Source organism: Capricornis sumatraensis, chromosome X (genome assembly GCF_032405125.1).
Source record: "Capricornis sumatraensis isolate serow.1 chromosome X, serow.2, whole genome shotgun sequence".
Classification (NCBI taxonomy): domain Eukaryota; kingdom Metazoa; phylum Chordata; class Mammalia; order Artiodactyla; family Bovidae; genus Capricornis; species Capricornis sumatraensis.
This window is the reverse complement of record NC_091092.1, coordinates 145,327,545-145,471,723: the sequence shown is the minus strand read 5'-3', so window position 1 is coordinate 145,471,723 and position 144,179 is coordinate 145,327,545. Positions and strand designations below refer to the sequence as shown.

Here is a 144,179-nt window from a genome sequence, read left to right as displayed (position 1 = left end):
TTTCTCCAGGGGATCTTCCCAACCCAGGGATGGAACCCATGTCTTCTGCATTGACAGGCGGTTTATTTACCACTAGGGCCGCCTGGAGGAGAAGGCAATGGCACCCCACTCCAGTGCTTTTGCCTGGTACTCTTACCCAGCGCTCAAAATCCCATGGACGGAGGAGCCTGGAAGGCTGCAGTCCATGGGGTCGCAAACAGTCAGACACGACTGAGTGACTTCACTTTCAGTTTTCACTTTCACGCATTGGAGAAGGAAATGGCAACCCACTCCAGTGTTCTTGCCTGGAGAATCCCAGGGACGGGGGAGCCTGGCAGGCTGCCGTCTCTGGGGTGGCACAGGGTCGGACACGACTGAAGCAACTTAGCAGCAGCAGCAGCAGCAGGGCCACCTGGGAAGCCCCTGAGCCCTCTCGATTCATTAGCTAAGGAAAGTGAGCCAAAGACTCGGCTGTAAGCAGCCTGGTAGCCAGGTGGTGAATTTGCCTCCTCTTTCTCGCCTCTCTTTTCTGCTGTTTCTCTTTCTCTCCTATGTCGATCTGGCACAAGCCAAGGGTTACATTTCTGATTCTGTGCTTCTCTTCATCATCAACGTCTGGTGGTGGTGGTGGTGGTTCAGTCGCTAAGTTGTGGCCGACTCTTGCGACCCCGTGGACCATAGCCTGCCGGGCTCCTCTGTCCATGGGATTCTGAGATCTCAGTAAACTCCAGTGCCCCAAGCAGATGTGTGGCTCTTGAACAGGGTTTGATCTCTGAGTAATAGGTATATACGGCAGAATGAGAAGGGTGAAGGAGAGGGAAGACCGAATCCTGCTTGCTTAGGTAGATTCCACTGTTAATCGCCAAGCTCCTTCCCGACATGGTGCTCCCTTCCAAGATGCAGAACGTAGACAGCCTAGCCAGACACATCCTTCAAACCAGTCCTTTGTCTGTCTGCCCCCAGCCTTCTGCTCACGCTCAGAAGAGGAGCCTGCGATGGAATTAGCGTGTCTAAAAATACCACTGAATAAACACACATAATTTGAAACACAAAAGGAGACAGAATTATGGACACGCTTAAATGGCAACGGCAGAGCTTAAATTACAGGTCTGAAAAGCGTGATCGTTTCTTTGAAGGCTCTGTTCTCCTTTTTTTAAAAAAAAAAAAACATGATTCCAATTCGATGAAAACAGAATGCAACACAGAGCCTTTGAAAGGGAAAACGGGAGGCAGCCGGCACTAATTCGGTTTAATTAATGCCATCCTGTTCTTTGGTCTATAAACAGTTATTGAAAATGCAAGATGCCTATACGTGCGCTTCCTCCCATGTTCTCAGCTCTTTTGCAAAACCATTTCATCACGCGTCCGTTGCTACCAAGAATGGAAGCCTAAATTAGGCCAACGGCACTTCCGTGCTTCCTATAGAACGACTTTGTTTTTGCTACTAGTCTGGACATCGTAGTGGGCTTCCGTCTATGGGGTCGCACAGAGTCGGACACGACGGAAGCGACTTAGCAGCAGCAGCAGCAGGACGTCTTGGGGCACTCTCCCCTTTGGGTCAGCTAGAACTAGGACAAGTCTGATAAAACTGTCCACCAACATCTCTAAAATCATGCTTTTTTAAAAAAAGTAACTGGCACCATTTTTTTCCAACAAACGGTTTTAGCCATGGACACCTATGGATACTAAGAAAGTGATCTTTTACACTGCCTCTAAAATGAACTAAAATTATCATGCTTTGGGCAGTACGAGGACACGATAGGCAAATCTACCTTATTTTTGTTTCTTTTTATTATTTTTGGAAAAATAAAATGATGTATTTTTGAACCACAAAGAAGGCTGAGTGCTGAAGAATGGATGTTTTGAAACTGTGGTGTTGGAGAAGATTCTTGAGAGTCTCTTGGACTGCAAGGAGGTCCAGCCAGTCCATCCTAAAGGAGATCAATCCTGAATATTCATTGGAAGGACCGATGCTGAAGCTGAAACTCCAATCCTTTGGCCGCCTAATGGGAAGAGCTGACTCATTTGAAAAGACCCTGATGTTGGGAGGGATTGGGGGCAGGAGGAGAAGGGGACGACAGAGGATGAGATGGTTGGATGGCATCACCGACTCGATGGACATGAATTTGAGTAAACTCCAGGAGTTGGTGATGGACAGGGAGGCCTGGCGTGCTGCGGTCCATGAGGTCACAAAGAGTTGGACACGACTGAGCGACTGAACAACCCACCTGTGTCCAAGGGGAATCGTGGTATGAGGCCCTCCTCCTCGCAATCCTACAGAGGATTAGGTGAGTCGAGCGTCTGCAGCAAACACCCTGTGACCCTTTCCTGACCAGTTCTCCACGGCTGTCTTCACCTTGGAGCTCAGATGGCTCAAGCAGAGGCCACAGAGGAGAGGAGAGGAGGGCCCAGGGCAAAGACCTGCTCATCTCTTAGCACAGGAAGCTCTGCAAAGGAGGAGGGACCTCCACAAGGGACGTAGAAGGCCCGGCCAGTAAGGAAGGATGAGCCAGGAGGCTGGAGGGCCCCGGGGAAGCGGCCAGGGTGCTGAGAAACCCTTAGAAGAACACAAGCCCTGAAATATAGCCCCAGGGCTCCGGGTGCTTCAGAATTACCACTGTCCTCCTTGCGAACTGAGAGGACGTGGGTGGAGAGGCTGCAAGGCAGACTGCCACAGGCCTGGGAGGGAACCAGGGTCAGAAAATGGAGAGAGGGCTTCCCTGCTGGTCCAGAGGTTAAGAAATCAGCCTAGCAACGCAGGGGGCGTGGGTTCGATCCCGGCTCCTGGGAGATCGCACATTCCCCAGAGCAACTAACCCCGTGCGTCCCAACTATTAAAGCCCACATGGCCAGGAGCCCGTGCTCCACAAGGAAAGAAGGCACCGCAATGGGAAACCTGAGCACCGAAATTACAGAGGAGCCAGCCAGAAATACAGTAATTGATATTGTTCAGTCACTCGGCGTCTGACTCTCTGCGACCCCACGGACTGCGGCACACCAGGCTTCCCTGTCCATCACCAACTCCCAAAGCCTACTCAGCACCTACGTCCATCGCATCGGTGACGCCATCCAAGAAAAGGAAACGTAAAAAGCAGGCATGGACCCCTATCCTGAAAAGCCTGCTCCCAGAAAAGCAGAAAGAGAAACACTAAGGACGTGACAGCTTGAGCCTGGGTTATATTTAAAAGCAGAGACGTCTACCAGTGAGGGAATAATTAGGTAGGCTTGTTATACACCCTGGGATGAAAGTGTATGGAGCTAATAAAACCCAGGGCGCTTGCTATTTCTGTTTCTGTTCCTAATTGCTACCGAGAAAGCCGGCGTTCATCACAAGATTGAAGGGAGGCCAGCTCTCGCGTGTGGGAAATCTCGCCATGCAGAGACGCTCAGCTGGGAGAGGTCGGAAGTTGGGCCAGCCCTTTCCAACCGTGGCCAGACCTCCGGCTGCACTGCCCGGAACACTGGGCCCAAGATAAACAAGATACATCATTTTGCTCCATGCTTCTTTCCTTATCAGCTGCAGCAAGAAAGTTTAAAATCTCCCTGGCTATTAAAAAAAAAAATTTATTTCTTATTTAACATGTGAGCTTAAAGACATTTTAACTCATGCAGCTTCATGCAAAAAAAGCTCTTAGATTAGTGAAAATTAATTCTGTGAACACCCTCTGCAAGCACCTTCTTAAATATGCGTTCATTAATAAACTGTGTGTGCTGTGGTCCTGTGTGCGCCGTGTGGAAACACTTCTTAAAGCCGAGTTCCAAAGCCCCGCGTGGCGACTTTGTGCAAACTCAGCTTGGTGACAAACAAGTGTCTGAGCCGTGATGGATGGTTCTTGCCCAGAGGATCTTTCCCAGGGGATGACACGGCAGAGGCAGAAGTGTCTGCAGGTTCTGATCGTTCCAAGTTGGCACGCACAGGCTTTTCTCTGCCACCTTCTTGGAAATTCACATCGCATCCTTTGTACTTGCTAAGTAAGGTTCATCCTTTCATCTCCACAGAGCTGAGCATTTGTTCTGCTGAAAGCACCAGACGTGGGATCCAACCTCGCCAAGGGGAGGGACCTTTTCAGGTCAAGGGTCCCATGAATTATGTCAACTTAAGAACGACCTTCATGAAGCAATTTTTTTTTTTTTTTGCTTGCATACCAACCCCACCGAAGCTCAGAGGTGCAAAGGGTGAACACAGAACCTTTATGCAAATGTCACATTTTACTTTCAAATTCCTAAGCCCAGTTATCCATGATGTCCCAGAAAATCGGTAAGAACTTAAAAAAGAGCAGATAAGGGATAATGGTCTCCGGCAGACCAATTACAATATAGGCTTAAAATTATCTTTTTGCAAACTTGTTCTCAGCTCTTCCATTCTTTTGATTTATTCGAACCATGACTTTTTATCTCAGAGCCCGGTCCCTCATTTTAGGTGACCTGCTGATATGTTTATATTGAAGGAAGTGGAGGAAATGCAATTTCTCTTCCACGGAGAGGAGAGAGATTTTTATCCTTATAGACAGTCTTGCCGACATGGCGGGGGCAGAGAGGCGAAAGTGCCACCATCTGTGAGAAGTTTCCTTAGAGATGTTACGAAAGCCACAGCATTAGAGGAAAAAAAAAAAAGAATCTTTCATTCTCGTATGAATTTCCCAATGCCTAAAAGACACATGTGTTGTTACAGCTTGGAGATGCTATTCTATGAAAAAAAAAAAAAAAAAACAACTACAGAGTTCTAGATAGCTGTTATAGAAGGAATCCCACAAAGATTTTTCCAACAGACAAAGAAGATTTGTATAACATCATTGCTATCGAGTGCTTCATTGACATTGAATTAGCTCTTGTTGTTATATGGTGGTGGTCACTGAATTCATAAAGGCCATTCTGGTGAAGAGGTCTGAAAACATGGAGATGAATAATCATGAGTCTATAACACTTAGCCTTTTTTTTTTTTTTTAATCTCTGAAATAATGCTTTTGAACTGTGGTGCTGGAGAAGACTCTTGAGAGTCCCTTGGACTGCAAGGAGACCCAACCAGTCCATCCTAAAGGAAATCAGTCCTGAATGTTCATTGGAAGGACTGATGCTGAAGCTCCAATCCTTTGGCCACCTGATGCGAAGAGCTGACTCATTGGAAAAGACCTTGATGATGGGGAAGATTGAAGGCAGGAGGAGAAGGGGATGACAGAGGATGAGATGGCTGGATGGCATCACCGACTCAATGGACATGCAGTTGAGTAAGCTCTGGGAGATAGTGGGGGACAGGGAAACTTGGCGTGCTGCGGTCCATGGGGTCACAAAGATTTGGGGATGACTGAGGGACTCAGCAACAACAACACATACTATGAATCACATTCCCACACTTTTCACATATCCTGGGGACGACGGGCGCCTTTTTATAAAACATACATTTTCAGACTTTCATATAAATTTCCACGTTCTGCTGCCACCTACGCATCTCCAGACAGTCTTAATCACCAGGACTTCTAAAACATTTAATAGAATAATAGAACGTTTTTTCTTTTGCCAATTAACATCTTAGCACTTACTTTAATATCGGAAATATTTTAAAGGTTTCTCTCATCTCGGCAGAAAGTCCTCTCATGCAGGGAGGGAGCTGTGAGTCAAATACCTACTTTCAGTTCAGAGGCAAAACCGTTTCCCTTAGTATCCCAGATTTTGGTGATCTGGGTTTTTGTGATTGTCGTTCACAGACCAGGAATTGAATGAGAATTCTAACCCAACATGTGAATGTCAGGTGTTGAGGAAAGGACTTCCCTGGGGGTTCGGTGGCTAAGACTCCAAGCTCCCAGAGCAGGGGGGGCCTGGGTTCAATCCCTGATCAAGGAACTTCACTCTACATGCTGCAACTAAAGATTCCCGCATGCCGCAACTAAGACTCGGTACAGCCAAATAAATTATTTTTTTTTAATTTTTAAAAAAGGAAGAGAAGAAAAATTGTAAAAAAAAAAAAAAAAAAAACAGTTTTAAAGTTTTGAGCCAGCAGCACACCTTCCCCCCAAATATTAGACATTCGGCCAGAGAGGAAAGGAATGAAACCCTTGACGTTCTGGAAGACCGTGTCTTTATTACGAGCAGAGATATTTAGTGGATAGCTGCTATCTCTACTCACGAAACCTCAGACTCGAGAGTGTGAAGCTGGCGCTTAGGCCGTAAAGAGAAATCGCCTTTCAGCAGCCCCCCTGAAAGGGCACAACGTCCTCAACACTTCACAGAGCAGTCCACACACAGACACTGGGGGGAGACAGGAATGCTTCCTTCTCCCTCAGGAAAACTCGTAAACACATCCATCCCCTGCCATTCAAGGGTCGATGACCTAAGGCCACGCCTACATCATTTAAACTGAACCAATATGGGGGGGGGGGGTGCGCGGAATGAAGAAGCAAGAAGGGCAGGTTCACTTCCTTCAATCCGGTGGTGTTGGAGGTGCAGGCTTATCCATTCCAGGCTCCTGCTCACATCCTGAAAGCTGGTAGACCTTTGTCAACTTACAGCATGGTCACGTCCTTACCAGCCTTCACAGGTTGAAAGTACTGTTGTTAAGTCGAAAAGGCTTTGAATACACCTCACCTCGCAAACATCACGGATTAGCCCGCCTACCCCACACGTGCTCAGAACACACATGTTGGCCAACAGTGGGGCAGAGTCAACTAACACGGAGCCTGCATGCTAAGAAAATGCTGAATGCCTCACATCATTTCCTGAATACTGCGCCAAAAGTGAAACACTTTGGGGGTCGTTTGGGGCCCTGAAGAGCTCCAGGACCACAGTGCTTTCTGTCTCAGCAGAGAGAAGAATCCAGAGAGAGCAATGTGGTAGATTAAAAAAAAAAAAAAAGCCAGCGCTAACTTGTGTCTGACTCTTTGCATCCCCGTGGACTGTAACTCACACCAGGCTCCTCGGTCCAGGGGATTCTCCAGGCAAGAATACTGCAGTGGATTGCCATTTCCTTCTCCAGGGGGATCTTCCCGGTCCAGGGAAAGGTCTCCCAAGGTCTCCCGCATTGCAGGCAGATGCTTTACTGACTGAGCTATGCAGGAAGCCCAAAGTGCTGGATAAGACGTGATTGATTAGAATAAGACGCTTGTGAGGCTTACAGGTGGGACGGTGAGGGGTGCCGTGCCCCGAGTATTTAGTGGGGGCTACAGTTTTAGAATCAACGGAAAAGTGGGGAGCGAGGAGTAGACCTTTATGTCTCTTGAGTGGACAGTGTGATTCCAGCATCAGCTCCTCCTCCAAGTTGCACAGGGGAGCTTTCTTATCCCTGCACGGTTGGGCTAGGCCGTGGTTCAAATTAGACCTAGGTTAGAATTACTGTGGTTTTTTTTTTTTTCCTATGTGCAGAGAGCATGTCATAGATGTCTTTAAATGACTGAGCTCACTGGGCAGGATGTGGGTTTTTTCTCTCATCACTGTTTTATTGTTTGGGAGCAGTTCTGTGTGGTTCTAGCGCATGGTTTTGTTGCTAAGCAAGCCTGCCTGGTTGGTGTTTAAGCAAACCTGCTTTCTTGAGTGAATATTCTTCTGCTTAAAATCCCCTGGTGGGATTAACTGTTTAATCACCCACGTTGTCCCTTCAGTCTACTCCCTGTGAAAAGCAAGAAGCAGAATGGTCGTAAGTGTTTGGATCATTCACCCTGCAATTACAGGCTGACGGGGGGTGGCCGCTGCTCTTCTTCACGAAGGAAGAGGGCTTCCCATCGCTCGCCTGGGAAAAGACCGACGTTCAAAATCTGTGGTGTCTGCTGAATGCATATGTCTTTCTGGCCCCGGAACGTAAAGTGGAAATACCGAATGCCGGGGCACGTCTGTACTTGTTTCTATTGATGAAGCTGATTCAGCAGCGATGTGGAGCCCAACGCATCTTGAACGCAGAGTGGCCCCTGGGGAAGTCTGGGTTCCAGTTCTGTGCCCCGGCGTCTTCCTCACTGTCTCTTACCCCCACAGCTCTTCAGGGACCCACCCCCACCCTTTTCACCACTAACCACCTTTGCCCGGGACCCAGCTGGGCTGATCTTATCTGATCCAAAGAGGTTTGAGAGACTAGCACCCACCTATGGACGGTCACGGCCTCTAGAATAAAAGGAAATGATAAAGACAGCGCTCTGCTCCATAGTCAAAGGGGTGGTTTTTCCAGTGGTCATGTATGGATGTGAGAGTCAGACTCTAAAGAAAGCTGAGCATTGAAGAATTGATGCTTTTGAACTGCAGCATTGGAGAAGACTCTTGAGAGTCCCTTGGACTGCAAGGAGATCCAACCAGTCCATTCTAAAGGAAATCAGTCCTGAATATTCACTGGAACGACTGATACTGAAGCTGAAGCTCCAATCCTTTGGCCACCTGATGAGAAAAACTGACTCCTTGAAAAAGACCCTGATGCTGGGAAAGACTGAAGGCCGAAGGAGAAAGGAGCAACAGAGGATGAGATGGTTGGATGGCATCACCGACTCGACAGACATGAGTTTGAACAAGCTCCCGGAGTTGGTGATGGACCAGGAGGCCTGGCGTGCTGCGGTTCATGGGGTTGCAAAGAGTCAGACACGACTGTGTGACTGGACTGAACTGAACTGAAAGGCTGAGCTTCTCCCCAGGACGAGGGGTCGTCCTACTGGATTCACTCATACCGCCTTCGTTAGCACTCACTGGAACTGCCCGGGTGGTCCCAGTGGTTAAGCATCTGCCTTGCAAGCACTGCAGAGGGTGCACGTTTGACCCCCTGGTTGGAGAGCTAAGATCCCCCAGGCCTCAGAGCAACTACTGATCCCACGGGCACCACAGCTCGACAGTCCGTGGGCCACCACGAAGATTCTGTATGCTGCAACTAAGACCTGTCACAGCCAAATCAGTAATAAATATTTTTTTAAAAAACTCACTAAAAATGCCCAGACATTCCAGTGGCCCTTGATCTACTAGAAGAGAAAAGGTTTGAAGCAGAAGTAACTTACTAGGTGCACATCCTCAGTCGCCCAGCCGTCTCCAGCTCTTTGTGACCCCATGGGCTGTAGCCTGCCAGGCTCCTCTGTCCCTGGGATTCTCCAGGCAAGAACACTGCAGGGGGTTGCTATTTCCTCTTCCAGGGGATCTTCCCCACCGAGGGACCGAACCTGTGTCTCCTGCAACTCCTGCACTGGCAGGCGGATTTTTTTACCGCTGAACCTCCCAGGAACAGGACTCACTGGGAAGTGTGTGGATTCCCTGTGGGAGTGGCTACATCTCAAAACAGACACGTGGGCGGTTGATTTCACTCCGAGTGCCTGTCGCATACAAGAGGTGTGGCTGGACTCATCTGAGAACAGTGCTGCTAGACCGGGGTTTTATTCCGACGGCCTCGTCTCTTGCTCTGTTGGGTGTGGCCGTGGGAATGTCCACTGTTGAGAGCTTAGAATCCCAAGCAGAGTGGTTTACCCAGCAGTACACTCATCTGGAGAGTCCGCACTGAATTAAGAATTTTTCTTTCCTGAACACTTTTCTCCTTGTCTCATATTTTCCTTTTTTTTTGTTTAGATCAGTGTTTTGGTTCACAATGATTTAAGATTTACGCAAGAGTTCTAAACAGAACATGGAGAGACCTCCCCCGAGGTCGAGGGGCTAAGACGCTGTGTTCCCAATGCAGCGGGGGCCCAGGTTCAAAACCGGGTTAGAGAACAATATCCCACATGCAGCAACTAAGACCCAGCCAAATAAACAAATTAACATCTCACTTAAGGACGGCACGTTGGTCAAAACCAGACATTGAGACATCACTGCTCACTGTATTTCAGGCTTTATCAGGATTTCCCCCAGGTTGTACAATGATATTTTTTTCTGTTGGAGGACGCCATGCTCTATTTCGTTATTACGCCTTATTCTCCTTTGCAGTGTGATGGTTCCTCAAGTCTCCTCACTTGTCATCATCTTGGCAGTTAGGTATTTCTTAGAATGTCCCTCCCTCTGAGTCTGTCTGGTGTCTTTCTGGATATTAAACTGGAGTTAACCCTGATGCTGGGAGGGATTGCGGGCAGGAGCAGAAGGGGATGACAGAGGGTGAGATGGCTGGATGGCATCACCGACCCAATGCACATGAGTTTGAGCAAACTCCAGGAGTTGGTGATGGACAGGGAGGCCTGGCGTGCTGCAGTTCATGGGGTCACAGAGAGTTGGACATGACTGAGCGACTGAACTGAACTGATTGGTTTCAAACAGATAGATCTTCAGAGCTGAGGTACCCTTCCCACCATGCCATATCAGCAGTCCACGACTTCCACCTGGCTCAGCAGTAGACATTGGGAACCATGATCACTTGGTGAAGATAATTACGTGTCTGTCGAGTTTCTGCACTGCGCATCACTCCATATTTAGGGTAGTCATGGGACTTTAAAAAAATGCATTCATTTTCAAATTGCCTAAAGTCAGAGCTATTTCTTATTTCTATGGATTTTTTTTCTATTCTCAATTTACTTCTAATTCAATTTCACCTTTGTTGTTTTCTTCTAGGAGGGGGGAGGGAAAAAAAAAAACCAGTTCTTAAACACCACCTTTCTCCCAGAACTCTCCTACTGAAACCTGAAGGCTATTCTTGGTTGGGATGAAAGGAAACCCATAGTTTAGGCATCTCTGAGGTACAAAGAAATGTAATGAATATTTTATATACATTTCCTACTTACATTTCACAAGAGCCCACTAAATTAAATATTAACAGACCGGTTTTCTTTTCTGTTTTTTCAAACGAAAGGACCAATTTTCCCAAGGCCGCAGTTAAAGATGGGAAGTCATAACAGGTAGGAGAGAACCCAAATGTTTTAAGCCAGAAGGTTGAAGGTCACCTACTAGCTGTTCAAATTTGACCCCTGGCACTCTAGTACACAGACCTCCCTCCCCGCAAATAAAGCAAGTATTACGTATTTACAGCATACTTCCTCACATCCGGGCCTTGAACACTTGGTCCTGCAGCCCCCAGGCTCTAAGTGGCCACCCCCCAGGTATGACTCATCCCGCACAGCTAGCTGAAGCCCACCTCCTCCAGGGAGTTCTCCCTGACTGCGATGGGGACACTTTCCCCCTTGTGCTCAACTCATCTTCTCTAGCACTGGCTGGTCCTGAATGCTGTCTGCCCTCCCCTGCGTCCAGCTTGTCAGACAGGTTAGCCTGCCCTGCACCATGCCTTGGGAAGACATACGTGTGTCAGCCCTGAGGAGCTGTGCTTCTGCAAGAACCGTCGCACATACACACACATGCACACACACCCCACCCCGGTCAGGACTGCCCTCCCGTTGCTGGGCTGGAACCTTGCATTGTATCCTGTGGACTAAACCAAAGTCCTGGCTTCAACCCCTTCCTGGGGCTGGCCCTGATATTTGACTCATGAAAAAGTTCACCAATTGCAAAGTCTTCACCAAGACGGCTATCACATGTGAGGCCAACTGCTGTGGCTGAAATAACAAGCTACAAGGGGGTATTGTGCAAGATGGGGAGTATAGCCCATACTTTATAGTAACTAGAGATGGAGTATGGGCTTCCCCATGGCTCAGTTTGTTCAGTCGCTCAGTCATTTCCGACTCTTTGCAACCCCATGAACCGCAGCACGCCAGGCCTCCTTGTCCATCACCAACTCCCGGAGCTTGCTCAAACTCATGTCCATCGAGTCAGTGATACCATCCAACCATCTCAGCCTCTGTCGTCCCCTTCTTTTCCTGCCCTCAATCTTTCCCAGCATCAGGGTCTTTCCCGTAGTGGCTCAGCAGTGAAGAACCCACTTGTAATGCAGGAGACCTGGGTTCGATCCCTGGGTCAGGACAATCCCCTGGAGAAGGGCATGGCAACCCTCTGCTGTACCCTTGCCTGGAGAATCCCATGGACAGAGGTGCCTGGTGGGCTACGGTTCATAGTGCCGCAAAAGAGTCAGACATGGCTTAGTGACTAAACAACAGCAATGATTTTTTATAAAGACATCCCAGTTTGATAAAGACTGTCTCCCGGCTGACACAGCAAAACTGCATGAGATGACGTCGTACCTAAATCTACCCACATATGGGTTCAGGTGGCTCAGTGATGAAGACCCCGCCTGCCGAGGAGACGTAAGAGACTGATGCAGGAGACAAAAGAGATGAAGGTTCAATCCCTGCCCTGGGAAGATCCCCTGGAGGAGGAAATGGAAACCCACTCCAGTATGTGTGCCTGGGAAATCCCTTGGACAGAGGGCCCTGGTGGGCTGCAGTCCACGGGACTCACAAAACAGTCATGACTCAGAGAGTAAACAGCAACACAGATGGAATGTGACCTTTACAACTTGCGAATCACGATGCCGTCCCCTTGTTAACTTACATAATACTGGACACCAACTATACCTATACTGTATACACTGTATATACTATAGTATGAAATCAAAAGACGCTTACTCCTTGGAAGGAAAGTTATGACCAACCTAGACAGCATATTCAAAAGCAGAGACATTACTTTGCCAACAAAGGTCCGTCTAGTCAAGGCTATGATTTTTCCAGTGGTCGTGTATGGATGTGAGAGCTGGACTGGGAAGAAAGCTGAGCACAGAAGAATTGATGCTTTTGAACTGTGGTGTTGGAGAAGACTGTTGAGAGTCCCTTGGACTGCAAGGAGATCCAACCAGTCCATCCTAAAGGAAATCAGTCCTAGGTGTTCTTTGGAAGGACTGATGCTAAAGCTGAAACTTCAATACTTTGGCCACCTGATGCAAAGAGTTGACTCATTGGAAAAGACTCTGACGCTGGGAGGGACTGGGGGCAGGAGGAGAAGGGGACGACAGAGGATGAGATGGGTGGATGGCATCACCAACTCGATGGACGTGAGCTTGGGAGAACTCCAGGAGTTGGTGATGGACAGGGAGCCCTGGCGTGCTGCAATTCATGGGGTCGCAAACAGTCAGACACAACTGAGTGACTGAACTGAACTGATACTATATATAGTATGTAATACAGAGTATATACTGTACTATGGTATATATACCTATACTATATAAAATTAATGAAGCAAAACAACCTAAATATGGGCCTCCCTGGCACAAAGGAACCTAAATATATATACACGTGCAAACCACGTAGGCATTTGGAAGGTGCATATGTATATGTCAACATAAGAATGAGACATAGCTGCAGACATAGAGACGTTCTGTGCACAGTGTCAGGAGGGAACACTGAAGACTCCTCCAGCAGCCTGGTGACAGGACGTGTCTCCATCCTGTCTTGCCTGAAGTCCCCTCTGAGCACTCCCTGCTGCCACTTCTGGCTGCATGGTGCACCCTCAGCGGGGACTCTGAGAGGGGTCCTTAAGGGGCACCACTTAAGAGCAGAAACTGGTTCTTAGGGTGACAGCCCTTACTGGGTTTTTTTTTTTTTTTTTAATGTATAAAGCACAGACAGGTATGCAACACTTAAACAGACATACAGTGTAACAACTGCGGTGTAAAAATGTCACAGGAGGGAAAGGGTAGCACCATTAGAAAAGGAAATGCTGCCCAGGTGATGCCAGTGATAAAGAACCTGCCTGCAAATGTGGGAGACTGGATTCAATCCCTGGGTCGGGAAGATCTCCTGGAGGAGGGCATGGCAACCCACTCCAGTACTCTTGCCTGGAGAATCCCATGGACAGAGGAGCCTGGTGGGCTCTAGTCCATGGGGTCACAAAGAGTCAGACACGCCTGAGCCCACGCTCACGCAGAGAAGACGGGAATGGGCCTACATAATCGTTTCATGTCTAAATGAACACACGGGCCAAGAAGCCAAAGGTTAAGGATTGAAGTAAGTTGTGGGACCTCCTGGTGGTCCCGTGGCTAACACTCCAGGCTTCCAAAGCAGAGGGACCTGGGTTCCATCCCTGTTCAGGGAAGCAAATTCCACGTGTCATGACTAAGAAGCCTGTATGCTGCAGCTAAGACCTGCCACAGGCAAGTAAATAAGTATTGAAATAAGTCACAAGGCTGGAAGGTGGACAAGGACCCAGGAACTGTTTGCTTATCTTCATCCTCATGCCAACTGCTAGGGGCACAAGTGATTACCGTTCCATGTTTTGTAAGTGAGGGAAATGATGCAGGGAGATTCTAGGTCAAGGTTCCAAGCTGACCCAGTTAGTACGTGGAAGACCCAGCATCAGAGGGAGGAGCTTGAAGTTAGACACTAACCACTGCACTGCCCCGGCATCCACGCACCGTCACGGACACCCAAGAGCTCACGGTACCTGGAAGAAGCATTCTTAATGCTAAGAAACACTAAATGCATTCTCCGTGCTCAGTTCAGTTCAGTTCAGTCACTCAGTCTTGTCCCAAACCCTCCCAGCATCAGAGTCTTTCACAATGAGTCAACTCTTCGCATGAGGTGGCCAAAGTACTGGAGTTTCAGCTTTAGCATCATTCCTTCCAAAGAACACCCAGGACTTATTTCCTGTAGGATGGACTGGTTGGATCTCCTTGCAGTCCAAGGGACTCCCAAGAGTCTTCTCCAACACCATAGTTCAAAAGCATCAATTCTTCTGTGCTCAGCTTTCTTCACAGTCCAACTCTCACATCCATGCATGACTACTGGGAAAACCATAGCCTTGACCAGACGGACCTTTGTTGGCAAAGTAATGTCCCTGCTTTTGAATATGCTATCTAGATTGGTCATAACTTAAGAAACACTAAATGTTCCCCTCATAAATAAAATAGAAACAGGTACCCACTTCTGCAGAATTGTTCAGTCGCTCAGTCATGTCTGACTCTTTGTGACCCCATGGACTGCAGCATGCTGGGCCTCCTTGTCCATCACTGACTCCTGGAGTTTACTCAAACTCATGTCCATTGAGTCGGTGATGCCATCCAACCATCTCATCCTCTGTCGTCCTCTTCTCCTCCTGCCCTCAATCTTTCCCAGCATCAGGGGCTTTTCCGATGAGTCGGCTCTTCTCAGAGTGGAACGCTACTTTCAAGGAGTCTGAAATACACTAGGAATTTATAAAACATTTTAAAATACACTCTGTAAATCGAGTACAGAAAGGAAAATCAATTAATGATTCAGAAAGAGAGAGCAAGTGGAGACGATTATTATAACTTTGCATGTATGGAGAACCACTGTTGCACAGTTTTAATTTCTCAGGGTCTGCCACTGAGAGATTGCAAAAAAAAAAAAAAAAGTCAAATAAAACAGCACACACATCCTCATTAAGGTGCCTAAATCCATAAAACATGTTTGATTGGAATTCTATATTCTCGTGTTTGAACCTAGACGTCTTCACACACGATACATAGCAGGTGCCCAGGAAAGTAGGTATTAATATCCCTTCCTTCCGTCTCATTTTCCATCAGTCCTTCCCTTTGGATTGAAGACAATTCAGATAAAGTCCGGTATTTGAATTAGATTCTACTGTTTCTGCGACACAAGCTAGTCTGCTACATAACACAGTCACTTTGGAAAGTTCTTCTTTTGTTCAGTGAGTCCCAGAGCGAACGTCTAAGTAATGCCAGTCCCTCAAAAAGGCAAAGTTTTCTGCCCCAAATTTCTGCAAGGGGAAACTTTCCTTCAATCTCCTGTGGCCATTGCAAAGTGTTGTTTCGGTTTTATTTCTCCTTTTAAATATACGGGCTTCCCTAGTGGCTCAGCGATAAAGAACTCACTTGCCAATGCTGGACACTTGGGTTTGATGCCTGGGTCGGGAAGATGCCCTGGAGAAAGTGAAAATGAAAGTGAAAATCTCTTAGTCGTGTCTGACTCTTTGCGACCCCATGGACTATACAATCCATGGGATTCTCCGGGTCAGAATACTGGAGTGGGTAGCCTTTCCCTTCTCCAAGGGATCTTCCCTACCCAGGGATCGAACCCAGGTCTCCCGCGTTGCGGGCAGATTCTTTACCAGCTGAGCCCCCAGGAAGCCCAAGAAAACTGGAGTGGGTAGCCTATCCCTTCTCCAGCGGATCTTCCTAACCCAGGAATCGAACAGGGGTCTCCTCCATTGCAGGTGGATTCTTTATCAACCAAGCTATCAGGAAAAACCCCCCTGGAGAAGGGAACAGCAACCCACTTCAGTACTCTTGCCTGGGAAATCCCAAGGACAGAGGAGCCTGGCGGGCTGCAGTCCATGGGGTTGGAAAGAGTCAGACACGACTCAGCGACTAAACAACACCAAGTCTTCGTTCATTCATCTGCCGGTGGACGTTTGGTTGTTTCCACGCACTCAGGACAATGCTGAACTTCGCCTGAATCCTGCGATCTTGGCAATCAGGGAAGGTGAGACAATCACCCCACCTGCTGCGTCCTGGGAAAGCACTGATTGCGAAGAGCCCCCCGTTCCCCTTATGCAGCTTAGATGAAACTCACAGATGACCCCTTGCGCACCTAGGAGCAAAGCCAGACACAGACCTTCCGCATTTCCAGCCTCTCTCAGTGTCATAATGGTTTGTCTGCCACTGATCAAAACTGCAACAAAATGCTTGTGACCCTAACTTGGGTTCAGCTTCTCGCCCCAGCCCCCAGGACTCTCAACTTTTAATTTATTTTCTGCTCCTTTAAGTTTTTTTTTTTTTTACTGGACTATGGTTGGATGGCATCACGGACTCGACGGACATGAGTCTGAGCAAGCTCCAGGAGATGGTGAAGGACAGGGAAGCCTGGCGTGCTGCAGTCCATGGGGGTCGCAGAGAGCCGGACACGACTGAGCGACTGAATAACAGTGATCTCTTTACGCGTTGCGTTGGTTTCTGCTGTACAACGACACGAACCAGACATATTTGCACATGTGTCCCCTCCTCTGGAGCCTGCCGCCCCCATCCACCCCTCTAGGTCATCACAGAGCCCCACGCTGAGCTCCCGGGGCTATCCCGCGCCTTCCCACTAGCCGTCTGCTTTACACACGGCGGTGTATATATATGCCAGTGCTACACCCTCAGTACATCCCACCCTCTCCTTCCCCCTGCTGGGTGGGGCCCTGAAAAAACTTGGATCCAGGCCCAGCCTGGGCCAGCAGACCCTCACCCTGACACAGGATGGGCTCGGGGAAAGTAGCATCTGGTCTCTTTCAGATCCTGCCACCCTTTCACGCCACTTCCCCTTACCGGGTTCTTTCCAGAATGCAGGGGAGGAGAGTCGACTCTGATCGTCCCTGTGAAATAAAAGCGAAGCCCCTTTTGCCCACTGCTGCCCGCTGAGCAAGAGTGTTGTCCCCGATGCAAGAGCCCCCCCTGCCCCGAGTGCCACAGTCTCCTTCCTTGCTTCCAAGAATCCTTCTTTGAAGATCCTTTTTCCCAAGATCCCTTCTCCAGGAGATCTTCCCAACCCAGGAATTGAACTGGGGTCTCGATTCTTCACCAGCTGAGCTGGTTGGGAAGCCCCATGTATGAGGGAGGAACTGAATACTCGGTGATGCTTGGCCACGTTCTTCCTCACTGCCATGTTCTTCCTCCTCCCCAAAACACCCCACAATTCTTCCAACCACACCGGGATATGTGGCTGGAATCTTCGAGCCAACTCTGGTCCTTCCCCAAGAGCACAGAGGACCCACATCTACATTACAGGCAACAGAGAGCTTCATCGGCTGGCAAGGTTCCTCAGACCAAGTCTTTTGCATAACGCAAACAGTGGGTTATTATTTCCGAATGACCATCCTACGCTTAGTCAAAAGCTCTTTCAAGTGAAATGGCATCAGCGTACCTCTTATTTTTGGCAAAATGTATTACAAACTGCAGGAATGAAAAAGGCATATTTGTACTCCATGTGTCTTCAGGAGGACTATGGTGTGGGATAAAGAGGAAAACCAACTTATTACTCAAAGACCTGACTCTTCATTTTGGGGAGGGGGGAGGTTCAAGGACTCAGCTCAAGAAATGGGTCTGGGTCTTCTCTGTAGCTGGAATGAGGCATGGTTCAAGAGGCCAGAGATACAATGTTGAGTAAGACATGGTCCCACCTCCTGAGATGTTTCTAACCTGCTTTTATACACACTGCAGTCAAGAATTCCCAGCTGCAGCAACCTAAATGTCCATTGACAGAGAAGTAGAGAAAGAAAATGTGGTACATGTATGCAGTGGAATATTATTCAACCATTAAAAAGAATGAAATAATGGCATTAGCAATAACATGGACAGACCTAGGGAGTGTCACACTGAGTGAAGTAAGACAGAGAAGCTATAATTAGGGAGTGTGGGATGGACATGGACACACTGCTGTGTTTAACATGGAGAACCAACAAGGACCTGCTGGGCAGCACAGGGAACTCTGCTCAATCCTCTGTAATAACCTTATGGTTCCCAGGGGGAAAGATGGGGGAAGGGACAGTTAGGGAGTTTGGGATGGACATAGACGCACTGCTGTATTTCACACAGAGAACCAGCAAGGATCTGCTGGACAGCACTGGGAACTCTGCTCAGTGTCACCTGGCACCCTGGATGGGAGGGGAGTCTGGGGGAGAATGGATCCATGTACATGTATGGCTAAGCTCTTGCGCTGTCTACCTGAAACTATCACAACATTGTTAATCGGATATATACCAATACAAAAGAAAAAAATTAAAAGAATATTAGCCTAGAGAAGACCTGATGCTTTTTTAAAAAAAGAAAAGTTAAACCTTTTATGTACTTATTAAAAAACAAGAGAGAAGTCCCAGCTGCCATGCAAGTTTGGGGTGTTTTTCCCCTAATACCATCCAATTGTACTGCCTAGATCTGAAACAGTGACATCTAGCTGGACCCAGACACTATTCCAAAGAACTGTAAACTAAATAGCTTGGTCCTCTGTGTGATATTTGCTTGATTATTTAAAAAAAAAACAAACGCCGACACGTGGTTTGTTTATTTATTTATTTGTGCTCAGTCGTCAGAACCCAAGACTCTGTTCTTTGATTTAAAGCTGTCCGGGGTCACTGAAGTGTCATTTGGAAAATCGCTTCCTGACGCGTAATGTTATGGTAATCATCCCCTGAAACCAGCACACCACTCAGCCAGAAGAGCTATCGGTTTATCTCCTTCCAAGTATTGTTTTAATACCAGAGGCAGCTGGCGGTCAGGAGAGAGAGGCACTGGGTTCTAAGAGGCTTAATGCAACCCAGGAGTTTTGCTTTTTGTTTCGTTTTGCTTGAAGACACTTGAGAGGAGCAGAGTTGTTGCCAAGTACTCGTTTAGAGAAACAGTTCGGGAAAGACACACTTCTCTTCCTTCTGAGCACACGATTATAAACTCTGTCACAAAGTAAGTAGGAGAAACCGTTGTGAGAAGATCAGGGTTGAAGCCAGACTCTAAGAGGCTGGGATTCAAAGCCCAGCCTTGCCCTTCTCTGATTATCATTAAAAAAAAAAACTATAAACAATAAATGCTGGAGAGGATGTGGAGAAAGGGGAAGCGTCCTGCACTATTGGTGGGAATGTAAGCAGGTATAGTCATTATGGGGAAGAGTATGGTGATTCCTTGGGAAAAAAAAAAAATAACCTAGAAATAAACCTATTATATGCCCCGGGGCGTCCCTGGTAGCTCATTTGGCAAAGAATTGGCCCGCAATGCGGGAGACCTGGGTTCGATCCCTGGGTTGGGAAGATCCCCTGGAGAAGGGAAAGGCTGCCCACTCCAGGATTCTGGCCTGGAGAATCCCACGGACTATACAGTCGATGGGGTCTCAAAGAGTCGGACACGACAGAGCGACTTTCACTTTCACGTGCCAGCGACCCCACTACTGGGCATAGACCCTGAGAAAACCACAATTGTAAAACACCCATGTATCCCAACATTCATTGTAGCCCTATTTACAGTGGCCAGGACATGGAAGCAACCTAGACGTCCGACGGATGAATGGATAAAGAAAATGTGATACAATACACTCATCCATTTGGTTTATAAATCACACTTGAACTCTGTCACCTCACATAAAGCAAAAGCACCAAAGATAGCTGCGAGGATTAAAGATCATTAAAGATCAAGGAACAAAGCCTTGGTATAAGCTCACAGACCTGTATAGGTCATTGCTACTGTTCCTGCCATAGGAAATTATACACAAATTGCTTGCATAGACAGTGCCAATTGCTCGCTATTTGAGGAAGGTGCTGTGCTGTGATAATTAGTTTTATGCATCACTTATCTAGCCTACAGTACCCATCTGCTTGTTTCACACTAGTATATATATGGGGTTTTTTTTTTTTTAGATGTGATTACATTTAAATTGGCATACTTTGACTAAAGCAGATTGCCCTCCATAATGGCACTGGGCAGGACATAGTGGATGGTGGGTGGGTATTATCTAATCAGGCGAGGGCCTCAAAAGCAATGATGAAAGTTTCCCAAAGAAGAAACTATTCTCTGTCAAGGCCAAAACACAGAATCTCTGCCTGAATTTCCCTGCAGATTTTGGACTTGCCAGCTCTTGAAATCACACGAGCCAATTCCTGAAAATACATCTCTCCACAGATAGATAAGGCAGATACAAATGTATGTATCTATTATTGTCATTTGGTTGCTCAATCGTGTCTGACTCTTTGTGACCCCATGTACTGCAGCACGTCAGGCTTCCCTGTCCTTCATCATCTCCCAGAGTTTACTCAAACTCATGTCCATTGAGTCGGAGATGCCATTCAACCATCTCATCCTCTGTCACCCTCTTCTCCTCCTGCCTTCAATCTTTCCCAGCATCAGGGTCTTTTCCAATGATTCAGCTCTTCACATCAAGTGGTCACAGTATTGGAGTTTCAGCTTCAGTATCACTTCTTCCAATGACTATTCAGCGTTGATTTCCTTTAGGATTGACTGGTTTGATCTCCTTGCAGTACAAGGGACTCTCAAGAGTCTTCTCAGGCACCATGATTCAAAAGCATCAATTCTTTGGTGCTTCTTTCTTTACAGTCCGACTCTCTGTACATGACTATTGGAAAAATTATAGCTGTTAACTATAGGGACCTTTGTCGGTAAAGTGATCCCTGCTTTTTAATACACTGTGTGAGTTTATCATGGCTTTCTTTCCAAGGAGCAAGTATCTTTTAATTTCATGGCTGCAGTCACTGTCTGCCGTGATTTGGAAGCCCAAGAAAATAAAATCTGCCACTGTTTCCACTTTTTCTCTTTCTACTTGTCACAAAGTGACACCAGGTTTGGGAAACCCTGGAAGTGGAAAGACTCCATCCAGGGAGGGACACAGAGGCCTGCGGAATAGACAAGGTGTCTTCTATCTGCCCACGCATGATGCGCCTCTGTGCCTCCATATCCTACAATGAAACTTCCCCTGAGGATAACTATCCATCTTTTCAGAGAAGGGAAAAACCACTGCTCTCCTGGTGGCTCCAAACTCAGAATTTCAGGGTCTGATTCAGATGTACTAATGCCACAAGCCGAGCTTTTTCTCCATAAAGTGAGAATACAGGAAAAGAGGGTATGTTTTATTTTTATGAGGGGTGGGGGTCAAACTTCTGGGTGCAGCCCCTGTCTTGCACCCCTAGGGTGAAGCTTACACCCTTGACAAGAGGGTGGTCCAAGCTCACTTGGCCATGGGGAGTGAATCCATTTACACAGACCGCAACAGACGGTGCTCACAGCAGCTCCTACAAGATTCTGGACAAAAGTTGGCTTACTTGAGAACAGTCTTCTTGAAGTAAGCTTCAGCATCAAGGTTCTCAGTGACTTTCTGAGACGATTCTGAATGTGTGTTCCATTAACAGAACCAAACAGGAGCCTCCCTGGTGGCTCAGGGGTAAAGAATCCGCCTGCCAAGGTAGGAGACACGGGTTGGATCCCTGATCCGAAAACATCCTCCAGGCCGCGCAGCTGCTAAGCCTGTGCGCCACGCCGACTGAGTCTGCACTCTGAGGCCCCAGAGCCGCAGCTGCTGCAGCGCACCTTTCACAACTGCTGACGTCCAGGGGCCCTAGAACCTGGGTCCACAACAAGAGGAGCCTCTGCAAGGAGAAGCCTGCCCATCGCACCTGGGGAGCAGCCTCGCCTCGCCAAAACTAGCGGAAAGCCCTCCCACCAACAAAGACCCAGCGTAGCCAAGAACAAACACGATTAAAAAAAAAAAAGAAAAAAAAAGGAGACCAAGGCGCAACAATGGAGCATCCTCCCACTGTTTCTTGGAGATTTCAACCTCACCTGATACCTCCTAGACAAGGAGGACCAAAGCTCCTCATGTGCATACCATTCCGGGTGCCAAAACAGCAAGGCTAAACACTCCTTCCCGTGTGACTGTCCGAACACAGAATGCAAACAACGTAATTAGCGACGCAGACGGCATTTCAGAAAACATGCCCCCGACATGCACCCATGCGAAACAGGGACGATTCCTGCTTGTAAATTGCGATCACGACTCAAGACAGACCCTAAGGAGGCATATGCTAAGCAACAGAAAACGTGCTCGGTAAAAGAGACCTTCCCAGACGCTTTTCTGTAGCTGCCCATGGTCTTCATATAAATAGACGAGGAGTGTCTTACCTCTACCAGCGGTCCTTCTGCTGACCAGCTCTCTGTTCCCCAAGTCACTCCACGAAAGGGCAGAAAGAAGGAGATCTCACGGCGGGGACCACGGCTGTCCCCACTAAAGTGTTGAAAGAGTTACTTCGTCAATCGTGTTTGACTCTCTGCGACCCCATGGACTGCAGCCCGCCAGGCTCCTCTGTCTCTGGGATTCTCCAGGCAAGAATACTGGCCTGAGTTGCGATGCTCTCCTCCAGGGGATCTTCCCGACCCAGGGATGGAACCCGGGCCTCCTGCATTGCAAGCAGCGTCCTTACCGTCTGAGCCACCTGGGAAGAAACGTGAGTGTCAGGCCTTCGGGATGCAGACACCAAAGTGTCAGCGGCAGATGCCTAACAGGCGAAGGCTTGGTGCAAACCAGCATGATCCCACAAATAGAAAAAAAAAAATGCCTCCTTTGAGTGAGAATCAACTGCACACACATTGATGGAATCTGTCCCCAGAATAGAGACCGTTTCCATGTCGGCACGCATCCTTTTGTACCTTAAAGAATGATCGGTGACATTTGTGACATCAGAGCGCATTTACAGCATTCATGGGATGAGTCACTCTTTCCTCCTGTTGTAGTATGAGTCTGCGATTCTGGACGCCTGGACCGTGAAGTCGAGGGACAACACGTATTTACAAAGTCTCAGCAGCAATCATGCCAGGACGTCCAGAGGAGGCTACCTGGGGCCGCCTCTGCTGGGGAGCCCTGTGGGCTGCCCGGTTCAGGCCCCTGAGGACCCAAAGGCACAGAGGGGCTCCATCACATGGGGCTGGAGTGCTGGGTACCAGCCTGTGAGAAGCTCTACCACGGCAAAGAGCATCACCATGGCGAAAGAGAAGCCGAGCTCCTCCTGAGGATATCAAGCTTGCTCTCCCATTTCGCAACCTGGTGAACGTTGGCCTCCTCGAAATTCTTGGGTTCCAGGCACTTGGGATCTCCTGCTGTCTTAGCAAAACAAATGTTTTCAAACAGGGTCCAGCCCCACCTGCCTGGACATTGGACTTTGGGGCCAGAGTCCCGAGTTATCATGAAAATGGTTCTTCCCCACCAGAGTCCCCATGCAATTAAACATTGTTCAAAGCACAGGTAGCATCTGGGAAAACCCCATGCCTCTCTGGTTTCTAGAACATTCCAGTAAGAGACAAAATATGCCCACCTTCTTTACCTTTCGGGCCCAGTTCTGGACATGTTGAAGGCCCTCTGGCATTTCAGTCCTCTCTTTCATGGAGCCCTGGACGGTCTTCACGCTGAATTCCGTCTTTGGTGGGCAATTCCATGGAAAGTTCTTTCTCAGAGAAAAAGGAAAAGAACCAGAATCAACGATGGAAACATGTATCCGTTTTTTTTATTTTTTTCTGTATGATATTACAACTAGTGAAATAATAAAGATTATTGTAAGTTTAATTTTAGTTTTCACTGTGTTTTTGAATAAATTTGTGCAGACTGAACTCCCCACTAAAGAATGACAAAACAGCAATAGTTGACTCCATGTACGCCCGACGTTGGTTAATGGTGTCTGAGCAAAGGCAGGTTACTTAAGAGAGGAACCAATGACAGTGGTCCTCCCAGATTAAAATCAAAGACAGCTCTACAGGGCTTCCCTGGCGGTCCAGTGATTAAGACTCCGAGCTTCCGCTGCAAGGGGGCGCAGGTTCAATCCCTGGTCAGGGAACTAAGATCCCACAAGCTGCGCGGCGTGGCCAAAATAATAAAAATGAAAAATAACAGCAACAAAAATACAACAGAGAAGAGATACCAAAACCAAAGGTGGGGGAAAAGTTTCCAGAGTCGCCTCTGGGCCATCCGAGCCAAGGAGTATTTTTACATGGGGATGGTAAGTTATGTCACTACTGTGAAACCACCAAGAGCAAAGAAGTAAGACTCTTGCTACAGCTGAAAGTGTGAACTGTGGTCCCACGGACTTGGTTTCCTGTCTCTCAAAAAAGCAGTCTGCTTTCAAACCATTCCCAAGTCCATCCGCCAACCTTGTGACCTCTGAACTTTACATGTCCAGTCTTACACCTCAGTTCAGTTCAGTTCAGTTGCTCAGTCATGTCTGGCTCTTTGAGACCCCGTGATCGGTAGCCCACCAGGCTCCTCTGGGCTTCTCCAGGCAAGAATCCTGGAGTGGGTGGTCATTTCCTCCTCCAGGAGATCTTCCCCACCCAGGGACTGAACCTCTGTCTTCTGCATGGGCAGGCAGATTCTTTACCACTGAGCCAGCAGGGAAACCCTTCAGTGCTAAACAGGATAGCTTCTTTAAAGACCTGGACCAGATCAACACAGACACTGCCATGATTACATATCAAGGAGCAGGAAGAGGATAAGTTATCTTTAAACAACAAACACACACTGAAGGCTCATGGTTGAGAGCTGCTTCCAGCTTAATATTGTATTTAATATTTACTGTTTTAAATACACAACATATAAAACATAATGGAATAACTTGCTACATTGCAGAAAACTGGTATCTTTCAAAATCTGTCTTCTTGCAGCTGGCTGAATCAGGGAGCATTTGACCTCACAGATCAATACATTGTGATTAGAATACTTCAAAATAAACACCATGCAGGGGTTTGGGGGTCGTGCCTTCTTTTATTTTGTTCAATTCTTCAGTCAGTGGCCTCCCTCGCCCTGATCTAGATAACATTAACAACAACAACAAAAAATATGTTCTCAATGACTCATCCTTTCCTAGACATATTGATGAAGGCAACAGAGTGAAATCGCTAATTCTAGAGTTCTAGATCGTGAGTAAGTCTGTTCTGCAAAATCCTTGCAGATAAAAATAAAAGTGATAAATGAGCTGTCACCGCGTTGGAAGTAAAAGACAGTGGCATCTCACTGTCTTGGACTTCGCTTTATAGGCACAAAAGGCGTTATTTTAAGGAATGAAACCCCAGGGGGTAAATATGCATCGATGAAAAATAAGAGGTCACTGAACTCATCACGGGTGAGATGTTCCTTAGTGTGAAATATTGGTTGCGTAGCTTTGATCTTGCAGCAGTGTCTGTGGGTAAATGTTTAAAATGTGTGTGTGTGTGTGTTTTTTTTTTCCCCTTCCTGGATCACAGCCTTGTCGCGGCAAAGGGGCACATGTAACTCAGTGAAGCGATGAGTTGCCTGGTGGTCGCACAGGGCCACCCAAGATGGACGGGTCATAGTGGAGAGTTCTGACACAAAGTGGTCCACTGGAGGAGGGAGGTAGAATCTTGTGAACCGTATAAAAAGGCACATGCTCTCAGAATCATTTTAATGAAGGATGAAACAGCATCTGGTGTCTCCTGCTTCATCACCCCTGTTAGGGACAGATTTGAGCATTTCCCAGTGAGTCATCAGAGAAGGCAATGGCACCCCACTCCAGTACTCTTGCCTGGAAAATCCCATGGGTGGAGGAGCCTGGCAGGCTGCAGTCCATGGGGCCACAAAGAGTCGGACACGACTGAGCCACTTCACTTTCTACTTTTCACTTTCATGCATTGGAGAAGAAAATGGCAACCCACTCCAGTGTTCTTGCCTGGAAAACCCCAGGGACAGGGGAGCCTGGTGGGCTGCCGTCTATGGGGTCGCACAGAGTCGGACACGACTGAAGCGACTTAGCAGTAGCAATGAGTCCTATCCGTGAGTCCTCGGGTCAGAGATGGAAACGGATGCTTGGTCTCTGCTGAGAACCAGGAGTGACTGGCTGTCCAGGACTAAGTAGACGTTGGATTCCAGCTTTGCAGGCTGGGCCTCCCCAGTGATTTTAGGGTGCAAAGCACATCTTTAACACTGGTATCACTCTTATTATGACTCTTCATTTCCTTTCATTTTGGTATTTTTCAGCATACTTTAAAATTTTTCTCATAGTCTTTCTATCACTTTTTTTCCTACTTATAGCTAATTTTTTTATATGTTGGAGGCTTTTGTGAAAGATATTTCCTAAAAGTGTATGCTCTAGTTATTGCTAGCTCATACATACACAGTACAGGTGATAGCAGATATTTATCTTGTACCCAACAACGTTGATAAAAACCTCACTGATTCTGATAATTTATCTAAATCGTCTTTGAGACTTGGGGTTTTCAAGGTAGAAGATGAATGCACCCTGAAGGATAACCGCCCCTTCCTTTGTAATGTTGGTATGTTCCATTTAATATTATTCTTACTGGTCTTTAGTACCGCCAACACAAAGCTGAATGGAGGCTGGCATAGAAAGCATTTTCACTTCTCATCTCAAACAGGAATACTTTTCACCCTTAAATATGATGCTTCAACTCAGTTTTTGCTAGGCATTATTTATCAGTGTAGGAAAGTTACTTTGTATCCCTAATTGCTGCTGCTGGTGCTGCTAAGTCACTTCAGTCCTGTCCGACTCTGTGCGACCCCAGAGATGGCAGCCCACCAGGCTCCGCCATCCCTGGGATTCTCCAGGCAAGAACACTGGAGTGGGTTGCCATTTCCTTCTGCAATGCATGAAAGTAAAAAGCGAAAGTGAAGTCGCTCAGTGGTGTCCGACTCTTAGCAACCCCATGGACTGCAGCCCACCAGGCTTCCCCGTCCCTGGGATTCTCCAGGCAAGAATATTGGAGTGGGTTGCCATTTCCTTCTCCAATGCATGAAAGTAAAAAGTGAAAGTCAAGTCGTTCAGTCGTGTCCGACTGTTCGCAACCCCATGGACTGCAGCCTACCGGGCTCTCCCGTCCATGGGATTTTCCAAGCAAGAGCACTGGAGTGGGGTGCCATTGCCTTCTCCGCCCTAATTGCTAAGGATCTATTTTATAAGTAAGTCAGGAATAGACACTAACTTTATCAAATGATTTATTCTTCATTTCTTAAGATGATCACATAGATCCCCCCCCCGCCCCCAGAAATCTATGGATTAATCTTTCTAATGTTAATCCAAGTGTATATTTCTAGGAAAAACCGAATTTATTCATGGTTCAGCTGGTAAAGAATCCACCTGCAATGCAGGAGACCCCGGTTCGATTCCTCGGTCTGGAAGATCCACTGGAGAAGGGATAGGCTAGCCACTCCAGTATTCCTGGGCTTGCCTGGTGGCCCAGCTGGTAACGAATTCGCTTGTAATGTGGGAGACCTGGGTTCGATCCCTGGGTTGGGAAGATCCTCTGGAGAAGGGAATGGCTCTTCTCAGTATTCTGGCCTGGAGAATTCCATGGACTGTGCAGTCCATGGGGTCACAAGGAGTCAGACGTGACTGAGCGACTTTCACTTTCTCACATTATTCTTTACGCATTGCTGGATTGCTTTGATGATATTCTTTTCAAGATTCTGTCCTTGAGTTTAGGAGGATTTATTCTCCTTGGATGATTTAGTTCTTAAAGTTAGGTAGACTCATAAAATGAGTTCAGTTTCTTATTTTTTCTGTTCTCAGGAAGAGCTGCACTGGTTTGAAATTGACTTGTTGCTTGTTAGAAAGAACATACAAAACCATCAGGGCATGGATTCTGCCTTTGCGGAAAGCTTCTTTTAAAGCTTCTTTAAAACTATGACAGTTTTTATAGTTTATTTCTTCTTGAGTCATTTCCATTTTTTTCTGGGATTTTGAATACGTAAGGGTTCAAGTTCATTGCTGTAAGGCTGAAAATGCTGTGACGTTATTATCTTTTTGCTCTCTGGAACAGCTGTACTCTTAAAAAACAGTTAATATTTGTCCTCCCGTCCACCATCACCGTCTGTTCACCTCTCTCCCACCGCTCACTCTTCTCTTTGCTCTCCCCCATCTCTCTCCTCTTCACTCTTGCCAAGAGTTTTCCAGTCTTACTAATGGATTTTTGTTTTTAATTTGGTGAAGTTTAATCCGCTGCTCTTTTCCTAACTGCCTGCGTTAAGATGCTCATTGCATTGATTTCCACACTATTTCTCTCCTGCTATGAACATTTAGAGTTCTAAATTTCCCTCTCAGTTCATCGTATTTCCCTTTTAAAAGTACACGGCGTTATTATCGTTTATCTATGTTTTCACTTTCCTGTATGAGTTCTCGTTTGACCCACACGTTTTTTAAGTTGTGCGCCTTAAAATTTCTCTATGGAGGTTTTCTATGTATCTGTTTGTTCTTGGATTCTCGCTGAATGCATCATGGGGAGAGAAGGTGACTTATATCCTAGCAGCCTGATGTGATTCACTCACCTTCTCCTTTAGGAACTCAGGGTTCAGTGGTCATCATCATTTCATATATTGCCCTGATATACGCATTTTTCCCTCTGCAGGCTGCAAAGTCCTTTCGGTAACATGAAGTGCTGGATTTATTTTCGTTTATTTTTTGTTTTTCAACTTTCCGCTAGGTAGGGAAGTTACTGATTTCCTGAGCAAAAACGAAAAAATTCATTCAAGGAGGTTGAGGGAGTGCTCAGTACATGCTTATGATTGCTGTACTTGAAGAATTAATGTACAGTAAGAATACCATGGTACAGTGACCTCCTTGGTGGCTCAATGGTGGCCAATGGTGGGCAACGCAGGAGACACGGGTTCTGTTATGGGTCTGGGAAGATCCCATGTGTCTTGGAGGAGAGGGCAATGGCACCCCCACTCCAGTGCTCTTGCCTGGAGAATCCCATGGACGGAGGAGCCTGGTGGGCTGCAGTCCATGGGGTCATGAAGAGTCGGACACGACTGAGTGACTTCACTTTCACAGTTCACTTTCGTGCATTGGAGAAGGAAATGGCAACCCGCTCCAGCGTTCTTGTCTGGAGAATCCCAGGGACGGGGGGAGCCTGGTAGGATGCCGTCTATGGGGTCGCACAGAGTCGGGCACAACTGAAGCGACTTAGCAGCAGCAGCAGCATGTGCCTTGGGGAAGCTAAGCCCAGGTGCCACAACTACTGAGCCCAAGTGATGCCACGACGAGGGAAACCCACACACCCTAGAGCCTGTGCTCTGCTTCAAAGAGGTGCCTCTGCAGGGAGACACCCACACACCACAACTAGAGACAAGCCTGCTCAACAGCAGAGACCCATTTTTAAAAGAGGACCATGGTACAGCAGGCACTAACATCAGACTGTAAACTCTCCTACTCCAGTGAAAAATTAATGAATTAATAACAAAGAAATAAGTTATAAAAAAAACAGTCGCTAATGGAAAAGAATCGGAAAGAAAAATAGATGATTACGTATGTAAAAGCAAATCACTTCTCTGTACACCTGAAGTGAACACAAGACTGTAAACCAATGATTATTGCTGTTGTTCAGCCACTAACTCGTGTCCGACTCTCTGTGACCCCCGTGGTCTGCAGCATGCCAGACTCTTCTGTCCGTGGGATTCTCCAGGCAGGAATACTGGAGTGGGTTGCCATTTCCTCCTCCAGGGGATCTTCCCCGCCCAGGGATAGAACCTGCATCTCCTGCATGGGCAAGCAGATTCTTAACCTCTGCACCATCCATGAGTCACTTCGCTGTACACCCGAAATGAACGCAACATTGTAAATCGACTGTACTTCCATAAAAATTAATTGATTTATAAAAAAAAGAATACACGATGAAAGAGACTAACAGTGCTTATCCCCACGGACTTGCCTTAGCACCCAGAAGAGGACAGAGATCAATACTCACATATTTAGTTATGTCTGTGTCACACATCACGGAGGGAAAGGGCAGCGTGTGTTCAATGATGAAGGTTCTTTCTGATATCGAGTATGGTGGCGATCCCCCAGGAGGCATTGCTGGTAAAGAATCCGCCTGCCAATGCAGGACACTCGGGTTCATAGGTCAGCGAAGAATCCCCCAAAGAGTCAGACATGACTGAACCAGAATGATCATCTTAGGGACGTTTTGGATTGGAGCAAAGACAAGCAGGTATCAAGAACCCTCTGGGGGGAAGCAAGTGTCTTATATCCACCCAATGTTTTATGCACATTCTGAACAGGACAAACTGTCTGCCAAGTGTGTAAACGTACAGACAGTGGGCTGCACTGGGTCCAGTGGTGGGCACAAGTTGCTGACTTCGATTCTAAAACGTTTCCCACGGGTCATGAAAGCTGATAAATGCTATTAAGCTGTCTGTCTTAGGCTGCTATCACATGCGTGCCTACGCAGTCACATCAAACCCTTTGCAACCCCATAGACTGGCTCCTGTGTCCATTGGATTTTCTAGGCCAGAATACTGGAGGGGGTTGCCATTTCCTCCTCCAGGGAACCTTCCTGACCCAGGGACTGAACCTGCATCTCCTGCCTCGGCAGGTGGATTCTTTACCACCAAGCCACCAGAAAAGTCCACTTGCTTTCACATACGTAACCTCTACCTGGCAGCCCTGTGGGGTAGCTATTAACTGTCATTCCATTTGCATTGAAGGCCCAGGGATGTTAAGAAATTCATACAGGGCTTCCCTGGGTGGTCCAGGGCTTAAGAATCTGCCTGCCAAGGCAGGGAACACGTGTTCGATCCCTGGTCAGGGAGGATCCCCCATAAAACTAAGCCCATGCACCACAGTTACTGAAGCCTGCGTGCCTAGAGTCCGCAGCAAGAGAAGCCGCCAGAATGAGAAGCCCCAGCACCATAATGGAGGGTAGCCACCACTCGCCACAACCAGAGAGAGTCCTCGAGCAGCAAGAAAGAGCCACAGCAGCCAAAAATAATTGAATTAAAGAAAGAAAAATATATATACATATATTCACATGACCGACGCCAGCGGGAAAATGAAACCCCACGTCTTTCATTTCCGAGCTGGTTCCCTTCCAGGGCTGCCTCCTTCCTAAGCTGGTGTTTGACGCTCCTTTGGTGACGCTGATGCTTCTGAGTACAACAGATGTCCGTTCTTGCTATGCGTCTGATGTTTCTCATCCAGCCTCCTTCCTCAGGCCGCTTCCAACCTGCATGGATTCTGCCTTTTTTTCTGTGCGGGCTCTGTTAATGCACACCTTGCGGGCTTTCTGCCCTCTGTCGTGTTTGACTCCCTCAAGTCTGACCCCCACGACGTTCGCTCCTTGTATCCCCTTTGTCGGTGATTTCCAGGCTTTCACGTTTGCGCGTAAACAGTCATGGCCCCCGAGCAGATGCTGCAGCTGCTGCTGCTAAGTCGCTTCAGTCGTGTCCGACTCTGTGCAACCCCATAGACGGAAGCCCACCAGGCTCCCCTGTCCCTGGGATTCTCCAGGCAAGAACACTGGAGTGCATTGCCATTTCCTTCTCCAATGCACAAAAGTGAAAAGTGAAAGTGACGTCGCTCAGTCCTGTCCGACTCTTAGCGACCCCATGGACTGCACCCCACCAGGCTCCTCCGTCCATGGGATTTTCCAGGCAAGAGTACTGGAGTGGGGTGCCATTGCTGCAGCCCTTAATTTCATTTTTCTAGGGGAACAGATGGACACGGGGTTTTGGCAGCTTGAGAAGGGGTCGGTGTGCAAATCCAGCTCTGATTCGTAGGGTGGGGTGTGGCTCAACAAGCCAGACATGCCTCAGGTCTGAGGCTGGAAACGAAGCTCTGCTTTTGGGACCTTCGCAGGCAGGAGAAAATACAACGTGAGCCCAATTTACCGCTTTTCTGAGTCCTCTGCACCTGTATTTCTCATCTGCTTGTTCTTAGCACCCTCGAGGGCTGGGCAGCTGTCCAGGGTGCACGTCCTGTTGGAAGGCCCTAGAGAGGACACTTAAATTCAGAGCCAGACGTCGCTGCCGAAGTAGCAGAAAGTGACGTTCAGAGCAGAGCGCCCAGCAACGGCCTTGTTTTTCTAGCTGCTGGGAAAGTTCCACCTTTAAACAGGTTTTCAAGGGCTTCCCTTCAGCAGAGGACAGTTTATGACTTCTTTATTAAAGAGCAAGGCCACGTCTCTCCGGCTTTTTGGTTCCCAGGTGCAGCCGTGAGCCACTGGAGGTTTTGCTGCGATCAGAGTCTAACTGGGAGAGAGTGTGTGTGAGCGCTGGGCACCTGAGCCGTCTGAAGGTGGAGGCAGCAGGCTCGGGAGCTGAGTGACAAGGGACAGACAAGCCTAGGCTAGGTGGCGGGGCCGCTGAGTTGCTGCTGCTGTGAGGCGAGGGGAAGAGAACACTCTCAGCATCTCCACCTGGGACGGGGCCATCTCTAGAGGGGCCAGCCTGGGCTGAACTTCTCCCGAAGACGTTTGCATGTATTTATATATATAAGGTGGAGAAGGCAATGGCACCCCACTCCAGTACTCTTGCCTGGAAAATCCCATGGATGGAGGAGCCTAGTGGGCTACAGTCCATGGGGTTGCTAAGAATCTGACACAACTGAGCGACTTCACTTTCACTTTTCACTTTCGTGCATTGGAGAAGGAAATGGCAATGCACTCCAGTGTTCTTGCCTGGAGAATCCCAGGGACGGGGGTGCCTGGTGGGCTGCCGTCTCTGGGGCCGGACAGAGTCGGACATGACTGAAGCGACTTAGCAGCAGCAGCAGCATATGTATAAGGGGGCTTCCCTTGTGGCTCAGCTGGTAAAGAATCCGCCTGCAATGCAGGATCCCTGGACTGGGAAGACCCCCTAGAGAAGGGAAAGACTACCCACTCCAGTATTCTGGCGTGGAGAATTCCATGGACTGTATAGCTCATGGGGTTCCAAAGAGTCAGACACGGCTGAGCGACTTTCACTTCACTTCACATATATATGAGACGACTGGAAAAATCCTCTCTCATACTTCTCCTTTAGCCTTAGATATGCTCCTTATTAAGCAAAAGGAATAAACAGCCATGCTTTCTAAAGTGTGTGTTTCCGTGTCACAGCGTACAATTCGCAAGGAAGCCTGAGATATGGGCCTTGGAAGTGGGACTGACCCCCTCTACAGATGAGGGGAGTGTAAAGAGATGAAACTGTTTGCCTGTGATCATATCTGTCACGGGTGGCTCAGCAGTAAGGAATTGCTTGCCACGCAGAACACTCAGGAGATGTGAGTTCGATCCCTGGGCCGGGAAGATGCCCAGCAGGAGGGCATGGCAACCCACTCCAGTATTCTTGCCTGGAGCATCCCATGGACTGGGGAGCCTGGTGGGTTACAGTCCCTGGGCTCACACAAGAGTCAGACACGACTGAAGCAAATGAGCATGCACTCACAGGTATATGTGTTGGGATACACTACCAGATTTTCAGCTGTTTAAATGTCTCTTTTTTTCTGTCTCTTTCTCTCAGAAATATACGTCTATTTCTAAAGCCTCTTTTCAAGAATAAGGTTAACTGTTATGTATCCACCCTGGAGGAATGATGGCGTAGGAAAGGCCACGTGTTGATGTAAATCATTTCTTTTTAAAACAGGATTTTTGTTTATTTGATGTGGAGCCGTTTTAAAGTCTTTATTGAATATTACAATGTTGCTTCTGTTTGATATCTTGGTTTGTTTCGGTCACAGGGAATGTGTGGGCTTTTAGCTCCCCTGATCTGGGATTGAAACTGGATCTCTTGCACGGGAAGGTGGCCTCTTACAGCCCCAAGGTAAACTGTTTCTTCGACCCCAAGGTAACCTGTTTCTTTGCCTTTTTCTCTCCATCCTCATCACCGAGCTTCGTGAAAGCCTCTACATCTCTGACTTCAGTGGGTGCCCTGGCTTCCTTTGCAGCCTTAATCTCAGCCGTCAGGCAGAGGTCCACACTGGGTGGCCCTGGAATTCCTGCCTGTTCCCATCTGGACCGTGCTCATGTTCTACACCAGAGTGTAGATCTGTCTGAGCTTCCATCAGCCTATCTTAGCTTCCTCCTGCTGCTTTTAACAAATCCCCGTGAGTGCTGGCTTAAAAAAACACACAGCCCGTGTCGCAGGACAGTGTAATGGCTGGCTTATCCGTCTTCCCTCTCAAGACTGGGAAATCCTAACACAGAGGGGTAGGGTGGCACGTTCCTAGACGAATGAATGAGTGAAGTGCTGTGTTTGCCCTTATGATGCTCAGTCTTGCATTTTTCCCACCGGTGGCAGTCGGGTTCAACTAAACTTGGAGGACGTGAAGAGCTAACCGCAGCTTTCTTTCCAGGTACTTTTTGGCGTGTGTCCCCGCAGAGATGAAGTCACTGCAACCTAGATTTATAGCTTCTTTTCTCCATAAAGCTTTACGACTTCTTTAGCTACTTCAGCTTAGACTATCTAGAAATTGGTCTCTGGGGAGCTGAGTGAGGTCACAGCTAAGGAAATTATCTGCATGGCTTTGCTAGGGGAGCACGCTGGTTGGTCCCTGCTTGTCTGGTTTAACTGTTTACCCACGGTCCCCTTTCACTTCCCAGTGCTGAACAGAGAGTCAGTCTATCAATATTAACACTTCTAACGTCGAACACATCCGTTTGCTTGGGGATGAAATAGGAAGGGGGTGTAAACACACAGAACCTTCTGTAACACGTGTTGCATCCTGAAAGGTTTGAACCATCACCACGATTTCCTGAACAAGTGAAGAAGGAGAAGAAAATTATGGGACCCCTCTGGTGGTGCAAGTGGCTAAGACTCCATGCTCCCACCGCAGGGGGGCGTGGGTTTGAGCCCTGGTGAAGGAACTCGATCCCACATGTTGCAAAGACGAAGTTCACCGGCCACAGTGGAAAGACCATGCATTCTGCCACTAAGACCCGGCACAATCAAACAACTGGAGAAAAAAAAAAAAAAAACATTTAAAAAAAATAAGAAGAAAATCAGTACCAGTTTTAATAAATGACAGGTGTTCACACCAGCATCAAGCCTGTTGCTATCTCCCACTGCACATTTTGTGCCAAGCCCTGAGATTCTTTAACTCTCTTATTGACTGCTGCTGCTGCTGCTGCTGCTGCTGCTGCTGCTAAGTCGCTTCAGTCATGTCCGACTCTGTGCGACCCCATAAACGGCAGCCCACCAGGCTCCCCCGTCCCTGGGATTCTCCAGGCAAGAACACTGGAGTGGGTTGCCATGTCCTTCTCCAATGCACGAAAGTGAAAAGTGAAAGTGAAGTCGCTCAGTCGTGTCCAACTCTTAGCGACCCCGTGGACTACAGCCCACCAGGCTCCTCCATCCATAGGATTTTCCAGGCAAGAGTACTGGAGTGGGGTGCCATTGCCTTCCCCTTATTGGCTAAAGACGGGCTAACAAAGGGAATTCAGGGTCATTGACAGGCAGCTGCAGAACTCTCTCGTTTCCCTGGGAGGGCAGAAAACGGTAGCCTCGGGCCCAAGCAGAGGGGCTACACAGGGGCAGGAAGCCCACGGCGAGGGGAAAGCCAGTTGTCTCCAGGAAGGGAGAGGCAGAACGAGGGGAGGGCCAGCCTTAAAACTCAGAGAGCGAGTGTGTCTGCGGATGACCCAAATTAGCAATGCGGATCTTGCACTGGAAACGACCACACGGTATAACCCCTGAGAGCAAAACAGACTCGGGGGTGGGGATGGAGAGGGAGGGACGAATGGATAGAGAAGCATTGAAACATCTGCTTTATCACGTGCAGAACAGCCAGTGGGATTTGCCGTGTGACGCAGGGAGGTCGACCCAGGGCTCTGTGACAACCTAGAGGGATCGGACGGGGTGGGAGGTGGGAAGGACATTCAAGAGGGAGGGGACATATGTATGCCTAGGGCTGATTCATGGTGACGGATGGCAGAAACCAGCACAATATTGTAAAGCAACTCTCCTCCAATTAAAATTCAATAAATTTTAAACATTTAAAAATAACTTAAAAAAAGAGACAGCGTGTTAAACTATGAGGTCAGGGATGAGCAGGTCCATGCAGAAAGAGGTTTACACGAAAATGAACAAAGGCATGTCATGAAACGGTGAAGGGAGGGGATTGTGGAGATTTGGGATAATCGATTTGAAGAACTGGGCCAGTTCTCTTGAAAAAATAATGACAGTGGGAGGGGGTGGGGGTGGGGAAGTAAGACCAGAAGACGTTTTCCACTGATTCTAAAAATCACTTAATCAAACACACACACACGCAAGCCACGATAAATATTTACCATGAGCCAGATCTATCAAGTTGGAGCCAGGCAGAACGACTGGGAAAGCTGCTTGTGACTTTACAACAATTAATAAACAGAGACTTGTAAACAAAGGCTGAGATGAAATTGTTCATCCACCCCTAACATTTAGCCCATTTCTCACAACTGCATGTACAACATATACAAATTACGATCATAAATACGGGTTCCTCTTTGGTTTCCTTTAATAAACCACATGTCTTATATCTGGCCTCCTGATGCATCTATTTCTCCATATTAAACGGAAACCTAATAATATTTGACAAATGGTGATTTTATATTTCGATGACACCCAGATCGTCTGCGACGTGTGTGGAAAAATGGAATTACTGCTGCAAACGTTATTTAAAGATTAGGGTATGAAAGAAGGATTAAGAGGTCGGAAAGCTCTTTCTTTGGAAAGAAGCTTATCTCGACTCATTCAAATAGCTTCACACGCCAGTTTGAGGTCCTTCCAGAAAATTTAAATTGCTAAATGAGACACCCTGTGTGGCCCGACTCCAGAAGGACGCAGTATCTCATAAGCACCAGGGAAAGTTCCAGTATCTTCCCCAAGGTTCTGGCAAAAAAAGAGAGAAAGAGAGAGAGCTGTCAGATGATTCAATCTGGGCATCTAGGACGTGGGACCCTTTGCTAGATACAAAGCAGAGGAAGCTATAAGACACAGACCTCCGTGGCAAGGGCCGTGACGGCCGCTCTGGGAAAGGACTCTGCCAATTCAGCTGTTTGCAAAAAGGACTGTTTCCTGGAGAGGGTCGCATTTGAACTAGACCTTTAGGAGTTGGGAGGATTCTACAGAGAGAGACGCAGGAAGAAAAAAGTTGGTGGGGAGCGAGGGGGAATCTTTAAATTCTTTAAATTGTGCTAATGTACACGAATCATAGAATTCACTCTCTGTGGCTCAGATGGTAAAGAATCAGCCTGCAGTGCAGGAGACCCAGGTTCTATCCCTGGGTGCGGAAGGTCCCCTGGAGAAGGGGATAGCAACCCACTCCAGCATTCTGGCCTGGAGAGTTCCACGGACACAGGAGCTTCGTGGATGACAGTCCATGGGGCTGCGAAGAGTCGGACCAGCTGAGGAACACACACACACACACACACACACACACACACTCAGCGCACACTTCAAAAGCATTAAGGACACTCACACTGTTTTGCAGTCAGCCACATCACCCATCTCTCGGATATTTTTCCTCTCACAAAATTAAAACTCTGTCCTCATTAAACAGTAACCCCCATTCCCCCTCCCCAGCCACGGACGCCCACTGTTCTATCATCCTTTTATTCCTATGACCACTATGGAAATCTCACATAAGTGGAATCAGGCAGCATTATTTTTGGACCGGCTCATTTCACTTAGCATCATAACCCTCAAAGATTTTTAGCACGTGTCAGAATCTCCTTTCTTTTTAAAGGGTTACAGCAGCTCTTAGTCCCAGCACTCAGGACCTTTCGTTGTGGCATGGGAACTCTTCGTTGCGAGATCTAGTTCCCTGAGCAGGGACTGGACTCAGGCCCCCAGCACTGGAAGCATGGAGTCTTAGCCACTGGACTGCCAGGGAAGTCCCCTGAATAATGCTGCTATGAACTCAGCTCAGTCGCTCAGTCATGTCTGACTCTTTGCCACCCCATGGACTACAGCACGCCAGGCCTCCCTGTCCATCACCAACTCCCGGAGCTCACTCAAACTCATGTACATTGGGTTGGTTATGCCATCCCACCTCTGTCATCCCCTTCTCCTCCCGCCTTCATTCTTTCCCAGCATCAGGGTCTTTTCTAATGAGTCAGCTCTTCACACCAGGTGGCCAAAGGATTGGAGTTTCAGTTTCAGCATCGGGCCTTCCGATGGATATTCAGGACTGATGTTGCTTTAGGATGGACTGGTTGGATCGCCTTGCGCTCCACGGGACTCTCAAGAGTCTTCTCCAGCACCACAGTTCAAAAGCATCAGTTCTTCCGTGATCAGTTTTCTTTATGGCCCACCTCGCACATGAGTGTTCCTGTTGGAGACCCTTGTTTCACAACCTTTGGAAAATACTCGGAAGTTCTGGATCTTGTGGCAATTCTCTTTGAAGTTTCTGAAGAACGGCCAAAATGTTTTCCATAGCATCTGTACCATTATACATTCCCACCAAAGGCACAAGGGTTTCCGTTTCTACCCATCCCTGACCGAAGTGACTATTATTATTTTTTTTCTTAATCAGAGCTATCCTCATGAGTGTGAGATGGTAGCTCCCTGTGATTTCCTTTTCCCTGATGATTAGAGATACAGAGCATCTTTTCACGAGCTTTCCGCCCATCTCTGTATTTGGTTTTGGGGAAATGTCTATTCAGGTACTTTGCCCATTAAAAAAAAAAAATCATTTGATGTATTTATTTATTTGGGGCTGTGATGGCTGTTCCTTGCTGACAGGGCTATTCCCTAGTAGCAGTGAGTGAGGGCTACTCTCTAGATGTGGCCCGTGGGTTTCTCATCCAGCGGCTTCTCTTGTTGCGAAGCACAGGGTCCACGACACGTGGGCTCAGAAGTTATGGCCTCTCCCAGGCTATAGAGAGTCTTAACTGCCCCGAGGATTGTGCGGTCGTCCTGGACCAGGAATCAAAACGGTGTCCCGTGCATTGGCAGGCAGATTCTTCATCACCAAGCCACCAGGGAAGCCCTATGGCCCCCCCCCTTCTTTTTTTAATCCGGTTGTTTATTTTTGGGGTTGCTGAGTTGAGCAGTATCTTTAAACATGACTGATGGTTCAGCAAGGGTCTGTGTACATGAGTCAAACGTTAAGATCTGAAAATGTGACCCTAACTCTGACCGTGAATGGGACGGCTTGAAAGCCCCTCTCCAAGGCGGAGTGTGGATTACTCAGGAAGTCGCAGAGACCCCGAGGGCAAGAGCATGGCGCAATCTGTTCTCAGACGCGGGAATATTTAGTCCACTGACTGTGAGGAGCCTGCACAGGAGGGAGTCAGACACAGGAGCAGGCTGAAATGGGACGACACTGCCTCAGACTGGGGAAAGGCGATTCTAACATGCTGTGGTCGCCCTCTAAGAGCCAGCCAGCAGAAGGCAGAGCAGGGTATCATGGCCTAGAAGGGAGACCTCCAGAGGCTAGGGGTCAAATCCTCCAGTCCCAGCTCGGTCGTGTGCACCCTGCAGCGTCCGCACAAGATCCCTGGGAGGGTCTGCAGTGTCCTGCATGAGTACACACAGCTGTGCAGACACACAGCATACCAGAAGCAGACTGCCGTCAACACCATCCACTTGGCAAACACCCTCTCGTTACTGAATGATCCTCACGGCAATGAGGCCTCTGAGATGCTACCAGGAGCCCACCCCCTGTTCATCCCAACAGTGATGGGGCATCTGAGAAGAATCCTGTGTTGCCCACCTCCTTTGTCCATGTCCAGAGATTCAGCCACAGAAGCAGACTGTGTGGACGGGTGGGGGGTGGATGGGTGGGGGGTGGGGGGTGGGCTTACCTTCGATTATTCCCGTTTCCCCCTTCAGGCAAATCGCCTGGCCAAGAAACAGGTGAATAGGTCTTAGACCTGACACCCGCTCTGGGGCTGACTCTGCAGACAGACTTCAGGATTAGTTCTTTAATCTCTGTGGTGGATTAACTGAAGGTGGCCACAGAGCTGCTGGGTTTTAAAGGACTGTGGCGATTTTATCATTAATGAATAATTATCTTATTCCTTGAAACCTCGGACAGATGTCTAAATGCCAACGGCTGATAAGTAGGCAAGGGCTTCAAAAGTACAATGAAATTATCATAACTCAATTTTTAAAAAAAGTATCTTTCGAAAAGAATCTCCACATAGTGAGTCACCTTTCCACTAAGTGTTTCCTATCTTATCTGGTGTGGCCTTCATGTTGGCATAGCTTAAATTTAGTTCAAGAAATATTCACATGATCCTGGCAAGACTCAGAAATATGTTGTCGTCTGTGTCAACACCAGACAGCTATGCCAACAACATATTGTGTCTGTAAACTCCATTAAAAGCAGTTTTTTATTTCTGTTTTTCCTTCACTGGAGGAAAGAGAAAATGCTTACATAACCCCATTATTTGTACTGTTATTTCTTGGAAATTTTGGACCCAGAGTAACAACAAAGGAGATAAACATTAAAATAGTGTTCTTTCTTCACCATGACCCAAGCTTGAAAATGAAATGAAATAAAACCATGCCTTAAACTGACGATGGGGGAAAAAAAAAAAATGAAGCATGCTTAAGGAGAAGTCCTGCACTCCAAGGTTATTGCCCAAATAACCTGATGTTGTGGTCCCAAAACATTGAAAATATCACTTGAGGAAGTGGCCATAAATAATTGAGTTCAGGAACAATCTGAACTTTGGTTGAAGGGTTTAGAAGGTAGCTTCACACCAGGCAGGTCAAGAAGACTGTCGTTATAGAACTATTAACATTTTTTAATCTGTGGTTCCGTGAAGTTGCTGTGAGGGAGAAGCAGAAAGAGGCGTCCTTGAAAGTAATCCAACCCAAGCCTAAGTTGGATGTACCATTGATAGGACTGGATTGCTACGATCTGTTTCCCAAGAATCTGAGACTTACAGGAAAGTGGGCTCTCAGTCTAAAACAAAATAGAGGGACACGGGGATTTTCATCCAGGTAATTTGTGTCTTTAGCTACCCAGGTGGTACGGTGGTAAAGAATTCACCTGCCAATGTTGCCTGAAACATAGGAGATGGGGCTTCGATCCCCGGCTCCGGAAGATCCCCTGGAGGAGGGCACGGCAACCCACTCCAGTATTCTTGCCTGGTAAAGCCCAAGGACAGAGGAGCCTTGGTGAGCTGCAGTCCATGGGGTCTCAGAAGAGAAGGATGAGACTTAGTGACTAAACAAGAGTTTGTGTCTTCAGAGTGAGTACTGCAACATCAAGCATGTGCGTGCATGCGTGCGTGTGTGTGTGTGTGTGTGTGTGTGTGTGTAAAAGAGAGACAGACGGGGAGAGAGATTTATACATACAAATATATATGTGTGTGTATCAAAGCATTTATTTATTTCACAAAGTCGTCTAATATAACCCAAGTCTAAACCAAGCATTTCTCTTGTATCTCTGATGCTCCTTCTAATTCTTCTCTGTCCCTCTGGGCAAAACCACTTAAACCTTTTATCTCGGTTTCCTTTGTGGAAAAATGAGGGTAATAGACACCCCTTAGCAATCTCGGAGTAACGTTTTGATGCCAGCCGTTATGTGATTATGGGAGAAGAAAGCTCTGAGCTTCTGGCAGTTAGGTGCTCCATAAAGATGATTAGCGGGCTCCGGAGATTTTTATCTTTTCAAACTGACAAGAACTTCTCTTCTAAAAGCTCCTATCTGTAGCCCCTGGACACGTGTTCCCCGATAACTCTAGTTCAGAGAAATCCACTTCGCTCCGCAAGACAGGCAGAGGCTCTCCGCTCCGAGAGCCGCTACCCAGGGTTTGGAGAAAAAGATGTCCTGCCTCCTGGAGTTGGGGAGCAGGCAAGTTGCTGCCAGTTTGGGCAGGAAGATCTGGGGGCTGGGAGGGACTGGGAGGTCAGCAGATGGCCCTGCGGAGGTGGCCGTTCAGCTGGAGCGACATGTGGCGGGGGAGACTAGACAACGTGTACAAAGGCGGTGGAGCCAGGCGGTATATATGGAAGGCAAAGAAAGAGCATAATTCAGACCTGCACACCCACGGGAGCTCCTGCTGATGCCACGGCCTTGGACATGGAGATGCATCCACAGAAGGAGCCCAGCCTCGAACTTTCTTTACCTATAATGACCTTTCCTACAAATAACAAAAGTTGTGTGTGTGTGTGAGGGGCTGTTGTTGAAGGTGGGGTGTGGAGGAAAGGGGATCCTCCCACACTGTTGGTGCGGGAATGTCAACTGGGGCAACCGCTATGGAGAGGGGCTATAAAAATGCTAAACAAAAAAAAAAAGTGATCCGGCAAGCCCACTCCTGGGCACATGTCTGGAGAAGACTCTAATTGGCAAAGAGACATGCAGCCCAATGTTCACAGCAGCTCTCTTCACAGTAGCCGAGACAAGGAAGAAACCCCAGTGTCCAGGGACAGAGAACTGAATTAGGAAGGTGTGTGTGTGTGTGTGTGTGTGTGTGTGTGTGTGTGTGTGTGTGTGTGTGTGTACATATATATATGTCTGAGTCACTCAGTTGTGTCTGACTCTTTACGACCCCATGGACTGTAGCCCACCAATCTCCTCTGTCCATGGAGTTCTCCAGATAAGAATACTGGCGTGGGTTGCCACTTCCTTCTCCAGCAGATCTTCCCGAACCAGGCATCGAACTCGGGTCTGAGTCACCAGGGAAGCCATGTATATATATAAAACAAAATATTATTCAGCCATAAAAAGAAGGAAACGTTACCGTTTTCAGCAATGTGGATAGACCTAGAGAATATTATGTTTAGTGAAATGTCAGAGAAACAGAAATATCGTATGATACCACTTACTGTGTGGACTAAAAAATAAGATAAACGAATGTATGTGCAAAACAGTCTCAGACACACAAAACGCTAGTGGTTACCACTGAGTGCTGGGAATTGGCAGTATGGGATTAATAGATATAAACTCATATATATATAAGCTATGCAACCAGGATCTATTGTAGAGCAGAGGGAATGATATCGAGTATCCTATAATAACCTCTAATTGAATATAATCTGGAAAAAAATGTGAATCACTATCTTTTACACCTGAAACTAACAGAATTTATAAGTCAACTGTATTTTTTAAAATCAACTGTATTTAATTTTTACAAATGTAATGACCTTTGTTGGACTTCCCTGGTAGCTCAGCTGATAAAGATTCCACCTGCAATGCAGGAGACCCCAGTTCGATGCCTGGGTCAGGAAAACCTGCTGGAGAAGGGATAGCTTACCAACTCCAGTATTCTTGGGCTTCCCTGGTGGCTCAGCTGGTAAAGAGTCCGCCTGCAATGCGGGAGACCTGGGTTCGATCCCTGGGTTGGGAAGATCCCCTGGAGAAAGGAAAGGCTACCCACTCCAGGATTCTGGTCTGGAGAATCCCATAGACTGTATAGTCCATGGGGTCGCAGAGTCGGACACCACTGAGCGACTTTCACCTTCAATGACCTCTGTTAATGTCAAAGCCATCTTCTGCTGGATGTATTAGTATGATGCATTCAGATATTTGGGAAACATCAGTGGTAAAGACAGACGTGTGTGTGTGAGTGGTAAAGACAGACGTGTGTGTGAGAGAGACAGAGAAACAGAGACACACAGAGGGACTGCCTTTTCCTCCACACTTTTGTAAATGAGGACTGAATTATCAAGGGGGTGCAGAACGAAATGCTTGAGTCCTGAAAGATTGAAACTGAAGTACAACTCGTAAGACCTGTTCCTGCTCGGTCCTGAGGATACGTCTGATACAGGGAAGTAAAAAGACGCTGCTAGATTCCTGACCTACTGATGACGGGGGCTCCCTCTGCATTGACAGAATTGGGCTGCAGGATCCCACAGGTAAGGCAGCTGTCCTGCACAATGATGACTTACTTTGGGGCTGATTTTTTTTTTTCCCCAAACAACAGAATGGAATGATCTTTGAAACCGAATTTCCATTCCCAGCATATGGAAGCCAGTCAATCTGATATACGTTTCAAGGGCCTAAGCCAACAGCCAGAAATGAAATGAGAGGGGAAAAATTAGGGTAAGCGAGTAGGTATTGGTTTCCTTTGCTCCCTTTAGAGCAAAGATGGTGTTCTGGTAATACTAGAATGGGGGGTGATTTTCATGGGAGTGTATTTCTGGGTCCTCACCTTTGCAGTGGGTTGCCTCCCAGCACTCTAAGACAAGAGTGCTGGCTGTGGTCTCGTCCAGGGCGTTTCAGCTGGAAACCACGGCCACAGCCAGGGAGTCCACGAATGCCTGCTCCCAACACGAACCAGGAGTTTGTCAAACTGGAAACCAGGAAATGCATCTATTTAAACCCACTGAGGTGTCAGTTCAAAACATCTAACTTGGTAGCGATGGGTCACCTCACAATCTTTGCTGCAGGACAGACTCTGAGAATCTTAAAATTGAGAAGGCTCTTTAAGCTAACGAAACATTATCTCTCGGCTAGTACGAACCCCATTCCACACCCACACACACACACACACAACTTCACAGCTTCTGTTTCCAATCAAGAATTTTTTTTTTCAGTAACACTGCTATACTGTGAATACTAGGAATACAAAGATGAGTAAGACATGAAAAATCTCTGTCCTTAAAAGACTGACAACCTAGCGTAGGGAAGACTGAAAATACAGATGCACAGAACATGTTAGACACAGAAAATAGTGAAGGAGAGGTATTTAAAGCAACTCTGAGGCACTTCACCCGTCTTGGGGTACCCAGAGGGCTAGAATATGTCCGGGAATGGGAAGCCGAGACGTCACAAATTGTGATTTCCAATAGTAATTAATAGCTATTTGAAAACTAGGTTTTCTCATAATAAAAAACCAAAGTGTGACTTTCTGTAAGTTTTACCCACGGATCCCACGTCTGTCCTCAGAGGTGACGCAGGATATGACTAAATCAGCACGTGTCCGACTCTTTGCGACCCCCTTGATGGCAACCCTCCTCTGTCTATGGGATTTTCCAGGCAAGAATGACAACAAGGTGGTCATTCCTTTCTCCAGGGGATCTTCTCAACCCAGGGCTGGAACCCGTGTCTCCTGGGTGTCCTTCACGAGCAGGTGGATTCTTTACCATGGAGACACCGGGACGCCCCATGGGAACCTTAAAGCTTGGCCATGGTGAAGATGGTCATGTAATTCCCAAGCTGCCGCTAGTGGGCGCGCCTGTGCACAAGCCGTAAATCAGGCACCTTTGGTGGGTTGGGACGGGAAGAGGCTGAATTCCAGAGAAGTCATACACAGGGCCAGCAAGGACAGGAAAATCAACAGGGAGACGGAAATCAAAGCCTCAGTGAGATATGACCTCACACCTCTCAGGATGAAAGTGAGAGTGTTAGTCACTCAGTCGTGTCCGACTCTCTGCAACGCCATGGACTGTAGCCCACAAGGCTCCACCAAGCAAGAAGACTGGAGTGCGTTTCCAGTTCCTTCTCCAGGGGATCTTCCCGACCTTGGGACTGAACCTGGGCCTCCCACACTGCACACTGATTCTTTACTGTCTGAGCCAAGATGGTCATCATCAAAAAGATAAAAAAACAAAACGAAACAAAAACTCAAGTGCTGGTGAGAATGCAGAGAAAAAGGAATCCGTACACACTATGGGTAGGAAGGTAAATTACCGCGACCACTGTGGAAAGCAGTAGGAGGCTTCCTCAAAATATTTAAAATTAGAACCACCATACGGCTCAGCTCTTCCACTCCTGGGCACATTTTCACAGGAAATGAAAGCAAGATCTCGGAGAAAAGTCTGCAGCCGTGTTCAATACAGCTTTATCCACAGTAGCCAAGATGTGGAAGCAACCTACATGCCCGTCTACAGAAAAAAAGTGATAAAGGTACCACATACACACACACACACACTACACACAGAAATATTATTCAGCCAGAAGAGAGAATGAAATGCTGCCATTGGCTACAAATTAGATGCACCATGTGGGCACGATGCTACATGAACAGATAGAAGGAGAAATACTGTGTGACCTCTCTCGTATGTGGAGTGAGATGTATGGAAAGAGTAACATGGAAACATGCATTAGTATACGTAAAATCAGACAGGCAGTGGGAATTTGCTGCATGATTCAGGGAACTCAAACCAGGGCTCTGGGACAACCTGGAGGGGTAGGATGGGGAAGGAGGTGGGAAAGAGGTTCAAGAGGGAGGGAGGGAGGGAGTGAAGTCACACAGTCGTGTCCAACTCTTTGTGACCCCATGGACTGCAGCCCACCAGGCTACTCTGTCCATGGGATTTTCCAGGCAATAGTACTGGAGTGGGTTGCCATTTCCTTCTCCAGTCAAGAGGGAGGGGACACATGTATACCCAGGGCTGATACACGGTAATGTTTCGCAGAAACCAACACAATTCTATAAAGCCATTATCCTTCAACTAAAAAAAAAAAAAATCTAGACTGTTAGACATTAGAGTGGTGGTTCCCAGGGGCTGGGGGCTGGGAGCTGGGACTGGAAATGCAGAGATGTTAGTCACAGTCAACAAGAGCACACGCTGTAACAAGAATAAATTCCAGGGACGTGACGCACAGCTCGGGGAGCCCCAGTCAACAACACCGTCTTATACACATGAACACGGCTAAGGCCTTTAATCTTAAATGCTCTCACTACCATGGAAGTGGACAGAAATTATGCTCCATCACTTCAGTCCTGTCCGAGTCTTTGTGACCCCATGGGCTGCAGCCCGCCAGGCTCCTCTGTCCATGGGATTCTCCAGGCAAGCATACTGGAGCGGGTTGCCATTTCCTCCTCCTCCGTGGGATCTTCCTGACCCAGGGATCAAAATATCACGTCTCCTGTGTCTCTCGCATTGCAGGCAGACTCATTACCCGCTGAGCCACCTAGGAAGCCCTCTGAAAAGAAATTAAAAGTATGTGAAGTAATGCAGGTGTTAGCTAACTCTACCATGGATAAGTGTATCAAATCATAACACGGTTCTCTTTTAAGCTTATACAGTATTATGTGTCAATCATACCTCAATAAAGAAGGACAAGATCATGGCATCCAGTCTCATCACTTTACGGCAAATAGATGGGCAAACAATGGAAACAGGGACAGACTTTCTTTTCTTAGGCTCCAAAATCACTGCAGATGGTGACTACAGCCATGAAATTAAAAGACGCCTGCTCCTTGGAAGAAAAGCTATGACCAACCTGGATAGCATATTAAGAAGCAGAGATGTTACCTTGCCAGCAAAGGTCCATTTAGTCAAGACTATGGTTTTCCCAGTAGTCATGTATGGATGTGAGAGTTGGGCTATAAAGAAAGCTTAGTACCATAGAATGGATGTTTTGAAACTGTGGTGTTGGAGAAGCCTCTTGAGAGTCCCTTGGACTGCAAGGAGATCCAACCAGTCCATCCTAAAGGAAATCAGTCCTGAATATTCACTGGAAGGACTGATGCTGAAGCTGAAACTCCAATCGTCTGGCCACCTGATATGAAGAACTGACTCATTAGAAAAGACCGCGATGCTGGGAAAGATTGAAGGCGGGAGGAGAAGGGGACAACAGAGGATGAGATGGTTGGATGGCATCACCGACTCAATGGACATGAGTTTGAGCACGGTCTGGGAGATGGTGATGGACAAAGAGGCCTGGCACACTGCAGTCCATGGGGTCGCAAAGAGTGAGACACATCTGAGTGACTGAACTGAACTAAAAGAAGGAATAAACAGGCTGAGAAGCACAAGTTACAAGTCCTCCCGTTGTCCAACCCTCCCGTGTCAGTACTCAGATCAACACGGACTGGATTCCACTCTGAAACCTTTCCTGACTTTACCATCAGGACAACGTAATAGAGAAAGGTTCTGCAGCCTCGTCCGGAGGCACCTGCCCACCCCAGAGACTGCCGGTGGACGCTTTCCGGGACTAGGGAGAAGGGGGTGACCAAGCATGTCTCCTCTGCCCCGGGAGCTTCTCTGAGGTGGATGGTACTGATGGGGACGAACAGTCATCCATCGCCAGGATGGTCCCTGGGGCCACGGGCCGAGCGTCCTTTCTATTCAGTGTGTGAGCAGAGGGAGAACACGCAGAGACAATTACCGTGCATCCGAGGAGCAAGTGTCGGCCTGGACAAACCCTGGCCCTTGGCACTCGGACCGCACGGCAGTCCTGCGTCTGACAACATGGGATACTTCCCGCCTGTACTGCCCTTCTCTAGCCGAACCCACCACCCACCACCACCTCGGGTTGTGACTTCTGCCCAGGCCCCCAGCTGATAAGCTGGCTTCCATGCTGACCCCGTGTGGCCTCTGGATGTAACGTCGTACACACAGCCCTGGTCTCCTGCCCCGAAGTGGCTTCCCTGATGGCTCAGATTGGTAAAGAATCTGCCTGAGAATGCAGGACACCCAGGTTCGATCCCTGGGTCAGGAAGAGGAGGATGGGGCAACCCACTGCAGCGTTCCTACCTGGAGAATCCCCATGGACAGAGGGGCCTGGAGGGCTACAGTCCAAAGGGTTGCAAAGAGTCAGACACAACTGAGCGACTGAGCTCGCCTGTCCCAAGGCCTCTGCATCAGCCCCCCGCTTCACCCAGGAGAGACTGCGAGAGCATACGTTTTCATTTCATATTATTGTGGATGCCTTGTTATTTCTGAGGCTCCAGGACACCACTTCTCCTGCAGGTTAAGCTAATAGAGCACGCCAAGTACTGCGGTTCTGTTTGAAAAGCTGCGCTCACACTGTTTCGGGAAGGGCCAGGGATAATTAGACACCAAAGGCTCTTGCTCTGAAGGCTGCTAAGAGAATAAAATTAGTGTGGACGACAAAGCGCGGCAGAAGCCCCCCTGGGATTTGTCGTCAAACGTCCCTTCTCCGGCCCAAGTATCCCCCATGAAGAGGGGACCACGGGCCTCGGGTAGATTGCAAAAAGCCTACTCGGTTGTACATCCTAGCTGCTGTCGTCCGTGCAGTCTGCTCTTCGTTAAAAAGCCTTTGCCGGCAGGGCTGCAGGAACTGAAAACAGATTTCATTTTACCTGCTGAGCAACTGCAGAAAAACCAAGCCTTTCTTTTGCCTTGGCGGCCAAGATCCCTTAAGCGTTCCTCCTAAAATTGGATATGACCCACAATCTATTTTATAGACGCCCACCTGCACACACACCAAAGCCTGGTGAGCTTTCCAGGTACAAACCCGACCATTTTTTTTCCTCCAAGAGAGAAGTAGACAGGAGTAAATGTGGAATATTCACTTTACCTTTTTCTCATCAGTTTCAATGTATATGGTTCTGCCCTAGTGGCTCAGATGGTAAAGAATCCTCCTGCAACACAGAAGACCCAGGTTCAATCCCTGGGTCAGGAAGATTCCCCTGGAGAAGGGATAGGCTATCCACTCTAGTATTCTTGGGCTTCCCTGGTAAAGAATCTTCCTGCAATGCAGGAGACACTGATTCAATCCCTGGGTCGGGAAGATCCCCTGGAGGAGAAAATGGCAATCCACTCTATTACTCTTGCCCAGAGAATCCCACGGACAGAGGAGCCTGGTGGGCTGCAGTCCATGGGGTCGTGAAGAGTCAGACACGGCTGAGAGGCTAACACACACACACACACACCATTTAAATCTATATAATTGCAAATAAGGAAAATAATATAATTGAGCTTTTACCCACAATCATAAATGCACCATGAGAACACTTTTTTTTTTTTTTTTGGTGTATTAGGCTAAACATCTTTCAGGTATTACACATCAAAGATAATTTGAGAAATGGAACAGGTGCTTTTTTTTTTTTTTTTTTTTGAGATCTCAGCACTTTGGAGAAAAACCAAGTGCTGGAGAGGAACTCAAGAAAACAAAAATTTCTCTTTTACAGACAAAGCCACGTGCACTCGTTTCTGCCCTGGTGATGTGGTCAGTTAACCGTGGAACCACACAGGTGCGTGGTCTTCTTCTACCTTGAAAGTGTCATTATTTTAAAAAGATAAAAACATGATGATTAATGCAAGCTTTCAAGCGACCACGTCTCTTCCTTATGAGTTTAGGCCAGTTAGAGCCAAATTAGCATTCCCACACAGCAGAAGTTGAAATAAAAGGCAGTGCCTTGCTTTTATAACAGGAAGATGCTTATTTGAGCAGAATACCGCTTGGTGGCTAGAAAAGAGAAAAAAATATAGGCCGAGGTTGAAGCAACAGAACCTCAGAGCCTTATCAAGCTCATCCCTAGGTTCCTGTGACCTCTCTAGAGATGCTGGTGGTCACAAGAGGAGAATCCCATGGACTTGTGGGACAAAAATACTGAAATTAAAAGATGCTTGCTCCTTGGAAGAAAAGCTATGCCCAACCTAGACAGCATATTAAAAAGCAGAGACGTTACTTTGCCAACAAAGGTCCGTTTAGTCCAAGCTATGGTTTTTCCAGTGGTCATGTATGGATGTGAGAGTTGGACTATAAAGCTGAGCACCGAAGAATTGATGCTTTTGAACTGTGGTGTTGGAGAAGACTCTTGAGAGTCCCTTGGACTGCAAGGAGATCCAACCAGTTAATCCTAAAGGAAATCAGTCCTGAATTTGCATTGGAAGTACTGATGCTGAAGCTGAAACTCCAATACTCTGGCCATCTGCTGCAAAGAACTGACTCATTTGAAAGACCCTGATGCTGGAAAGATTGAAAGTGGGAGGAGAAGGGGACAACACAGGATGAGATGGTCGGATGGCATCACCGACACAGTGGACATGAGTTTGGGTGGACTCCAGGAGTTGGTGATGGACAGGGAGGCCTGGTGTGCTGTGGTTAATGGGGTTGAGAAGAGTTGGACATGACTGAGCGACTGGACTGACCTGAACTCTTTTCGACCCCATGGACTACAGCCTGCCAGGCTCCTCTGTCCATGGGATTCTCCAGGTGAGACTACTGGATGGGGTTGCCGTGCCCTCCTCCAGGGGATCTTTCAGACCCAGGGATCAAACCTGAGTCTCTCACGTCTCCTGCACAGGCAGGCTGGTTCTTTACCACTGGCACCACCAGGGGAAGTCCTCACCACTGTTGAGGCGGCTCTGTTTTTATCACTTTGGGCAAGGACCTGGCTCCTGCTGGTAGAGAGCTGTCGAATGTGGGAACTGGTGGGGAGAAGAAGGTGCTATCTTAAGCCTTCACGAAGGTGGAAGCACGTGTGTGTTATGGGCACGCTGTCTCATGGAGAGGCATCTTGCGGAAGTCCAGGGTGGTCCTGAAGCCACGGGAGATGGTCTTCACCCTTTGGCTCAGTGGTGATGAGGGTTCAGCAGAACTTCTCAGGTGGGAGGCATAGGATGAAGGTGGGGCAGTGAGAACCGCTCATGGCTCGCGATGAGCCATCATCGTGGTTCTGCAGAGAAGGACCCGGAGGCTTGCACTGACGCAGCCTCGGTGTGGGTTGGGCTGACCGGCGGGTTTATGGAGAACGCTGGTGAACTGTTAGGCTGATCACACAGAGAAGCCCGAGAAATAATTCAATATTTTTTTTTCTCCCAAGTCCATCAAAAGGACCAGAATTTTTTTTTGTTTTAAAAAACCGTATATATTTGGCTGCACCATGGGGGATCTATTTTTTTGTTTAAAAAAACTGTATATTTGGCTGCACCATGGGGGATCTTTAGCAGCCGCATGTGAACTCTGAGTTGCAACAGGTGGGATCCAGTTTCCCTATCGAAGCCGGGACCCCTGCGTCTGGGAGTGTGAGCCACCAGGGAAGTCCCAAGGCCACTGCTTTCATCTTTGCTAGCTTCAAACGGTATCCGGCTCCAGTAAGGATCCTTTGCTTATAAAAGATATGCACTGCCTTTTATTCCAACGGCAGCTGTGTGGAAATGTCAGTTTTGCTATTACTGGTGCAACCTCAAAAAGGAAGAAAAATGAACTCCAAGGGCCACCTGGAGTGGGATCTAATTCCTTAGCAAGCTAGAAATCATTGGCTGGGAGGGCTTGTGCTACAGACCAGAGACCCTTGGAGGCCAAAAACAGATTCTGTTCCCACTCGAATGCGTTTAATTCCCCTTCTACCCCCGTGTGCCGTGCTGTGGCTAGTCGCTCAGTCGTGTCCGACTCTTTGCGACCCCGTGGACTGTAGTCCACCAGGCTCCCCTGTCCATGGGGTTCTTTAGGCAAGAATACTGCAGTGGGTTCCCATACCTTCCTTCAGGGCCAGATCTCCCACGTGGCAGGCGGATGGATTCTTTACCAGCTGAGCCACCAGGGAAGTCCAAGAATACCGGAGTGGGTAGCCTATCCTTTCTCCAGGGGATCTTCCTGACCCAGGGATTGAACCCAGGTCTCCCGCATTGTGGGCAGATTTTTTACCATCTGAGCCATCAGGGAAGCCCAAGAATACCGGAATGGTTAGCCTATCCCTTCTCCAGGGGATCTTCCTAACCCAGGAATGGAACCACGGTCTCCCACATTGTAGGTGGATTCTTTAGCATCTGAGCCACCAGGGAAACCCCTGCACCCTTTTACGCTGTATCAAAATGCCACGCCAATTAAAAAAAAAAAAAAAAGAACTTCAGTTCTAAAAAAAAAAAAAAAAGCCACGCCAATTACTTAACAGTGCCGGGCAGACGTGTTTTCTGTTAACTGTCACGAACCACTGGTTAACCTCTTATGTTTGGAATGTCTAAGGTAAACAGTTTTGAGTTGCAGATTTGCTGAAAATTATACACACCCCCACAGACACCTGTTCAATCACGTCTCTGTGATTTATTATGGCGGCTAGCAATTTTGGACTCATGTTGTCAAAACGGAAGCCGTCACGGCTGGGTGTAGTTTTGGAGATCTTTGCTGGGTCATCACATGCACAGAATACTCGTTAACGCCTCCTTTTTTTGCTACTTGCTGCAAAAGTCCCAGAAGCAGGTGAAGGGTGGGGTTCTGCCTAATTTTCAGGACAATATAATAGGGCTGATTTTATGCATAATTAAACTACAGAATTAAAGACCGAAGCAGGCTTTGCCCAAGTGGTTTCATCATTCCACCTGCAGCATCCTTTTCTCCGCTGTGCCTGTCAGCGTTCCTCGGGTTTATTTTCGGCATTCAAAACACGGCCTGCATCGCATCCACCAAGTGGACTGTGGGCACCACCTCCTCAGCTTCAGAGCGTTCTTCTACCCTGCTTCTGCCGTAATAAAGGAGAAGACGCCTCTATTATTTTATCGATCTACGGCTAATCGTATTTGCAAGCGCAGGGCCCAAGTCTGTAGATGTTTGATCCATACCGAGACGAGTCCTTAGGGCAGAGACGTCAAAAGACACGGTTATCTTAGAGCCTTACTGAGGATTATTGAGAGGGCTGTCTGAGCCACCAGGGAAGCTGTACCGATTCCACTGGTCTGCGAACTTAAAGCCGATACAATACTATCTTGATTACTGCAGCTTTATGATACCTCTTGAAATCAGGCAGTGTTAAGTCATTCAACTTTATTCTCTTTTTTTTTTTTTTTCTAAGTGATTCAGCTATTCTGAATGTTATGAATTTCACTATGGGTTTGAGATCAGCTGGAAATAATTTAAAGGAAAGAAGCCTTTTAGGATTTTGGTTGGGATCATGTTAAATCTACCAACCAACTCATGAAAAATGGAAAATCTTAATATTCAGTCTTTCAACCTATAAACAATGCATAGCTTCCATTTATTTAATTTATTTGTCTCAAGACTTTTGTTTGTTTGTTTCTGAGGGTTTTGCCTTACAAGTTTTGCAATTCTTTCTCAGATTTATCTGTGAATATGTCATACTTCTGTGTTCTGTGTGTGCTCAGCTGCTCAGACGTGTCTGACTCGATGAGGCCTCATGGACTGTAGCCCGCCAGCTTCCGCTGTCTGTGGCAAGAATACGGGAGTGGGTCATCATTTCCTTCTCCAGAGGATCTTCCCGCCCCTGGGATCAAACTGGCATCTCTTGCGTCTCCTGACTTGGCAGGTGGATTCTTTACCAGGAGCGGCACCTGGGAAGCCCCTAAAACCAGTATACGCACAGTCTGAGGAATACCATTAAGGCCGACAGCTGTGTCACCACCACCCAGGGTGAAACTTAAACCACGGCAGCACCCCCAGAAATCGTCCTACCCCATGTGTCCTGTCTCCATCAAAAAGCTCTTCCTCTCCTCCTGGAAAGACAATTCCTAGCCCGCGTTTATGGATTTAATTGTTTCTGCTCTTTAAAAACAATGAGTGCATTCCTAAACAATCCTAATTTCATAGTTTGGTTTTTCTGCTTTTTGAAACGATATAAATTAAATCACTCATAGGGACGCTGATTCGTGTTGGTGGATATATTGTAATGAGAGGGGGAAATCTATCAGAGTCTCGAGAAGGAGAAATTTTGCTGGCTTCAAGGCAGTATCGCTGAGAATGGGCAGTGGCCCCTGACCACCATGAAGTCTTTTGTAAGCCAAGCTTCTCTCTGCGTTTGTCATCCACCCTTCAGTGACTAGAAAGCTGGTCCAAGGCGCTGCTGTGTATCTGAGCACAGTGGCATAAAAGACAGAAGAAAGAAAAGTCTCATGAGTGGTGGCAGACGGTTTTCAGCTTGCAAGTGTAGCGAAAACTCCCTGCTGGACAGCTTCGAACATATCGCTTCATCCTTCTGGTGCTGACTTTTCTGATCCTTAAGTCCTTAGTGAATGGGGTATCTTGTGGTTGGGATGGACCCAGAGCTCTCACAGGTCTCCCGACTTTCAAATACGAAGTTTTCAAGAGACACTGGCATCTCTGAATCCCAGGGGGAGACAAGCTTTGTCTTCCCTTTATTTAAAAAGGTCAATTATACTAAACCTTCAACGCATAGAACTTAACTCAATTCATCATACAAAGACCACGAAAAGTGATTAATATCCTCTGTCAACCTTGAAAACAGATTTAGCACTTTTCACTATAAAAACTTCACAATTCTTAGGTAAGCAAATAGATGCTTTTGCTTAATTGTTTTACATCATCAGATATCAATCTTCACGGTGGGGGGCAGTGTGGTTCATTTTTCTTTATTTCAAGATCTTTTTTTTTAATGTGAACCATTCCTAAAGTCTTTACTGATTTTTGTTACAGTATTGCTTCTGTTGTCTATGTTCTGATTTTTTGGTGGTGAGGCACGTGGCCCCTTAGCTCTCCAGGGATCAAACCCACAACCCCCCTGTGTTGGAAGCTGAAGTCTTAAGCACTGGAGCACCAGGAAAGTCCCCACGTCATTGAGTTCAACGTGAAAGAGAACAGAGTCCAGGCACCCTCTCTGAATGGGGATTTCTGTCAAGGTTCTAAATTAGCACGTATCAGACTCCGCCATAAATCCTCGGGGGCTCAGACCACACAGACCACCTGTTCTCACACTGAATTGGGAGGTCTATATTATGGAACCTCTCAGAACTATAAATGTGTATATCTTTCATGCCACACAGTAGAGAAGGGAATGGCAGCCCACTCCAGCACTCTCGCCTGGGAAATCCCATCATCAGAGGAACCTGGTGGACTACAGTCCACGGGGTCGCAAAGGACTTGGACACGACTTAGTGACTAGACCACAAAATACACACACACACACACACACACACACACACGTGCAGAAGTGCAATAATTATACTACTGGCCATGTCCTCACCCTCCCCTCCTTTTTTTTTTTTCAAAATCACATTTCTGGACCCAGGGCTGTGAGCCACAAAATGAAACAGCTTCTGTCTACCGGGCCGACACTCCGCTGCTCACGAAAACTTGAAACGTCCAACTGGGATTCTCATTTCTTACATCAGCAGGACTAATTCTCTACCACAGAGTGTGTTTTAACTTTTCGAGGGGGTAAATCCTTTTTCTGATTAGGGAGTTATTAGATGTCCAAATATGATGCTCTCTTGATGGATTCACATAGGCTATTTTTTGGGGGGTACAGGTATTACTTTTGCTTAAGCCTCTATTTAATTTGTTACAATCTGCTGTGTGTTTAGTTGCTCGGTCATGTCTGACACTTTTCAGTTGTGTCTGACTCTTTGCGACCCCTTCGACTGTAGCCCACCAGGCTCCTCTGTCCATGGGATTCTCCAGAGAAAAGTACTGGAGTAAATTGCCATGCCCTCCTCTGAGGAATCTTCCCAACCCAGGGATCGAACCCAGGTATCCCACATGGCAGGTGGATGCTTTACCATCTGAGCCACCAGGGAAGCCCCTTGTTACAATACTGTTTTTTAATATTGTGTAGGGGTGGGGAGGGGAGATTTGGCCAGGAGGCATGGGGGAGTCTTAGCTCCCTGACCAAGGGCTAGCTTGCCCCTCCTGCATTGGAAGGCAAAGTCTTAACCACTGAATTTCCAGGGAAGCCCCCCGGGTACTTAACAATTTTGTTCCTGGCACACTACTTTGAAAGCCTGAAATAGGGGAGATGAGCTTCCTTAGGACAAGGTAAACTCATAGCTGAAAACTACTCTGAAAGATGTCACGATTAAATATGTTCAGAATAAAAGACTCTTTAAACGTGAACACACATGAAACGCAGCACACTAAACCTCCCATAACACCCTAATTTTGGGATTTTAATCAGAGTTGATTGGCCTGTGTATTTTCCGACGTCTTTAGATAAAAACGTAGACACGTATATGAGCTACTGCTTGTAACGTTTGTAATAAAAAACAGTTGTAAGCTCCTGCTTGTAATGGTATTTGTAATAAAAATAATTGTAAGCTCTTTTCAAGCAAGGGCTTTATGAATACATACGTGTGGAATGGGTGCATAAAAAGGCAAAAAATGCATGAGCCAAATGAGACAGACATTAAATATCAGATGAAACCACACTGTTGCATACTGGTTGCACAACTAGCGGCCTTCACGTGGAATGTTAGAAAAATCAAGTCAGTCCATTTTACGGTTATGGAAAATATGTATGATTCCTGAATTGTTCTCGATTTAAACAGACTGTTTTGTCTTTAAAATCTTTAGAACCTTAAAATGCACACTGCCAAGTGTAAAAAGACAGTGTGAAAAGGCATAGCACCCTATGCTTCAACCAGATGACTTTCGAGGAAAGTGACAACTAGAGAAGGCTGAGCGCCGAAGCACTGATGCTTTCAAACTGTGCTGGTCCTGGGGAAGACTCTTGGGAGTCCCTTGAACAGCAGGGAGAACTAACCAGTCAACCCGAAAGGAAATCAATGCTGAATATTCATCGGGAAGACTGATGCTTCTTCTAGAACTAACAGCCGAAAAAAGATGTCCTTTTCATCACAGGGGGCTGGAATGCAAAAGTAGGAAGTCAAGACATACCTGAAGTAACAGGCAAATTTGACCTTGGAGTACAAAATGAGGCAAAGCAAAGGCCAACAGAGTTCTGCCAAGAAAATGCACTGGTCATAGCAAACACCCTCTTCCAACAACACAAGAGAAGACTCTACACATGGACATCCCCAGATGGTCAACACCGAAATCACGTTGATTATATTCTTTGCAGCCAAAGATGAAGAAGCTCTCCACAGTCAGCAAAAACAAGACCGGGAGCTGACTGTGGCTCGGATCATGAACTCCTTATTGCCAAATTCAGACTTAAATTGAAGAAAGCAGAGAAAACCACTAGACCATTCAGGTATGACCTAAATCAAATCCCTTACGATTACACAGTGGAAGTGAGAAATATATTTAAGGCACTAGATCTGATAGACAGAGTGCCTGATGAACTATGGACGGAGGTTCGTGACATTGTACAGGAGACAGGGATCAACACCTTCCTCAACATAAAGAAATGCGAAAAGGCAAAATGGCTGTCTGGGGAGGCCTTACAAATAGCTGTGAAAAGAAGAGAAGCTAAAGGCAAAGGAGAAAAGGAAAGATATAAGCATCTGAATGCAGAGTTCCAAAGAATAGCAAGAAGAGATGAGAAAGCCTTCCTCAGCGATCAGTGCAAAGAAATAGAGGAAAACAATAGAATGGGAAAGACTAGAGATCTCTTCAAGAAAATTAGAGATACCAAGGGAACATTTCATGCAAAGATGGGCTCGATAAAGGACAGAAATGGTCTGGACCTAACAGAAGCAGAAGATATTAAGAGGTGGCAAGAATACATGGAAGAACTGGTGTGATCACTCACCTAGAGCCAGACATCCTGGAATGTGAAGTCAAGTGGGCCTTAGAGAGCATCACTACGAACAAAGCTAGTGGAGGTGATGGAATCCCAGTTGAGCTGTTTCAAATCCTGAAAGATGATGCTGTGAAAGTGCTGCACTCAATATGCCAGCAAATTTGGAAAACTCAGCAGTGGCTACAGGACTGGAAAAGGTCAGGTTTCATTCCAATCCTAAAGAAAGGCAATGCCAAAGAATGTTCAAACTACCGCACAATTGCACTCATCTTACATGCTAGCAAAATAATGCTCAAAATTCTCCAAGCCAAGCTTCAATAGTGTGTGAACTATGAACTTTCATATGTCCAAGCTGGATTTAGAAAAGGCAGAGGAACCAGAGATCAAGTTTCCAACATATGTCGGATCATTGAAAAAGCAAGAGAGACTAGAAAATAATCTACTTCTGCTTTATTGATTATGCCAAAGCCTTTGACTGTGTCAATGACAACAAACTGTGGAAAATTCTGAAAGAGATGGGAATACCAGACCACCTGACCTGCCTCCTGAGAAATCTGTATGCAGGTCAAGAAACAACAGTTAGAACCAGACATGAAACAACAGACTGGTTCCAAATAGGGAAAGGAGTACACCAAGGCTGTATACTGTCCCCCTGCTTATTTGACTTATATGCAGAGTACATCATAAGAAATGTTGGGCTGGAGGAAGCACAAGCTGGAATCAAGATTGCTGGGAGAAATATCAATAACCTCAGATATGCAGATGACACCACCCTTATGGCAGAAAGCAAAGAGTAACTAAAGAGCCTCTTGATGAAAGTGAAAGAGGAGACTGGGAAAGCTGGCTTACAGTTCCACATTCAGAAAACTAAGATCATGGCATCTGGTCCCATCACTTCATGGCAAATAGATGAGGAAACAGTGGAAACAGTGAGAAACTGTATTTTCTCAGGCTCCGAAATCACTGCAGATGGTGACTGCAGCCATGAAATTAAAAGATGCTTACTCCTTGGAAGGAAAGTTATGACAAACCTAGACAGCATATTAAAAAGCAGAGACTTTCTTTTTGCCAACAAAGGTCCATCTAGTCAAAGCTATGGTTTTTCCAGTAGTCATGTATGGATGTGAAGAGTTGGACTATAAAAAAAGCTCAGCAACAAAGAATTGATGCTTTTGAACTGTAGTGTTGGAGAAACCTCTTGAGAGTCCCTTGAACTGCAAGGAGATCAAGCCAGTCGATCCTAAAGGAAATCAAGCCTGAATATTCATTGGAAGGACTGACGAACTCCAATCCTTTGGCCACTTGATGCCAAAAGCTGACTCATTGGAAAAGACCCTGATGCTGGGAAAGACTGAAGGCAGGAGGAGAAGGGGATGACAGAGGGTGAGATGGTTGGATGGCATCACCGACTCAATGGACATGAGTTTGAGCATGGTCTGGGAGTTGGTGATGGACAGGGAAGCCTGGCGTGCTGCAGTCCATGGGGTCGCAAAGAGATGGACACAACTGAGCGACTAAAGTGCCGGATGCTGAAGCTGAAGCTCCAATCCTTTGGCCATGTGATGAGAAGAGCCGTCTCACTGGACAAGACCCTGATGCTCGGAAAGATTGAGGGCAGGAGGAGCAGGGGACGACAGAGGATGAGGTGGTTGGATGGCATCTCTGACTCGATGGACATGAGGCTGAGGAAGTTCTGGGAGTTTGTGATGGACAGGGAGGCCTGGCATGCTGCAGTCCCTGGGGTCACAAAGATTCGGACATGACTTAGTGACTGAACAACAGAAAACAACTAGGATGGTGAAAAAAAAGTCTTTGATTCCTTTGATTAAGGAGGAGGGGAAGGGTTAGACAGAGCACAGCTGGTTATAAACAGTGGGCTTTACTGAGTAATCAGGTAGCAATACTGGCTCGTCGACTATAACAGACACACCACAGTGAACTCAGATGTTAATGAGATGGGGTAGATAGACAGATGATAGAACAAAGAACAGGGTAGATAGATAAATAGTAGAAACAGGTAGAAATAGATGATAAAAACAGGGAGATAATAGAAAATAGAAACAGGCAGATAATAGATGATAGAGACAGGGAGATAATAGATGATAGAAACAGGCAGATAATAGATGATAGAGACAGGAAGATAATAGATGATAGAAGCAGGGAGATATAGATGACAGAAACAGGCAGATATAGATGATAGAAACAGGGAGATATAGATGACAGAAACAGGGAGATAACAGATGATAGAAACAGGCAGATAATGATAGAAACAGGCAGATATAGATGATAGAAGCAGGGAGATAATAGATGATAGAAACAGGAAGATAATAGATGATAGAAGCAGGGAGATATAGATGACAGAAACAGGCAGATATAGATGATAGAAACAGGGAGAAGTAGATGATAGGGACAGCGAGATAACAGATGATAGAGACAGGGAGATAACAGATGATAGAGACAGGCAGATAATGATAGAAACAGGCGGATATAGATGATAGAAGCAGGGAGATAATAGATGATAGAAACAGGCAGATAATGATAGAAACAGGCAGATAATAGATGATAGAAACAGGGAGATAACAGATGATAGAGACAGGAAGATATAGATGATAGAGACAGGAGATAATAGATGATAGAAACAGGCAGATAACAGATGATAGAGAAAGGGAGATATAGATGATAGAGACAGGAGATAATAGATGATAGAAACAGGCACATAACAGATGATAGAAACAGGCAGATAACAGATGATAGAAACAGGAGATATAGATGATAGAGACAGGAGATAATAGATGATAGAAACAGGCACATAACAGATGATAGAAACAGGCAGATAATGATAGAAACAGGCAGATAACAGATGATAGAAACAGGAGATATAGATGATAGAGACAGGAGATAATAGATGATAGAAACAGGCACATAACAGATGATAGAAACAAGCAGATAATGATAGAAACAGGCAGATAACAGATGATAGAAACAGGAGATATAGATGATAGAGACAGGAGATAATAGATGATAGAAACAGGCAGATAACAGATGATAGAAACAAGCAGATAATAGATGATAGAGAAAGGGAGATATAGATGATAGAGACAGGAGATAATAGATGATAGAAACAGGCAGATAATGATAGAAACAGGGAGATATAGATGATAGAAACAGGGAGATAACAGATGATAGAAACAGGCAGATAATAGATGATAGAGACAGGGAGATAATAGATGATAGAAACAGGCAGATAATAGATGATAGAGACAGGAAGATAATAGATGATAGAAGCAGGGAGATATAGATGACAGAAACAGGCAGATATAGATGATAGAAACAGGGAGAAATAGATGATAGGGACAGGGAGATAACAGATGATAGAAACAGGCAGATAATGATAGAAACAGGCAGATAATAGATGATAGAAACAGGCAGATATAGATGACAGAAACAGGGAGATAACAGATGATAGAAACAGGAAGATAATAGATGATAGAAGCAGGGAGATATAGATGACAGAAACAGGCAGATATAGATGATAGAAACAGGGAGAAGTAGATGATAGGGACAGCGAGATAACAGATGATAGAAACAGGCAGATAATAGATGATAGAAACAGGGAGATATAGATGATAGAAGCAGGGAGATAATAGATGATAGAAACAGGAAGATAATAGATGATAGAAGCAGGGAGATATAGATGACAGAAACAGGCAGATATAGATGATAGAAACAGGGAGAAGTAGATGATAGGGACAGCAAGATAACAGATGATAGAGACAGGGAGATAACAGATGATAGAGACAGGCAGATAATGATAGAAACAGGCGGATATAGATGATAGAAGCAGGGAGATAATAGATGATAGAAACAGGAAGATAATAGATGATAGAAGCAGGGAGATATAGATGACAGAAACAGGCAGATATAGATGATAGAAACAGGGAGAAGTAGATGATAGGGACAGCGAGATAACAGATGATAGAGACAGGGAGATAACAGATGATAGAGACAGGCAGATAATGATAGAAACAGGCGGATATAGATGATAGAAGCAGGGAGATAATAGATGATAGAAACAGGCAGATAATGATAGAAACAGGCAGATAATAGATGATAGAAACAGGGAGATAACAGATGATAGAGACAGGAAGATATAGATGATAGAGACAGGAGATAATAGATGATAGAAACAGGGAGATAATAGATGATAGAGAAAGGGAGATATAGATGATAGAGACAGGAGATAATAGATGATAGAAACAGGCACATAACAGATGATAGAAACAGGCAGATAACAGATGATAGAAACAGGAGATATAGATGATAGAGACAGGAGATAATAGATGATAGAAACAGGCACATAACAGATGATAGAAACAGGCAGATAATGATAGAAACAGGCAGATAACAGATGATAGAAACAGGAGATATAGATGATAGAGACAGGAGATAATAGATGATAGAAACAGGCACATAACAGATGATAGAAACAGGCAGATAATAGATGATAGAGACAGGGAGATAATAGATGATAGAAACAGGGAGATATAGATGATAGAAGCAGGGAGATATAGATGATAGAAACAGGGAGACATAGATGATAGAGACAGGGAGATAATAGATTATAGTAACAGGCAGATAACAGATGATAGAAGCAGGGAGACGTAGATGATAGGAACAGGGAGATATTGCTGATAGAAATATGTAGGTAGTTGATAGAATCTCGTAGATAGATGGCAGTTGGATAGACTGACAAACAGACGATCGAGGCAGGCAGGCAGACAGACAGACAGATAGAGGAGCTAAAAGACATGCAGGTGTGTATACAGTATTTATCCCCCTTCCTACGATAATTTCTATTTTCTCCTTTCCCTTCCAGTTTTCTCTGTGAAAGGCACTCTCTGTCTGAGCTCAACATGCTGCTGAGTAAAAAGTCTACAGCCCCGATGAACACAGCAGATATTAACAGGAAACCGCAGGGGAGGATATCCTGGGGGGATGTGAGTTACGGAGGCCACAGGGGAAGGATTCAGACTTGATGTGGAAATCGTCCTCGGGAATCCCCACAAGTGCCACATACAGCGATTTTACATTTTCAGGGTTTCTGCTCACCTTTTAGACACAGTGAAGAGGGAGGTGAAGTGTGTGGATTTTTTGAAAAGAGATTAAAGGCAGATGTTGGTTTTGATACCTCTTCCTTGTAGCAGCTGACTTATTTCAACAAAATAAAAGGTTTTAGAAGAAGAGGGGGTTACTCCTGCTCAGTGGGTAGGGAAATCATTCAATTCTGAAAAACAAACAGAATTCCTCAAATGTATGCCACTCTGGTGGTGCAGGAATTAATACACCTGATTCAGTAACTTCATATTATAATATATTTGTGGTCAACTGAAACAGGGCCACTTTAGGTGAAAAACATCATAGTCTTCAAGGAGAAATGAACCGTGTCTTCAAGTCTGAGCTCCATATCCCGTGAGGAGGGATGCTCTCTGTTTTTCTCTGACGGCCCTTTCCTTCTTCATGCAGGAAGTTTTCTTTTGAATGTTTGCAGTAGACATTTTTTTTTTTCTGAGTCAACCATTAGCACATCTTATCTAAGAATTAATCTGATATATATAAAATTTATTTTGGAACTTTCTTGAAAGAGTGTGTAACGATGTTGGTTTGGAAATGACTCTGCAGTGGTGAGTTGCCTTTATGACTGCCACTGTGGCTAAGTGTAGGCTGGTGGCTCAGATGGTAAAGAATCCACCTGCAGTGCGGGAGACCCTGGTTCTTTCTTTGGGCTGGGAAGATCCCCTGGAGGAGGAAACGGCAACCCACTCCAGTATTCTTGCCTGGAGAATCCCAAGCACAGAGGAGCCTGGTGGCCTACAGACCGTAAGGTTGAAATAATCGAACACGACCGACTGAGTGACTAACTTTGGGGGAGTGCTACTGGCATGCTTCTCATTAAACTGTGAGTCTAGTGAGTGGAGAAAACAGCCCAGAATGTTGTTTCTTTTCTAAATTTCCTTCAGGCCACCATGGCATTTCGGTTATGATAAGGAAGGCCAGCCATTCCAATCCTAGAAGGTGTGTGTCAATTTCTTCCTCTGAGCTCAGACCCTCCGAACCTCACAGGGAAGGTCAGGGGTTGGGGTACAACCAACACCATCACACAGACATCTACCGTGTCAAGCTTTTGTCCAAAAGAGGGTGAGCCCTCAGGAAGGAGGGAAGTTCTGGAGACTGACTGTCTGCCCTCTGGGGTTGCAACCCCACTGTGAACATCAGCCTGAAGACAGAGTCTTTCATGAAGCAGGTCTGTAAAAACCAGCCCCGTCTCTAGCTGCTCAGGAAAAGTGGTCCAGCGGGCACCACCTTCATCTTCAGACCCCCCAGATGCGGGCATCTGTGTCACCCCAGAGCTTGGAGCATTTCCTAGGAGCTGGCTTAGTCCCATCATGGCCCTGCCCTGAGAAGTCAGCTGAATGCTGCTGCCGCAAGGGTGGACACGGAGAGACATGGTGCCCTGGGCAAGGACCCTCACAAGAGGGTTAAAAAAGATGAGTACCGTGTGCCGCCCTGCACTGCCGCTCGAACACCCAGGGGCACATCCTTTCCCAACCTGATCCCACGGCCTTCTCGCTACCCAGGGTGGAGGCGGGCTTGCCTCCTGCACCCAGTAATTCAATAAAAGGAGCTGGCATTCGGGGAGGCCGTGGATGTCCACAGTCAGCCGTCAGTAGACATTCGTTTTTTTTTTTTTTGGAGGGCATTAACTCAGTCAGTCATCACTATGGTTTACTTGAGAATTAATCTCACAATTGTAAGTTTATTTTGGAACTCTCTTAAAATAGTGTGTGGGCTTCCCTTGTGGCTCAGTTGGTAAAGAAGCCGCCTGGAGTGCGGGAGACCTGGGTTCGATCCCTGGGTTGGGAAGATCCCCTGGAGAAGTAAAAGGCTACCCACTCCAGTGTACTGGCCTGGAGAATTCCGTGGTCACAAAGAGTCAGACAAGACTGAGTGACTTCACTAAAATAGTGTGTAACAGTGTTAGTTTGGAAATTTCCTCCACGGTCCCAGCAAGTTGCCACTCAGACCTTCCTCCTCTGCTGCTTCCTACTCAAAAGCCTGTCTGTATCTTCAAAATATGAGGCATGGATAAAGCAGCTGTGGTACATACAGACAATGGAATATGACTCGGCCATAAAAAGGAAAGCCTTTGAGTCTGTTCCAAAGAGGTGGATGAACGTAGAACCTATTATACAGAGTGAAGTAAGTCAGAAAGAGAAACATAAATATCATATACTAATGCGTAAGTACAGTCTAGAAAATGGAATTTATTTACAGGGCAACAATGGACAAACAGACATCAAGACTAGACTAACAGATATGGGGAGAGGATGAGATGTATGGAGAGAGTAACCTGGAAATTTACATCCAGTTCAGTTCAGTCGCTCAGTCGTGTCCGACTCTGCGATCCCAGGAATTGCAGCATGCCAGACGAAATTGACATTACCGTATGTAAAATAGAGAGCCAGCAAGAATTTGCTGTATGTCTCAAGAACGTCAAACAGGGGCTCTGTATCAACCTAGAGGGGTGGGATTGGGAGGGAGAAGGGAGGGAGGTTTCAAAGGGAGGGGATGTATGTATATCTATGGCTGATTCATGCGAAGGTTTGACAGAAAAGAGTAAAATTCAGTAAAGCAATTATCCTTCAATTAAAAAAATTGAAAAAATTTTAAAATGTGATTTTTCATCAAAAATCAAAATGTGATTCCCTCTTATTAGCAGTTCATCAAAATGTCATTCCCTCTTTTTTAGTGGTTCTCGGCCAAAAGCAAGGAGGGAGCACTCTGATAGAAGGGATGGGACAGGGAAGTTATGATGTCTGGGACCTCTGCATTGTCACAGGGGATTCACAGGCTATGTGGGGAGTGACTGTGGAGTTCTGCGTGGAGAGACAAGGGCAGGATCCACTCTGCTTCAGTGCAGGGAGTGAGATGCAGGCTCAGGAGTGTTTGTAAGGGGCTTGAACAGGGCAGGAAGCAGCCAAGTTCAGTGCAGGGAGAGAGATACGGGTGCAGGAGTGTTTGTTGGGGACTTGAACAAGGGTAGGATCCAGTCTGGTTCAGTGCAGGGACCGAGATGTGGGCTCGGGAGTGATTGTCGGGGGCTTGAACAAGAGCAGAACACAGCCTGAAAGTCAGATGCAGGCTCAGGAGTGTAGGTTGGGGCCTTGAACAAGGACAGGACCAGCCTGGTTCAGTGCAGGGACCGAGATGTGGGCTCAGGAGTATTTGTCAGTATCATGAACAAGGGCAGGACCCAGCCTGGTCAGTGCAGGGAAGGAGATGTGGGCTCAGGAGTGTTTGTCAGATTGAACCAGAGCAGTATTCAGCCTGGTTCAGTGTTAGGACCAAGATGTTGGCTCAGGATTGTTTGTTGGGGGCTTAACCAAAGGCAGGACCCAACCTGGTTCAGTTCAGGGACAGAGATGTGAGCTCAGGAGTGTTTTTCGGTGCTTGAACCAGAGCAGGACTCAGTCTGGTTCAGTTCAGGGAGTGACTTGTGGGCCCACGAGTGTTGGTCGAGGTCTTGAACAAGTGCACGACCCAGCCTGGTTCAGTGCGGGGACCGAGATGTGGGCTCAGGCTTGTTGTTCTGTGGCATGAACAAGGGCAGAACCCAGCCTGGTTCAGTGCAGGGAGAGTATTTGTTGGGGGATGGAACAAGTGCAGGACCCAGTCTGGTTCAGTGCTAGGACCAAGATGTGGGCTCAGGCCTGTTTGTCGGGGGCATGAATTAGGGCAGGACCCAGTCTGGTTCGGTGTAGTGACTGAGTAGTGGGCTCTGGAGTATTTGTCGGGGCTTGGAAAGGGGCACGACCGAGCCTGGTTCAGTGCAGGTACCAAGGTGTAGATCAGGAGTATTTGTTGTGGGCTCTAACATGGGCAGGACCTAGACTGGTTCAGTGCAGGGAGTGAGATGCAGGCTCAGGAGTTTGTTGGGGGATGGAACAAGCGCAGGACCCAACCTGGTTCAGTGCAGGGACTGAGATGTGGGCTCAGGACTGTTTGTCGGGGGCTTGAACAAGGGCAGGACCCATCCTGCTTAAGTGCAGGGAGTGAGATGCAGGCTCAGGAGTGTTTCCTGGGGGATTGAACAAGGGCAGGACGCACCCTAGTTCAGGGGCAGGGAGCGAATGTGGGCTCAGGGTTGTTTATCAGGGGCTTGAAAAAGGCCAGGAACCAGCCTCAGAGTAAGATGCAGGCTCAGGAAGGGTTGGGGCATTGAACATGTTCAGGACCCAGCCTGGTTCGGTGCAGGGAGTGAGATATGGGCTCAGTAGTGTTTGCTGGGGTCTTTAACAGGGCGGGAAGCAGCCTGGTTCAGTGCAGGGAGAGAGATGCAGGCTCATGAGTATTTGTCGGGGGCTTGAACAGGGCAGGACCCACCCTGGTTCAGGGCAGGGAGTGAGAGGCGGGCTCCGGAGTGTTTGTCGGGGGCTTGAACAAGGGCGGGACCCAGCCTGGGTCAGTGCAGGGAGTGAGCTACGGTCTCAGAAGTGTTTGTCGGGGGCTTGAACAGGGCGGGAACCAGCCTGGTTCAGTGCAGGGACCAAGATGTGGGCTCAGGAGTGTTTGTCAGAGATTGAACCAGTGCCGGATTCAGCTTGGTTCAGTGCTAGGACCAAGATGTTGGCTCAGGAATGTTTGCGGGGGCTTGAATAAGACCAGGAACTAGCCTGAGGGTCAGATACAGGCTCAGGAGTGTTGGTCCGGGCCTTGAACAAGTGCAGGACCCAGCCTGGTTCAGTGCATGGACAAAGATGTGGGCTCAGGAGTGTTTGTCGGGGTCTTGCACAAAGGCATGTCCCAGGCTTGTTCAGCGCAGCGAGTGAGATGCGGGAACAGGAGTGTTCCCTGGGGATTGAACAGGGTAGGACATACCTTAGTTTAGGGGCAGGGAGCGAGTTGTGGGCTCAGGATTGTTTGCCGGGGGCTTGAATAAGGCCAGCAATCAGCCTGAGAGTCAGATACCGGCTCAGGGGTGTTGGTCGGGGCCTTGAACAAGTGCAGGACCCAGCATGGTTCAGTTCAGGGACCAAGATGTGGGTTCAGGAGTGTTTGTCGGGGCTTGAATAAGGGTAGGACCCAACCTGGTTCAGTAGAGGGAGTGAGATGTGGGCTCAGGAGTGTTGTTCAGGGCCTTGAACCAGTGCAGGACCCAGCCTGGTTCAGTGCAGGGACAGAGATGTGCGCTCAAGAGTATTTGTCGGGAGTTGAACAAGTGCAGGACCCAGCATGGTTCAGTTCAGGGACCAAGATGTGGGTTCAGGAGTATTTGTCGTGGTCTTGAACAAGTGCAGGACCCAGCCTGGTTCAGGGCAGCGAGTGAGATGTGGGCTCAGGAGTGTTTCCTGGGGCATTGATCAAGGGCAGGACACACCTTAGTTCAGGGGCAAGGAGCGACTTGTGGGCTCTGGATTGTTTGCCTGGGGCTTGAATAAGCCCAAGAACCTACCTGAGAGTACGATGCAGGCTCAGGAGTGTTGGTCGAGGCCTTGAACAAGTGCAGGACCCAGCCTGGTTCAGTGCACGGAGTGAGATGCGGGCTCAGGAGTGTTTGTCGGGGGCTTGAACAGGGCGGGAACCAGCCTGGTTCAGTGCAGGGAGAGATGTCGGCTTGGGAGTGTTGGTCGGGGGGTTGAACAAGGGCGGGACCCAGCCTGGGTCAGTGCAGAGAGCAAGATGTGGGCTCAGGAGTGTTTGTCAGGGGCTTGAACAGGGCAGAAAACAGCGTGGTTCAGTGCAGGGAGAGAGATGTGGGCTCAGGGGTGTTTGTCGGGGGCCTGACTCATACAAACCGGTGGCTGCATCCTTGGCAAGCTGTAAACAGACATCTGGTGCGGTGAGCTGGGAGGACGCAGGCTGAGAGACCTTTAGTGGCTGGGCCGTGCTGGATTTGCGGGATTAGATTCACTTTCGGGGGGAAATGCCAACCACTTCAGGAGTCCTTTCCTCTCTGCTTGCCCTCCCTTGTGTCAGCCTGTTCTCAAGTCCTCCCCTTCTGTCTGCAGCCTCAACTTTGGAAAGAGACATTTCAACCCGGCCCTCTGGCCAGGGGGTCCTCCTTCCATTTAGGATCAAGGTAAGATTCCTTTGCACAACTCTGTACCGTCTGGGGTTTCAAAGCACCTACTTCTCTTTCTACTGACTTTGAACCATTCAGTCCACAGAAACCTACAAGAGACGGAAGATTCTCCCCAGGCTCGCTTTTCCCCTGGAGGGACAGCCCCATGTCTTTGCTCCCCTGATCGGTCCAGTTTCTCAAGCGTCATCTCCCCTCGTGGTGTCAAGCCCTTCCCCTTCATCTTCTCCAGTCTGTCGCTGGCCCCCAGAACGCTTCTTCCTCTCCAAGCACAGGTACTCAGACTGCGTGTCCACCTGTCTGTCCAGACGGTCCTTGGTCTCCTGGCTGTATTTCGAGGAGGGCTTTCGCTTGCTTGTTATTCCTTTCTTTGGCTGTGTTGGGTCTTAGCTGCAGCACACAGCGTCTTCACTGGATCACGTGCGATCTTTTTGTGTCTGCGGTGCACAGACTCTCTGGTTGTGGTGCACAGGCTTGCTTGCCCCGTGGCATGTGGGGTCTTAGTTCCCCAAACAGGGATGGAACCCATGTGCCCTGAACTGCAAGGTAGATTCTTACCCACTGGCCCACCAGGGAAGTCCTGAGACTTTCAGCATTATGACGCTGCAATCACTTCCTTCTGACCAGTCTTCACCGGGCACCTTCTCATCTGTTAGGACCCAGATTCTCCTGAAGCTCGGCATTTCCTAAGCCAGGCTTTGGCTTACCTCGACACACTGTCACGGGACCCCTGGACTACTGGAAACTGAATACAAACCACGCAGTGATCTGAACTCCTCCTCTTCTACTTTGTCCATTCCGTTGGTTCCTCTCACCGACAACACTTGTTGCCATGCAGCTGAGTGATATTTCCTTATTTACTCAACATGTATTTATTTGGCTGCATTGGGTGTTAGCTGCAGCAGGCAGGGTCTTTGTTGTGGCATCCAGCAGCGAATGTTCTTTAGTTGTGGCATCCGGGCTCTAGTTCCCAGATCAGGGATCGAACCCGGGCCCCGCTGCACTGGGAACATGGAGTCTCAGCCACTAGACCGCCAGGGACGTCCCAGTGATGTACATTTAAAAACACATGCATTTAACATCAGAAAACGGACTGAGTTCATCAATTCACCTTGCAGACTTAGATCCCTGGTTGAGATCTCTAGCCGTCTCTTGTCCAAATGACGGAACTTGCTCCACATACGGGAAGCTCCTTTTAATGTGCACTAATTAGAGGAATGTGTCTGGGTGTGGGTTAAAAGGTACGAATAACACTGGAATCTCGGACCTCATCACAGAGCCAACTCCCACCAAGCCCTCCTCTTTGGATGGCTCCTGGGGTTTCTTCCTTATGACTATTATGAATGGCGCTGCAAGCGGACATCTGCGTGCCAGTTTCTGTGTGGACAAACTGTTTCATCTCTCTTGAGTACTTACCCAAGAGTGGAAATGCTGGGTAATGTATCGTCGATATCTGTTTTGTTTTTTAACACAGTTATTGACCAGGGGATTCTGGCAGAAACTAACACCTGTGGCTTGCAATCTGTTAAGTGAACACAGACACATCAGTCAGGCAACAAAAGACGCATTCATGTCTCTGCTCAGTAAGTTCTTAAGAAACTGGCCAAGTTAACTTGCACTGCCTCCTTACATATTGCTTCTATATTGAGGCCGTCTCATTGACCCTACAGGCCCCAGTTTAAAGGAGGTGCCCACCCCTGTTCCCCCTAAGACACTGTTCTTCTGCTTTGCAGCATGTATAGCAATTTGCAATAGTACATTCCTATGGGTCCTTAACTGTATCTCTCATATGAAATTCCACATTGCATGGGGGTCAGATCACGTCCGTCTGGTCTAACACTGCTGGGAAACAAAACCCGTCAGCTGCTGTGAGTTATCTAGCCCGCAAACGTCTGGGATATACTTGAGCTACTGCTTCCAAGGGGTTCTGGGCAGAGAAAGGAAGGTGTGCGTCCGCAGCTAACAGGAGGGTGGGCGGTCCGTGAATCCACAGGGACTCTCATCAGACCCGAGCGGCTGGTCTCTGACACCTTCCACAGCACTCGGGGGACCCTGCAGCCAACAGGCTGAAGGCTGAGTTCCCTTCATCCCCAAACCCGGGAGCCAAGTTCTCGCTGGGTGGTGCGGGGGTGGGGACGGTGGTGGGGAGTGGTCGTCAAGACAGTCATATGGACAGACTGCGGTTTGCAGAGGAGGAATCGAGGTACCAAAATGAGAGCAGTAGAACAGCAGTGAGACATATACACTACCCACGTGTGTAAGCTAGCCAGCTAGTGGGATAGCACAGGGACCTCAGCTCGGGGCTCTGTGATGAGCTGGAGGCGTGGGATGGGGGCTGAGAGCGAAGCTTAAGAGCGAGGGGACATAGGAATAGGGAGACATAAAGCTGATTCACTTGGCTGCAAGGCAGAAACCAACACAGCATTGTAAAGCTATTAACCTCCAATTAAAAATAAATTTACAAAATAAAGACCAAAAAAAAGGTACCATTAGAGATAAGAGATGGATGAAAAAAACCTCAGATCCCAGTCCTCGAGACGGAGGTTAAAAACCTGCCCCAAGAGTAACCAGGAGACTCAAGTTTGATCCTTGGCTGGCGATCTCCCTGGAGAAGGAAATGGCAACCCACCCCCAGTATTCTTGCCTGGGAAATCTCACGGAGAGGAGCCTGGAGGGCTACAGCGACTGTACCATGTTGGGGGGAGGGTCGCAAAAGAGTCGGACGTGACTGAGGGACTCAACAACCACCAGCGGATGCTCTTCTCAAGGGACCGTGAGCTTAGCGATAGATGACCTGTAGGAACCTCGCAGGGATGCTGAAAACACACACGCATCGCGGTGGCGTCAGATCCGGCCTTGGACCGGCCAACAGCTCGCCTCACCAACACGACTGCGTGTTAGGAAGGGGATCAGCAGAGAAGAAACAGCTCATCACCCGGGGGCCTGGTAAGTGTTTCCCAACAGCCGAGCGCTCGAGACTGATATTTCACAGCTTCCCGGAGGTTCACTCGATAGTCCTGAAGACCGCAGGCACGAGGGAGCCAATGAAGGCAAGAGAGAAGAGCTGGCATTCGAGAGGCTTCGTATTTTCTCCATTAGTGGGTGTCTCTCAAACTTGTGTAAGGAAAACAGTCTCCTTAAATAAAAATGGATGATTCATGCACTTTCCCGGCAGTCCAGTGGTTAAGACTCTGCCTTGCAAGGCAGGAGGTGCGGGTTCGATTTCTGCCTGGGGAGCTAGGATCCCACAAGCTTCCTGGTCAAAACTCCAGAGCATAAAACAGAAACAATATTGTGACAAATTTCAATAGACTTAAAAAAATGGTCCAGATCAAAAATAATATTTTTTTTTTAAAAAAAGGATGGTGCAGGTAATAAGGCAAGAGTGTGTTCTGTGGGCTGCCTTCAACAGCGTGGGCCCACGAGGAAATAAATACAGGGCTGGCTGCATCCAGGCGAGACCTGCACGAGTCAGTTCTGCACCCGGACAATGCTCTTGCGATGCCAAACATCCTTGATAGTTTAATTACCAACAATGTCTATGTATTTCCCTGTGGATCACGATTAACAGTGTGGGGAATGATGACGTTCTCTGGAGTGCTGCCCTGAGTGTTAACCTTTAACAGTCAGCCCCAGCACTGACCTCACAAGATACAAAACCTAATTGTACCTCAATTCGTCTCCTCAAGACGTTAAGACGTTAAGACTTAGAGAGGGATAACAAGGGGCAGTCTGGGGCTTCCCGGATGGCTCAGCAGTAAGGAATCCGCCTGCCGATGCAGAAGACCCAGGTTCGACCCCTGGGTTGGGAAGATCTCTTGGAGAAGGGAATGGCAACCCACTCCAGTATTCCTGCCTGGAGAATCCTATGCACAGAGGAGCTGGGCGGGCTACAGTCCATGGGGTCACAAAGACTTAGACACAGCCGAGCAACTAACACTTCAGAATTCAGTATCCAGTGAAGACGTCCTTTGGAAGTGGAGAAACAGACACGGTTCAGAGAGATCTTATATCATGGGACTCATATGTAAACATTAAGGGGCATTACTCATTGACTAGAATTTCTAGAATGGTGATAAAAACGTACTGAAGGAGGAATCCTTTTGTTTCTGACTTTTAAAAGGAATAGTGAGTACATCAACAACTAAGAGTATTGACTCAGCTTACAGAGAAACAGGTGTTCTTTACAATATGTGCCCTTATCTGACTGAGACTCTGAATGTGGAATGCAAGCCAATTCTTCCACAAAGTGGATTTTGTAAACAAGTCATTTTAAATGCCTCTGCGTAATATATGAACTCACCACCTCTCTGACAAGGTTCTCAATGAGTAAATGTATTTAATAGCATGTTTCCCCTGGTCTCATGCTTAATAAGAGATGCAAAGACGTGCCGTTTACAGAAACATGGGTGGACCCAGAGATGATCGTACTAAGTGAAGGAAGTCAGAGAAAGACAAATACCGTATGATATCATTTATACGTGCAGTGTAAAACAAATGACAGAAGCGACCTTATTCACAAAGCACAAACATTTGGGAAGAATGTGATCACTTAGAAATCAAGCAAGTGACCATTTCACTGAGAACCTTTATCTGCAGAGCGCAAAGAGAGCTTGGTTCACTGACCATATGTATGCCTACTGTATATAAAATAGGCAACAAGGACGTACTTGTACAGCACAGCAAACTCCACTCAATATTCTGGAATAACCTATAATAGGAAACACTCAGAAAAAGAATAAATACATGTATATCAGCAAGTCAGTTTGCTGAACACCTGAAGCTACACAACATTATGAAACAAGTATATTTCAATAAAAATTTTAAAATATACATATGCAAATATCATCTTACAGTATTAATACTGTTTGTGGCTTAAAAAAATAAAAAGTCAACCAGTCACATTTATGTTTTACATTTGTTAGAAGATAATTTTAAGTCTTTATTGAGTTTGTTACAATATTGTTTCTGTTCTGTTTTGGATTTTTGGCCATAAGGCATGTGGGATCTTAAGCGCCCCAACCAGGGATCGAACTGACACCCCCAGCACTGGATGGTGAAGAGCACCACCAGGGAAGTCCCTGGGATGTGACATTTTTTTAAAAAGAGAATGATAAAATCATACTCACAAATAAAACTGAAACAAGAGTCAAAACTTTTATTCAATGACATTAACTGGTGAGGGAAACAGTAACATGTTACAAGCAGTTTCAGGGAGAATTCAAAGAGACACGTATACAGGGCCATCAAGAAATATTGAGATCAATTAGCTGAAACGGTGCAAAACTGGTCAAAGGCCAGAAATAATCACGAACAATCACCACCGTCACACACATTTCTTTCATTTTTCTAAGACGTTACACGGTTGAAAATCAGCTTAAGACAATCAGTAACAGAGAATACTTGGGTTGGGGGGCCACCCAGTAGGAATACCCCGTGATTATATCATTCTCATTTTTCAATGATGTTCCCAATGCAAAAGGCTGAGGAAGTCTGTTGTTATCCAGTCGCTAAGTTGTGTCCGACTCCTTACAACCCCATGGACTGCAGCGTGCCAGGCTTCTGGAAGAAATCTATTAGAAGGTGTTAATCACCAGCACGTAATGTCCGATAAACTGTTCCCCAAATGGGTTCTTGGTGATACCAAGACTGCATTCTCCAGTCCAATTCTATCTCCACCAAAGAGCGTATTAGAAAAATAAATGATCTTAAAGGAAACGATTTCTCTGAGGTAGAAAATGTTCTCGAACGTGCATATGCACCTCGACGTAAGACGTAGGCTACAACGATGTCCACACCGACAGCAAACAATGGATGTTGCGGTCACGGGCTCTGACCACAGGTCCTGATGTGAATTTCCCACTCAGATTACAAACAGAATGACCACCTCACTTGTAACAGTTGTTACTGCCCTTGAAGACAAAAACGCACTTAAGACTGATACAGTACTTGATGTCTATAAATAGAAATAAATATGTACCTACATATATATACATACAGGCACATACATATATGCATACATATTTTACAGTTGCCAGACAGGGTTGAGAACACCAAAGAAGATAAAGGACGTGAAGCTAAATTATTCAGATTAAATACGATTATTCGAGTGAGAATCTTCCATCTTGTGTTCTGGGCTGGGTCTGCCTTCTGCGTGTCAAGCGAGTTTGCAGCCCATGGAGAGCACGGGCCCGGCCCTCCGCGGGCTGAGAAGGCCTGGAGTTGCAGGCCGGTTCCGGGGCAGGTCTGGGCGTGGGGCTTCCCTCTGGCTCTTCAGGGCATCCCCCGGCCCGCTCCCAGCGGAGCCCGCCGGGGCAGGGGCGGGTGGGCACCGCCTCAGTCGTAGGGAGGCAGGCCGAACAGCTCGGGCTGGAAATCCTGCAGGGAGCCCAGCACGAGGGTGGCCTTGGAGGCCAGGTCTGGGTTCAGCCTTCCGTCGGGGACCATGACCACCTGCATCCCAGCGGCGAGGGCCGCCTCCACCCCGTTGGGTGCATCCTCGAAGACCAGGCACTGCAGGGCAAGGGAGGCAAAAAAAAAAAGAGGGTTGAGTCATCCCAGTCGGTACCCACTCGTCTCGCCTGGGTGGGCAGAGCCCCCGTGGCTGGCGGCTGAGTCCGCCTGTGGGCATGGCCGGAGTTCTGCAGGACCCAGGAAGGGTGTGGATGGGGGTTGCCCGCTTCATCACCCGTGAGGGGCAAGGAGGGGGCTGGCACGCACCCCATCCGAGCGCGGCCCACCCTGGCACTTGACGGCGGGCTGGCCCATCGCTCTCAGCCCCGAAAGCTGGCACAGCTCAGCGGGCAGACCGGGCTCGAGACTCACAAGTTAATTTCACTGGAATCTTTAAGGAGGGGTTCCGTCGGAGCGTCCCAAGCACGAGAGGAGGTTGTGAAGGGTAAGAAGAAAGCACGCGGGTGAGGCATAAAGTGACCTCACCGCCGGCCACGTGTCAGGCACAGTGGGTTGCTCCTTAAACGTCACGCCGGGTCAGTGAGGAGCCCAGCCCCAGGGTGTGCAGAGCACGCCTCGGAACCGCCTGAACCCCAAGACCGAGCACCTGGCGCGGTACCTGTCCTGGCTTGCTCAGACACTGCCTCGAAGCGGGGCGTCTGTATCCCGAGGAGGGGGCGGGTGGTCAGCGAGACTCCTGCGCCGTCCTGCGACCAGCGCCCACGCCAGGTTCAGGGCAGTCCGCGCTCCGAGTGGGAGCCGGAGCCTGCCCGGGGCTGAGCGGGCCGTCAGCCTCACAGCCCTTCCCTCCCGGGAGCACACGTGCCTGCCCAGTCTCCCTGCGCCCCTGGAACTCCACACGGGCCGAGGGAGCGCGCGCGCGTATGTGTGTCCGACTTTCTGTGACTGCAGCCCGCCAGGCTCCTCTGTCCGTGGGACTCTCAGGCAAGAACACGGGAGCGGGCTGCCCTCCTCCAGGGCTCTGCCCGCCCAGGGACTGGCCCGCGTCCCTGCGCTGCAGACGGCTTTTTCCCCCGGAGCCCCGGGCAGCCCTGCTGCGGCGCGGCGCACTCTGCACTGCACGTCTGTCTGCGGGGGCCGCGCCGTCAGCAGGGATGCTCCCCGCCTTCCTCGGTGCGCTCCGCCCTGCTGCCTCCACACGCTGGGGGCGGACACCCGCAGCACTCACAGCACACACACAGTACACACAACCCACATGACACACCCGCAACACACACAGCACACCACACCCAACACAAAAAGTACACACCACACCCACAGTACACACAACAACCTACGATACACACAACACACAGCATACACACAACACGCGATATACAACACACCCGCAATACACACCACACCTATATTACACACACTACACACAACACACCCACAGTACACACAACACAGAGCACACCACACACAGTACACACAACCTACTATACAAACAGCATACACAACACACACACGATACACCCGCAGTACACACAACACACGAAACACCCACAACACACGACACACCCACAATATACAACAGTACACACGACACACGACACACAACACACCCACAATACACACAACACACCTGCAATACACACAGCACACAACACAATCTACACAACACACACGACACACAGGTTACACACAACATAACACCCACAATACACAACACACAATACACACAACACACCCATAACACCCGCAATACATACCACACACACAGCACACACACCACACAGTACATACAACACAATACACACCACATACAACACACTCGCAATACACACCACAGTACACACAACCTACGAGACACACAGCACACCTGAAATACACACACCACACCCATATTACACAAAACACACAGTACACACACCACACAGCATACACAACAACCTACGATACACACAACACAGCATACACACAACATACTCAGAATGCACACAACACACCAGCAATACATACATAGTACACACAACACACATGATACACACAACATACAATCCACCCACAATATACACAACACCCAAGATACACACAACACAGCCGCAATACAGACAACACAGCCTCAATACAGAGCACACACAACACAGAATACAGCCACTCATACAACACACACACACCACACCCAGAACACAGAATACACCCAGTCACACACCACACCCCACACCCACAGACATACAGCTCAGAATATACCCACTCACACAAAACACACACCACACCCACAATACACACAACACAGAATACACCCACTCATACACCACACACACGATACACTCACACAGAATACACCCACTCACACAACACACACAACACACAACATAAATATACTCAATACAGACTCATAACACACATACACATAACACACACAGGACAGAATACACTCACACAACACAATACAACACACACAAAACACAACACCCCCACACCCACAATACACACATCACACAATATACCCACTCACACAACACATACACAATACACAACATACAATACAGACAACACAGAATACACTCACACAACACCCAACACAACACACACACACAACACAGACTATGATTGCTTTTGACACCCTAATAACCAGTCACCTAATACCACCCCTCCAGCAGGAATCGGCTTTGTCCTGAAGTTGCAAACATCAACTACCGACCCATGAAAGCATTGGCCCTCCCGTGAGCCGCTGTTCTGACAGCGTCTTCCACTCTAACAAACTTGACTCTGAAGTATTCCAGGTCTGGAGTGTCTTTTCCAACCTGCGCACAGACCACAACAGATACGAAACTTTAACCTATGGGGGTGATGTTTGGAGCTCGGCACCCTTAGCGGGCACCCCAGGACACACTTTCAGGACACTGAGGAGCTCAGTAACCCACACTTTCAGGACACTGAGAGCTCGGCACCCAGAGTGGGCACCCCGGGACACACTTTCAGGACACTGAGGAGCTCAGCACCTGGAGCAGGCACCCCGGGACACACTTTCAGGACACTGAGGAGCTCAGCACCCCATACTCTCAGGACAATGAGGAGCTTGGCACCGGAGCAGGCACCCCGGGACACACTTTCAGGACACTGAGGAGCTCAGCAGCCCACACTTTCAGGACAATGAGGAGCCTGGCACCTGGAGCGGGCACCCCAGGACACACTTCCAAGAGTCTTAGGCAGTGGCTGGTCAGGAACACTCCTCTCACAGCGTGTGTGTGTAACTGGGCGGGTGTGAGGGAGAGGCAGCCCACCCACTACAGTGCCAGGCAGACAGCGGGCACCTGAGCGGCGCCTGTTATATCTGGGGCGGTGGCCAAAGGGCCCTGTTCAGGACTTGGAGCCACACAGGGGAGCACAGAGGCCAGCCGGCACTCTCCTGCCACTGTCCCCGGTGAGGGACCCGCACCGACCGAGGCTCAGAGGTGAGCTGAAGGTCACAGCGGCAGGAGGGCCACAGCGTTTAGGGATGGTGTCCGGGTCTCCAGAATGCAGTGTGGAGCATTCTGGAGCCCTCGCCAAGCTGAGGGCTCAAATATATCTGGATTTCATCTCCTGGAGAACAGATGAGCTTAATTAAACTGTAGCTGGAGGGGTTTAATTTAGAAGGGATGACGTTTGCAACGAACGACTGGGGAGGTGAAGCGAAGTGTTTCAGGGGCTCAGCACCCGGAGGTGGCGACCCTGCTCCTCCAGAGATGCTCAGACTTGGCGAGGGGCCCTGTGGGATGGCCCACGTCCACAAGCTTCACCCGGCTGCTCGTCTGAACCACCAGGGAGTCAGGAGGTCCCTGAAAGACGAGCATCGACAGAACTAAGACGGTCCACTTGCTAGCGATGAAGAATCTTGCTAAGGAAACAGAATCTCTGTGTGATGGTGGTGGATGGAAGGGACAGTGGATGGGATCAGGGAAATCCTTCAGAGGCAACGTGGAGTCTGATGGACGACACAGCCCCTGTTGAGGCAAAGGGGAGTCCAGGCTTTCTGACGAGGAGGGCACTGGGGTCACCGTTACGGAGGAGGGAAGGAGAGCCTGCTTCCTGACAGCCTGGGTTTGAGGGCACTGGGGAGAGCCAGGCAGACAAGACGGGCCTGCCTGTGTCCTGGGGGAGCAGGACTGGGCTGGGTGTGAGCAGGGGGGCTGGGTGTGAGGTGAGGTGGCTGAGTATGAGAGATGGGCTGGGTGTGAGAGAAGAGGGCTGGGTGTGATTAGAGATGGCTGGGCATGCACAGAGGTGTGTGAGTGTGAGCAGAGGTGGGTGAATGTCAGAGGCAAGGGCTGGGTGTGACCACAGATGTCAGGGTGTGAGCATAGCTGTGTGAGTGTCAGAGAAGAGGTCTTGGTGTGAGAGGCAAAGGCTGGGTGTGTTTAGAGATAGCTGGGTGTGAGCACAGGTGTTTGAGTGTCAGAGGCGAGGGCTGGGTTTGAGTAGAGGTGTGTGAGCATCAGAGGAGGTGGGCTGGGTGTGAGAGGTGAGGGCTGGGTGTGATCAGAGATGGCTACGTGTGAGCAGAGGTGTGTGAGCATCAGAGGAGGCAGGCTAGGTGTGATCAGAGGTGCCTGGGTGTGAAAAGAGGTGAGTGTGAGCAGAGGTGGGCGAATGTCAGAGGCAAAGGCTGGGTGTGATCAGAGATGTCTGGGTGTGAGCACAGGTGTGAGAGTGTCACAGGCAAGGGCTGGGTGTGATCAGAGATGGCTGGGTATGAGCAGAGGTGTGTGAGCGTCAGAGAAGGTGGGCTGGGTGTGATCAGAGGTGCCTGGTTATGAGCAGAGGTGTGTGAGCATCACAGGACGTGGGCTGGGTGTGAAATGTGAGGGCTGGGTGTGATCAGATATGGCTGCATGTGAGCAGAGATGTGTCAGAGGAGGTGGGCTGGGTGTGATCAGAGGTGCCTGGGTATGAGCAGAGGTGTATGAGTGTCAGAGGCGAGGGCTGTGTGTGATCAGAGATGGCTAGGTGTGAGGAGAGGTGTGTGAGCGTCAGAGGAGGTGGGCTGGATGTGAGAGGCAAGAGCTAGGTGTGAGCAGAGGTGGCTCCCCCGGCCTTTTGCGGGTTACTGGTAAACCACAGCACTGGCCCAAGGCCCCACTGGTCTCCCGTGTTGAGAGCTGGCCTGCGCCATCAGCCTTGACGATTAGGTGGCTAATGTGTCTGAATACATCCAGTGCTAAAGCCTCTCACCCAGTGGACTTGGAGACGGGGTCCCTGGAAGGCCTTTCAGGTGACTGAGTCCCAAGGGGGCCTCATGAGAGAGGGTGGGGATCCCTCGAAGATGACGGGGAAGTCGTTCTGTCCACCCCGCCCTCCTCGCCCCAGAGGACCGCCCCCGTGAGGACACAGGAGCGAGCAGGACGCCCTGACAAGCGCCCCCTGTGCTGGACCCCAGCCCCAGGACCAGGGGGCACACGTGTCTGCTGCTGCAGCCCCCACAGCCCCCCAGTCTGTGCTCCTGAGCACACTGACCACACACCCCCCGGGGCGACCTTCTCAGGGGAAGAAGCACCTGGGGACGTCCTGCGCCTGCGGTCTGCGCAAAGGAAGCAAGCGCTTCCCGGGTGACGCAGCTCCAGCGGAGCCGACCACACTTCCTCCCACCTGCCTTGGCCGCACTTATCACAGGACGGACCCGCTGAGGGGATTTTCCCTCTCTGCCCGCAGACGCCGTGTACAGACAGCCTGGCGGTTACCATGGGAACTGATACACACGCAAGGAAACGTGTGTTCGTTCGTGCACGCTCAGGTATGTCCGATTCTTTGCAACCCCATGGGCTGCAGCCCGCCAGGCTCCTCTGTCCATGGGATTCTCCAGGGAAGAATACTGGCGTGGGTTGCCATGCCCTCCTCCTCCAGGGGATCTTCCCCACCGGTGAATCAAATCAGAGTCTCCTGCACTGGCAGGCAGGTTCTTTACCACTGAGCCACCTGGCAAGCCCTCACACCACACTGAGCCACGGAACAGCAACAATAACGAACTCAGTAGGAGTTGAACCGGTGTTGTTGCTCTGGTTCAGTGGCCAAGGTGTGTCTGACTGCTCCCGGCCCCATGGACGGCAGCACGCCAGGCCTCTCTGTCTACCAGCATCTCCTGGAGTTTGTCCAAGTTTGCAACCATTCAACTGATCCAGTGTACAACTGATCCAGTGTTTCTCAGGCGTTCTGCTCACTGGCACACCCTAAGAAGTCTTTGCATTCAGCTGTGTTTTTTTTTTTTTAATTTTAATTTACAATACTGTATTGGTTTTGCCATAGATTGACATGAATCCACCACGGGTGTACATGCGTTCCCAAACATGAACCCCCCTCCCACCTCCCTCCCCATAACATCTCTCTGGGTCATCACCATGCACCAGCCCTAAGCATGCTGTATCCTGCGTCAGACATAGACTGGAGATTCGATTTTTACATGATAGTATACATGCTGCAATGCCATTCTCCCAAATCATCCCACCCTCTCCCTCTCCCTCTGAGTCCAAAAGTCCGTTATACACATCTGTGTCTTTTTTGCATTCAGCAGTGTTTTTTTTACCCTATAGGGTTCCTCCCACCCCTTCCCTGCCCATTATACACTAGTCCCAGGTGGCTCAGCTGGTAAAGAATCCACCTGCAATGCGGAAGACCTGGGTTCAACCCCTGGGTCAGGAAGATCCCCTGGAGAAGGGAAAGGCTACCCACTCCAGTATTCTGGCCTGGAGAATTCCATGGGGCCACAGAGTCGGACACGACTGAGCGACGTTCACTCTCACTCATACAAGCAGCAGCTAAGATGGAATTCTGCAGGAACCAGCGAGGGAGAAAGTGGCCGGGTGAAAGGGTATACACTTGATGTGGTCCTGTGGGGAGCCAGGCACACTGAACTGGAAACAAGACCACAGCTGTGCTTTACACACATTCCACAGACAAAACCGGGGTGCAAGAAGAGGTTCTTAGTGCTGGAACTTGAGTGAGATTGCTCCCATGCGTGCATGCTAGGTCGCTTCGGTCGCATCCCACTCTCTGCGCCCCCACGGACTGTAGCCCACCAGGTCCTCTGTCCATGGAATTCTCCAGGCAAGAATACTGGAGTGGGTTGCCATGCCCTCCTCCAGAGGAATCTTCCCATCCTGGGAATCGAACCTGCGTCTCCTGCATTGGCAGGTGGGTCCTTCACCACTAGGCCCACCTGGAAATCCTGACTGCTCCCAGACTAGCAGAGTCGTGTGTGTCTAATACATGTATATGCAGGCACGGCTGTTTAGTTAATTTATCAGAAATCCAAGATACAACCCGTCCTTGTAAAGGTCTGAAGTCCTGTCAGATTTTCATTCTGTGATGGCAGCTTAAGATGGCTGGGTTACATGGACACGCTGTCCTGATGGCCTCATGAGAACTCCTGTCCTCTGAAACGGCCGACATGGGGAGATTTCACAGCCACGTGTAGAGAACCGAGAAAGCCGCTCCGCAGGCATGCTGGCGCAACCACACTACAGGAGCCAGGCATAGAGGAGCTCCTCAGGTGATGCTTCCAGTCAGTAACAAACACTGGCTTCCGGCACATGCCTGCACCAACTTACATCTTGTTTGATGTATGTGTCTGTGCATATGAATCCACAGAACCAGAAGCAACTCACGCCGAACACAGCCAAACAGAAACATCACAGACAGACACAGCGAAGGGCTCCGGTCAGGTGGATGCTCCCTGTGATGGCAAAGATAGATGGGGCAGGGGTGTAGGAAGAGGTTCTTAGTGCTGGAACTTCAGTGAGATTGCTCAAGGGTTCCTGCAAAGGGAGACGGGGCTGCCGCTGGATTTCCCGGCTTGAAATATACCAAACACGATGACTGGTGACACTTGAGGGACTTCCCGGGTAGCTCAGCGGTTAAAGAACCCGCCTGCCAATGCAGGAGACATGGGTTCGATCCCTCAGATGGGAAGATGCCCTGGAGAAGGGAATGGCAACCCACTCCAGTATTGTTGCCTTGGAAAATCCCATGGACAGAGGAGCCTGGGGGGCTACAGTCCATCACGGGGTCCCAAGAGTCAGACTAACACACACACACACACACACAACTATACTGGATGTGAAAATGGAGGTGAACACCCATCCAGGTGAAGTGAGGAAAAGTGTGTGTAGGAGGTATATTTCATATGTCCTGTCCAGGAAGAGTTATGTCTCTCCCATCGTTCCATCTCAGACAGCTGAGAGTGGGTCATTATGTCTTTAAATAATGTAATTACACAGCATTATTCGCTATGCATTCTAGGCCTATGGGCTGTAGGTGGCGCATTTCTTTAAGATTTTTTTTTCATATGGGACCATTTTGAAGGTCTGGTAAACACTGCTTCTGTCTATGTTTTTGTTCTGGGGCCTTCAGGCAGGTAGGAATCTTAGTTCCTCAACCAGGCATCAAACCCACAGACTGGAAGGCTAAGTTCTGGACCACTGGACTGCCAGGGAAGTCCCACGGGAGCCCGTGTCTTCATGGCAACTGGGAGCGCCCAGGCCCGGCCGCCTAAGTCACCCTGCAATCCGAAGGACCACGGGCCGTGGCCTCTGATCTCCGCAGGGCTGCCGGCAGAGCGAGGCGGTGCAGCGGGTCTGGGGGAGATGCGAGGGGACAAGGGCCTCCCGTTCGGGAGGTCACTGACACCAGCCAGCTGGGGAGGGCCTGGGACGTGCCAGTGGCCACAGAGCGTGGGAAGGTGCAGGTGGGATCCAACGTGGGCATCATGGAGTCCGGGAGGCTCCCGGGGCCGGCCCGAGACCAGCTGGTCAGAGGGGGAGCCGGACCAAGGGCTCCTGGAAGGCAGCACTCCCCGAAGCCAAGGGGAAGGTGAGACCTCTCGGGACGGAGGAGGAGTTGAGGGCCTCCAGAAATGCAGAGCTAACTGAGCAGAGGCCTTCCTGCTGGCCAGCCAGACGCTGAATGTCAGGGGAGAGGAAGCAAGAAGGGTTAGGGTTAGGGTTAGGGAGTAAAAAAAAAAAAAAGAAAAACAGGGACTCCCTCGGGGGTAAAGGAGGGCCAGAACACGCCACAGGGGCCCAAGGATTCTTCTGAGCTGAAGACATTTGAGAATCAACAGCAGTGGGAAGAGAGTTTTTTCTAAACCCTCTTTATATTCCTCAAAGCAAAGGCTCCCTGTGTTAAGTGTTACTTGTAGAGTCGTGTCCGACTCTGTGCAACCCATGGACTGTACCGCGCCAGGCTCCTCTGTCCAAAGGATTCTCCAGGCAAGAATACTGGAGTGGGCTGCCATTTCCTCCTCCAGGGGATCTTCCCAACACAGGGATCATACCTGGGTCTCCTATATTGCCGGCAGACTCTTTACCATCTGAATGGGCTTTACCAAGCCCTCGAAGGCTCCCTGAAAAATTCAATTGCACAGAGACTTCCCTAGTGGTGCACTGGTACTGATACTCGGAGCATAGGTTCCATCGCTGGTGGGGGAACTAAGATCCCATACCCCATGCCACGAGCGCAAAAGATTTTTAAAAAATCAGTACATCCATTCCTTCTCTTGTGTTTCCTGCGTAGAGAAGACCTACAGAAAATAAACCCTACACAATTAAGAAAGTGGTAACGGGATCATGTATTTCAATAATTACCTTAAGTGTAAATGAATTAAATGCACCAAGTGAAAAGTGAAATTAGCTTAAATGTAAATGAACTAAACGCACCAGGTGAAAAGTGAAAAGTCGCTCAGTCATGTCCAACTCTGCGACCTCATGGACTATACGGTCCGTGGGATTCTCCAGGCCAGAATCCTGGAGTTGGTAGCCTTTCCCTTCTCCAGGGGATCTTCCCAACCCAGAGACTGAACCCAGGTCTCGTGCACTGCAGGCAGACTCTACGAGCTGAGCCACCAGGGAAGCTGGAGTGGGTAGCCTATCCCTTCTCTAGCAGATTTTCCTGACCCAGGATTCGATCTAGGGTCTCCTGCATTGCAGGCAGATTCTTCACAAACTGAGCTACGTTCCAACCAAAAGACACAGACTTGCCGGGCGCATGAAAACAGGTGCATCGGTTGCGCTTGCTCCATTCCGTGGAGGTGAAGGGGCGCTTGGAGGCATCAAAGGTGCTGAATGCCTACACTCGAGGGGCTTCTTGAGTGCGTGTGTCCACCCCCACTTTCTACATCACTCCCCCCAGACTGTATGTAATTACTTTATATTGTCAGGTTAATCGTCTTCCCATTATGACTTGCAACTGTAATGATCTTTATTTATTTTTTTGTTTGGCTACTGACTGTGAAAACTGATAAACATCTTTCACTATTGCGATTACATAACTATTACTCACTTAACACCACTGTCTCATCATCGGTCAACAGGAAAATAATACGTTTCTGTATCACCAAAACTGTATCACAAAAAACCATTTAATCGAAAAACCTGTAATCGCTTTTTAAAATGCATATGGCTGTCAGAATTAAATTAGAATTTTTTAAAAAATACAAATGCCCAGGTATTGCTTGCTTTTCTCCAAAGCTCCAGATCTGTTTCTGGTGAGCTGCCATGTTTGCAAACAACTGGACTATATGATGATCTTATACTTTTACCCAGTTTGTTTCACTTTTTCTGTTTCACATTCAGTGCTATTTCATTTTTTATGTTTTCCAATTTCTCCATCTCTCTTTTTCTTTTGATGTTCTTTCTCAAGTTTTTATCAAGCATAGTAGAAAAGCTTCAGTATACACATATATAAATAGTGTATTATAATACAATAAATACAATATACTAGTATATAAATACAATATATATTGTAGAAAACTTGGGAATTTTGGCCTAATTGAAAAATTTGACATTTCAATTCCACTCGTTTGACTTAGTATGAATAGAGTGCTAGATTTCTAATTTTTAAATCAAGTACACAGGCAACAGGCAACACAGGTTGTATAGCACAAGCAACTAAAGTCAACATCTTATAATAACCTGCAATGGAAAATAACCTGAAAAATAATACATATGTATATATGTATAACTTAGTCACCTCACTGTGCCCCTGAAACATTGTAAGCCAACTATACCTCAATAAAATATATATATAAAGAAAAAGAAATGCCACTGCCATAAAGCCTCTCCTTAGGATTTTCACAACCCAGGAACAATGACTTTTATGACTAAACGGAGTCTGCACAGGTCAGCACCTGGGTAAGAAATCACCCAAACAGACTTTGCCATACAAGGACTGTATCTCCCATCCGTTCTCCTAAGAGCCCATTTATGTTCCTGAAAGATATCTGTTCTCCCGGAAGTGCCCCTCTTTTTCTCCCCAAGCCCTCTTACGATGGTATATAAACCCCAGCTTCTAAATGCCTCCTTGAATCCTATCTCCTGTGCAGTGCCTTCTTCTTATGCAGAGAGAAATCTGTATTTTCTCTTGCTAACGTCTTCTGTCCATTTAAGTGACACACCCCCGACGGCAAACCTAAGAGTGTACAGGAAAAGGTCCCAGAACATGCCACCAGGACCTGGTTATTACTACATTTTTTACGCACAGAAGGATGATACCCAGACAGCTTGGGAGGAAAGAGTGAAAACAATGAACACTAGCCCTGTGAGGCACTTCCTCCTAGTAAGACTGTGACCAGTGTGTGAACGCAACCCCCCCTCTTATACCACCTGTGCTCTCCTGCTTCCCTATTAGTACTGAGGCACCGAGTTCATTAGGTGATGTGCACACCACCGTCAATTCGCGCTGGCACCGTGGCTCTCTGCAGGGACTTACTAATCGCGTGGCACGCCCTTGAACTGTGAGGCTCACCACCCCCACGCGCTGGCACCTGCACTGCGTCAGAGGCAGAGCAGCAGGACGCGCCCTAAGAGCTCTGTCGTGTCTCCACGGCCTCTCTGCACCCGCTTCCTGGATTCGGGTGCTAAGTCACTCAGTCATGTGCAGCTCTCCGACCCCATGGACTGCAGCCTGCCAGGCTCCTCTGGCCATGGGATTTCCTAAGCAAAAGTACTGCAGTGGGTGGCCAGGCCCTTCTCCCTGGGATCTTCCGGATCCAGGAATCAATCTTACATCTCCTGCATTGACAGGCAGGGTCCTTACCACTGAGCCACCTGGGAAGCCCCTGTATTCCGGAGACAAACTCAAGCACAGAATGATCGGGCTGCAGAGCGCGGCACAACCAGGAGCCTGTCAGCACGGCCCTTCTTACCACAAGAAGCACGTCACCAGGGGAAATCCCAAATGCCTTAGCTATAATTGTCTAGGAGACGGGACAAGAAAGGTTTCCCTCTACAAGACAAAAACACCTGCATGAATAGACGTGGGTGCGGAACGAGGGCAACTGGCAGAGCCACCAGAAGAGCTGGGTTAGGCCCAGGCCACGCGCTCGCTCAGCTTCCTTTGACGCATCTGAAATGAACGCCGTCACGGCGGACAACAGGGCCGTTCGAGCTCCAGCCTGGTGCCTCACCAAGGGAAACTCCTGCCATGCAGGCTGGAGCCCCAACCCCTGCCCACCCTCCACCCCCACCATCCATGGTTTCGCTGCAACTGTCCTCACGCAAAGCCAGCAACATGGTCTCCTTGTCGCTGCCTGCGCACACACTGACAAACCTGCAAACACCGTGTTTCCATGAACAGGGTGCCCAGCAAAGGAAGGGCTGCCTGGAGGTGGAGGCAGGCGGGCAACGGCCTCCTCTTTGAACTCGCACGTCCACACAATTCAGGAGGTGATGGTCCAGCATACTGTCCTCTCAGCTGCCAGGATGGGCTGGAAGACAGTGCTTCTGCTGGGAGCCTCCCGGGAGGAACCAGTCTGCCTCGGGGGCAGGGGTGCGCCTCGCTGCGCCAGGCTGATCAACAGCAACCTGCAGTGGATACAGGAGGTGGCCCTTCTAGAAGCCGCATTATCACCTGAAGGGGTCGATATTAAGTGGGGCAGGAGGGGGGCCAGCTCTTAGGGAAAAGAACCCATCTGTGTGGAACCTGTAGCGGGTCACTGAGCCCGCGGACACGCACACATCCTGATGTAAGAAGCAGAGCCGCTCGGCCCCCAGCCCTTGCCCCATCAGCCCTGCGGCTTCAGCTCCAACTCTGCGGCTTAGCGGCTGGGCTGCATCCACTACTGAGTTGAACTCGCCATGTATGGAAATCATTGTCCCTCACTGACACTCAATGATGCTTATGGCTGCAATGTAAAAAAAGAAAAAAATTTTGGTCTTTGCCCCTGGTATCTGCCAGGCTTCTCTGTTCATGGGATTCTCCAGGCCAGAATACTGGAGTGGGGAGTGGGTAGCCAGCCCCTTCTCCAGGGGACTCTCCCTGACCCACGGATGGAGCCCAGGTCTCCTGCGTGGCAGGCAGATTCTTTACTGTCTGAGCCAACAGGGAAGCCTCACTTTAACTTTCCCGCACAGAGCTCCTAAAACCCTTACCACCTCCCGGGCAGTGAGCCCATTTTCCGCGTCATTCATACTAATCCCCTTTCAAGCATGCCTGAGTATCCTGGTCCCTAGATGGACGCAGGATGCGCGGTGTGTGTGTGTGTTTGGGGGGGGGGGGGGATTGTTGATGGGCTCCTGGTTGTGTCCCACCCCAAGGCTGATTAGAGGGATGCCACTTGTAGCCCACCCCCTCATCTCCAGGGCCAGCAAAGGATGCATTTATTTACCAATAGCCAGTGAATTAACCGCCGGCAATGGAGCCTCCACAAAGACCCCTGGAAGACAAGCAGGCCCTTGGCGCTGAAGACAGGCGGGTGCTGGAGGCCGGCGCACCCGAGTGGGCCTGAGCGCTCCAGCAGCCCAGCCACCCACCCCTCAGCCCACACAGCTCTTCCGCTGCAGGGTTCCTGGGCTGTATTTATATGCATGTATTCGGCTGCACTACGTCTTAGCTGTGGCAGGCAGAATCTTCGCTCTTTAGCTGTGGCATGCAGACTCCTACTTACGGCGACGGGGGATCTAGTCCCCTGACCAGGGGTAGAACCCAGGCCCCTGCACTGAGAGCCCGGAGTCTGGGCCACTGGGCTGCCAGGGCAGTTGCATCCCTAAGGTAAGCCAGTGAAGGCGAGCACAGCGCATTCCTGACTTCTCAGTCACTCTAGCCAATTACAACTGCTGGGGTAGAGGGGCTCTGTGGGATCCCCAAGCTTGTGCTCGGCCGGGGAGAAGTGTGACTAGCCAGGATGCCTCCACTGGTGGCTGGCGTGTGAAGTGGGGGCCGTCCCTGGGGGCTGAGCCCCTAACCCGGGGTCTGTACTGACTCCAGGGAGCTCCTGGCGTAGGTATATTGAATCGTGGGAGACCCAGTGCGGGTCTGAGATCAGGCATAGGCTGCGGTGGGGCAGGCAGGGGGTGGGGTTGGTGGTGGTGGTTCTGTATTTCGATTGTCCTTATAAGCTAAATGCAGCAAGTCAGGTCCTGAACCCCCAAAGCAGGTCATTCAAGAACGCTCCCTCACCTCAGCTGCCTCTGGAGGCCGGTTTTGGAGTAACAGTCCTGAGGTTCTGATTTCTGTGGCCCCAGGCTGGGTCCCATCATCGCCTCACTGGTTAGTGAGAGGCCACAACGGTGAGACGACCTTCCAGGGAAACGCTCTTCCCTGAACAGGTTCCCCACAAGGCACCTGATTGACGCCATCACCCCCGATGGAGACGCGCCCTGCCTGGCGGGGACACCCTGGGGTCACCAGGAGCCACGCCTCTGGAGAAGCCCCCAGAGGCTCCGGAATCCGCACCTGCGGACAGCCGAGGCTCCGCCCCGCACCTCAGCAGCCCCGGTGCGCCACAAGGCACCACTGCTCACCGTCAGCCTCTCCCAGGCTCAGACACTTCCTCCCCTCCCCACGGGGGACCCTGCGTGATGCAGGTGGAGCTCCCCTGGCGGTCCTTTCCAGCGGGAAAAACACATAGAAGCCTGGCGGCCGCTCAGTGGAAACCAAGCGCCCTCGCGCGCACCAGCTCGGCAGTGACCAAGTATCACGAAGAAGCTCGCAGGCAGAGCAGCGGCGAGGGTGGTTGACCGATGTCAGAATCGCCGAACCGCACTGCACGGTCGTGTCCGGGTCTGCGCGTCACAAACGAGGACATAGGAGTCCCATTGTCTCCAAAGTCCCCTCTTTCCCACTCGGTGCCCGTAAGCTGCGCTTGGTCAGCTCTAGACGCTCTGGGACACCCCCCCCCGCGCCCCCCCCCCCCGGCGGGCGGTTCCGTCCTGTGGGTCTCTCCAGCCAGGAGTCTCGGGGCAGACTGTGCTGCCCCCCACGAAGTGAAGGACCAGGCACAGCGCTCCCGCTGCCCGCAGTGCCCTCACCTCGAGTCTCAGGAGCTGCGCAGCAGCCGTCCACGTGGACACGGAGAGCCCCCGACCAGCACTGGGTGTCTCCCCCGTTCCCAGCTGCGCTGCGTACCTTGTCGGCGGGAGGAGCCGGAGAAAAGCGGCGTGCACAGGCCAGGAAGATGTCGGGCTCGGGCTTCCCACTCCGCACCTCGGGGTCGTCGCCCAGCACCACGTGGTGGAAGAGGTCGAAGAAGTCCTGGTGGCGGCTGGTCTTCAGCTGGAAGGACGCCGTCCCCGAGCTGGTGGCCACGGCACAGGGTACATCGTGCTTCCGCAGATGGCGGATCAGCTTCTCCACGCCTGGGAGGGGGGGTGGGGGGTGGAGGAAGGGGGACCATCAGGGATGGGGTGGGGGGCGGGTGCAGGCCTCGGGGGCGACCCTGGGCCAGCCCCGTTCCCCCCAGCCTGCGGCCTCGTCTGATCTCACCGCTATCCTCACAGGGTGGGGGTGTCAGCACGGGGACATCTCCACTCAGCACCGACATGGAAAAGCAGTTCAGGGCTCGGCGATGGCCTTTCCCAGAGGGTCAGAGGTGACTACTGGGATGGCTGGTGCGCTGCTTGCCACGCTGGACAGAGCAAGGGCCTCCCTGACGGCTGAGCAGGTAAAGAATCCACCTGAACAAATCTACATATGATAGCTAGGACGTGGAAGCAACCTAGATGTCCATCCACAGGTGAATGGATAAAGAAACCATGGTACATGTATACAGTGGAATATTACTCAGCCATAAAAGGGAACACATTTTAGTCAGTTCTGATGAGGTGGATGAACCTGGAGTCTTTTACACAGAGTGAAGTTAAGTCACAAACCGAAACACCATTACCGCATACTAACACAGGTATGTGGGCTCTAGAAAGACGGTGCTCACCGTATATTATCACATATACGTGGGCTCTAGAAAAACGGTGCTGATGAGCCTACCTGCAGGGCAGCAGTGCAGATACAGACACAGAACAGGCTCGTGGACACAGTGGAGGAAGGAGAGGGCAAATGGAGAGGGCAGCATGGACACACACACATTGCCGTGTGTAAGACAAGACAGCCAGGGAACTCTCTGTGCGACTCCCAGGGCTCAAACTGGGGCTCTCTGACAACCTGGAGGGGAGGACAGGGTGGGAGTGGGGAGGCGGCAGGGGGTTCAAGAGCCAGGGACACACGTACACCTGATTCATGTTGACGTAAGGTGGGAATGAAAACAATACTGTAAAGCAATTATCCTTCAATTAAAAATAATAAATTAAAAAATAAAAATAAAAGAATCCACCTGCATTGCAGGAGATGCTGGTTCGATCCCTGGGTTGGGAAGATTCCCTGGGGGAGGAGCATAGTAACGCGCTGCGGTCTTCTTGCCTGGGAAATCCCATGGACAGAGAAATCGCCTGGTGGGCCACAGTCCCTGAGGTCTCAAAGAGTGGCACACAACTGAGCCACTGAAGCTCTACTACCATCAGAGCAAACCCGGGGAGCCGCCAATAAATCTGACAACGTAGAGGACACGGACGAGTTCTTCTTGAAGAGAAAGAAGTTCTTTGGAAGAGTTCTTTCACAGCTCACTCAGGAACACAGCGATAATGTAACTAGCCCTAGATCCACAGGAAAGAGACTGAACCTGTAGCTAAGAACCATCCCGGACCTGGCACCGCACACCCTCGCTGGTGAACTTACCAAACACCCCAGAAAGAAACAATGCCAATTCTAAAGAAACCTCAGAAAATCACAGGGAACACTTATTTCCCAACCCGTTTTTTTGAGACTGGCACTTTTCTGATATGGAAGCTGGAGAAAAGCATACAAAAAACTACAGACCCGTATGTCTTGTGAACACACACACTTAACCCAACTTACAACCACTATGAAAGTATCCTACTTGAAGAGTTGCTATGGGGTTCGAACCTGTTACTTGAAAATATTAAAAAGCCACACTATTTAATTAGCTTGCAACAACTAATGACCAATATGTAGAATTACATTAGCCAAATTTCCATAAAAAGCCTTCATGGAATTGGTGAATTAAAAGGATGAAAGCGTGCCTATGACAAGTATACATCCGATAATCACCTCGGTCTGGATACGGTGATTAAAGCTGAGTATCAACATGACTTGCATCTAAAACAAAAGGTTCACGTTGTATGAGCCAAGAGTAAACCAACATACTGAAAAATACGGGAGCATACTGAAATATATGCTTCCTCTAAAACCTACTGGAAAAAGAAAATTTTGCTGGAAGAGTCCTCTGATGCTACTGATTATAAAAATTTAAATATAGTTGACCTCATTTTTAGCTTATACTTTAAATATTTCCAGTTCTGTGAATATTTTGTAATGCACTAACATAACGGGACAATACTATATCAAAATAAATACACACCAGCAAGCCTATTTTTATCCATAGCGGAATGAAAGAAAAAGTTTTTGGATGACTGTTAAACTTTTTTTTTTTAAGATTTGTTGCTTTTACGTATGTATTTATTTTTGGCTGTATCGGGTCTTACTCATGGCACACAGGATCTCCACTGCAGTGTGCAGGCTTCCTCCCTAGCTGCGATGCGCAGGTTTAGTTGGCCCATGGCGTGTGGGAACTTACTTCCCAGACCAGGGAGCAAACCCAGGGCCCCTGGAAGGTGAATTCCTCACCACTGGAACCCCAGGGGAGTCCGGGAATGACCCCTTTTAAATCAGATGAGCTCCGTGAAGATGTCCGAGATGGATACAAACATGAGCCCAGAGACAGGAAGGCTGACCACAGCCTGTGGCAAGCAGACTCCATCTCTGGGGCTCGGTTCTGTCCTGGGATATAGCAACGATTAGCGTTCCAGGTGGTGACGCTGTGAGGGGACGCCTGTAAAACATCCCACCCGTAAAAGCGCACACAGCAAGGCAGGGCCCCACCAGATGGTAGCAGCCATGGTTGCTGCCAATCCATCAAGTGCAGGTTACTCATCAGTCATTCAAGTCTCCTGATGTGAACATACGACTGCCCGATTCCTTCAAAAACTTTTGTGTCCTTTAAATACCGTATGCTGACTTTTTCTTAGTCTCTCTGTGAAGTAAAAGACTAGAAACCTGACGGGACTTCTGTCCTGCACAGAAGCTCATTAACTAGGTACATAAATGAACCCCAGCCAGCAGACAGCTGGTAGTCTCGGGGTGCTCAAGTGGGTTTCAGGGCCAGGCACAGACAGATCGCTCTTGCTACAAAGAATGGGCACTCTCAGGACTGATCTACAGGGAAGGAAAGAAGAGACGTGTGGAGGATCACCCATGCTAAGAGGTGAGTGTTTCCATCTGACTTCATCCGAGAGGCCTTGGGCTGGTGAGGAGAGAAACGGAGCCTGCCTGAAGTGGGTCTGCACACGGAAGCGTGCAGACAAGGTCGACAGGGGACACGGGATCTTTCAGCTGCTGCCCTGGAACTCAGGTGCTGGGGGGCCGTATCCAGCAGCCGCCCGGCTAGCTCAGGCGTCCTTTTAACACTTCACCCTGAACCCAGAGACACATTGTGGCCGGGAGTGGAGAGGACCCAGGGTGGGGAGATGACACCACTCAGGGACGGGCTCAGCTCACCTCTCACCCCTGGGGTTTCTCACTGTGAGCTGACCTGGGACGAGGGTCTGTGCAGAGGTGAGGGTCCTCACCCCTGGGGTTTCTGACCATGAACTGACCTGGGACATGAGGGTCTGAGCAGAGGTGAGGGTCCTCACCCCTGGGGTTTCTGACTGTTAACTCATCTGGCACATGAGGGTCTGTGCAAGGTGAAGGTCCTCACCCCTGGGGTTTCTGACCGTAAACTGACCTGGGACGTGGGGCTGTGCAGAGGTGAGGTCCTCATCCCCAGGGTTTCTGACCGTGAACTGACCTGGGACGAGGAGGGTCTGTGCAGAGGTGATGAAGGGCCTTCAGAATGAGATCAGCATGAATTTAGGGTCAGCCCTAAGCCCAGTGGCACTTCCCAGTTGGCTTGGCGGTAAAGAATCTGCCTGCCAACGCAGGAGACACAGAAGATTCAGGTTGGATCCCTGGGTAGGGAAGATTCCCCTGAGAAGAAAATGCCAACCCATTGCATTATTCCTGCCTGGAGAGTCCCATGAACAGAGGAGCCTGGAGGGCTACGGTCCATGAGGGTCAAAAAAGGAGAGCTGTATGCGCCTGAGCAATGCACGCGTGCACGCTCAACCCAGTGTCGTTTGCCTCCCTCTGCTCCAGCTGTTGTCACGCAGCCCCACCGGCCTGGCTGGTGTGTAAACACGGAAATCTGCTTCTCACAGTTCTGCAGGCTGCGATCAAGACCAAGGTGCCCACATACCCAGGGTCTCCTGAGTGGGCCCTCTTCCTGGCTCACAGCCACCTTCCCCTTGTCCTGATGTGGGGGGCCGTGGGGGGGAGGAGCGAGCTCTGAGGGGCCTCTCGCAGAAGGGCGCTAATCCCATTCCTGGGGTGCCACCTTGACAATCTCACCACCCCACAATCACGTCACCTCCAAATACAGTAACACTGCAGGTGGGGACTTCAACTACATGAACTCGGAGAGACCCACAGACATTTGTAACAGCAACCGGGGCCCTTAGTAACTGGTGTCCCCACAAGAGAAGGGGCAACAGGCAGAGGAAAAGCCATGTGGAGACAGAGGGAGGCGGCCCCCAGTCCAGGGATGGATGCCTGGAGCCCCCAGAGGCTGGAAGAGGGGGGAGGACCCTCCCCTGGAGCCTCTGGAGGAACCTCAGCCCTGGGACACCTTGACCTCAGAACAGGACTTGACTTGAAAACCAGATCTTTCAGATGTGACGTAAAGGACTCTGAAATGAGGTCATCTGGTTGAGGGTGGCCCTGAACCCCATGATACGCTCCCTATAAGACACAGAAGGAGAGAGACACGGACACAGAGGAGAAGCCACGTGAAGGCGGGGGCGGAGACGGGAGGGAGGTGGCCCCCAGCCCAGGGACAGATGCCTGGAGCCCCCAGAAGCCGGAAGACGCAGGAAGGCCCCTCCCTGGCATCTCTGGAGGGACTGTGGCCCTGCCCACACCGTGACCTCAGCCTCCCAGGCTCCAGGACTGTGACAGCGTGACTTTCTACGGTCTGTGGTCATTGGGTACATCAGCCACAGGAAACTGATGAAACGGACCCAACGTAGGAAAGCTCGTGGTGAAGACTAGAAACAGGGGGCTGTGAGTATGAGAAGAGGTCACAGTTCATGACTGCAAACATGAACATGTGCTGGCAACGTGTTGACCAACTGTTAGCCATCAAGCACAGAGCTCAGGAAAGAAAGAGGAGACACACAGACACACACAGGAACACCAGGGGAGGACCAGCTCTCGGCAGCAGCAGGGAGAGGCCCCCGGAATCTCCAGCTGCCACTCGGACCCCGAGACCAGGTCTCTCCTCTGGAATGACGGCCAGGAGGTATGAAGGGGCTGTGACCTACAGGAGCAGGTTCTCAAAGCAGCGCTCCCGATGATGGGGACAGAGTGAAGGGACAAAGCAGGAGATCAGACAGTTAGCCCCACTAGGGGATGGCAAGCAGAAAAAATATGGGAGACCCCGTAAGTTAAATGATCACTCAAGAAAGGAGAGCTGCTTAACCACAAAACCAAGCAGGCTTCATTCAGTTCAGTCACTCAGTTGTGTCCGACTCTTTGCGACCCTGTGGACCACAACAGGCCAGGCCTCCTTGTCCATCACCAACTCCTGGAGTTTACTCAGACTCATGTCTGTCAAGTCGGTGATGCCATCCAACCATCTCACCCTCTGTCATCCGCTTCTCCTCCCACCTTCAATCTTTCCCACCTCAGGGTCTTTTCCAGTGAGTCAGTTTTTTGCATCAGGTAGCCAGAGGATCGGAGCTCAGCAACAAAACCATGCAAGGGAAGCAGGAAACTGGCCCCTAAACAATAAAAGGATGGTGCTGTGAGACCCACACCCCGCCTGGTGAGCTCAGTGACTGAGTCACGCTCTGCACACATGAGAAAACACCTCTGAGAGATCGCTTGACCATGCAAGTAAGAAAACTCCCCTGCCAACGCAGAGGAGGAGCTGACAATGGAAGCGTGACATCGACTCAAGAATGAGGAAAAAGGTGGTCTTCTCCTCCTCCCTACTTTTCTTTTGATTATAAACCTGTGGCCTGCCAAGTTCTCTGTTCATATACAAGCCAAAAAAAAAAAAAAAAGTTCTCACTTGCTTAACACCTGTCTCTTCCTATAAAAATGGCCAAGCAATGTAATTTTAAAATTTCAGGATTTTCATTCTATGTATCAACTGTTTACTTGCTTTGGATGTTGGTGAATTTTTTTTAAATTCCTTTAAGGGATGTGTGTGTATGTATATATGCATCTCAGAGGTATCCTAAGAAATGGTCTGGAAGAAGGCACCCTGAATGGCTAAACAGCGTGTGCGTGCTCAGCCAATTCAGTCCTGACTCTTTCTGATCCTGTGGACTGTAGCCTGCCAGGCTCCTCTGTCCGTGGGATTCTCCAGGCAAGAATACTGGAGTGGATTGCCATTCCCTCCTCCAGGGGATCTTCCCGACCCAGGGATCGCATCTGGCAGGAAGGTTCTTTACCACTAGCACCACCCGGGAATCCCTGTTAAACAGTAAGTAATGGGGCTTCCCTGGTGGCTCAGCTGGTAAAGAGTCCGCCTGCAGTGTGGGAAACCTGGGTTTGATCCCTGGGTTGGGAAGATTCCCTGGAGAAGGGAACAGCTACCCACTCTAGTATTCCGGCCTGGAGAATTCCAAGGACTATACAGTGTGTGGTTTAAGAAAGAGTCAGACATGACTGAGCAACTGAACTGAACTGATCTTATAAGACCTGAAATTTATTTGTATATAAGAAAAAAAGATGAAGACATTTTAGTCAGCTCCACGACTGGATGGACATGAGTTTGAGCAAGCTCAGGGAGATGGTGATGGACAGGGAGGCCTGGCGTGCCGCAGTCCATGGGGTCACAGAGTCGGACAGGACTGAGTGACTGGACTGAACTGAGATGCACGTGTCCTACCCTGATTGTGGACTGCGTGGAGGAGGAGATGTTTCTTTTGAGTCTCCCTGAGCACCCACTCAGCAGCAGCTGCACATAAGGGTTAGGTAAAGGAAGAAGGCAGTTACAGCGGGACCCTGAGAACGTGAGTGCCTTCTGGCCAGGGTGGTGGAAGGCGTATTCACAAAGTGGGGTGGCGGGAGATGGTCACGCTGGCTGACGGCCACGGGGGACCTCAGGCGTAAGACAGATGAAGAACAAAACAGAAGAGCCAAAGGCAGACGGGTGGAAACAGACATGAGGCTCAGGTGCCTGGCCAAGAAGAAACGGGCCCGAGCGGATTGGGCCCAGGGCGCCCCCCAGGGAAAGGGCTGCCTGCTGGGCGGCTGCGCTGTAGTCTTCAGGGCACTCCCGAGAGGAGTGTGACTGAATCCCGAGCCTGTCCTGGCATGAGTGACTTCCGAGCCCTGGCGAGGACCTGTCCGGGTCAGGCCTGTCTCCAACTGGGACCTGTCCCCACAGGCAACACCCAGGCGGCACTCCACGGTGGAGGTGGACATGCGCTCCCGAGGGGCCCGTGTCATGGGGCAGTGCACCCAGGCCAGCAGTCCTGGGCAGGGCCTTGTCCTCGACCCCTCCACGGGCCCCGAAGTCACGTCCTGGGGTTTTCTGTGGGAAATCCCCCCAACCCCCACCCCCAGGGAAAAAGAGCAGGAAAAGCAAAGAGCCATGGCAACGGGAGACCTTCTCGGGGGTTTCACACCATTAAAAACCACCAACTTTATTTACTGGCCTTCCAAACCAACTCACTCCTGCTTAAATGATGCCAAAACACATTACCGTCATTCATCTCCAAGAACCCGTGCCTGAAGCAATCTGCTTCACAACACGGGTGGAGGTGGACTTTCCTGGTGGTCCAGGGGTGACAAACCCGCCTGCCGATGCAGGGGTCAGGGGTTCCACCCTGGCTGGGGAAGAAAGACCCCACAGGCTGTAGGACAACAAAGTCGTAGAGCTCGTTCTCAACAAGAGAAGCCACACCGCAGTGAGAATCTCACACACCACAATCAGCAGCCTCCGCTAGGCAAAGCCCACACGCAGCAACGAAGACCTAGCGTAGCCAAAACTAAAGAGATAATTTTTTAAATTACAAAACAATAATTAAAAAAAATACACTGGAGGGTACCAGTACCCTTCATGGGGAACACTGTTCTGACAGTTTTCTTACATTCCATGTCAAAATTTTTCCTATTAAAACCACATACATTTCAGTATTTCTTTCTTTTTTTTCTTTTTGGTCAAAAACTTTAGCCACAGTTAAGAAGATGTCTATTCTCAGAAAATAATTAGAACTGTGGCTGACTTACATTCTATGTTTCATCACTAAGGAATGTGGCAAATGCTTTCACGACATACTGGACCAAAGTACTTCCGTCCTGATGGCAGGAAGGGACAGTCAGGGAGTCTGGGATGGACATGGACACACTGCTGTATTTAACATGGAGAACCAGCAAGGGCCTGCTGTCCAGCACAGGGAATTCTGCTCAATCCTCTGTAATAACCTTATGGTCACCAGGGGGAAGGATGGGGGAAGGGACAGTCAGGGAGTCTGGGATGGACACGGACACACTGCTGTATTTAACACGGAGAACCAACAAGGACTGCCGGGAGCCAGTGTGAAGAATCCCACCCGTGACAAGGTCATGAGGAAGGAAGGTGACATACGCAAGGCATGCTCAGACTGCAGGGGCCCCTCTGGAAATTCCTAAGCATGTACCCCAACAAAAATCTGCCGGGTTTTGTGCTCTGCTTTTCCACTCTTCTGACATTCTCTGGAAAAAGTCAATTCAGGGCTTTAGTCTCCTGCATTTGAAAGAGTGTTTCAATCCATATATCCCTCTGATGGCTTTCTAGCCTGCCTGTAGGACTTGTACAGCTGTGCATGTGATTGTTTGAGGCCTCCTGACTGCAGGAGGCTCAGGAAGCTTAAAACATCCTAGGAATGTAGGGGCTTCTGAAGAGTCAAAATCATTAGAATAGGACTGATTAAAAGTTTCATTTGTTGAGTCAATACTTGCTGCCAAATTTTCATATCCTTTATTTTTAGATATAGTTGGTATATAGAAAAACAAGTAGTAGACCTGGTATTAGCAACATTAGATCTTTGAGTTAAGTACCTTCTTTGTTATAACCCACTGTGCCTTTGTTCTATAGAGATGTAACTTTAGCACTTTAAGGAAATGCAGATTAAAGAAAAACAGTTAGGGGAAACGAGATTAACATTCATTAAGAAAAAGAGCCAAAAAAGTGTTAACAAGCCTCCTGGCCAGAAGATAATGTAAATCACCTGAGACCTTTTGTATACAAAAAATATACAGAAAGAATCTGGGCTGCAAACGCTACATAATTTTGTATTACCCATTGATCTCTATGTATAATTAAAAGTATAAAAGGCCTTGAAGGACAATAGAAGGAGAGCCAGTTGCTTGGACTGGTTTCCCCCGTGTCTCCTCTTTACTCTAATTTCAGGCTGAATTCCCATCTGGGGCATGGAGGCTCACTATGTCTACTTATTTGTCCCGGCTTTTAAGATCCATAAGAGAGACAGCCCAAGGCGGGGCACTCTCCGATATTCAAACGGGCACCGGCGGCCTAATGTAGATGGTGCAAGCTCCTTGTCTGGAACTTTATTGGTTTTCCACTTAACTCAAGTTAATCAGCCTCTTCTCTCCACTTAATCTTCCTACTACACTATTTCTTCCTAATCTAATCTTATATCAATCAATAAATAAGTTTTTCTCACGCCAACGCTGTCCACCCTTCGAATTCCCTGGATCCACCAGGGCTGGACCCCGGCAAAGGACCTCCTGTCCAGCACAGGGCACTCTGCTCAATACTCTGTAATAACCTTATGGTCACCAGGGGGAAGGATAGGGGAAGCGATAGTCAGGGAGTTTGGGATGGACATGGACACACTGCTGTATTTAACACAGAGAACCAGCAAGGACCTGCTGTCCAGCACAGGGAACTCTGCTCAATACTCTGTAATAACCTGATCGTTCCCAGGGGGAAGGATGGAGGAAGGGACAGGCAGGGAGTCTGGGATGGACACGGACACACTGCTGTGTTTAACATGGAGAACCAGCAAGGACCTGCTGGACAGCACAGGGAACTCTGCTCCATGTCATGTGGCAGCCTGGATGGGAGGGGAGTTTGGGGGCATGTACATGTACAGCTGAGTGCCTTCACTGTCCACCTGAAACTATCACAACAGTGTTAATCAGCTATACGTCAATAGAAAATAAAAAGTTAAAAAAAATGTATTTCCTTCCTAGAACATCCACGGCCGATTTTAAAGAGAGGTGTCCACAGCTCATGAGAAGGGAATCAAGTCACTCATGCCTGGCCTCCAAGCTGCACGGGCCAGCCCAACCCTCTGTGAGGTGGGACCCAAGCACAGCCACCCCCACCTCATCATCAGGGGCTGGTCACCCTGGTGACAGCCCAGGCAGAGCTCCCGCATCACTATGGCAGCATCATTATGGCGGGGCCTGTTTCCCGGGCAACCTGCCCTCCCTTCCGCACTAAGGCCCTCCCCGGCCACAGCGCTCACCTGAAGGCAGGGCTGCGTCGTCAGAATGAAGGACGTCTGCGTGAGTCGCTCAGTCGTGTAGGACTCTCTGCGACCCCATGGACTATACCCCGCCTGTCCGTGGGGATTCTCTAGGCAAGGATGCTGGAGTGGGCTGCCATTTCCCTCTCCACAGTGAAGGACGTGGAATTCATAATACGCCCTCTCTACAGACAAGTTCCTTCCTCTCATGGGCTCAAGGAGCCTTCCCCTAGCCGGAAACGCACCCCCCCCCCCCCCCCCAGAAAACACCTGCAGAGGGAAGAGAACCGGGAGTCAAGGGCTCCACTTCTACCATCCTGAGCTGCATGATGGAGTCAAAGCGGCCAGGGGACAAGGGGAACACCTGGATCTGGACAGAGGGCAGCGGTCACTGCTCCTGGCCACTGTCACCACTCCCTGGACTCCCGGGCCGGGAGGCTGCCTTTCCGGTGGGGCTCAGCTTTGGCTCGCATAAAAGAGGGGATGGGAGGGAGGCGGCACAGATGGCAACTCGGGGGTGCAGCACATCTTTCTGAGTAGAAACTAGATCTCTGTCCTTACTGTGTCTGTGACTGGCATGTGATGTATGCAGAGACAAAGAAGAGTCTTCCGGGCGACTTTAGCAGGACTAAACTGTCAAGAAAGAGCATTTGTCTCATTTCTACGCTGGAGCTGGTTTTGGGGTTCAGTTCTCTTCAGTGATTACCCAGGATGAGGTATCACTTAAATAATATCTGGTCACTGGGAAAGCCAAGACAAGGACACTACATGGACTGGATCACCAAGTAGACTTCATAACATAGACCTGCTGGCATTCCAGCCGAACTGCCAGGCTAGCTGCATAAAGCATCATTCCAGCTGAACTACCAGGCTAGCCACAGAAGACATCATTTTCTTGGAATTGGAGTAGAATATATCTCAAGTGTGGGCTTCCCTAGCGGCTCAAGGAAAGAACCTGCCTGCCAAGCAGGAGACACGGATTGGATCCCTGGGTTGGGAAGGTCCCCTGGAGAAGGAAACGGCAGCCCACTCCAGTGCTCCTGCCTGGGAAGGCCCATCGACAGAGGAGCCCAGTGGGTTATAAGCCACGTGGTTATCCAAGAGTCGGATACAGCTTAGTGCCTAAACAACTATCATCATGTCTCAAGTATATCTTAGAAAAAAAACCACAAAAATTCTGGAAGGAAAACCACTTGAAAGGCTTGGGTGGATAAAGAAGAAAGAGGATATTTGCATGTCTAAACCATCAAGGGTGCTTTATATGATAAACAATGCAAGAGACTCCATGTCAAATATGAACAATATAGACTTAGCTGGATTACTGAAGAAAAAAAAAAAAACAGGCTTATAAATACAATCAGAAATGAAAGCAAGTACATTAAAACCAACGGCACAAAAATAAAAGGGATTCAAAGAGAATAATGTGAAAACCTGTACGCAAACACACTGAACAGCCTGGAAGAAACAGATGAATTGCCAGAAATATACAAGCTATCGAGATCAAAGCAAAAAGCAAGTGTGTTCAAACCTCTAAGTATTACGGAGATTAATTCAGTAGTCAGAAGCCGTCCGACAAGGAAAACAGGACCAAATGGATTCACCGGAGAATTCCACCAGGCTGTAAAGAATTACCACCAGTAGTACTCAAACTCTTCCCCACAATTCAAAGACGATGATATAGTCCCAAACTCATCCCATCAGGCCAGCATTACCCTGGCACCAAAGCCAAACAAAGAAATGACAAAAAAACTGAGGCAAACACACTCAACAAGATACCAGCAAACTTATTTAAATAGCACATTAAGAGGATTCTTCTACACTGTGAAGAAGAGGGATTTATTTCTGGGGTCTCGAGGATGGTTCAACATACAAAAATCAACGTGACACACCGTATTAACGAAATGAAGAACAAAACGCAAAGGATCACCTCAAACTGATGCAGCAGAAAGATCTGGAAAAAACTCAACACCCTTTCATGATATAAACACTCAAACTAGGAATAGAAGAAAAGTACCTCAACATAATAAAAGCCATGTATGAAAATTCCATAGCTAACATCATACCCGATGTTAAAAGGCTGAACACTTTTTCTGTGATCAGGAACAAGAAAACAATGCCTTCTCTTGTCACTTTTATTTCACACAGCACTAAGTTCTAGCTGGAGCAACTAGGCAAGAAAGAGAAATAAAAGACATCCACATCAGAAAGGAAGAAATGAAGCCGTCTGTTTGCACATGAAATGATCTTAGACATAGAAAACTCTAAAGATTCCACATATTTACATAAGACTATTAGCACTATTAATAAACTTCAGCAACACTGCAGAAGACAAAAATCAACATGCAAAATTCAGCTGTATTTCCACACAGTAAACAATGAAAAAATCTGAAAAGAACATTTAAATAAACCCACTGACAACTGCGTCAAAGAGAAATAAAAGAAGGTGAAAGACCTGTAATGCTGAAACTACAAAATACTGCTGGAAGAAACTAAAGCAGACACAAATAAATGGAAAGCCATCCCAGGTTCATGGGCCGGAAGATCTGCTCACCTTTACAGCGCCCACAGTACCCAAAGTGGTCTACAGATTCAGAGTAATCCATACCAAAACCCCAAGGGCACTTTTTGCTGAAATACAGAAATCAATGCCAATGTTTATATGGACTCTCAGTGGAACCGGAACAGTCATACACTATCTTGGAAAAGAAGAACAAACTTGGAGAATCTCACACTTCCAGGTTTCAAAACATATTACAAAGCATATGGTAATCAAAACAGTTTGGTGCTGACATAAAGACAGACATATAGACCAATGGAGTAGAATAGAGAGCCTGGAAATAACTCTTCACACATATAACACCCAGAGGATCTTCAACAAGGCTCCCAAGACTACTCAACGGGGAAAAGGACGGTCTCTTCAACAAAGTGTGTTTGGGAACATGGATATTCACGTGGAAAGAACAAGGCTGGACTCTTATACGATATACAAAAACTCATATAAGATGGATTAAAGGCCTAAAAGTAAGAGCTAAAACTACAAAATTCCTAAGAGAAAACAGAAAGAAAGCATTATAACACAGGATCTTTTTTTTTTAACTCTTGGCTATGACACTAAAAACGCAAGCAAGAACAGAAATAGTCAATGGGAGTGCATCAAACTTAAAAAGTTCTGGGTATCAAGGGACACACTCAACAGAGTGAAGACGCAACCTTCGAAATGGAAGGAAATATCTGCAAACCATGTGGCTCATAAGTGGTTTGTTTTCAGAATTTATTATATGAAGAATTCCTAGAACTCAACAGGAAAAAAAAAAAAAATCAAAAAATGGGCAAAGGACTTGAATAAACATTTCTCCAAAGAAGATACACAAATGGCTAACAGCAAGAAACAACGTTCTATGTCATTAATTATTCAACAAATTCAAAACCAAGAGATAATGGCTTCACACACATTAGGATGGTTACTATTAAAAAGAGAGAAAATAACCAGAGTTGGTGAAAATGTGGAGAAACTCAAACCCTTGTGGACTGCTGGAGGGAAAATAAAATAGCACGGCCGGTATAGAAAACAGTCAGGGGGGCCCTCAAAACACTACAAAGAGACTCACCTTATAATTCAATAACTGCACTTCTGGGACTGTACCCAAAAACATAAACAAACAGAAGCAAGGTCTTGAAGAGGTATTTCTATACACACGTTCACAAAAGTGGTTTTCACAGTAGCCAAGAGGCAGAAGCAACCCAAGTATTTATCGACGGATGAACAGGTAAGTAAACTGAGGTCCATCCATACAATGGAGTATGATGTGTCTTCACAGGGAGAGAACCGTGTCACATTTGGCAACATGTGCAATGAAAGCACTGGTGCACCTCGAGGTTGGCCACAGAAGGACAAACACTGCATGAGTATCTGTGAGCGTGTGCTCACTCAGGCAGCTCTGACTCTGTGAGCCCGCGGACTGCAGCCCGCCAGGCTCCTCGGTCCACAGGATTCTCCAGGCAAGGACACTGCAGTGGGGCTGCCGTCTCCTTCTCCAGGAGATCCTCCCAACCCACAGACTGAACCCGTGTCTCCTGCACTGGTAGGTGGCTGTTGAACACTAGTGCCACGTGAGATACCTAGAGCAGTTCAAACTCACCGAGACAGAAAGCAGAAGGGTAGGTCCCTGGAGCTGGAGAGAGAGGCAGGGGAAGGGATGGAAGTCAGGGTCTACTGGGGACAGCGTTTCAACTCCCCAAGGTGAAAAGTTGAGAGAGCTGGATGCTGTTGCTGGTCACACAACCATGTGAACACTCTTAATGCTCAACTGGCACACTTAACAATGGGTAAGATGGTGAACGTTTGGCTAAGGACTTCTGTGACATTCATTAATAGCTGTGCTTCCGTCACTGAAGCTTGGTAGCATTCCACTGTGTGCAAGCCGCCCAGAAAGGCAGCTGGCGAAGGGAGTACGTATCATGATGCTTGTGCTCATATGCTGAGGTACGTGTGTGTTCACGTGCATTTCCATGACATAATGTACATGTGTGACATACCTGTGCATGTGTGTGACGTGTCTGTGTGTGTGACGTTTGCATGTGTCTGTGTAATGAGTGTGACATTCATGCATATGTGTGATGTACACGTGTGTGTGTTTGTGTGCGTGTGTGTGTAATCCAAGAACAGCCCACATGGCTTCTTTGTAACATCAGGCAGCAGTAACAGGGCCCTTTCCAGGAAGTTCACTAGTTTCACGGGATATTCAATCTGCCCCTCTGGATATATGGATAAATGTAGATAATTACACGTTTCAAAAATGACCATGACTCATGTTGATACCATTTTGAATCCAAAATTACTGCTGTGACTGTAAACTTTTTTCTCCCTGAGCACCAGGAATTCTAAAGACTGAGTCATTCCCCTTTCTTCCTAGAAGAATCTTAAAATAACACTCCATTTTTAAGCCATTTTTGTCCCTGTAACCTAGAACATTTTTGACCTTCTCACTTATAGTAAGAAATAGCAGGCAGTTCTGTTGTTCCATCTTCAGCTAACAAGCCCCAGGGGAGGAAAGTCGTCTTTCCTCTCAAACGAAAACAAGTAAAGGCCACACAAACAGACATGTTAGAACTGAATTATGCCTTTAACTTTTTAAAATAAGTTTTTTTTTTAAACTTCTTTAGGGAGATTTAGCTGCTTGCCTATCATCAACATGTTCAAGTTTGCATAGCTGCTGAAACATGAATTCTCTATCAGATCGTGAAAAGCAAAAGCCACCTATTTGAAAATCGGAAGCAATTCTCTTAGGAATGTGATCTCTAGATCACACTGAGACAAAATGCAAATGTTTCCGGATCTCAGGAATCCGCGAAAAGAACATATTAAGAAAGCTTAAAAATGACAAGCACATGATGCTGTCGTCCTTTAGTCTTGAGTCACATCCAACTCTTTGTTGACCCCATGGACTGTAGCCCACCAGGCTCCTCTGTCCGTGGAATTTTCCAGGCAAGAACACCGGAGTGGGTGGCCACGCCCGCTCCAGGGGATCTTCCCCGCCCCAGGACCGAACCTGAGTGCGCTGCACTGGCGGGCGGGTTCTCTTCCACTGGGCCACCCGGGAAAGCCCACAGCACGTGCCAGCATCCTCCAACATCTCTATCAAGTCCCTCGGAGCCTTACCAGGAAGGGGATCTTCCGACGAGTTCTCAGGGAAGAGGAGAACGCTAGCGTGCCCGCCAGCAGGCTGGGACCCGCAGCTCAGAGCCCCAAGCGCGCTCCGGGAACCTCACCTGGCATGAGCGCGGCCGTGGGGAAGACCTCCTTCAGCTTGGCCTGGCTCACCTCCACCAGCTCCTCTGCGGACATCGGGAGCTGCAGCGTGTCTCTGATCAGCTGGGCCGCCTCCAGCGCCTTCTTGCCCATCACCAGCGACTTCACATCCCAGCTGTACTTCTTCCCGTAGCGCCCGCAGATGTCCTCAAACACGGCCGAGTAGAGCCGCTCGGTATCTGCGGAGACACACCGGCGTTGAGGGATGTGTTCAACGCGCACAGAGCCCGCCTTCGGAGCACACAGCTCTCTGGGGGGCCCGTGGACGTAGGGGAAACGCTGGCGGGTTCAGAGGCCCAGACGGTGCCCCGGCGGCCTGCCCTCTGCTGCTCTGGAACCTTACAGGGTGGGAGGGAAAGGAAGTCTGTGCACAGCTGCGTCCAATGCCGCGCTCCCGTGGCCCGTGGCCCGCCAGGCCCTTCTGTCCGTGGGATTCTCCAGGCAACAATACTGGAGTGGCGGCCTCCCTGGTGGCTCAGTGGTGAAAGAATCCGCCTGCCAATGTAGGGGACATGAGTTCAATCCCCGATCCGGGAATATCTCACCTACCTCGGAGCCACTGAAGCCCTGAGCCACCACTAACCGAGACTGGGCTCCAGAGCCCGGGAGCTGTAACTGCTGAGCCCTGTGCCGCAACTGCTGAAGCCTGCGTGCTCAGAGTCTGTGCTCGGCTGAGAGAGCCCCGCGGCAGTGAGAAGCCCACACACCGCATCTACACAGTAGGCCCCCCGCTCTCCGCAACTAGAGAAAAGCCTGCAGTACAGACAAAAATAAATTATCTCGATTTAAAAAAATAGAACACTGGAGTCCGTTGCCATTTCCTCCTGCAGGGGATCTTCCATACCCAGGGATCGGACCTTCGTCTCCCACACTGCAGGCGGATTCTTAACCGCTGACCCACCAAGGGAAGCCCCGAAATGTCTGCATTATGGTTCAAGCCTCTTTTCCGTCGACAGGTACGTTCTGCTGGGCCTGACCACTCCTAGACTTGGCGTCCTGACGGAGCACCCGCGAGTACGCACACTGCAGTCTGTGTGAAGGGCCTCCACCGCAAGGGGCCGCCCGAGTGCTCCGCGGGCCCTGCAATCACTCCATCCCCTGCACTCACTCCCGTGGGAGCGTGCGGACGCGGGTGCAGCTCTGAACGAAGCCTCTGCGTGAGGACAGATGCCGGCCTGCAGCTCCCAGGAGGAAGGCACATGTCCTGTGTTCTCCGTTTCCGCTGCCCACCCCCGCCGATCGTGCAGCAGTAGCAGCACGGTTCCCTGCAAGGTAACTGGATTCTACACTTTGCGGTGAAGGGCTCGGGCCGAAGACCACCCCCAGCCACTCCAGCCCAAGGCAGCATCTCCAGGCAGCTGACCTGCCCTTCCCGCCCGCTCGGCTCTGGTTGGTCCTCCCTGCCTGCAGCCCGCTTCCTAGGAACGGGCCCTGGACTCTTGGCCCGTGGCGGAAGGACCCAGCCTTGGACAAGGAGCAGCACAGAAGGGCTTTGCTTTCTCCTCTTTTCAAGGTAAAACCCCGTATAGCTGCGTATCAAGTACAAACTCATCTTCAGTGCTTTAACTAACTGGGTCCTCACCTTTCTACCACGGGCTGGATTTGGGGAGATGGTGGGGGAAGGGGGGAACACGGTAAGAGACACTACAAGCAGATCCCTTGAAGCTCAGTGGGTAAAGAATCCGCCTGCAGTGCAGGAGACCCGGGTTTGACCCCTGGGTTGGGAAGATCCCCAGGAGAAGGAAAAGGCAACCCACTCCAGCATCTTTGCCTGGAAAATCTCATGGGCAGAGGAGACTGGCAGGCTGCAGTCCATGGGGTTGCAAAGAGTCAGACACGACTGAGCGACTAACACATGTACACTTAGGAAGCAGCTCTCAGATCTCCTGGTACACGCCTGCCTGCCCTTGCGCAGGCATGACCCCGGGGTTGGGTGTGACATCCCTGCTTTGGTTTCCTTTCTGGTACAAAGGAAGGTGAGACTTAAAAGACAAGTCCTTCTGGGCTCCTTGGTGGAGGAAGCCAGTGTTTGGATCAGAACCTGAGAGGCTCAGATTTCTTCCAAAATCCCCCCTACGTGTCATCTCCCTGAAGAAGTCCCGGCAGAAAGGGAAGGGCTGGCCCACGCCTCTGGGGGACAATGAGGAGCGCTGGCCGTATCGAATGTTCACTCACATCCCACTTCCCTCAAGACCGAGAGGGCTCTGCAGGCGTGCAGAGGCAGGGCCTGGCAGGCAGCCTGTGTATACTTTGCTTTCTTCCTGTGAACACTTTTCTTCCAGCAGCTGGGAGAGAAAGACTGACAAGACACTGCAGGCACCGAGTGAATGAGAAACTCCCGCTGGGTTTGGAAAGCACGCGGAGTGCCAGGAAAAACACCAGAGGCTGGGCGAGGAGCACCACTCGGGACTCACGATGAGCCAAGCACGGGAGGAAGAAACGAGCAAGAGAAAAGACAAAGTCTAAAGATGGAAAAGAGCTGTATTCCTTTAAAACGCGTTTCACGCTCTTCCTTTAAAGCTGGTGCTTTTCACTTAAAAGACCTAGAACAGGGGGATTAAAAATCTGCAGAAGACTCTGCAGTCATTTAACTCTTCTTCACAATTTAGATGAAAATCACGCCAAACCTTCGGTGATATAAGCAAGGATCTCAACACATGGTTAAAAGTCCTCAGATCAGGCAAAGAGTTATACCAGCAGATGACAGGGTACAATCCATGAAAGGCACAGTGCTTTGAAGGGGAAAGCTCTCCCAGAAGCTAAAACAGAAAGGAAGCATGGGCTTCTCTGGTGGTGGTGGTGTTCAGTCGCTCAGTCATGTCCGACTCTTCAACCCCATGGACTGCAGCACGCCAGGCCTCCCTGCTGCTAAGGCGCTTCAGTCATGTCCAACTCTGTGCGACCCCATAGCTGGCAGCCCACCAGGCTCCCCCGTCCCTGGGATTCTCCAGGCAAGAACACTGGAGTGGGTTGCCATTTCCTTCTCCAATGCATGAAAGTGAACAGTGAAAGTGAAGTCGCTCAGTCGTGTCCGACCCTCAGGACCCCATGGACTGCAGCCTACCAGGCTCCTCCGTCCATGGGATTTTCCAGGCAAGAGTACTGGAGTGGGGTGCCATTGCCTTCTCCGTGTTAGGGATCATCTGTGACTTAACAGAAAGGTGGTTAGGGGGGATCATCTGTGAGTTAACAAGAGGGAGGTTATGGGTCATCTATGAATTAAGAGGAAGCAGTTAGGGATCATCTATGTATTAAGAAGGCAGTTAGGGATCATTTATGAGTTGAGAGGAAGGCAGTTAGGGATCCTCTGTGAGTTAACAGGAGGGTGGTTAGGGATCCTCTGTGAGAACAGGAGGGTGGTTAGGGATCCTCTGTGAGAACAGGAGGGTGGTTAGCAATCCTCTGTGTGTTAAGAGGAAGGCAGTTAGGGATCCTCTGTGAGTTAACAGGAGGGCCGTTAGGGATCCTCTGTGAATTAAGAGGAGGGCCGTTAGGGATCCTCTGTGTTAAGAGGCAGTTACAAGTTCTGCTTTCTCCCTGTCCACCACAGCTCACACAAGGCTCCTGCAATGGCAAGGGCCATATGATCTGAGAAGTTAAGAGTTCCTTGTTCCAAACGTTCCATTAAAAAAAAAAAAGCAGTACCCATTGGGAATCCATTCACAAAAGTATCTATCACGTTCCCAGCATATCAGACTAGCTCCACAAATATTTGTTAACAAACTGCCCGACCCAATACCAGCATAGAATCCTGTGTGCCCGACCCCCATAATCCACGTCTCCCTGCAGCGACCTGATCGTCCACCAGCCAACCCTCGCATGTTCCCACTCAGTGGTAGGACCCCACTCCCTAGCTAGCTCCGTTCACCTCTCCCCACCAGGTAATAAATACACAGAGCTGTATCAGGCACCTGTTCTGTGAAACCCACGGAAACAACATAAATGAGACAGAAATATCCTTGCGAGGTTAAATACATAACTCAGAGAGTGCAGTCAAAGGCTTTAACATATTCAATGAAGCAAGAAGTACATGTGTTTCTGGAATTCTCTTGCTGTCTCTATGACTCAATGGATGTTGGCGATTTGATCTCTGGTTCCTCTGCCTTTTCTAAATCCAGCTTCTACATCTGAATGGGTTCACCGACTCAATGGACATGAGTCTACACAAACTCTGGGAGACGGTGAAAGACACGGAAGCCTGGCGTGCTGCAGCCCACGGGGTCGCAGAGCATCGGATACAACCGAGCAACTAACTCAACAACAACGGTGACTGCAACTAAAAAGCTCACTAATGTTTGTTGACTAAAAAAAAAAAAAAAGGGAACAGTCACCTGGGAAGGTAGAGGAAGCTTCGCAGAACGAGTGACTGAAAAGGCAGTATGTACATCAGAGTATTTTTCTCCACTGACACCCAATGATATGTGGCCCTTTGCTGACCCCAAGGCCCTGGGAGTTCAGCAAAGTCCTCTCACACCTTGGAATAGTGGCAGATGGTGTGTTAGACGCCACAGAGAGAGGAGCCTGGTGTTCTGGGGAGCAGAGAGAGAAAAGAGGACGGGGAGGTCAAGGAGGCTGCCTCCACCAGACAGTGCTCACGGCCACGCCCAGGGACACTCTGGTGTTCCCTCCCAGGGCCGCTGGCTCCGCGTGTCATCTGCGCACACGGAAGAGATGGGAGAAGCGTGTCTAGTTGGTGCGGTTTAACCTTTACAGACGCGCTTGCCTGCAAGAGCCAGCAACTTCTTTGTGTTTAGGAATGTAGGAGACCAAAATGAGTAGTTAACAAGCGTGAAATGATGAGTCCCGGTAATATTTGCTTCAAATTAGGAGCTTGCTTGCTCTCGGAGGCTTTGAGAACAAGTATTTCAGGGTCTGATGGACTGATTCTTGTGGCTGAAGGCTAGCCAGTTTCCAACTGCGAAGGAGTAACAATAAACGCAACTTGTCAAAATGAAGATTGGTAAGGATCTAACCGAGTGGTCTTTTCTCAAGTGAAAGTTCTGATTAGCATGTAGGGTCCTCTAACAGATGTGGGTATGAGTCAAGAATCATTTTTCTTCTCTCATAATCCATAATAAAGTTTAAGAAAGTCCATCAGCATGTCATTTCGTAGGGGGCCACACCGGGTCCGAGGACAGGGGCTGGGCACGAGGGTGAGGACTCAGGAACGGTGCCATCCTTACACGTGGGGCGCCTGAAAAGGACTGGGCCCCCGTGGCAGGCTCAGGTGTGGGCTCTGATCACCAACTTACACACAAAAGCATATTCAGAAGGTACAATGCAAGAACATTTTCAGAGTATGTGACCCCCCAACCATGCAGCCCACAAAAAACAGCAATAGTCACTGAACTGACAGTCAGTGATTTCTCCAGAAAGGCTCCTCAGACGGTCAAGAAAGTACTACTAGAGTCAGCTTACGGATTCTGTATCTATTTCTCTGCTCAGTTCAGTCTAGTCACTTTGTCGTGTCCAACTCTCTGCGACCCCATGGGCTGCAGCACGTCAGGCCTTCCTGTCCATCACCAACTCCCGGAGTCTACTCAAACTCATAACCATTGAGTTGGTGAAGCTCAGTCAACAGTATTTTCTATACTTGAATAGAACTTATCAGACCAACATTTTAACCTGAAGGTGGCATTTAACTCAAGAATCATAGTAAATTTTTACTGTTCTTTGTTTTGGAAAAGATCTTCAAGCAAGACTTGCCAACAGTCCAGTACGCAGTGTGTCTCACGCTCTTGACTCATCACCCAGTCACCAATTCAACTGTTTCCTCGGCAATCTTTCTAGATTATGCAAAACTACTTTAAAATGAGCTGATAGATGGTGATGTGATAACAATCCCCCCCAGTCCTTAAAGCAATGGTTTATAATCAGGGTGACTTTGCCCTTGGAGGACTTAAGAGACAAGATAAATGTGTTGTTTGTGGATCATTGTTTTAATATGATTTAAAAGACAACTGCATAAAATCATAATTAGAAATCTGTTGATGGGCACATAACCATCTAAAGATGTAATACACAACATGTATAAAGATGTAACCTTTAGGACAATAACACCACAAAGGAGGGTAGGAAAGGAGATACATAGGAGCCAAGTTTTTGTATACTATTAAAATTACGCTGGTATTAATGCAAACCAGATAGTATAAGTTGGTAACTGTAACACACAGAGCAACCACTAAGGAAATAATTAAAAAACAAAAAAAGGTCAGAGAAATAAAACAGTTAAAATGTACACAAGAAAATACCTAGTTACCAGAAAAGGCAGCGATGCCTCGAGGAAAAGGGAAGGCAAGGAGAAGACATAGATCCGTTTCTTTTTTGGATTCCACAGATACATGGAAACATACAGGATTTGTCTTTCTCTGATTTACCTTCTACGCCCACCCCTGTTGTTGCAGATGGCCAAATTTCAAACTAATATAAAGCAGAAACAGACACACACAGTTCAGAGAACTATTTCTACCCCAGGGGAGAGGGGTGGGGGAAGACACAAGCCAGATGAAGGGGACTGAGAGGTGTTCACTGCTAGCAGGAAAATAAATAAGCTACAAGAATGTAAAGTGCAGCACGGGAAATCACCGTTTATAGCTTTACATAGAGTGCAACCTATACAATTACCAAATCACTATGCTGTACGCCTGAAACAATGCTGCCAGTGAACTAACACTGCAATAAAAAAGTACATGTGGACAGAGGCAAGTCTTCTCTACAGCAGAATGAGAGTTAATAAACACAGACTGATGGTGTGTGAAAAAAAAAAAAGAGAGAAAACAAGTAAGATAACTACATATGCAAATCCTTTATCAATAATGGCATTATATGTAAAAGGTTAAATGTAAATTAATGTAAAGACTGGCAGAATGGATTAAAAACAAAAAACCACATGATCCAATTATATACTGTCTACAAGACACACTTTACCAGGAAAAGCGCAAAAAGCTTGAAATTAAGAGGATGAAGATATTAAATGCACAAGGTAACCAAAGAAAGCCACACTGACCGCATTAAACAAAGGAGACTTAAGACAAATGTTTCTACTAGAAACAAACAAACAAAAACTCAACAGAAGCATTTTATAAGGAAGAAGGGGGTAGTTTGATGAAGAAGATGCAACAACTATAATCATGTAAGAAACTTACAACAGTCACAAACACCTGAAACAAAGACTGACCCAACTGAGGGAAGAAGCAGATGCCGACCACAGTAGCTGGAAACTTTTAATGACACATTTTCAATGATGGACAGAACAGCTGGACTGAAAATTCACCAGGAACACAAGACTGGACTCAAACCTCTACAGGTAAAACTCTGTAGCTAAATACTACAGAGAACTACTGCTCCATACAACTTAACTACGTAAACACCATAAACCAACTGAATTTTATGATACTATGGAAACGCTCCACCCAATGACAAAAAAATCTATTTTTCTCACACTCACAAGGAAAGACGATAAGCTAGGCCATTAAACAAGCACATTCGAAAAGGATCAAAATTATGGCAAGTATTTCCCTGACCAACAATGGGACGGAATGAGAAATCACTCACAGAAGGAGAGCCTGGGAATCTCACAACTTTGTGGAAGTTAAACAAATACACACCTAAACGGTGAGTGGTGAAAAGGTAAAATTACAAGGGATTTATGAGATAAGTTGGGAGGAAGGAAAATACGAACGCAGCACACCAGCAAGTACGGCATAGAACCAAAGCAGTGCCTGGAGGGAAGCGGATGGCTGTAGACGCCTGAAATAGAAAAAAGGATGGTTAGAGGGGAGGCACTGAAGGGCCTGAAGGTAAGGAAGGAATGCAGGGTGCCTCTAGAAGCTGGCAAAGATAAGACTCTGCCCTGGAGCCTGCTACAGAGGGAACCAGCACTCAACTTCAGCCCAGGGAGACTGGTCTTGTACTTCTGACCCCCACACCATGAGAAAGGGCATCTGGGTTGTTTTTTAAACCAGTGAGTTTGTGGCATTTTGTTACAGCAGACCCAGGCAACTAACACACATTAACTAAAATCCACTAATCCATCCATCCACCCACTAATCGACTCAGCCATTCAACCACACACTCATCAATCCATCCATCTACCCATCTACCCATCTACCCACCCACCCACTCATCCACTAATCCATCCATCCACCCACTTGTCCACCCATCCATGCATCCACCCACTGACCCACTCAGCCATTCAACCACCCACTCATCAGTCCATCAATACATCCATCCACCCATCCACCCACTCATCCACTAATCCATCCATCCACCCACTTGTCCACCCATCCATGCATCCACCCACTGACCCACTCAGCCACCCATCCATGGACACTTGGGTGGTTTCTGCTTCCTACCTGTTATGAACGGTAATAGTGGGAAAGACACCCTGTTTTAAGGGGAAACCTCTATCACTCGCCATGTCACTGATGTCTCCTCGGGGACCACAGCCCTGAGTCACCCACCTCGACCCTCTGTTTCTTCCTAGGCAACCTCACCTTCATCACTGCCCTCACCTGGAGGATTCTGATGAGCACGGAATGAACTGACATGTGAAGAGCACTGAACGCCATTCTGGAAACTCACAAGGAGACTGGTGGAAACATCACAGTCTTTGCAGATGTGGCGAAGTGAACGGTCTGAGATGAGGTCCTCCTGGATGAGGGAAGCCCTAAATCCAACGCCAGGGTCATTATAAGGGGCAGATGAGCAGAAGCACAGCAAGAGCCACAGCTACTGAGCCTGAATCTAGGGCCTGGGCCCCTCCACTGCTGGGCATGTAGCTGTCAACTACCGAAGGCCGCATGTCCTGGAGCCTAAGAGGAGCTACCACGATGAGAGGCCTGCGCACCGCAACTAGAGTAGCCCCTGCTCGCCGCAAGTGGAGAAAGTCTGTGCAAGACAAAAAAGATCCGGTGGAGCCAAAAAGAAAAGGAGAACGTGGAGGCTGTCACGAAAGGGGGTCTGGAAAAGGAAAATGTACATAAAAGACTGACAGCGAACAGTTCTTTCAAGGTGTCGCCCTGAGTTCATGTGTTGAGTGGGGTCTACCCATCAACCCCTGCTAGCTCGGGAGTCATCTGAAACACTTCACCCTGAAACCCAGAGACGTGCAGATTTTTAAAGCCCTCCTTTCCCACCCACATCAACAGCTTCCACTTCTTTTCAAGACCTTCCTTCAGTGGCTGCTCATGTTACCCCGGCATTTTTATCCTTCCTGTGGGTACAGTGGATTGAATTCCTCATGGACTATATCACCTGTGGTGTATACATCGGTACGGAGGCAGCACCAAAAGCACTTTTAATTTAGAACAATGCAAAGTGCTGTGGATCTAGGAACAGACTGGAAAGAGGTAAAAAAAGGACGCAATTCTTCTCCTTTGAAGACACACAAGCCACTGTGTCACCAGCGTTATTTCTTTAGCTGCTCTGTGCGCTTCCGATAACTTGTTTTTTTGGTGTGGGTGGGGTAGAAGACTGTCAGAGAACTCAAGTGGAAAGCGATGACAGGAGTAAGACTGGGGGAAATCCTACAGCAATCCTGGTGTCTCAGCTACTAACAGCACAGTTCTGGGCGTCCACGGGCTACCTCCCTGGCCGCAGTCTGCCTGGGAGATCTGTCAGACGCCGGTGTGGCTCCCTCGACCCCTTCTCAGCATCAAACACCCTACATTTCTGGGGGGGGATTCGCTTGCTGCAGCTCCCATGACAACACACCGCACGCTGGGGGGCTTCCACAACAGGAAGTTGCTCTCCCCCCGCCCTGGAGGCTGGAAAGCGGAGATCCAGGCGTGGAGAGTGCTGGGTCCCCCTGAGGCCTCTCTCTCGGGTACGCAGACGGCTGTCTCCTCCCATGTCAGCCCGTGGTGGTCCCTGTGTGTGCCTCTGTGCTATTCTCTTCTTATAAGGACTAGTCCTAAGGGGTCAAAGTGTGTGTGTGAGTTGCTCAGTTGTGTCTGACTCCTGCAACCCCGTGGACTGTGTGTGGCCCGCCAGGCTCCTCTGTCCGTGGGATTCTCCAGGCAAGACCACTGGAGAGGACTGCCAGTCCCTTCTTCTCCACCTAAGGGGTCAGGATCCAGCCTAATGCCCTTATTTTATCTACTTACCTCTTTAAAGACCTTGACTCCAAGTACAGCTCCATTCTGAGGCCCTGGGGGTTAGGGCTTCAAAATACGAATTTTGGTGGTGCACACGTGAGGCCACAACTCTGAGTTACTGATCTTCATCTCTGGCAGCATTTCTGCCAAAGGCAAGGTGTGCGTGTGTATGAGGCGTGCGTGCTAAGTCACCTCCGTCGTATCTGATTCTTTGCAACCCCGTGGACTGTGGCCCGCCAGGCTCCTCTATCCATGGCATTCTCTGGGCAAGAATACTGCAGAAGGTTGTCATGCCCTCCTCATCAAAGGCAAGGGCAACTGATTAAAAAATATCCTTCTGTGTCTTGTTTTTTAATGGGAAGGGACTAAAGACGGACCCCAGGAAATAAGAGTCAGTATTCTTTTAAAGAACATCTGCTCACACAATGGAAAGTAGTTCGCACATCTCAGACTTCATTTACCTCTTCCCCGGCATTTCTGCAAAGACGAAAAAGTAGACAGGCGTCCTTCCCTTCCCAAGCAGAGCGCATCTTTTGTGGCCACAGGAGGCGGAGCTCGGTCGGCACAGGTAGAAACTCACCTGTCCTAGTCCCCCCATCTCAGCGGCTCTGAGAGACGAGGAGACACAAGTGCCCACCCTGTTCGCAAACAACAATGCCTTTCAGTCTGCAACTCCAAAGACCCAGAAGTGTCCTCTAGGGACAGGCAGAGGCTCCTCAGACACACAATTAGTGCTCATTTTCTGACTCCCATGGGTATACAGCCGTACGCCCGTGTTACTCCAAGTCAGACACAGGACATGCAAGAAATCCTTCAGCCATTCACATATCGTTTGCATGGCCCTGCCCCCGGGACCTGCACAGACCTAGGAAATCTACTGAACAAATGCAGAATTCTCGTCAGGTTCAAAGATTATGGGATTTAGGTAGAAAACATTCATATATGCCAAGAAATGCAAAAATCTAATCAGCTGGGTGGAAAAACGGTTTCCACAATGAACAGGCAGGCACCTCTGGACTCCCAAAACACTCACAGACATGTAAAAGCAGAAGGAGTTTTTGCAAGTCATTTGTCATTTTGGTATATGTACTCTTTAATGGAGTTTGGCCTATTGGGGCAACAACGCTATAAATAAACTTTGAAATACACACTGAGATTACTCATTTTCACCTGCCCTTTAAGACAATATTATCAAGGGACTTCCCTCGTTGTCCAGTGGCTAAGACTGTGCTCCCAAAGCAGGGGGCCCAGGTTTGACCCCTGGTTGGGGAACTAAGATCCCACGGGCTTCATCTAAAGACTCCACCACATCACAACTAACACCGCGCACAGACAAATAATTTCCACAAAGACGACATTATTGGAACTCAACTGGAAACGTCAAGTGAACTTGATGCTCATCTGTTTTATAAACCTCATGTGCTGCTGCTGCTGCTGCTAAGTCCCTTCAGTCGTGTCTGACTCTGTGCGACCCCATAGACGGCAGCCCACCAGGCTCCGCCATCCCTGAGATTCTCCAGGCAAGAACACTGGAGTGGGTTGCCATTTCCTTCTCCAATGCATGAAAGTGAAAGGTGAAAATGAAGTCACGGAATCGTGTCCAACTCTCAGCGACCCCATGGACTGCAGCCCACCAGGCTCCTCTGTCCATGGGATTTTCCAGGGAAGAGTACTGGAGTGGGGTGCCATTGCCTTCTCCGATTCAGAAAGGCTTTGTGTGTTAATTCAGAAAAGGGAAGTACTGAACCAGGAAATGAAACAGGCTATAAACAGAGCCTCACAAGCAGAAAGGTGTTTGCTGCTGCTGCTAACTCGCTTCAGTCGTGTCCGACTCTGTGTGACCCCACAGATGGCACCCACCAGGCTCCCCCATCCCTGGGATTCTCCAGGCAGGAATACTGGAGTGGGGTGTCATGTCCTTCTCCAATGCATGAAAGTGAAAAGTGAAAGGGAAGTCGCTCTGTTGTGTCCGACTCTCAGCGACCCCATGGACTGCAGCCCACCAGGCTCCTCCATCCATGGGATTTTCCAGGCAAGAGTACTGGAGTGGGGTGCCATTGCCTTCTCCAAGAAAGGTGTTTAAGTGGATTAAAAAATGTGCAAACAGTCAAACACTATCGTGGCCTCTTAACAGTGAGGGTTAACATCTATCAGAGCTGTGAACAGAACAGCACAAGTTAAGTGTTTGGGGCTTCCTGAGGGGTATGGAGGTGAAGAATCTGCCTGCCAATGCAGGGGACAGGGTTCGAGGCCTGGTCTGGGAAGACCCCACATGCTGAGGGCAACTGACCCAGCGCACTGCAACTACTGAAGCCTGCTCACCTAGAGTCTCTGCTCCGTGAGGAGAGAAGCCTCCGCGACGAGAAGCCCTCCGACCGCAACCAGAGAAAAGCCCACGGCAGTGAAGAACCACAGGAGCAAAAACGACAGATTAAAAAAAATGTTTCAAGGAGACCTTAGATAAACAGAGGGTCACAAGCATCAGGGTGTTTATGTTGATGAAAAAAGACACGTAAGCAGAGTCAAATACCATTGTGTCCTCCTAATAGTGAGGGTTAATGTCTACTAGGTTTATCAACAGGATAAGCAGAAGTGTTTAAGGGACAAGTATGATTTTGAAACTTTACGAGCTGATAATGCTTGTTTTTTTACTGGAGTGCTTTACACTATGTGTTAGTTTCTGCCTGCAACAATGTGAATCAGCCATATACATATATATCCCCTCTCTCTAGAGCCTCCCTATCCGAACCCATGGACCATACAGTCCATGGGATTCTCCAGGCCGCAATACGGGAGTGGGTAGCCTTTCCCTTCTCCAGGGGATCTTCCCAGCCCAGGAATCGAACCCAGGCCTCTCACAACTCCAGGCGGACTCTTTACCAGCTGAGCTACCAGGGAAGCCCAAGAATACTGGAGTGGGTAGCCTATCCCTTCTCCAGGGGATCTTCCCGACCCAGGAATCGAACTGGGCTTTCGTGCATTCCAGGCAGATTCTTTACCAACTGAGTTACTAGGAAATACGTTAAAACCCAGTGTCCAGGAGCCAACTGGACACACAAGAAACCTCCTCAGTAACGTGACAGGCCTGTGACATGCCGCCCGTGTGTGTGGGGATGAGGTGAGGAGAGCAGGGGGTGGGAAGGGGGACCCGCGGTCACTGGAGTGGAGCGCTGCTGCCCAGGGCAGAGAAATGCCCCTGGCACTCCCAGGACCGAGCTCCCCGTGATCAGGAGGTGGTGGGCGGGCGGGGGTGGACAGAAGACAGACGGGCAGGCGCGGGGCGGGTTTGCTGAACAAGAGGCTGGGCATCTAGTACGGCCTGTGACGCTCACGGCTGGGGAAAACACGCTCGGGGTATTCGAGAGCTGGCCGCCTGGATTATTTGAGGCTCTTCCTGAGACGCCAGTGTGCACGCCAAGGTAGGATGATGCCAGCAGAGGTCAGGAACCCGCTGGATGACACAGCAGGGCCCGCGGGGATCCCTGGGGAGTCACAAGCGTACATCTGAGTTGCCTCATTCTCCTGGACGGTTGTGACAGCCCCTAGGCAGGTCCCAACCTCGCGGGCTTGGTCACCCCCACTGAGGTCACTGCCCTGCGTGGCACCCTGAGCCTGTGGGGCCGGGCGACAGGCAGGAGGTGAGGTCTACGTTCCTGGGTCTGGTGCGAGGCAGACCGCACCCCAAGTGCCCTTCCTGAGGCCTCTGCGCTCACCTTGCACTGGGGCCACCTTGCAGATTCACACGTGGGTCCCCCCTTCCTGTCACCCAGCTGGCTCCCACAGCCCTGGGCGCTGTGCTCAGTCATTCAGGTCGTGTGTGACTCTGCGACCCGTGGACTGTCGCCCGTCAGGCTCCTCCATCCATGGGCTTCTCCAGGCAAGGATACTGGAGTGGGCATCCTTTCCCTTCTACAGGGGATCTTCCCAACCCAAGGATGGAACCCAAGTCTCCTGCTTTGCAGGCAGATTCCTTACCAGCTGAGCCACCACGGAAGCCCTCCCATGGCCCTGCTCAGGACGAATCCAGTGTCCCAAGAGGCGCGCTGAACTGCGACTCGCTTCCTGCCCCCGGCTCCCAGGAAAACTGGGTTAGCTGAGCAGTATGCCCTTCCCTGAACTGGCCTCAGGACCTCTGGGAAACCGTGAGGCTCAGGAAACGAGGCGAGGCCCTGACCATCTCTCCTCCGACTGCCCTGGCGAATCCCTGCTGTCACACTGACCTTAAATGCCTTCTGAACCAAAAACCCCGTCCCCAAGCACACTCCCCAACTGGGTGGGTCAGCTCCAGGCTGCTGAGTTCAGGTCACATTTCCTCCTTGTGGGGGACTAGCCCGAAATCACTCAGTGTCAGACTTTGCATGCTTTTATCAGGCTGCTCTCAGCCTGGCTGAACGAGATGAGAGCTGCGATACGGCTCGGGCTTCTGGGGAGGAACACGCTCGTCCAGCTACACCTGGCCAACTCGGAGATCACTTACATGTTTGTGTCATAACCACGCACACACAAAGCTGACACACGGGAGGGCAAGTCAGATGTACCGCAACAGGTAGAGTCGAGGGCTATTTTTACAGGCCCGGACGCCCTTCCTCCCGGAGAGTACTCTGGGGTCTGCTTCTGTGCAGACTCCTCTGAGCAAGCAAAAGCAGGGGCACCTGGGGTAAAAACGCTTGCTGGGGTGGGTCCTCTCAGCAAAGCCTCCTTTACCTGTACGTGCCGGGCACCGGGCGCTGTCTGCCGTCTCCCTACGTAAGCACCAATGCTCGCCTGCCGCCATCAGCATGTCTGGGACGAACACATCTGCCCCTGGCACCCGAGGCTAAATAGCTGTGTCTCTTCTCTCGGGCTGCGGGAAGAGGCGGAGGCAATGCCGGTCAGGCTCCATCCCCGAGGTGAGGTCCGTGGAGCCACGAAATGCAGGAAGATGGGCAGGAACAGGGTGCCTGGCTCCCTGCCAGGGGACCGGCTGAGGCAGACAGGGTCCGCGGGGAAGGCTCCCAGGAAACGCTGTCACCCGAGGAGGGAGACGGGGGGCCCAAAGACACCAGCGTGGCCGTGAATCTTCAGCCAGCAGGAAGGACTTGATGTTGGGAAGAGACAGCGGAGGATCCGCAGACAGAAAGGCCACAAGTGGCTCACAGGGAGCGCAGCACGGCAGACTGGTCGGGCCTCGGCTTGAAACCTGGGTCTTGGGGGTGGCCTCTGGGTGGAGTGCCCATGGGCACTGGGAAGTGTGGACTGAGCTAAAGGGGAGGCGAGGGTGCCCACAGGGACCCAGAGACGGTAGAGCAGAAGGCTCCTCGAGCCCACGCGTCCATGAGAGATGAGGGGGAGGGGGTCCACAGCCAAGGCCAGGGCCCTGAACACAGACAGAGAGGACAGACAGATGAGACGGGCAGGGCAGAGCGGGGTAGCAGCGGCTCATGAAGCCCAAAGTTCTGGAAACAGAAGAAAAGATGCCGGCCACACATGGCCTCACTGGATATGAGTTTGAGCAAACTCTGGGACACTGTGATGGGCAAGGAAGCCTGTGCTGCAGTCCGTGGGCTCGCAGACAGTTGGGCACAGCTGAGCGACTGAACAGCAGCAAGCTGGCCACTCGGAAGTCACTGCGCCCTTCATCCCGACAACGTTCCTGGGTTGTGGGTGGAAAGCTTCCAGGCAGGGTGGAGCGTGGAGAGCAGGGAGGTTGTGTTTCAGTGATAAGCTAGAACACGCTGTGCTCAGGTACTAACGCACTGGGCTTCCCTGGTGGTTCCTCGGGAAAGAATCTACCTGCCAGTACGGGAGACGCGGGTTCAATCCCTGGGGTGTGAAGACCCCCGGGAGAAGGGCATGGCAACCCACTGCAGGATGCTTGCCTGGAGAATCCCATGGACAGAGGAGCCTGGCGGGCTGCAGTCCATGGGGTGGCAGAGTCAGACACGGCTGAGCGACTAAACAACAGAAGAATTAGAAGCAGCGGGAGGAAGAGGAGCTGTGACATTCCGAAGAAAAGGCAAACCTCCCCTCCCTTGAGGAAGGAAGGGCCAGGGCCAGCCCATGTGGGGGCATCAGTTTGAACAGGAAGACCACCTCCCTCCCAGATGGCAAGGAGAGCTGACGCCTGCAGAGTCCCACACACTCACCCCAAGCCCGGGCACCGAGGAAGATGCCGGTGTGAAAGGACCCCTCCGGTTCAGGGCCGGACTCTCTCTCCAGCCCAGGGCTCGATACGATATTATAAATGTCAAGAGAGGTACCCTGCACTGGTTATTCAGCATCACAGGTGCGGTTATATGAAGCTGTTAAGTTCACACGCGTGCCATCTGCTCACCAAGGGAGGACACGCCCTTACCTGATCCAATAACAGACACAAATGCTATGAAGAAGGGCTGTATCATATGCAGACAACTGAATCTCTTCCGCAAAGTCACATTAAACACCGCACAAGGGTTTCCCAGGTGGTCCAGTGGAAGAGAGGCCAGCTTGCAATGCAGGGGACAGGGGTTTGATCCCTGGACCCAGAGGATTCCCACAAGCTGTGTAATAGCTGAGCCTGGGAGCCACGACTACGGAGCCCACCGGTCCCGGATCCCACGCTCCGCAACGAGAGAGAGCAAACAAAAGAGAAGCACAAATACCACGACCAGAGAAGAGCCCCGCCTGCCACAATCGAGTACAGCCAGAGAACCAGAGAAGAGCCCCGCCTGCCACAATCGAGTACAGCCAGAGAACCAGAGAAGAGCCCCGCCCGCCACAATCGAGTACAGCCAGAGAACCAGAGAAGAGCCCCGCCTGCCACAGTAGAGAACAGCCCCACCTGGCACAATCGCGTACAGCCAGAGAACCAGAGAAGAGCCCCGCCTGCCACAGCCAGAGAACCAGAGAACAGCCCCGCCTGTCACAGCCAGAGAACCACAGAAGAGCCCTGCCTGCCACAATCGAGTACAGCCAGAGAAACAGAGAAGAGCCCTGCCTGCCACAGCCAGAGAACAGCCCCGCCTGCCACAGCCAGAGAACCAGAGAACAGCCCTGCCTGCCACAGCCAGAGAACCAGAGAACAGCCCCGCCTGCCACAGCCAGAGAACCAGAGAACAGCCCCGCCTGCCACAGCCAGAGAACCAGAGAACAGCCCCGCCTGTCACAGTAGAGAACAGCCCTGCCTACCACAGCCAGAGAACCAGAGAACAGCCCCGCCTGCCACAGCTAGAGAACAGCCCCGCCTGCCACAGCCAGAGAACAGCCCCGCCTGCCACAGCCAGAGAACCAGAGAACAGCCCCGCCTGCCACAGCCAGAGAACCAGAGAAGAGCCCCGCCTGCCACAACCAAAGAACCAGAGAACAGCCCCGCCTGCCACAGCTAGAGAACAGCCCCGCCTGTCACCAGTAGAGAACAGCCCCGCCTACCACAACCAAAGAACCAGAGAACAGCCCCGCCTGTCACAATTGAGTACAGCCAGAGAACAGCCCTGCCTGTCACAATAAAGTAGTCAGAGAACAGCCCTGCCTGTCACAACCAGAGAACAGCCCCGCCTGCCACAGCCAGAGAACAGCCCCGCCTGCCACAGCCAGAGAACAGCCCCGCCTGTCACAGCCAGAGAATATACTGCGCTCCTCACAACTAGAGAAAGTCCTACTTGCCACAGCCAGAGAACAGCCCCGCCTTTCACAACCAGAGAACAGCCCCACCTGTCACAGCTAGAGAACAGCCCCACCTGTCACACTGTCACAACTAGATAATAGCTGCCTGTCACAGATAGAGAACAGTTCTCACAGCAATGAAGACACAGCACAGCCAAAAATAAAATTAATTAATTTAAAAAACATCAGTAGCAATAACAACAACAACAGAAAACAGTACGCTGAAGGCGCTGTGTCGGCCAGCAGGCTGTCTTGGGCCTGACTCTTCCTGTGTCTTGACGAGCCTCGGAAGGCCCAGGAGGGTCCCGCCCCATCTGACACATGCCCAAGGCACCCAAGGTGGGGGCAGGCTCTGCTGCTGGGAGAACGCCCGAGGACGGGGAATGGCACCAAGGTGGGAGAGCGGGTACCCGGGGTGAAGTGAGGAAGCAGGCTTCCTCCACGTGGCAGCTGACGTGTTCAGTGAGCACAGGCGGGCCTGAGTGGGACCCCCCATCGCCCCTCGGAATGAGACAAAGACTAGAACACGAGGTGTCAGCTATGTGGTCTCTGAGGTGGACGCGTGCGTGCTCAGTCACTCGGTCGTGTCCGACTCTCTGTGACCCCATGGACTGTAGCCCGCCGCGCTCCTGTGTCCACAGGATTCTCCAGGCAAGGATACTGGAGTGGGTTGCCATTTCCTTCTCCAGCGGATCTTCCCGACCCAGGGATGGAACCTGCATCTATGGCATCTCCTGCATTGGCAGGTGGGTCCTTTACCACTAGCGCCCCCTGGGAAGCCCAGTAAGGATTCCCATTGTGCCTGTCCCAGTGAGGGTTGCCTGTCAGGCATTCTAAGTCGGCCCAAGGCCACCCACCGAGATGCTTGTTGAAAGGACCCAGTAGGAAACTGGCTCGGTTTTCTCTGGGTTCTCCAGACAGCTGGACAGTTTCTCCAAACACATCTCAAATTCGACCAGAACTCCCCTGCTGCAAAGCCAGTCCCCTCCACATAGCACTTTCAAAGCTGACGCACGGTCATCCAGCTGTCAGTGTCAACTCGAAGTACATGGTGGCAAAAGGCAGTTATCTCAGCTGGACTCAGAGTCGGCCTTGATTATAGTTACCAGGTGAAAAACACATGCTGTCAGTGCAACCAAAGGCAATGCTTCTAAGAGAAATAAGGCAAATAACAGACGCAGAGAGGAAACTGGAATGTACCAGGGACTGACCGAAATCAACTGTTTGCAGCCGGAAGAAAACACCAAGTAACACCTTGCTGGCACAAAACATTTCTTCGATAACCAAGTGATCCCCTTTTCTTAAAGCAGGAGCAGAAAGGTTTCCAAGACAATGAAACCGTGGTGAACACGAACAGAGAACCCTGTGGACCTGTGAAAATGCAGCCGCAGGGCCCTCACACCAAGGACAGCACTGGCCCAGCACTGCCAGAACTGCTTTTAAATCCATGTCATTCTTCACTCCAGCTCGAGCTCCAGCCTCGGGAGTGATGGATGAGAACACGCCAGGCCTGCAGCGGCAGACGTCCGCGGAGAGGCGCCGGCCCAGGGCTGCCAGGTTCCCGAGGGACACCACTGTCACCAGGTCTGACGGGCACACCTTGTGAGCCGCAGGTATCGGTGAGTGGCTACTTCAAGAGGACATGCAGGAAGCTTCTCTCTCTCTCTTTTGAATGTGACCTCTTAACTAAATACCAGCTGCTGTTCAAGATTCCACCAAAAGATGGGAATAAAGATTGATACAACCAGTATGGAAAACAGTACAGAGACTCCTTAAACAGCTAGGAATAAAAACTACCATATGACCCAGCAAGCCCAGTACTGAGCATATCCCTCTGAGCAAACCGTAGTTCAAAAACGCGTGGTACCCGAGTGTTCACTGCAGCACTATTCACAGCAGCTAGGACATGGAAGCCACCTAGATGTTCACTGATACGTGAATGGATAAAGAAGACGTGATACACACACACACACATATATATATACACAATCAAATACTGCTGCTGCTGCTAAGTCGCTTCAGTCGTACCCAACTGTGAGACTCCATAGACAGCAGCCCACTAGGCTCTGGCGTCCCTGGGATTCTCCAGGCAAGACACTGGAGTGGGTTGCCATTTCCTTCTCCAATGCATGGAAGTGAAAAGTGAAAGAAGTCGCTCAGTCGTGTCCAACTTGTAGCGACCCCATGGACTGCAGCCTTCCAGGCTCCTCCGTCCACGGGATTTTCGAGGCAAGAGTACTGGAATGCAGTGCCATCGCCTTCTCCAACAATCAAATACTACTTAGCCATAAAAAGAAACAAAGCTGAGTCATTTGTGAACCGAGAGCCTGTCATACAAGGTGAAGTAAGTCAGAAAAACAAACATCCTATATTAACATATAACTAGGGAATCTAGAAAAACTGTACTGGCAGGAATAGAGATCCGCAGCAGAGAACAGACCTGTGGAGCAGAGTGGGAGGGAGGGAGCAGGGCAAATGAAGAGAGCAGCCTGGACATACATACACTATCAGGCGTAAAATCGTGCAAGCCTCTCTATAGCGCAGCGAGCTCAGCTCCGCACTCTTCGATGACCTGGAGGCCAGGATGGGGTGCGAGGGCTCAAGAGGGAGGGGACATACGTATACATATGGCTCAAGCTGAGGCTCCAATCCTGATGCTGACTCCTTGGAAAAGACCCTGATGCTGGGAGGAACTGGGGGTGGGAGGAGAAGGGGACAACAGAAGATGAGATGGTTGGATGGTGTCACCGACTGCATGGACATGGTTTCGATGGACTCCGGGAGTTAGTGATGGACAGGGAAGCCTGGTGCGCTGCAGTCCATGGGGTTGCAAAGAGTCGGACACGACTGAGCGACTGAACTGAACTGAGGGGTGATTCATACTGATGTAAGGCAGAAACGAATACGACATTGTAAAGCAATTATCCGCCAAATAAACATAAATTAAAAAAAAAAAAAAGATTCCACCCAAAGAAAATTTGGTGCCCAAATGTTTTCAGAGATCCCAGGGCCCAGCTCCAAGTGCTCAAGTGGGAAAAAAAAGTACTTCTGATACTGACTTGCTGACCCAGGGGAACAGACTGCCCCTCCCAAGGCTAGTTAATTCCCAGAGATGGTTAAGAAGCTGTTTTTTGCATGTAAACGAGGGTGCCTTTCATATGCAAACCAACCTACACAAAGCCCATCCTCCCAAACAGTCCTTTATGGATTTTTAAGCCACCTGCCAAAGCAGGAGACCTAAGAGACATGGGTTCAATCCCTGGGTTGGGAAGATCCCCTGGAGGAGGAAATGGCAACCCACTCCAGTATTTTTGCCCAGACAATCCCATGGACGGAGGAGCCTGGTGGCTACAGTCCACGGGGTCGCAAAGAGTCAGGCATGCCTGAACCAACTGCGCACGCACGTGCACACGCACGGGCACACACGCACACGCACACACACACACACACGCTGTGATCACGAGTCCGCATCTCATGTAGCCTGGACAGCCTAGCGGGTGTCACACACACACACACACACACACACACACACACACACACACACGCTGTGATCACGAGTCCGCATCTCATGTAGCCTGGACAGCCTAGCGGGTGTCACACACACACACACACACACACACACACACACACACACACACACACGCTGTGATCACGAGTCCGCATCTCATGTAGCCTGGACAACCTAGCGGGTGTCACACACACACACACACACACACACACACACGCTGTGATCACGAGTCCGCATCTCATGTAGCCTGGACAGCCTAGCGGGTGTCACACACACACACACACACACACACACACACACACACACACGCTGTGATCACGAGTCCGCATCTCATGTAGCCTGGACAGCCTAGCGGGTGTCACACACACACACGCACATGCACACACACACGCTGTGATCACGAGTCCGCATCTCACGTAGCCTGGACAGCCTAGTGGGTGCTGCGCACACACACACACACGCACACGCACACACACACGCTGTGATCACGAGTCCGCATCTCATGTAGCCTGGACAGCCTAGCGGGTGTCTCACACACACACACACACACACACACACACACACGCTGTGATCACGAGTCTGCATCTCATGTAGCCTGGACAGCCTAGCGGGTGTCTCACACACACACACACACACACACACACATACACACACACACACACACATGCTGTGATCCCTAGCGGGTGTCACACACACACACACACACACACACACACGCTGTGATCACGAGTCCGCACCTCATGTAGCCTGGAGAGCCTAGCGGGTGTCACACACACACACGCACACGCACACACACACGCTGTGATCACGAGTCCGCATCTCACGTAGCCTGGACAGCCTAGTGGGTGCTGCGCACACACACACACACGCACACGCACACACACACGCTGTGATCACGAGTCCGCATCTCACGTAGCCTGGACAGCCTAGCGGGTGTTGCGCACACACACACACACGCACACGCACACACACACGCTGTGATCACGAGTCCGCATCTCACGTAGCCTGGACAGCCTAGCGGGTGTCACACACACACACACACACACACACACACACACACACACACACACGCTGTGATCACGAGTCCACATCTCATGTAGCCTGGACAGCCTAGCGGGTGACACACACACACACACACACACACACACACACACACACACGCTGTGATCACAAGTCCGCATCTCATGTAGCCTGGACAGCCTAGCGGGTGTCTCACACACACACACACACACACACACACACACACACACACGCTGTGATCACGAGTCCGCATCTCATGTAGCCTGGCCTGGACAGCCTAGCGGGTGTCTCACACACACACACACACACACACACACACACGCTGTGATCACGAGTCCGCATCTCACGTAGCCTGGACGGCCTAGCGGGTGTTGCGCACACACACACACACGCACACGCACACACACACGCTGTGATCACGAGTCCGCATCTCACGTAGCCTGGACAGCCTAGCGGGTGTCGAGCAGACTCTAGTGTGCCTCTAGATCTGTTCCTGGCCTCCGGGCCTCGGGAGGCGAGTGAAGGGCCATCAACTGCCCTGCCCAGGGGCAGGAGGCAGGCCAATGTTGCTGCCTGCCAGGCCAGGGTGCGGAGCAGACGGCCCTCAGCGCAGGCGCAGGCCCTCGTACTCTGTGCAGACGCCAAGCTACTGACCGGCCGTGAGGGAGCAGACCCTAAAGGAAAATGGGGATGGATCTGACCAACGCTCAGAAGGTAACCCGAGAGCTGCTGGGATGGTCGTCCACCTCTGCAAAGACCAAAAGTGGGAGAACACTTCCTAAGCATTTCTGCTCTAGAAACAGAAATGTGAGTCTGTCACGATCATCACGTGTTCTTCAAGAAAATTCTCCTCAGACACCCATAAGGCCATTTTAAACCTCAGAAATGTGTGCTCTAACACCAGCACTGCCCTCGCCCCCCATTTCAACACAGTTCTAGGAAGCTTTGAATACCCTGTGCGTGCTACATCACTTCAGCTGTGTCTGAGTCTTTACAAGTCTATGGCAGCCCTCCAGGCTCCTCTGTCAGTGGGATTCTCCAGGCGAGAATACAGGAGTGGGTTGCCACGCCCTCCTCCAGGGGACCTTCCCGACCCAGGGATGGAACCCGCCTCTCTTACGTCTCCTGCACTGGCAGGCGTGTTCTCTACCATTAGCGCCACCCGGGAAGCCAGTGTTCACATCCAGCTGACGGTGAGATCTTTATTTTTGAATGTAATCCAAACACCATGGCACCTTCTGACCTCAGGCTATGTATCCATCACTTTTCAAACACTGCAAACACAGGTTTTAAAAAGTCACTTGGGCACCTCTGTGTAATGAGAGCTCTCGGCAGACATTTCTTGGGGGCATTATTTCCCTTGCTCTTTTCTGTTACATTAAATCTCGGTCTACCCCTGAAGAATGACATGGCGTAACTGATAAATTATAGCAGCTTACAAAATGAAACGAAAAAAAAAAAAGAAGAAGCTGAAACAGAGAAAAGAGAGAATCATCATAAAGACAAAAGGGAGCAAAGAATCCCCAACACACAGTTTTTTCCAAGGAGAAGGAGGGAAAAACAGATTGAGAGCAAAAACGATGACGCCTCTCCTGAGATCGTACCTGGTTTTCACTGCTGAGATTCCAGAGGAAAGCACACCACGAGGAGGATAAGGAAGCTAGCAGAAAGCAAGGCTAGGGTGCTCTGCACCTGCACTGGCAGAAACCCGCTGAGTACGTCAGCCGTCTTGCCAGCTGGACCCAACTCCTGTCGACCTGCAGAATTCTGCAATTTTGTTCTCACCCTCTTCCCAGTTATTCTAGAAATGAGAGCTGCTGTGGTGGATAGGAACTGCTAATGGCAGGCACACTGTGAAGGTTGACAAGGTTTGGGACTGTTAGGAAGCACAGTTTAACAGGCCTGAGTTTACCCACCTTAGTCCCCTCTAGAGTCCTTTCTTATTCCTGATGGATTTTCTCTGACAAGCAACATGGTCCGTTGGTACCTTAATCTGCCCCTTGGTTGTTCAGCTGTGTCCGACTCTTGGCGACCCCATGGACTGTAGCCCGCCAGGCTCCTCTGTCCCTGGGATTCTCCAGGGACGAATACTGGAGTGGGTTGCCATGCCCTTCTCCAGGGGATCTTCCCGACCCAGGGCTCGAACCCAGGTCTCCTGCATTGCAGGCAGATTCTTGACCTTCGGAGCCCCCAGGGAAGTAACCTACGGAAGTGCTAAAGCCAGCTAAGGAGATTCTCTGTTTGTCATCTGCTGTGTGGAGGTTCCAGGGTCTAGACAATCTGGCATAGGGGACGTGAACCAAAGGACGACGGGTGACAGAGGACCCTGACCCCGTGTGGGCACAGCTGTGAGCTGCTGAGCTCCAGAGAGGCCCTGCCTTCACCCAGAGGCACCCAGACAGAGATCCGGGCACTCCTACACCATCTCAAAATGGCCACTACTGGGCAGGGATGAAGCTATGGGAGTGCAAACAGGTACACAACAGGGCATCTGCTCCTGTACGTGATGGTGAATTAGAAGCCAGGTGTCCCCCCTTGAAATCTTGCAGCCTTGGGACTTTGCTGGTGGTCCAGTGGTTAAGAGCGGTGTTTCCCAAGTGGGGTGTGCAGGTTGAGCCCCTGGTTGGGAATCTAGGACCCCACATGTGGTGCTCACTTTCGACCAACTGGCTCCTCTGTCCAGGGGATCCTCCAGAATACTCAAGCGGGCTGCCATTTCCTCCTCCAGGGGAATCTTTCTAACTCAGGGACTGAACCTCCGTCTTCTACATCTCCTCTACTGGCAGGTGGGTTCTTTACCACTGAGCCAAGGATCTCACATGTTGCGGGATTAAAAATAAATAAACAAAAAATCCTGCAATATCTGCGTGTTTATGGAGACATTGTCAGTTATAGTCAACATGGCAAATAATCATATTTTCCCTCACCCATCATTTTTCTGATTTTAAGAATTTGAAAATGTTATTTTCCTAAGGCTGACTTTTTAAGGATTATAACTACTGCATCAGACTCCTAGAAAGCACATTTTATGTATATCACATTTTACACATCCACAGAATTCCTAATTCTCAATATGATTAATATCCACCCTCCACATGGCCCTATAATCAACCGCAATCATCAATGAATTGCTTCCTAAAACCCTGCACCTGGGTCGTCCAACAAGGGAGGCCCTAGCGAAATGTGGCCAGTGAAGCCTGGAAACCTGGCTAGTTTGTGTGGAGATGGGTTCTGAGCGTCCCACACACACGGATTTCAAAGGCTAGGTAACGAAAAGGAAGGCAAACTATCTCAATGATTTTTTTTTTAATTGATTATGCCTTGATGCGGGAGACCAGGGTTCGATCCCTGGGTCAGGAAGATCCCCTGGAGAAGGCAATGGCAGCCCACTCCAGTACTATCGCCTGGAAAATCCCACGGACGCAGGAGCTTGTCAGGCTACAGTCCATGGGGTCGCAAAGAGTCGGACACGACTGAGCGGCTTCCCTTCTCCTTCCCCTTCTCCCTTGAGTAACAATATTTTGGATGTGTCAGGACAGAAAAAGTTTCCATTCAAGCTCATTTCCTCTGTGTTTTTTTCCTTTTTCAACGTTGCCCTAAGAAAATCTTACATGGTCCTACGCCCATCAGATTGCAGGACTCTGGACCACCAATTTTCCCCTCTCTTAAAGAGAGGCTCTGTGCTCCTAAAGTCATTAAACAACTTCAGGGTTTTTTTTGGTTTTTTTTTTTTTTTGGCTATTTTTTTTTTTATTTAGGGGGAAATCTGAATTTTCATGGATACCAGGACCAAAGCAGGATCCCTAGACCAAAAAGGAGTTGCTTCTCTCAGCATATTAGGAGATGTTAATAGCTCTGAAAGCTAACAACTCACTTTCTGTGAAGAGAATTGCACATTTCTTGTAGTCGTTAACGATTTTGTTTGTAAACAAGGAAACAGAACTGAGGGAGTTTCCAGGACAGAGAATGATTATGCCACAAGAAGCATAAGCTTTCTCCACCAGAAAAAGTGCCCCTTTAAATGACCACGGTTACCGAATCTATAAAATAAATGGGGCCGAGGGGAGAAGAAAGTGAAGTCATGAATTAGCCACTACAGTGTTTAGATCTTAATTGGAGACAGAGTTGGGGACTGCCTGGTGGTCCAGTGGTTAGCACTGTACTTTCCAATGCCGGGGGGACTCGTTCGATCCCTGGTTGGGGAGCTAAGACCCCACATGCCTTGCAGTCAAAAAACACAAAACATAAAACACAAGCAATATTGTAACAGACTCAATAAAGGCTTTAAACATGGTTCACAATAGATTAAAAAAAAAAAAGGTCAGAATCACAAACTTCGCCAAATATACCTCTTTGATGGATTCAAAATAGGCTTCTCCCAAACCCAGGAAAGAGCCTACAACCAAGGTTCTGCCATTTTGTAACTTCCAGCCACAAGCGTTCTAATGTCCTGGGGTAACCTGACGAAGGTGGTTGTGGGGAGGGGGATAAAATGTACTCGCTGGAACCAAGGAAACTGCAACTCCACTGAAATACTGTTGCTCTGTGTCCATATTTGAAGACACACAGAAAACCCACCTTAGAAATTGCCCGCACCGGCCTGCTTTCTTTGTACATTACTGGAGAATGATGAAGCATGCTGTTGCACGCGTGCTCCCTGGGTTACGAACTGCCCAGAACCACTGTCTGGAAGGCGAAGGAGGCGCCTGCCGCACGTGGCTTTGGCCCCACGTGCCTGCCTTCCTCAGTCTCAACAGACTGAACCAAGAGAATACTGTGATCCAGAGTTGGGACCAATTCTTATGCCCATCTCATCTGGGACATAGTAAGCGTTCAATACACCAGCCACCTCATTTTGCTTGTTTGGTTCAAAAAGCTGGAAGTAGCCTATTTGTGCTGTGTGCTCAAGTCACTTCAGTCGTGCCGCCTCTCTGCGACCCCATGGACTGTAGCCTGCCAGGCTCCTCTGCCCGTGGGGTTCTCCAGGCAAGAATACTGGAGTGGGTTGCCATGCCCTCCTCCAACAACTTCAGTTATTTAAGCAACAAGAAAACCCTTCCTGTTCAGGAGCTGAGTGTTTAATATGTGTATCTTCTTCCTTCAAAATCTTATCCTTGATCATAAATAATCTCAGTCCCCTCTGTGTCTGGGTCTAAATAGCATCTGAGGGCCAAAATTACTACCTAGCTCACAGATAATTGTCACCTGTGTCAACAAAAATCGAATTCCAAAGACTGAAAAGACAACAGCAGCAAACACTTCAAAAGCACTAGATTCCTGCAACAATCTCCAGACTTGCTCATTGCCCACTTCGCCCTTCACTGTTTTGATTCACTTCTTAGGAAATTCAAGTACTGGGGCTGACACAAATAAACAGAACTTCCTGTGGAAATGCATTTGGAATTCTGAAAAGCAGGCAGATCGAAAAAGAACTTACTATTAACTGATGACACACTGTTACGCAAACAACAGACAAACTGAAGTCAGGCCCTTGAAAATTAGAACAGGTATGTGCTTAGTTGGTCAGTTGTGTCCGACTCTTTGCAACCCCATGGACTGTAGCCCACCAGGCTCCTCTGTCCATGGGGATTCCTCACACAAGAATACTGGAGTGGATTGCTATGCCCTCTTCTAAGGGACCTTCCCAACTCAGGGATCGAATGCAGGTCTCCTGCATTGGAAACGGATTCTTTACTGATTGGGCCACTAGGGAAGCCCTGTTGTTGCTGCTAAGTCGCTGCAGTCGTGTCCGACTCTGTGCGACCCCACTGACAGCAGCCCACCCGGCTCCTCCGTCCCTGGGATTCTCCAGGGAAGAACAATGGAGTGGGTTGCCATTTCCTTCTCCAATGCCTGAAAGTGAAATCGCTCAGTTGTGTCCAACCCTCAGCAACCCCACAGACTGCAGCTTTCCAGGCTCCTCCGTCCATGGGATTTTCCAGGCAAGAGTACTGGAGTGGGTGCCCTAGAACAGGTATAATCAAGCAGATTAGAGGAAGTAAAGTATTGCATTCTGAAAACTAGTGTTTTATTACAGACGTTTTGTAAAAAGTAACAGAATAACCAAAGGCGCATTTCTGAGAAAGTTCTGCAAGGCCTTACCACCTCTAGGAAGAGTCAGGGCAGTATAACCTAAAAGGGAGGAAAAGAGTTGGGTCTTAAGTTCCCAAAGGCCACTAATCCTTGCTTCTCTGACTTGTTCAGAGGATTGGGTAACACAACTGCCAGTCCAATGCTTGACAAACCACTCAACTTGCCTTAGCTAGCGAAGTGGAGACTGCTTGATAACTCAAAGTTGCTCAGTAGTGTCTGACTCTCTGTGAACCCAGGGAGCGTAGAGTCCATGGGATTCTCCAGGCCAGAATACTGGAGTGGATAGCCTTTCCCTTCTCCAGGGGATCTTCCCCACCCAGGGATTGAACCCAGGTCTCCCACACTGCAGGCAAATTCTTTACCACCTGAGCCACCAAGGAAGCCCCTGGCTGATAACCCCTGCAATTACCACCACAGAAGTCACATCCATGGCTCCAGGGAACACGTGTGTGTGTCTTGAGTGGGGATGAAGCACCAAGCTCATTCACAAGTTTAATAAATTTAACTCTAATGAGACACCTCAGTCTGCATTAAAATTCACGAGACTCCCAAAACATGTTCTCTAGACCTTTCATTACAGGGTAAAACATTTATTTGACAATTTAGCTTGACCACCTGGGCAGGAAAACTCATGTCCACAAACTATACTTATGAATCCCAGAGCCCTTTTTGAAACTGAGTCACATCAGGTTTAGTAGCTGCATACACTGTTCTATCCAGTCAGTGACCTCGATGGGAACTTATTTTTCTCCCTTAGGAATTCACTGGTTTACAGTTCTGTGCTATGCTATGTGCTAAGTTGCTCAGTCACGTCTGACTGTTTGCAACCCCATGGACTGTAGTCTGCCAGGCTCCTCTCTCCATGGGATTTCTCAGAGTGGGTATGCCACACCTTCCTCCAGGGGATCTTCCCCACCCCGGGATCCAACCCACATCTCATGAGTCCCCTGCACTGCAAGTGGATTCTTGATTGCTGAGCCACCTGGGAAGCCCTGGGTCCATGAAAAAAAATAAGAGGCTGGTTTTTGTGTGCCTTTAAAAAAACAGCCCCATTACTGAACCGAGTTACATGATCACAGGGGCAAGGTCACACTTACTCTCATTAAGATGAGCACAGCACTTTTATTTAGAACTAGATATTTCTCAGCTCTGTTCCTTATTAGCTATGTGACCTTGGGCAGATCACTTTACCTCTCTGAGCTGTGCAATCTTTTGCTTTCAGTTAGTCAACACAAATATTTTCTCCCACTGCAGGATTTTATAAGAGGAAGCATTCAAGTACATGAAAGTCTTACCTGGTGGCTCAGACACTAAAGAATCTGCTTGCAATGCAGGAGACTGGGGTTTGACCCCTGGGCAGGGAAGATTGCCCTGGAGAAGGAAATGGCAACCCACTCCAGTGTTCTTGCCTGGAGAATCCCCATAGACAGAGGGAGCCTGGTGGGCTCCAGTCTGTGGAGTTGCAGAGTGTGAGATGGCTGAATATCACACACACACACACACACACACATATTAAAAGTACACACACCTCCACCAAGTCAGTAGTCTACATAACGTATGGACACATTTTTACAGTTCTGTGAAACATTCCGGAGACTGAGGTCAGGAACACGCCGGCCCTAACGTTGTGTAACACTTGGCACCGTTATGGAAAAAAATGGCCCAAGCCATAAGCTGCGCTCAGGGCAGTTAGCTGGCTCGTGAGTTATAAAAAGTGAGTGCTTCCTATGAATCCTGCTTGAATTCCGTTTCGGTTGGTGGAGTTCACACCTACCACCAAGCCACTGCAGGACAAGTCCCGAGGGGGTGCGCGGGATTGCTGCTGCTGCTGCTGCTAAGTCGCTTTAGTCATGTCTGACTCTGTGCGACCCCACAGACGGCCTCCCACCAGGCTCCCCAGTCCCTGGGATTCTCCAGGCAAGAACACTGGAGTGGGTTGCCATTTCCTTCTCTAAACCACTCCAAACCCTGGGCGCTGTGCGCATCTCCAACTTTCCGGCACTTGGGTTAAAAAAGTGCACATTCTGATTGGGCAGCGGCGGGGTGGGGACCCGGGCACCGTACTGCAAACCGGCTGCCCGCTCGGATGTCCGTGCTGGGAGTCTCTCCGCCCAGCCGGACCTCTGAGCAGGGCTCGACCACCAACACCTCCTCCTCAGCACAAGACACTGGGGGTCAGGAGCGTTTGCAGTTTGCAGTGGCCGTGGAGCGGTCCTGTGCACTGCGGAGAGCGAGCTTCAGCAGCAACCCCGCTTGCATGGCACTCCCGCCTTCCGGCTAGGTCACCCCCAAACGCCTGCAGACGTCGGCAGAGGCTCCAGCGCCCCCCCCACACACACCCCCAAATCGGCGGATGGAGGACCATGCCCTGCCTGTAGGATGCTACCAACCAGGTGCGTGCACCTCAGAGGGCAGAGCCCCGGCAGGGCCCCCTGGAGGTCGGGGCGCGGATGGGGCAACTGAGGCTGGGTGGCTGAGCGCAGCGCTCGCGGCCTCTAGGGTGGCGGGTGGGGGACCTCACCAAGAAACTCCGCAGCCAGCACGGTGGTCACTGAGCGCGCCGGCCCCCCAAGCGCGGCACGGCCGCCGGAAGTGCCCCGGGAGCCGTCTACGCGGCAGCCCCGGGCGAGCGACCCGCCTGAGGGGACCGAGGGGTCTCCTCACACCGCTCCGTCGTGGCCCCCGACCCCGGCGCTGAGGGCCTGCATTTCCCCTCCCGCCAATCCCTAGACAATTCTGGCGGGAGGCGGCCGCAGGCTACCCACCCAGAAGGAGGCCGTCCATGTCAAAAAGCAGGTGGGTGACGGGACGCGGAGGGGGTACGGGCGCCGCCATTGTGCCGCCGTTTCTCTGCCGACTCGCGGGGTGGGCGGGGGGAGGGGGAGGGCGGAGAGGAGGTGCCAGCAGGCGCGCTCCCGGCCTGCCCCGCGCGCCCCGAGCCGTTCTGCGCACGCGCGGCCGCCCGCCACGGGCTGCTCCTGCACACGCTCGCGCGCTCTGGTCTCCCTCCCCTCTACCGCAGCGCGCGCGCGCGCGCGCGAGAGAGAGACCCGAGGCGTTCTGCGCACGCGCAGTCCCGGGCCGCCTCCTTCTCCTCGCGCCCGCGCCCCCGAAGCTGCTCCCGCGCACGCGCGCTGCAGCCAGCCCCCTAGCGCCGGGACCCGCTCTGCGCACGCGCGCCTCGCCTCCTCGCGCGGCCCCCACGGAGGGCGCGCGCTCTGAGCCACACAGCCGCTCGGCGCATGCGCGCGGCCGGTCTTCTCGCGAAGCTTCTGAGACGCGCGCGCGCGAGAGAGCGCTCTGGGCCTCGTGTCCGCGTCCACCCACTCGGCTCACTTCTCACCCGTGAAAACGGGCCAGGAGGTTCGGTCACGGGCCCGAGCAGAGTCGCGTCCCTAGTCCAGGGGCCAGCGCGTACAGCTCGAATTTGGAACGCGCCTGAAGAGGGAGGGAGGGAGGGAGGGCGCGGAGGTTCGACCGCGCCTGAGGTGCTTCTCTCTTCAGAGCCACCAAGTACAGAGGCAGCAGGGTGGCCTTAGTCATGGGGTACCTCCCCACGGGGCACTTCGGCCCGGGCCCCGGAGCGCCTGTCCTCAAACTCTTGGCAAGTCTCTCTTGCAGTTTATAGCCGCCCGCACCCGCCTCGGGCCCGGCAGGGAGCGTGAGCAATGGCGCGCGGGTCCCCCTCCTTGATTGCCTGTATCGCCGAGCAACCCTGGCTGGTTACAACTCCCAGAGCGATTCCGCTGCCGAAGTCTGATAACAGAGGGCCGGAATTGGTTCGGTTCGGTTCAGCTCAGTCGTGTCCCGACTCTCTGCGACCCCCATGGACTGCAGCACAGCCAGGCTTCCCTGTCCATCACCAACTCCTGGAGCTTACTCCAAAAGTGTGTTGTCAAAGTGTTAGTTGCTGAGTCGTGCCCGACCCTTGGCGACCCCTTGGACTGCAGCCCACCAGGCTTCTTGGTCCATGGGATTTTCCAGGCAAGGGTACTGGATTGGGTTACCATTTCCTTCTCTAGGAGATCGTCCCAACCCAGGGATTGAATCCCGGTCTCCCGCACCGCAGGCAGATTCTTTACAGACTGAGCTCTGAGGGAAGCCCTTACTCAAACTCATGTCCATGGAGTGGATGATGCCATCCAACCATCTCATCCTCTGTCGTCCCCTTCTCCCGCCTTCAATCTTCCCTAGCATCAGGGTCTTTTCCAGTGAGTCAGTTTTTCGAATCGGATGGCCAAAGGATTGTAGCTTCAGCTTCAGCTTCAGCATCTGTCCTTCCAATGAATATACAGGACTGATTTCCTTTAGGATGGACTGGTTGGAGCTCCTTGCTGTCCAAGGGACTCGGGCTTCCCTAATAGCTCAGTCGGTAAAGAGCCAGAATAAGACAGATTAAATGCCTTGCCCGTTTTTGCCTTGTATATCTCATCTGCTTTGATTATTGAGTTTTCTTCCCCTCCCCGCCACAAACTTTCTGAAGGCAAGCTGAAAAGCAGCATTTCTTTTTTTTTTTTCTTCCCACTCAGAAATACCTTCCCCCAACCCATTTCTCGGAGAAGGCAGTGGCACCCTACTCCAGTACTCTTGCCTGGAAAACTGGACGGAGGAGCCTGGTAGGCTGCAGTCCATGGGGCCTCTAAGAGTCCGACATGACTGATCAACTTCACTTTCTCTTTTCACTTTCATGCCCTGGAGAAGGAAATGGCAACCCACTTCAGTATTCTTGCCTGGAGAATCCCAGGGACGGCAGAGCCTGGTGGGGCTGCCGTCTATGGGGTCGCACAGAGTCGGACACAACTGAAGCGACTTAGCAGCAGCAGCAACCCATTTCTGTTATTTTTAGCTGGTGTTGTAAATGCATGTTGGCAAATGGGCTTCCAGGGTGACTCAGATGGTAAAGAATCCGCCTGCAATGGGAGAGACCTGGGTTCAATCCCTGGGTTGGGAAGATTCCCCTGGAGAAGGAAATGGCTACCCACTCCAGTATTCAGGTCTAGAGAAGTCCACAGAGGAGCCTGGCAGGCTACAGTGCATGGGGTTGCAAGGAGTCAGGAGAGGATTGACCGATTTTCATTTTCAAAAGCATGTTTAAACATAAAGATAGGATCTTTCGAGAGGCAGAAATAAGAAAGCTGCAGAGACTTTAAAATGTGAGCGTTGTGTTTCTGGTGAAGTGCATTAAACCTCTGTGCCTGCTTTTCCGTGTACATGAAACGAAAGCGTTACATGATGCAAGCCCGGGCAAGCTGTTCAGTTCAGTCACTGTTGTGTCTGACTCTGCGACCCCATGGACTGGGCAGGCAGTTGGAAGTGGCAAATAGAATATGCTCAGTTAACTTATGTCTTTTTTTCAAGCTGTGGCTGTGACAGACGTTCCCTGGTTTCATCCAGTCATGATTTCCTGTTGAGGACGCTGGACCTCAGAGAGGGCAGTTCATCAGCCAGTTAGTGAGCAGACTCTGCCCCAAATGTGCTGCTGTTGCTAAGTCGCTTCAGTCGTGTCCGACTCTGTGCGACCCCATAAACGGCAGCCCACCAGGCTACGCTGTCCACAGGATTCTCTAGGCAAGAATACTGGAGAGGGTTGCCGTTCGTTTCCTTCTCCTCCAAATGTGCTAGGCTGCTGTATGGAATGACCACCGAGTGGGTAGATGCGACAACATGAAGTTAGTGCCCCCCAGTTCTGAAGGCCAAAAGTCCGGCATGAGAGGGTGGACAGGGTTAACGCCTTCTGAGGAAAGAGTTGGTTCCAGGCCTCTCTCCTTGGCTCCAACACAGCCATCTTACCTCTTTATCTCGTCATCTTATCTTCTGTCCATGCATCTGTTTCCATGTCCACATTCCCCTTTTTATAAGGACACCAGTCATCCAGGATTGCCACCCAGACTCATGACCACATTCTAATTTAATTACCTACATCAAGACCTTCTCTTCAGGTAAGGTCACACTGAGGTACTGGTGGTCAGGATTCCTACACTATTATTTTTTAAATATTTATTATATTTATTTATTTGGCTCTTCTGGGTCTTAGTTGCAGCCTGTGGGATCGTCAGTCTTTGTTGTGGCATGTTGTTTTTTTAGGTGCAGCATGTGAGTTTCCAGAAGACAGAATCTAGTTTCCCACGTGCGTGCATGCTCAGTCGCTTCAGTCGTGTCTGACTCTGTGATCGACCTCTCTCCATGGCATTCTCCAGGCAAGAACACTGGAGTGGGTTGCCATTTCCTTCTTGCGGGGGATCCTCCCCACCTAGGGATCAAACCCAGGTCCCATGCATTGAGGCAGGGAGTCTTAGCCAGAGAAGTCCCTCCTATGTAGTGTTGGTTTTTTTTTTTTTTTTTGAGAGGGACACAATTCAACCTGGAACACAGTTATTCCATAAATATTGGGGGCCTCCTGTCTGCCCAGGCTCACCTGTTGGACCCTTTTTAGAATTCTTGCTCAGCTTCTTTCCGTTTTTGGAAATGTAAATGGACACACAAAGGAGAAAGTTATCTCTTCTTCTCTGGTTGTAACAACTTTGTTGATTCCTTAGACAAAAGGACTGTTTTCAAAAGGGAAAGAAAGAAAGAAAAAAAAGCTCCAATGCCAGGGTTAAGAATTGGAAACAGCAAGGGTAAGGCCGGAGCTATAAGCAAACTCTGTGTTAGGGAAAGGGGGGCTCCTTAGAAGGTGCTTACGGAGTTGCCTGGGTTTTGACGCTTCGTGATAATGTGCTGCAAAAATAAGCAAACATAGATGCAGGTGATGAAGGTGTGAGATACCCTGGCACAGAGATACTTGGAGGGTCCCCCTTGCCTTGTTTCAGCCACTGCCACCCTGGGCACGTCTGGGCAGACCATCCAGTTTGTTCACTTACAGGAAACGAATGCGCTGGCAGAGGGGAGTTCCCCTTCCACCGAGGCTAAGCCAGCAAAATCTCAGGGCAGTGCAGTTGCAGATAAGATACATTGGGAAACTTCTCCCACAAGGCTTGAAAACATAGCTCAAGTCATTTTTTTTTTTTTAAGTCTTCTTTTCTGCACCCTTTAGAAACGTCTCTTGCCCACAATGGAAGGCACCTCAAAATATGAACAACCACAAAAAAACTGACTAACTGAAGCTGGACTAGGAGAAAAAAAAAAAACAGGAAAATGTGTTCTATTCAAGTGGTTGCTACACACGTCATTAGGTGTTACTTGTTGCAGTTTAGTCACGGAGTTGTGTCCGACTCTCCGATCACAAGGACTGCCAGGCTCCTCTGTCCTTGGAATTCTCCAGGCAAGAATTCTAGAGTGGGTCGCCATTTTCCTCCTCCAGGGGAATCTCCCACCCACGGATTGAACCTGCATCTCCTGCATTGGCAGGTGGTTCTTAACCACTGCACCACCTGGGATCCCCTCAAAATATATATACATATATGTATGTGAGTGAAGTCGTTCAGTCATGTCCAACTCTTTGTGATCCCCATGGAGGCTCCTCCATCCATGGAATTTTCCAAGCAAGAAGACTGGAGTGGGTTGCCATTTCCTTCTCCAGGAGATCTTCCCACCCCAGGGATCGAACCCGGGTTTCCCGCACTGTAGGCAGACACTTTACCGTCTGAGCCACCAGGGAAGTCCACTCTATATACAGTATCACCTTGTTTCTTTTTTAAAATATTATTTGTTTGCTGGCTGTGCCGGGTCTTCATTGCTTCGCGAGAGCTACTCTCTCGTGGCAATGCACAGGCTTGCGCTTGCGATGGCTTCTCTTGTCGCACAGCGAGGGCTCTAGGCATGCCGGCTTCAGTAGTTGCAGCCCAAGGGCTCAGGAGTTGTGGCACACAAGCTTAGTTGCCTCGCCACATGTGGGATCTTCCCAGACCGGAGATTGAACGGGTGTCCCCTATGTTGCAAGGCAGGCTCTTCACCAGTGGACCAGCAGGGAAGCCCACAGTCCCAACTTAACATCAGCTTCCTTATTTTGCTGTCTTGGTTCTTCCGGCTGTACATTTCCTTTGTGTGTGGTATTTGGAGAGCTGTGTAGAAGCCAGGTTTTCTTTGGAAGCAGTTCCAGCCCTGCAGGTGACCCTCAGCAGCTTCCAGTTTCCCTCCCTAGCTCTGTCTGCCCTGGTCCTAGCAAGTGTGAGGCTGATGGTTGAGGCCCGACCTGCAGGTTACACATACAGAGCATCACAGCGCAACCATCACAGCGGCTGAGCCGAGTCCTACAGGGCTTTGTTGATTCAAGACGCAGGAAACATCTGGGGCTGCTACTGGCAGGAGCAGACGGACTTTGTGGTGAGTTTGGGAGAGGCCAGCATGCCCCCTCCAGGTACAAGGGTTCCATGCTCAACAATCCTTTAGCTGGAGAACTCACAGGGGAGCAGCTTGAAAGTTTAAGGTATAGGAGATGGAAAACAGAGTACTGATACCTTTTTTTTTTTTTGGAGAATAATTTCAAATTTATTTATTTTAATTGGAGGCTAATTGTGGTGGGTTTTGCCATACATCGACATAAATCAGCCATGGGTGTACATGCGTCCCCCACCCCAACCCCATTTTTTTATATGGACCATTTTTTAAAAGTCTTTATTGAATTTCTTACAATCTCGCTTCTGTTGTTTACGTTCTGGTGTTTTGGCCCCAAGGCACGTGGGATCTTAGCTTCCTGACCAGGGATCAGACCCGCACCTGCCTGCTTTGGAAGGCAAAGTC

At 49.4% G+C, this 144,179-nt stretch overlaps 1 protein-coding gene across 1 annotated transcript; it reads right to left on the bottom strand.

Annotated features, from left to right (window-relative positions):
- Nucleotides 1–74,235: 74,235 nt before the first annotated feature.
- On the bottom strand, nt 74,236–138,359 carry PUDP (pseudouridine 5'-phosphatase). The gene is made up of 4 exons (XM_068962616.1): nt 138,266–138,359; nt 107,123–107,341; nt 90,825–91,054; nt 74,236–75,560 (listed from the first exon to the last, which is right to left on the bottom strand). The coding sequence occupies exons 1-4, from the start codon at nt 138,333–138,335 to the stop codon at nt 75,384–75,386; spliced, it is 696 nt and encodes a 231-aa protein (XP_068818717.1). The 5' UTR covers nt 138,336–138,359; the 3' UTR covers nt 74,236–75,383.
- Between the last annotated feature and the right edge of the window lie 5,820 nt (nt 138,360–144,179).

Coding starts and splice junctions, on each gene's coding strand:
- PUDP (XM_068962616.1), bottom strand. CDS start 138,335: ATGGCGGCGCCCGTACCCCCTCCGCGTCCCGTCACCCACCTGCTTTTT. Junction 91,055..107,122: donor CACGGCCGCGCTCATGCCAG/GTGAGGTTCCCG, acceptor CCCCCCTCCCAG/GCGTGGAGAAGCTGATCCGC. Junction 75,561..90,824: donor CGGCTCCTCCCGCCGACAAG/GTACGCAGCGCA, acceptor CTTGCCCTGCAG/TGCCTGGTCTTCGAGGATGC.